Source organism: Acinonyx jubatus, chromosome A1 (genome assembly GCF_027475565.1).
Source record: "Acinonyx jubatus isolate Ajub_Pintada_27869175 chromosome A1, VMU_Ajub_asm_v1.0, whole genome shotgun sequence".
Classification (NCBI taxonomy): domain Eukaryota; kingdom Metazoa; phylum Chordata; class Mammalia; order Carnivora; family Felidae; genus Acinonyx; species Acinonyx jubatus.
Genome location: NC_069380.1, coordinates 52,588,947 through 52,733,125, shown reverse-complemented (window position 1 = coordinate 52,733,125; position 144,179 = coordinate 52,588,947). Strand labels below are relative to the sequence as shown.

At 37.7% G+C, this 144,179-nt stretch overlaps 1 protein-coding gene and 2 long non-coding RNA genes across 4 annotated transcripts; 1 reads left to right on the top strand and 2 right to left on the bottom strand.

The window, feature by feature from the left end:
- Nucleotides 1-39,455: 39,455 nt before the first annotated feature.
- LOC128314463 (uncharacterized) lies at nt 39,456-72,926 on the bottom strand. The gene is made up of 4 exons (XR_008296141.1): nt 56,979-72,926; nt 44,749-51,074; nt 41,891-41,970; nt 39,456-39,899 (listed from the first exon to the last, which is right to left on the bottom strand). It is a non-coding gene; the product is annotated as an uncharacterized LOC128314463 (long non-coding RNA).
- LOC113601077 (uncharacterized) lies at nt 44,583-69,166 on the top strand. The gene is made up of 3 exons (XR_003422215.2): nt 44,583-45,195; nt 56,281-56,316; nt 68,994-69,166. It is a non-coding gene; the product is annotated as an uncharacterized LOC113601077 (long non-coding RNA).
- Nucleotides 72,927-73,148: 222 nt separating the features above from the next.
- Nucleotides 73,149-136,787, bottom strand: NDFIP2 (Nedd4 family interacting protein 2). 2 transcript variants are annotated; one of them, XM_053216976.1, is made up of 10 exons: nt 136,718-136,787; nt 133,923-133,984; nt 132,849-133,190; nt 103,870-104,026; nt 97,774-97,907; nt 92,570-92,663; nt 84,333-84,457; nt 79,697-79,763; nt 76,731-76,836; nt 73,149-74,130 (listed from the first exon to the last, which is right to left on the bottom strand). In XM_053216976.1, exons 3-9 carry the CDS (start codon nt 133,119-133,121, stop codon nt 76,733-76,735), a joined length of 954 nt encoding a protein of 317 aa, XP_053072951.1. In that variant the 5' UTR covers nt 133,122-133,190; nt 133,923-133,984; nt 136,718-136,787; the 3' UTR covers nt 73,149-74,130; nt 76,731-76,732. The 2 variants fall into 2 exon arrangements, with proteins under 2 accessions (XP_053072951.1, XP_014921538.3); XM_015066052.3 differs by lacking the exons at nt 133,923-133,984; nt 136,718-136,787 and having other exon boundaries at nt 132,849-133,249.
- Nucleotides 136,788-144,179: the final 7,392 nt, after the last annotated feature.

The following is a 144,179-nucleotide window of genomic DNA, read 5'->3' as shown; positions in this document are numbered from 1 at the left end:
AACCCTGCAAGAAGAGGAACAAAGGATTTAAAAGCAAAGTACCTGGCTGGATCACTTTCACAGCAACTTGTACTAATTCTCTCTTATCTGGTTGTAGAATGCGCTCTTAATCATGTTTTTCTCACTTTTGCTCCCTCATTTAAGAAACAAATCCGTGCTGGAATGTTAATATAGATGCCTGTACAGGTCTTATTTGTCCTTACTTTTATTTTATCAGTAGTCTGGAAATATACTCTGATTGGTAAAAATTTCAAGCCAATAGAAAATATTCTTTCAATCTCTTGAATGACACTTTTATGGATTAGCATATGGCTTTGGAGAACCAAAGTTTGATATGGAAACTTCCTAGGAAATTTTAAGCTATACCAATCTTTTTCTACAAGCAGAATTACTGTGACTTTTTTTTTTTTTACTTAGCACCAATACACATCTTCCAAAATGTAACGGATACAATATGCTATACCTTTTAGTAACCACACAGATTTGTTTTACTAGCTATAAATGAAACACCAAAAAAAAAACACCAAAAAACAAAAAACAAACAAACAAAAAAGACAAAACAAAAAACCAAAAAACCTTACTTCCAAATCACAGAATGTGTTGTTTTAGAAGTTAGAACATGAAGGTTTTAAATCCTCTTACGTGACCAAAGTACGAGCCCAACCATTTGATTTAGTACATAAAAAATCCTAAATACTCTTATATACCTCCTTCCCTTTGTGCTGCATAGAAATGTATGCAAGTATGAATAGAAGACAACCACGTCTGTGTTTGTGGGACCAGGACCTCACACATCAAAACGGACCTTATTATGTTCCCATTTTGTTGTTTCTCCAAATACTGTCATTTATTTAACACTGACTTAATATTTGCAAAAGATAATCAATAGAAAAGTTTTCCATCAAGGGGGTACAATTTAGGTTACATATTTTGCTCAAGCTAAGTCTTCACGCAAGTGGCAGTGAAAACCAATTATTCTCCCACCCGGCCTGCATTAATCAGTATTTGAAGCAAAAGGGGAAAAAAAAAATCCATAATCACCCCCACTTAATCTTTAACCTTGACTTTCTCCCTAACTCAATCGATATTAAAGGTATTTTAAAATTTAAGGGATAAAGCAAAGGCAGAAGAAGGGGAAAGGGGAACAAAGTAGAACAGGTATTCCACACAGGATTGCATCTGCTTACAGAAAGCAAAAAGTAAAATGAAAAATAAAAAATTAAAGGTGGATCCTCTTTGCCTCTCCTCCTTCAAGCACAGGGTTAAATCATTTGCAAAAATGGTGGGCCAAAGCAGGTTTGCTGTCCTCAGACATCCTCCATCTTTGATGTCTCTTCAGTGAGGTTTTTGGTTCATCAAATCCCCTCTTCATATTCTATTTACATGCATGAACATTTGCCCACTGGGAACAGGACTGAGATGATCAACTTAACAAGAAGTATGAAATTTGAGACCGACTGTGGGAAAATGTCAGCTCAATGGATAGTGCTAGATTTCTGTTTCTCTTTTCTGGGCCAGAATGGAGAGAGAGAAGTCTCTGAATTCACACGCGTTGCTTTCCCAACCCTGCCTGCACACTGCACAGCAGATGGCCGAGTAAGGACTAATGTTCTTTAGTAACTTAAGTGTGGGATGGAACCGAAGCCAATTTATGATGTTCACTTTTGCTTTTTTTTCCTTCATCAGAGAAACAGCCTTGAAACTCATGACCCCATTCTTAAACAGTGAAATGTCTTTTAAAAAAGAAATCTGGGGTCATTTGAAGTAACAAACCAGGGAGAAACTATTCTAGGTGTTTATTTTTAAGCTGCAAAGAACATTCAATAAGAGCAGAGGTTTTTGATAAATAGGTATTTTCCAGGCAATATTTTTCTTCTCTTGAAGAATGTTTTCCTTTTATAATACTACTTGGTATGTATGAGATATAACATTCTTTTATGTTTTATATAGACTATATGTAGAGAAATAGACATTACTAATATATCAACAGACTCCTGGATGTGTCTCTCCATCACCTCTCCCTTCCCTCCAAGGGCAATCACCATCCTGAAATCATTCCTTTCTTTTTATAGTTTTGCTTTTTATGTGTGAATCACTGAACAGTTTCATTTTGCCAGTTTTCTGAGCTTTGTGTGAATAAAATCACAAAGTATGCATTGCTTCTCTCACATATTTAGGACTCATCTAGACTGACATTGTAGCAATACACCAATTTATTTATATATTCTATAGTTAGCGACCATTTGGACTTTTTCTGATTCTTGACTCCTCAGAATCATGCTACCATGAACATTCTTACACATATCCCAAGATGTTCCTGTGCAGAAATTCCTCTAGGAGTTATATCAAGTCCGAAACACAAATTCTACCTTTAATGGATAGAGCCAGACTTTTTGCAAAGAGACTCTACCAGTTAATACTCCCACCAGCAGGGAAAAATGTTTCCATTAATCCCTATCCTCTCGCACACTCTAGTATTTAACTTTTTTTTTTCCCCAAGTTTGAGAAGTGTTAAAATGAGCTTTCTATCATTTTACTGATTACTAATGAAATTAAAACTCTTCATATGTTTATGAGCCATTCATGTATCCTTTTCTAAGATATTCAGGTCTTTTACCTACTTCACTATTTAGTGGGATTTCTGTTTCATTTCTTGATTAGTAGTAACTCTTTATATATGTTTTATATCTTGATAATACAATTCTTTCCTGGCAGTAGATCTGCAACATCTTCTAAGTTTTTGTTCATCCTTGTTTTCTTTGTAGTATCAAAAGTTGTTAACTTTAATGTGATGTTTCATCGGTTATTCTATTTATGGTTTAAAATTTGGGGGTCTTAAGAAACCCTTCTTACTCAAAGGCCATATGGCTTCAATATTGTCTTCTAGAAGTTTTATGGTTCTGCCTTACATATTGAAATTTTTAGTCCACTGAAATGAATTCATCCAGTTTCCCCTCATGTTATTTACATAGAGTATAGTTATCAAAGCCAGAAAACTAACATTGAAAGACTACACAACACTACTAACTACAAGCCTTATCAGAATCTCATCAATTTTGCCCCCACTAAGATCCCTTTCATGTTCAAGCATCCAATCCACAATCAGACATCTCATTTAGTTGTGTTGTTCTTAGCCCTAAACTGTGACAGCTCCTCAGTCTTCCCTTACCTCAATACTTTCAATGAGTACTGGTCACTTATTTTGTAAAATATAGCTCAGTTGTGGCCTTTCTGGTGTTTTCAGGAGATTATAAAATCTTGCTTAGAATATCCTAGACGTGATGTTGTGGCCATCGTTTTTCACGTCAAAGGGTTATAAAGTCAATAGCTTAATCATGATCACTTTGTAAAAGTGTTTTCCAGGTGTGTCCACTGTAATATTTTCCCTCTATAGTGGATAAATATTTGGGGAGTTACTTTAGACTAGGTTAATGTCCTATTTTTCTTCAAACTTTTGCCCACTGATTTTAGCATCCACTGGAAGATTTGGCTTGTAATAATTATTAGTAAGGTTTTTGCCTAATGTGGTGCTTGTATCATTCCTTCTATATTCATTTGAATTCTTCCATAAGAAAAGGCTATTTTTTACCCCCGTTTCAGCAGTATGGACTCAATATCTAGTCTATGGGCTATAATTCAACACTATTTGCTGTTTTGTTCTTCCAATTGGTCCAGTTTTGGACACTGGAGCTTCTTCAGTTTAGTTCCTGGATCCTTTTAACATGCTCCAATCTTTTTAGCATTTACTTTTTCACTTTTTAATATGCCCTCTTATTGCCTTTTCTTTGTAGGAGTTAACAAAAGTCTGATGTCAATCTAATAGTTTTGCCTTTGAAAGTTGAATGTTTTACCTGAAGGCTTTGACAAGTTTATATTATCTGTGAAATCTAAGAATTTGATTTATATGTAAAACCTAAAATAACTTATCACATCTTCTGAAAGAAGTTATCATTTTCTTGCTTCCTTTTTTAATACCTTCTTTCTCTCCTTCCTTCCTTTTTCTCCATCTGCCACTCTGGTCCTAGCATAGGCTAGAACCACTTTCTTGATCATAGTCCAGTCTCACCCCCTGTGAATAATTTTCTAGAACTCCTGGCTCTCTGCTGTTGGTTCTGCCCTCTGAGTCATTCTTCCTTTTTCATAAAAAATTGCCTGAGGTCATGGCAGAGTAGATTTCTAAGCTTGTTCCTGTTGGCAGGAAGTTAGAAATCCGAAGTCCTCTCTTCACTTTGTGCTGGTTCTGCCCCCTTGAGTCCAAGCTAGTATAAGCAGATCTTTAACTTACTAATATAAAATGCTAAGACAGATAACAATAAATTACAAGTACACTAACCACTTAGATAAGGGGGTAATTAAGAAATAAGCAGTTTTAGGGGTGCCTGGGTGGCTCAGTTGGTTAAGCCTGTGACTTCAGCTCAGGTCAGGATCTCACAGCTTGTGGGTTTGATCCCTGCATCGGGCTCTCTGCTCTCAGCAAAGAACCTGCTTCGGATCTTCTGTCTCTCTCTCATACACACAAATAAACATTTAGGAAGTAAGTAGTTTTAGACTCTGATGTCAGATTTCAGTCAAATGCATAACCTGCCACTTGCTAGCTATGATAATATGGGCTCACAAGAGTTCCGTTTTATTTCTATCATTCTGAAATGTAAACACAGGATATAAATGAGTAAATGTTTAAAATACATTCAGGACTTGCTACACACTGAAAACGAAGTATATTTTGGCTATTGCCAAATGGTTGTTATTCCTTTCCACATAGCCTTTATATTCAGCATGGGCAAATTAACAGAAGATGGACAGCAAGATTGAGCAAAGAAAAAAAAGAACTATAAGCTATTTAGCTGTTGACCAACATTTTTAATATATGTGGTGGTAGAATTTCTTTGGTTATATTGTTTCATTTTATTTTTTAGGTGAAAGTGGCACCATTTAATGGAGAAAAAAAAAAAAAAGCCCTGAGCAAAGTTAGGTCTTAGCTTTTTATACCGGCTCTTCCTCTAACCAATAACTACTTGATGTGAGTAACTCAACTCTCCTGAGGCTTAAGGTCTATATCTGCAGGATAGGAATTCTCTCCCTGCCCCATTCTCTGTCCATGGTTATGGTCAGTATCAAATGAGACAATGAAGCTGTCAAAAGTAGAGAACCATCACAGAGTACCTCCTGTGAGTCACTTGCCAGATATACATCATCCCATTTAGACCTCTCAAAAACCTGGAGATGGATTTTGAGCAGCTTACGTATAACGAAACAGACTCAAAAAGTGTAAGTAACTTGTTTTTGGTTACTTGCTACAAATGGTACAGTTAGGTTTGAATTTGGATGTGTCTCCAGTCCACACACTTTCTCATGACGTTGAACTTGGGAAAACTTATCAACCTCTTATTATATCCCAGATCATGTTAATCATGCTGAATGGCACAGACTCAGGGAGCCAGACCTGGAAGCAGATGTGCTGAGTTGGGGAGTGGGGAGAATGTGAGGGCAAAGCCAGTGCTGGAAGAACCATCAGGGAGCCAGAGCTAGGTGGACGGCACTCAGATAAATGTAGGAAATCTAAATGGAAGGAATAAAACATCAGGATGAAGGGTCATCCACAAGGGGCCCAGAGGTGAGGCTTTGCAGCCAAGACAGATAAATGTGGTTCAGCAGAAGGAAGCCAGCAGCAGAGAGTGGGACCTCCATCTTGGGTCAGAGATCACAGAACAGGAAATATTTTTATCTACTTCTGCATTCCCTCTGCCTGGTAGATAGTAGATGCTCACAAATAATTATCAAATAAATGTGGAGGTCCAAGAAGACAGTTCTAGAAAGTTACTGAGGTAGTAAACTCAGTTATCAGAACTAAAAGGTCACTTCCTCCTAACTGGCAGTAAGTCGAATTGCTGAGTCAATTAACAATATCCTAAAGGGACCTCTTACTGACAGTCCAAAATGGACCTTAGAATTCAGGTAAGGTTTGACCTGCAGGTGGCAGTCAACCTCACTACCAGGGAGAAAGAACTAGGAAGCGGGGAGGGAGACCAACTTCAAGCCCACACCTTCTTTCAGTTTTACCTTCATAAATGTGTCCACCAATCCTAACCCCATTCCAGCTGCCTGTAATGCTTTTCTACCTGCAACCTCAGTCCCCAATCGGTGAGTTTTGGGCACCTGGTACATTCAGAAATGAGCTGTGAAACCATTTTCTCCAGGTATCCAGAGCCTGGTTCTCGTTAAGTTCACTGTGGAATCGGGACTCTAGCTTATAATTCCAGCCTATTCTCCAGAATTTAACCTGTGCTCCTAAGGGCTCAAGTTTTGGGTGGCCCTGTAGTTGATACAAAACCCAAATTCATAACCTGATTGCCTTTTGATACAAAGGATTGCTATCACTGAAAACGAATGTATCCAGATGCACCATTACCTCTCCCTGGCCAGTAAGAACTCCTCACTGAGACTGGATCTAAATGTATTCCTTGATTTGTGAATTTATGAGGAATAATTTTGCCTCACACTGTCCCATCTTCAATTTTCACTCTCTCTCCTCCATCACCTCCATGTCCTGGATCTCTCTCTCTCCACATTCCATTCTCTAGAGCCTTGTGGGACTTACCATCTTGTTTCACAGCCAGTTTCATGACTACTTAGGAGATGCAGGTGATAGGCCTTTATCTTGATGACTATTTCTAAATACAAGTTCTCGAAAGTTGCTTTACTTCCAAATCTCTTAATTCAGGATAAGACAGGAGTCCTACAAACCATTAGAAAGCTTTGGGCTTTGATTTATGGAAATTACTCATAATCTGCTCTAGGTATTAAAAATATGTATATTTGCTATCTCCAAATATGGACAAAATGATGGATCAGCTGAAGAGGACAAAGGTCAACAGTGTTCTGAAAGGAAAGAACGACTAACCAGCAATCAGTGCAATAGGTAAAGAGCTAGGATTAGTATAGAGGATTTGTATTTATTTCTGTTATGATCTGAACTTAAAACATCTACTAGTCATATTTAGATCTATCCAACACAAGAGTAAAGAAAGCATTACCTTCATTTTAACACCTGTTACAGAATGCAAGTACTCCTAATATACTGAAGTTTAATGATTGTCGCAATCCCCCATATTAGCTTAGAATATGTCAGAGCACACAGAATACTTTGTTCACTTTTTAGAATATAGTTAAGGGAAATACTAAATAGGTTTATCTGGAGACAGCATAAAAGGTCATCAGGAAGATTAGACTTTGAATTTTGCTTTATGTAGGACCAAAAGAAAACAAAACAAAAACAAACAAACAAAACTTTCATCCTATATTTTTTCCATAGAGGACATGGTCCATGGACACATTTTTGCCCTTAGAAAATTACTGAATATGAAAATAGAAACACTAATAAAAACCTTTCGGCTTCTTTTCAGCTCTTCACACATAGTCTAGAGTTCACACTACGCTTATCAGGAGAAATCTATGGAAAAGAAAGCTGAACAGAACTGTAAATCATCAACTGGCTTAACCTTGTCAAGCAGGGATAAAACCAGAAGTGCCATAGAACATGGACTGACAGCAGTGAAAATTGAAGAAAACACTGAGAAGATAGTGAAGAAGTTAATGAGGTCTGTACTCTTCCATGGCCAAGATCAGAAAAAATTGATCTACGTATTTTAGGTTTTAGCAAACGGGTAAGTTCCAACAGCCTTTTTAACCTTTCTAAACCTGTTTACACAATCTTGATGACGGGCAATGAGGGTCATCTGGAGAGATAACATTTCAAATTGTACAAATTACATTCCTGATGTCCTAATACCGAGGTTATTCCAGTTCAAAAACTGTATAGTGGACCATGTAAGGTCATAAGTTAGAGACAAAAGATTGAGACTCTAGTAAAATTCTTGTTTTTTTTTTTTAACTTTAGTCTTTAAAATTTTTACTATAGTCTTTAAAATTATGGTAAAGTATGCATAAAATTTGCCATTTTAACCATTTTCAAATGTACACTTTAGTATTAAGTACATTCACACTGATGTATACCCAACCCAGAACTCTTTTCATCTTGCAAAACTGAAACTCTATTGCTATTCCCGTTACACAACTCTTCATTTCTCCTTCCCCTCAACCCCTGACAACCACCATTCTCATCTCTATTAATTTGACCACACTAGGTACTTGGTATAAGTAGAATCATACAATAGTTGTTTTTTTGTGAATGGCTTATTTCACTCAGCATGATGTTCTCAGTGTTCATGTGCCACATGTGTCAATTTCCTTCTTTTCTAAGGCTGAATATTCTGTTGTATACATATACTACCTTTTGTTCATCGATTCATCTATAGAGGGACACTTGGATTGCTTCCACCCTTGAATAGTGCTGCTATGAACTAGTCTTTGTTTTAAAATCCATTTCACTGTGCCTCAAACCCACATTCGTGAAAGTATGGCAACATCAAGTCCCTCACATTCCTGCTGAATGGAAAGACTAACCACAAAAAAAAGTGGTATGGCCTCTAAAACGGTAAAGAAAGGCAGAGTCCCCAAACACAGTCCGTGCTCAGAAATGCTTATTTTGGGTTTTGGGGTTTTTTTGTTTTTTTTGTTTTTTGGTTTTTTTTTAGATCTTCCATTGTATCATTCCAAAATATTTTAAGTCAACATACACTTAATACATATTAGTTAGGTCTTGTCTGCATGTGAGCCCTTGGTTGTTAAGAAGGGGAGACTGCTAACTATATGTTTCTCTGAGAGAAGACAAACACCATAACAATTATCATGATACACTAAGGCTTTTGATAACAGGTAGATACAATGATCTTTTTGAATATAAGGACATACGGGAAATAGAATTGAAAAATTCTACTCGCTAGTCATTCAAAGAAAAATGTAACCATATCAGAACAGATATGCATTTTTAAAAGGCAGACTTCTATAAAACGGTACTCATATTATAGTAAATCACTAAAACAATTGTTGGAATAGCGTAGTTTGTTTTCTATGTGGATCCATGAAAAGACCTGCCAGAAACTGTCAGCACTCAAACTTCTACATGATTCAGGACGGTAGGCCCTGACTATAACCTTCAAATTAGCTTTAAAATGAGTCAAATTTAATCAATCTCAGCACATTTTTGTGGGCTTAAGATCAACCTAAAAAGGTTAAGAACAGTTATTAAAGTTTAAATCAAATGATTAGGTTTGGAGTCAAGAAACCACTTTCTGAAATATAGTCTTGGTATATCAGAAGTAGAAATCTGACATTGTTACCTTTTGTTCAAGGGTGTGTGGACTCTAAGTTGAAGTATAGTTGACACACAATGTTACATCAGCTTCAAGTATACAACAGTGATCAGACAACTATGTACATTATTGCTATGCTCACCACGAACGTAGCTACCCTGTCACCATCCATCCCTATTATAATACCATTGACTATATTCCCTATGCTGTACCTTTCATCCATAACTGAAGCCTGTACTTTCCACCCTCTTCATCCATTTTGCCCATCCCCCTTAGCACCCTCCCCTCTGGCAACCACCAGTTTGTTCTCTGTATTTATGGGGTTTTTTTGTTTGTTTGTTTAGATTCCACATGTAAGTGAAATCATACGGTATTATGGTATTTGTTTTATCTCACTGGACTTCACAATTATTTCAGTAGAAGTGTCTAGTCAACAGACAAACATGTACAAATCTGAAATCTCAAAAGGTCACTAAAGGAAAGGAAGAGAAACCCCTATTTACAATTTTTCTATACTAGGGACAAGATTAGATGTCTTTATAGGCTTTCTTATTTAATCCTGTAACAACACTACAAGATTAGCTCCATTTTACAGATGAAGAAACTGGGGTTTAGAGAAATCACTTAATTTGCCCAGGGTCACATAGTTGGCAACTGAGGAGGGAGAGACAAACACTCTGTTCTATCTGAATCTCAAACCCACACTCCTCCCTTAACAGGATCTTCAGGTTTTACAAAGTCTTCCTCCAATATTACTGCAGTAGATGGTTATATGTCAAGTAGCTTTATTCTTAGCTACACCTTTTTTCCAAATACTTCAAAGTTTGACCAATAAGAATCAAATAATGATGTGCTAAAAAACAAATGTGAGATTAAACTATGTTTGTATGATTTTTTGGCATCATTCTAAATCATTAATTATTCTAGAATGTACTTGGAGATTTCTGGTATATGTACCACTTGTCCTATAGAAACACAGATAGTGGTATATGAAAGGATGTGTTAATCTTCTCACTATGTGATCATCTACACTTAACAATCCTCTATGGAAGTAGTCAGGAGTCCCTTATTATGACACACATGCAGGATCTAGGGAACACAAAATATTCTGTAGATTCTCTAGATTTTTGAAGCACAGAAAATCCAAGAAACAGTGAAGCAAAAATTATAGCCTTTCTTGAAAGTTCAGTAGTTTAGCAGGTTTCTGCCCACTGAAAGTTTGCCTAAATCTTAATGTCAAATGTCTATTATCTTAATCTGCCATATTTCAGGCCAAGCAGATGGCCTCCATATTTTAATTGTTCCCAATTAATCTGTAGGCACTTCTCATGCTATTATTAGCACCTCTATTTCCTAAATTCTCAACCTCCTGGTCCCTCAAATCTACTTGTAAAACTCACAAACTAACACTATGTAGAGAGTAATTTTTCTCAAGCTAGAGTTGAATGGGTGAAATAGCAATGTCCTATGAGATTTTTTTTTTGAACTTCTACAACTCCACCCACATCTTCTGGTTTTGATGTCCAACTATAAGACACTTGGAAAAATCTCAGGAGAAAGAAATAACACATGAACTTTGAAAAATTATATCCCAGCCTGCGAGAAGGGGGATAGCTCCGAATCTGGAGCAAGGGGCCACCGTACATGGCATGAAAAAGCCCCAAAGTTATCCTGAAGCATGTAACCTCTTGAAACCTGTACCACTGGTCCTTGGCTCTTCGATTCTGCTGACCAATCAAATGCACAAAATATTCCTGGAATAAAAACATTCAAAATTCAAGCAGTTTGGAACTGAAGATCTTTAAAAAATTTAACTGGATGAAAAACTCACTTCTTAGCTAGAACAAACGAAAACTTTCTCAAGCACATCACACAGGAACCATTTCACCCATATGGTCTACAATATGTAATTAGCACCTCACTAGTTACAAACCAAGCTTCCTTCCTTCCTTCCTGCCACAATCTTCACCGTGCCCAGAGAGAAAGAACAGAAATTATTATATCCATTTTAGAAATAAGAAAACTCATGCTCTGGGTGAGTAAATGTGCTGCCAGAGGCAACACGATCAGGAAACAGCAGAGTCAAGAGTAGAACCCTAGACAGACTTTCCTATGGAGCACAGAACTGAGAAGGATTTAGTGACTTCTGTAACAATTTCCAAAGTGAATTTTGTCAGCAAAAATCTAAAAGTAAGTTAGCATTTGTACTTTGCAGGTCTTCAGAGTTTTTTATTTCCTTTACCTGAGTAATTTTACTGGATTCTAGAAAGTATCGGTCCACAAGATCTTGAAAAAGAAATTGATCCGTCAACACAGAAAGTTAGAGAAACACTGTCCAGCTCTAAATCAAATCTCTCCCTGAATCAAAATTAACCCTTATGTGTGTATAGGTGAAAATAAGTATATACTAGGAATTCTAGATACCATCTTAAAATACTTTGTTAAAGAAAGCAAATATTCCCAAATAAGAATTTTCTATCTTATAAAAGCAGCATATAATGCACAAAGGCATAAAGACTGGACTTTAAAATAGCTGAAGGGCCAAGGACAGAATCTGAAAGTCAAGGTTAAATGTTACCAGTAAGGAGGCAGGAGTTTGACAAGAACATAGTTCTTTCTTCATGGCACATAGATAAAACCACAGCCCCAGCACGGACCTCTCCAGGTGACCTCTGGTGGCCAGCCACTCCCTTGGGTCACTGAACCTCTCTCCTAGAGAGAACATCCAGTGCCTTCCTCATCACCTTGAGTCAACCCACGGGTCATGAATAAGTGGCATTAGCGATGTCCCTGGCACCCAGCTGAATGACAGTGTGATCTGCTCAGTACAAATTCCGTCGTGGGGTTTTTTTTGTTTTTTTGTTTTTTGGGTTTTTTTGCGGGGGGTGGGCGGGGAGGAGTACATAGAGTACTTGAATTCAGGTTTGATACAATTTATAACATAAAAACAGGATTATTTTTTGAGGTAATGAACTATGTTCTGCAGTTTTCATCTAAGGTATCTTGGTCCTTTAACACTAAGAAGTTTTGTAATAGAATTGCCATGAACATTCTTGTAAACATGAATTATTTCATATTCAGGTTCATTTTCATTGCCTTAATTTTCAGGTAATTCTACTTCTTTGTTCCACCCCGAGTAGCACTTTACCTTCCCTGGTATTTCTACATCCAAATAATTGCAGATGGTTAACAAGGCCTAGCTTTGCTGTCTCTAAGCCCAGGTGAACCTACTTAATTCCTTTAACCTATCCCTCCACCCTCCTCCGTCATCTTCCTGATTTCTCCTCTGAACGTTTTCCAAGAAAATGTCCACATCTTTCCTGGTCTCAGGCTCCCAGAACAAATGTGGTTTTCAGGTGCCATTTCATCAGATTCACTTCCCTACCCTGAGGTAAAGCTCTTGAATTCCTCACATCCCTTTGGTCCTTTCCCCTGTTCTTACATCCAGGGTGGGTCCAAGGTATTTCACTGCCCAAGGCAAAAGGAGACTGCTTTCCTTCTCTGCCAGTAACTGGATCCATTTCAGAAAGGTTTACATGCTCTCCTCACCCCGCTCCCACTTTTACTTCTGAGTTATAGATATTCTGCTAACTTATCAGGGTATCAGAGACTGTAAATAAATCCAGCGTCTTGTAGTATTTGGAAAGTTCACAAGCTCTGGAAGGGAGAAGCATGGCATCTGGCAATTCGTTTCATTTCCAAAAGCCCCAGCATCCTCATGTTCAAAAGCAGGTGGTAAGAAAATATATGTAAAACTAAGAAAACGTATACAAGTTATTTTTAGCACCTAAGGAATTCTATAAAGACTTTTGTTCTTTTGTTAGAAGTCAGGGTTGTTGGGGCACCTGGGTGGCTCAGTCGGTTAAGCATCTGACTTTGACTCAGGTCATGATCTCGCAGTTTGTGGGTTCTAGCCCCGCATACAGCTCTGTGATGACTGCTCAGGGCCTAGAGCCTGTTTGGGGTTCTCTCTCTCTCTCTCTCTCTCTCTCTCTCTCTCTCTTTTTCTCTGATCTTTCCCCATTCACGCTGTCTCTCTCTCAAAAATAAACATTAAAAAAATTTTTTTAAGTCAGGTTTCTTAAAACATTAGGTAACAAAATGCCTTAGCAAAAGCAAACAATGCATAAAGAAGAAATGCTACTAGTTATCCAGACTTCATGCTTTCTTCCTCAAAAGTTTTCAAAGTCATTGAGGACTGGTTGTTTAAACATATACTGAATCAGCTCCAGTTCTATAAGGGAAGAGTTTTCAGCACACTCCTTAGCATCTGTATGTTGTCCCTTCCATTACTGAGAAGGTTTTGTGATGTTAACTGAAGTTTATATTTAAATTACAAAAAGAAGGCGTTGGGTATCTATGTAGCCTCATGTTTTCAAAAACCATATTACAATAGCTACCCCGACTGAAAGAAAGAAGTACACTGAAGTGTACAGATTATCAGACTCCTTTAAAAAGGGGTGTGTTGAGGCACCCCACTGGCTCCAGCGGTAGAGCATCGTCTCCAGACTGTGAGGAGTTCAAGCCCCATGTTGGCTGTAAAGATTAGTCAAAAATAATAAAATCTTGAAGAAGAAAGAAGAAAGAAGAAAGAAGAAAGAAGAAAGAAGAAAGAAGAAAGAAGAAAGAAGAAAGAAGAAAGAAGAAAGAAGAAAGAAGAAAGAAGAAAGAAGAAAGAAGAAAGAAGAAAGAAGAAAGAAGAAAGAAGAAGAAAGAGGGTTCCTGTGAGAAATACGACCACTGCCCCAATCAAAGGAGGGGCATGCAGAGTGGGAGAGCAGTGAAGCAAGGCTTTAATCAAAGTTCTTGCAAGAGTGGGTGTGTCCGATGGACAGGCACTCTCAGGGTGGTTACAGCAGGCAATTTATCTCCTAGTTGCAAGTCCCTCCCCCGACTCCTCATTGGCTGAGTACTACAGAGAAACTTCCGAAAGTTTACACAGAAACTTCAGTTCTTTGGCACGTGTCCATTGTAAAGCTCAAGAAAAGTAAGGCTGTGAAATAGAGAGAGGAAAAAAAAAACAGGAAGTGAAGTGTCTAAGGGTTTGCGACTCCACTGTAGGGGGCAGGGGTTCATACATATTTCCAATAGGTTGTAAACCTACTGTTGACAGCACAGCTTTTATTTGGTATTTCTGAAAATGAATCCTCTCACTTCTTACAGTTCCTACAGGAATTTTTTAAATAAAGGTAGTTGCCATAGTTAGCTTTAAAAAAAAAAAAAATTTCACAGAACATACCCAATGTTGAACACACTCAGTTTTTGCTCAAGAGCAAAAGCATTTCTTTTCCGTATCTTTTCTGACACATTCTTCACCAGCTTTAAAACTCTTTTTGTTGGGATTATCAGTCGCTCTGTAATTCCTGCACAGCCTTCCACAGGAGAAAGACCAAACCTAGTAAAGGAGGACCTACTCACCACTCCACTTCCACCGACCGCTGGAACGTGCGAGACACCAGCGCAGATCCCGGGCTGGGACCAAAGCCCTAGCTCCCCTATTTATCGGGTGTGTTAATGACCAACAGTTCTCAGTTGTATCCATTTCCAGTAATTGCCCTGCCCTGAAGATCACCCCTTCACCCAGAGATCACCACCCTATTCACCCATCCGATGATTGGTCAGTTAAAGACACTAAAGGCATTGGAACAGGCTGAGGCCTTGGTCTCAGGTGTGCTGTGGTTCACCTTCCTTCATTCCCCCTGAATGCTGAACTCGAGTGCTCTCCAATAAACTCCCTGCACCTGCATCAGTCTTAGATTCTGTTTTCCAAGGACCAGGTATGGTCCAAGAAAGCTGCCTCTGATGAGCAGCTGGCCTGCTGGGCTTAAGGATCCCTGGTAGTGCAGAAGCACAGAAAGCTGCTCACACAGGTAGATGGTGCAATTGTTCAGAACCTCATGGGGTGGGGGAAATGATTAAGAATAAATGAACAAATATCATACCTTTCCTCGGTAAGACACATTTATACGTGGCTGCAGGAATCATCTTTTTTTTTTTTTTTTTTTTTTATGTTTACTTTCGGGAGAGAGACAGAGCATGAGCTGGGTGGAGAGAGAAAAGAGGACATAGAGTCCAAAGCAGGCTCCAGGCTCTGAGCTGTCAGCAGACAGCCCGTCACAGGGCTCGAACCCACAAACCTTGAGATTATGACTGAGCCGAAATCAGACACTTAACCAACTGAGCCACCCAGCCTCCCCTAAGATAGAGCATATTCTAAAATAGAGTGGATCATGATGCAGGTTTGTGGCTCAGGTTTACTTTCAGGAAACACTCAAGGCTTCTTAGTGAATCTAAGCACAACATGTAACCTTCTAATCATAACCAACCTAGTGTTCAAAAAGAACACTAGTTATTGGTTTACAAGAGAATTCTATCTCAAGTGAAACTGACATAGCATTTTTTGTAGACATGCATACATTGGTTCATTTGTATACAGTGTAAGTTTTTATAACATCAAGAATAAATACACCATTGGGGTGCCTGGATGGCTCAGTCTGTTAAGCGTTTGACTATTTAGGCTCAGGTCATGATCTCCCGGTTTGTGAGTTGGAGCCCTGCATGGGACTCCATGCTGAGGGGCAGAGCCTGCTTGAGATTCTAGCTCTCCCTCTGCCCTTCCCCTGCTTGTGCTCTCTTTCTCTCTCAAAATAAATATGTTTTTTAAAAAAGAATAAATACACTGCAAAATTATCCTAGTCCTTAAAAGTTATCTTTAGGGGCGCCTGGGTGGCTTGGTCAGTTAAGTGTCCGACTTCGGCTCAGGTCATGATCTCACGGTCCGTGAGTTAAAACCCCGCTTCGGGCCCTGTGCTGACAGCTCAGAGCCTGGAGCCTGTTTCAGATTCTGTGTCTCCCTCTCTCTCCGCCCCTCCCCTGTTCATGCTCTGTCTCTGTCTCAAAAATAAAATAATAAAAAAATAAAGTTATCTTTAAATATTTAATGCCTGTCTAATTGAGGACACTTGTGACCTTAGGTAGCTAATAGTATGTCACTACTTTATATAGCAATACTCCAAAGAAACCTGTCAAGTTCAGACTAAATTTGTGCAAGGCAAGATTCAGTATGAAACATATCCCAGATCACTTTGGACATTTTTAGCATATATATGAAGCTGGCCAGGGACAGAATGCTCACAACAGATCTTCTACTGTAAGTCTGTAGGGTTGTGGTTTAATTATAAAACCTGAAAGCACATTTCAGGTAGCATATGTCATTGGTCAGCTATGCTTCAGACTGTGGGAGAAATATTCCTGAACAAGTCAGTGAACTTCCAATTTGTAATGGATGGAGAGGTAGAACTCTGAAAGGATCAGTTTGAAGGGAGATTATTTCTTTTGCTCATTAATTCATTTTTTGATAATCCTATATTAAGCACATTCATTACAAATCCAAGCTAGAAACTTAAATCTGGAACTTTCTGGTGATGAGTTAACAAGTTAATATAATGTAGCCTTGTCTGACTGAGATTTACTAAACTGGAAAAAGAAAAGTTATTAGTTCAGTCTGAAAATTGACTTGGATGAAGAAAAAAAAAGATATTCTCAGCTAATGGTTCATACAATAGAAATTACTGAAACAATTATTTAGGAACTGTAGTGCGGCTGTCCTCTGAGATTTTCTAAATAAGGAAAATAAATTGCCCTCTGAGTCTAAAGTCAAAACCAACTGCAACAAGTACAAAATCAACAAGGAATAGATCACCCCATATGTAAAAGAGATAGAAAATCTTTTACACTGGCACGATTCCAGAGGTCATTTGAATATATGGTCATTTGATTTTTAGGCAGTACATAACTCAATGGAGCATTTGTAGGCAGTAACTAACTCACACTGGTTAAGATATAGGGTCAAGTCTAGGGGTACCAGACAGGAAGAGATCCCTGAGCCTCATTTAGTTTTAACAAGAGTAGCCCTTTCCAGATTATTTTATTCCCATCAGCCATCCTAAGTGAATTATATATAATATTAATTAATTTTCAACACAAGAATAGTAGGTAGATGTTTGGAAAGTTTTTTTTTAAATAGTGACATAAGACAATGTGTACCCTTCCTATTACTGATTTAGTAATTTCATCTTGTATCTGAAGTTTCAAGAAATAGTCATTTTTTTCTATGCCATCAAGTTTGCTGGTTATTAATTCCTGAACCATATCAGAAGTAATAAATACTGTATTCAGGGAAAACAATGGCATATACTATGCCAGGAAAATTTTTAAAGAAAACAATGTTTCAGGAAAAAACATCTCAATATCACATTAAAAAATTTTTTATTCTGAGTATATTAAAGCAAATGTTTGGAATTCATGTGATAATATTTCTAGTTCAGAACTTTCTTTCAACTCTTTCTACTCAATCAACAACTTTCTCATTCCAAAAAATCTCTAAACTTGCTTAGGCTGTATAATTTATCTAAGAGCATTCAGCTCTCAAACAGCTGAGCGTCCCAAACGTTCATGTTTGACAAAAATGGCAAAAGACAACGAAGAGTTCAATCTAAAGATTTGAATTTATTTTTCCTATTTAGGAGTGAGAATTTAAAATAAAGGGTTAATGCCATATGGAAAAATCCTTGAGCCATACTGCATGGTGTATAAAACACTTAGGACACATAATACAATATTGTGTTACCTTAAAATGTTTTATTTACGTTCCTCATCTTTCTCAAAAGAAAAAAAAAGTTGAAAGAACTCACAGAAAATGACTTCATAACCTCATAATAATATTAAGAAATGAAATTACAAAATAAAAACCATAACTAAGAAGAATGCAAATATTGCAAAAACATATTTGAGAATAAAACTTTCCAACAAATACAGGAAGTCCTTATTAAATCACTCTTGTAACCCCAGTTTTCCAGAGAACATATCTTGGAGATAAAAATACGCTCATGGCAACAGTACCCTCCAAATCCATCCCAGTTGAGAGAATGCAACCCATTTCAAATTTCTCTACAAGAGAAAGTCCCCAAAAAGGGCCTTCTTGGCTGTAATTTGATATTTGCCATTTTCTTTCTCTTCTATTCTGTAGTGATAGCTCCTATCACTGCTGAAGCCAAAAATGGCAGCTACATCAGTGTGGTTCACAGAAGTGGTCATCACCAATGGCTGACAAGGACACTGACACACTGGTAAGACTCATCAACATCCAAGTCAAGGCTTCCTCATATTATCAGTGTTGATGTCTGTGCTCAGTCCGCCATCTCCCATTTCTGCAGAACTGTTGGCACGAGAAGTGATAAATGAAGCAATGGAGATTTATGGAAAGTGTTTATTTTAATGTTTATTGAGGCTGCTATTGTATTCCCTTTACCCTAGAACATGTGGACTAAGTCAGAGGATAAGATGCTATATACAGAATCACCAACTGTCTCTAACTCTGGCCTGTTTTCTTTCAACCAAATGAAAGCATCTCGACTTCTCTTAGGATATTTCTTTCTCAAGAGGATTCAGAGAACTCATATAACTAGATCCCCCCAAGGAACGTCCCCACCTATCCTCCAGACATGGGTGGACACATCTGAACCCCTGGCATTTCCCCATTTACATCTCCACATAGACTTATTATCTTCAACATAAATATTTCCATCTCTACCCCAAAATTACTCTTCCCCTAATCCTCCTCATCTCAGCAACTGGTACCTCTATCTACCCAGTTAATCAAGCCAAAAATGTACAATTCATCTGTAATTCCTATTTCCCTTATCTCCTCTATAAAATCCCAGCAAGACATATGAGCATTATCGTGCACAAATGTATCTTAAATCTGACCGTTTCGCATTTATCCTTCCCTGAGAGCTTCCTAGTTGGTCTTCCTGCTTCTGCTCTTGTCCCTGTGCTGCCCATCCCCCACATAGCCATCACAGTGATCTTTTTAAAAGTGGTCATACCCTTCCCTGCACTGCATGAAAGAGAATCCAAATTCCTCACCATGGCCTATAAATCTTTATGTGATCTGGCCCTACCCACCTGTATTATTTATCTATTGCTGCATGACACATTACCCAAAAACTCACTGCCTTGAAACAATATTTACTACCTTTCTGTACGCCACGAATCCAAGTGTAGCTTAGCGGGGTTCTCTGCTTTGGGCTCTTACGAGCTGTGTTCAAGGTGTTAAACAAGGCTGCAGGCCATCTCAGTGCTCCACTGGGGAGGATCGTCTTCCAAGAGCATCCGCATGGTTGTTCACAGAATTCCGTTTATTGCGGGCTGTTGGTTGAGGACTTCAGTTCTCTACTGATTAGAAGCCAAAGGCCACCCCTTATACCTTATCACATGGGTCTCTCTAGGGGACAGCTCAAAATTTTGCACTTTGCTTCACCAGAAGGAGTGAGTCAAAAACAGGCAGAGGAAAGGGGAGAGAGAAGAGGTCCCAGTTTTTCACAACCTAGTCCCAGAAGTGATATTCCATCACTTTTGCCATATGCTATGTGTTAGAAGTGAGTCACTAAGTCCAGCCTATACACAAGGGCAGGAGACTGCACAAAGGTGTGAATACTAGGAGGTGAGTATCCTTGGGAGCTGTCAGAAGCTGTACACCATACCTGCTCTAACCTCAACTCTCAGCCCTCTCACCTTTGTTCCTCAGACCCCAGATACACTGGCCTTCATCCTTACCTTTGAATATACGGAGCTTGACTTTACCTTAGGGCCTGGCCCTAGCTATTATCACCCTCTACCTGGGAAATGTTTTCCTTAGATCTGCATGGAACTAGTTACCACAAGAGTCCATGTATCTGCTCAGATATTCTGCCTTTTCCTGAACACACTAGCTAAAGGTATCGCCATCACCACCCTCCGGTCCCTCTCTATCCCATAATCCTGTTTCATTTTGGGCTTAGGACTGAGTCACTAAAACAGTCACTCCTTTCTGACTCTTTCTAGACAACTAGAAACAAAACCAATCAAATCAAACAAACAAACAACAACAAGCAAAAAACTTAGAGCTGGCCAAATTAATGAGCATATAGTAGAATGAGTTTCCAAAATTATGAAATATTAAATAAATTAAGAGCAGTCAGCCTTTATCTAGTCATGAAATTCATGTTGACCTCTGACACTATCATGGGAACTTATTGGGCCCAACGCAGCCACACAGCAAGAAGTAAGAATGTAGCAAATACATTTCAAGATGTTTTTCCCAAATTAAATATCTGCACAAACTAATAAAGTTAATTTACCACTAAACTTGAATTTACCATTCATCCCCAACATACAATCAATTAAACATACATTAAAGAAAGAAAGAAAGAAAGAAAGAAAGAAAGAAAGAAAGAAAGAAAGAAAGAAAGAAAATGTCTGATCCCTAGAATGCAGGTGTTGGTATATGTGTTGCAAACAGGAATAACTTCAAGTAAAACAAGTACATCTCTGAGAAACGGGCACTTTTCAAATTCAAAGCAGTGAGGAATCCAGAAAGTTTGGTTAACTGTGAGACGTTCTTTACTTCATGGCAAGTCAGAGCATGCAGAAAAGTCAGAACTATTTCATAAGATTTGCACAGTGGCTCCTTACAAATTGAAAGGACTATTTGGCCATAATCTATGTACTTCCCAAAACAACGACACAAGTGATTATAGCACATGCCCAACATTGATAAGCATGTTTTTATTACTCAGGGAGTTGGCTTCAAAAAGCTGCAGGTTTCATTTGCAGAATTTAAGACAAGATTGAAACCAGTAAATAAATATTTGTTTAGTTTGTTCTTTTTGAATATTGGCATGAGAGTGAGGCTGGTTAAGAAATGTTAATATGCTGACTGCTATGGTGTTACCTGCACTGGGTGACCTGGCATTGCTGTTGGAGTTCCAAGGCCACAACAAAGCATACGAACCCTTGGAAATATAGCCACACAATTCATTAGCAGGACTTTCCAAACAGTGTTGTGAAATGGTAAGGACTGCTTCAGTTTATGTTTCGCGGCCAGGTCTCTTGGGACAAAAAAACAGACTTGGCATTGCTAGGATTCATTTACCTGCTCAAACTTTCAGGACCAGAAACTTTATGAGAGCAAACAAACTGTCTTCCACCCCACCCCCACCCCCCACACCATATACTGGCAGTCACAAAATTGATGAGTGACTTCAGGGAACATTTGGCCAAATCTAAAGACCAAAAACAAAAAACAGAAAATTCAAATTATACTTTTTCCTATTGTCTGACGATAAATTTATTCTGAAAAAGAGAATCAAACATCTTGAGTTTAAAAACAAAAACTCAACCCCCAAAAAAAGGTGGAAGAATACACCATGTCCTTTGATAGAAAGGTAAAATATCAACTAGGATTTTTCTAAATTAGTTTATAAATGTAGTTTAATTATAATAATCATACACATGGAGCATTTTAATTAGATAAATTAAACAAAAAAATAAAAATTTAAAAATAAAACAAAAAGAACTACAAAATTTCTGAAATAATAACAGTCAATGAAGATTAGGCCTCCTTGATATCAAGTCAATTATAAAGCTACAGTTATTATAAACAATATGATCCTGTTATACGAACAGACAAATAGAGCAATGGAACGGAATCAAAATTGCAGAAATAAATGTAAAAGTGCTTAATACTTCATAAAATAATTCAAAGCAAATTCAAATTCTTCTCCATTCAAATCAATGGAAAAGAAGTGTTCAATAAAAGATGTCAGATACGACCAGGTAACAATCTAGGGAAAAGATTTTTGGGCTCCTTACTTCATAACTTCCATTAAAAAAAAAATGCCAGTTCACAGTTAAACATAAAAATAAAACATTAAGGGCATTAGGAAAAAAGTACTTAAAAATTTAAGTAATCTTTGAGCAGGAAAATCTTTCTAATGTTGATAAGAAATCCAGAATTAAATTTGAAGCCATAACAATAGAACATTTCTACATGGTAGGTAGATAGATAGACAGATATCATAAATCAAGTCAAAATGCCAAACACAAACTGAGAATAATGTTTGCAATACATGTTTACAATAGGGAATACTCTCCGATAAATGGTGTTGGGGAAACTGTGGATAGCCACATGCAAAAGAATGAAACTGGACCACTATCTTATACCGTATACAAAAATTAACTCAAAATGAATTGAAGACTTGAATATAAAATCTGAAACCATAAAATTTCTGGAAGAAAACATAGGCAGTAAGCTCCTTTGCATAGGTTTTGGCGATGATATTCTGAATCTGACACCAAAAGCAAAACAACAAAAGCAAAAATAAACAAATGGACCAACATCAAACTAAAGAGCTTCTGCACAGCAATAGAAAGCATCAACAAAATGAAAGAGAAGATATTTGCAAATCACATATCAGATAAGAGATTAATATCCAAAATATATAAAGAACTTATATAACTTAATAGGGAAAAAAACAATCTGATTAAAAAAATTTGGCAGACGATCTGAACAGTCTTTTTCTGAAGAAGACCCAGAGATGGCCAACAGGTACATGAAAAGATGTTTATCATCATTAAACATCAGGGAAATGCAAATCAAAACCACAGTGCGATATCACTTCACACCTGTTAGAATGACTATCATCAAAAAGATAAGAAATAACAAGTGTTGGCAAGGATGTGAAGAAAAGGGAACACTTGTGCATTTTGGGTGGGAATGTAAATTGGTGCAGCACTAGGAAAACTGTATAGAGAGGTTCATTAAAAAACTAAAAATAGATATACCATATGATCCAGAAATTACGCTTCTGGGCATTTATGCAAATAAACCAAAAACATTAATTCAAAAAGATATATGCATCCACATTTATTGCAGCATTATTTATAACACCCAAGATATGGAAACAACCTAAGCGTACATCAATGGATGAATGGATAACAAAATTGTGGTATATATATATATATATATATATATATATATAATATAAACATAATGGAATATTATTCAGCTACAAAAAAGAATGAAATCTTGCCATTTATGACAATATGGATAGACCTTGAGAGTATCATGCTAAGTAAATGGGCCAATCAGAGAAAAACAAATACCATGCAATTTCTCTTATATGTGGAATCTAAAACAAATAAACAAACAAAAACAAAAACAAAAAAAACAAATTCAAAGATACACAAAGCAGACTGGTGGTTGCAGGGGTAGTGTGAGAAATCAGTTAAGAGGGTATTAAAATATTTAGAAAGGAAGGAAGGAAGGAAGGAAGGAAGGAAGGAAGGAAGGAAGGAAGGAAGGAAGGAAAGAAAGAAAGAAAGAAAGAAAGAAAGAAAGAAAGAAAGAAAGAAAGAAAGAAAGAAAGAAAGAAAGAAAGAAAAGAGAAAAGAAAGAAAGAAAGAAAGAAAGAAAGAAAGAAAGAAAGAAAAAGAAAAAAAAAGAAAAAGAAAGAGAGAAAGAAAAAGAAAGAGAGAAAGAAAAGTGGCATTCTTGGGATAGGCTGAATATTCATAACAGGTAGGGAGATAAAAACACTAAGTATGCTAATTTATTATGTGTTGTGATATAAAATGGTTTGTGGAAAATGCTTTTGAGACACCGTATCTACAGTGGTAAGGAACTCATTTTGGATCTAATCATCATTTAAATGTAATAAAGAAAAAGGAATTTGAGTCAAAGGTAAGTTATATAAAAGTAAATAAAAATTACTAAAATTGAAACAAAATTTTTAAAAACAGTATGAAACTTTACCTTATAGTAACACATCTAGAGATCTTATGGTTGTAGATGGTTAAACACAAATGTGGTTTGCTGAAATTTTATAGCTATTCTGAAAATATTGCCTTCTAAATGTTTGTAAAGAGTAAGAATTAAGATTTTAATCTGTAGTCTATTTAATAATCAGAGAGGTAATGTGTAAGCAAATTTTTTAAAAAGCCAAAACCAAACTGGGAATAATACTTGCAATTCACACTCAAAAACATCTGATTTCTTTAACACCAGGAGCTTCTATATATCAATAAGAAAAGACCAATAAAAAGTAAGCAAAATTTAGAAACAGACAAGAGTAAATACAAATGTCTCTTAAAAATATGAAAAGATCTTCAAATGAAGAATAATTCTAAAATGATAATTAAAACTATATTGAAATTCCATTTGTCACCCATCAGACTGGCAAAGTTCAACAAGTTTGGTGAAGTACCATAATGGCAGGTATATAATAAACCAGGAGTTATGTTGCTGCTAGTGGGTGTGCAAATGAATCCAACCTTCATGAAGCACAACTGGCAGTGTCTATCAAAAATTGTGTGTGGGTGAGTGTGGGTGTGTGTGTGTGTGTGTGTGTGTGTGTGTATTTATTTTTTGAGAGAGAGAGAGAGAGAGAGAGAGAGAGCAAGCCAGGGAGTAGCAAAGGGAGAGAGGGAGACAGAAATCCCAAGAAAGCTCTGCACTGTGGGACTCGAACTCACCAACTGTGAGATTAGGACCTGAGCCGAAACCAGAGTTGGACGCTCAACCAACTGAGCCACCCAGGCGCCCCAGTATCTATCAAATTTAAGTGCACATACTTATGATCCAGAAATTCTACCTCTAGGAATTTATCCTATGGAAATACTTAGGCATGTGCAAAATGACATTCACATAAAGCTCTTCCCTGGAGCACCGCCTATATTAGCAGGAGTTTGGAGAGTGCCATCAATTGGGCCTAAATAAGTGGCAAGTCATCTAACCATGGCAGACAACACTCTTGCTTGTCTATCCTATGATCATTCCCCCATTTTTTTTTTTTTTTTTTTTTTTGCTATTGGGCCATATTTTTCTAATCCTCTCCACAACCCCAGGAGATTAATCTTGAAGATCCTAAATCAATCGCAGTCTTTTCATTCATACAATAAAATCTGCAGACTACTCTCTCTGGAGGAAACCAAAGGCTAGAGGCTGAAAGATTTACTTTTCTTGAAATACCCCTTTGAACATGTCCTTTGTAACAAGGACATGTATGTATGGGGGAAAAAATCATAAAATTTTTAAATAATTTATCCTCCTTTATTTCTTTATTTATTTCTTTATTTTTATATGTTTATTTGAGAGAGAGAGAGAGAGAGAGAGAGAGAGAGAGAGAATCCCAAGCAGGCTCTGTGCTGTCAATGCAGAGCCTGACCGGGGCTTGACCCCATGAATCATGAGATCATGACCTAAACCGAAATCAAGAGTTGGACACTTAACTGACTGAACCACTCTAGCACCCCCATCCTCCATTTTTTAATTTAAAAACCTGAAGCCTAAAAAAAAAACTCACAGATTTTTAAAACAGTAGTAGAAATACAACCTAAGTTTACTGTACTCTAGTTGTAAAGTGAGGTGCAGCAAGGCTCAGCCTTTCTGGAAGTGAGGTTTGCTGCTATTTGTTTTAATAGCATCTCTTCACTCCCCAGTGGATATACAGAATGGTTTAGAGGCTGATGACTACAAAATTCGGCAAGAAAAGCTCAAATTCTGTCTCTACTACTCCCCCTACCAGCTACATGACTTCAGGCAGATAATATACTTATTGGAACCTCAGTTGATTCATCTTCAAACAGGCTAATAATGAAACCTTAGAATTGTGAGAATTCAATTAGTTTATTTATTTTTATTTTTTCAATTTTATTTAAATCCAAGTTAGTTAACATTTAGTGTAATAATGGTTTCAGGAGTAGAATTTAGTGATTCATCACTTACATATAACACCCAGTGCTCTCCTTAATGCCCATTCCCCACCAGCACCCCTCCAGCAATCCTGTTTGTCCTCTGCATTTAGGAGTCTCTTATGGTTTGCCTCCCTCTCTGTTTTTATCTTCTTTTTCCTTCCCTTCCCCTATGTTCATCTGTTTTGTTTCTTAAATTCCACACATGAGTGCAATCATATAATATTTATCTCCCTTAGCTCTATGCTGAGCTTTACTGAGTGCTCTAGTGGATGTTGATTATTGTAATGTGTTCACTGAAGTAAGGAGATTTCTTTTTTAATGTTTATTTTTGAGAGAGAGAGAAAGAGAGAGCACAAGCAGGGCAGAGGCAGACAGAAGGGGAGACACAGAATCCAAAGCAGGCTCCAGGCTCTGAAGCTGTCAGCAAAGAACCCGACATGGGGTTGGAACTCATGACCTGAGCCAAAGTTGGATGCTTAACCAACTGAACCACCCCAACGTTTAACCAACTGAGCCACCCAGGCACTCCTGAATTTTTTTTAATGTATATTTATTTTTGAGAGAGACAGACAGACAGGGTGCAAGTGGGGGAGGGACAGAGAGAGGGAGACACAGAATCCAAGCAGGTTCCAGGCTCTGAAGTGTCAGCACAGAGCCCTATGTGGGGCTCAAACCCACAAGTGGTGAGATCATGACCTGAGCCGAAGTTGGACACTTAACGGACTAAGCCACCCAGGTGCCCCCACCAGGCACTTCTGAATTAAAGAAGACTCAGTGAACTTTTGGTTCCAATCAGGAATTTTTCAGCATTTCTCAAAATAATCAAAACCACCACACCAGCGGTCATGAATCTGAGGTTGGCATAACTCCTATCAAATTAGTAAAAGGTTTTTCTCCTACTTTAGCTTTGCCAGAACATTAGAATGACCTAGCAAGCTTTGGAAAGTACTGTTGCCTGGGTTCCATCTTCAGAGATTCTGGTTTCATTGTTTTGGGCTGCAGTCTGGGCAGCAAAACCTTAGAGGCATTTTTGAGGTTCTCAAGATTGAGAAACCCTGGCCTAGGCTCTTCATTAAATCATCTGCTATTAACTTAGTTGTAGCTATTCTCATCATATTGGCAGAGGTTTTGAAGGTCTATGCATTTCCCCCATAGATCAGAAGTTTCATCAGGGCAAGAGTGATCTCTTTTTTTCCTTCTTTTTTCTATTCTTTCTTTCTTTCCTTTTTTTTTTTTTTTTTTATGTTTTAACCTCTGCCTTCTATCTTCCCTTTAGACTTGCGAAATACCTAGCTGAATCTCAGTATTCTCTGGTGATTGATCAGCTATTAAAAATGGAAAAGTCTTACAGCAGCTGGAGGCCTCCCTCCACCAGGGTCTCCCTCCTCGGGTGGTAAACTGTGAAGAGAATCACAGCCAAGTGGGGCACGTCTGCCACACTGCTCTTGCTCCTTCTATGAGCAAATATTTTGGAGAGGGGTTCCATTCTCAGCCAAAACAGTCATGTTCCCTGTTGTTTTTCTTGTCCTCCCAATCATTTGCAACTCTGACCGGATAAAATAATGCACACAAAACCATGCCCAGAAGTAACCAACAATTTTGGTTTTGCTTGCAGACATTTAGGGAAGGAATGTGATATATTAGAAGAGCACTGGATTTGAGGTGAGGACAGGGGTTCAAGTCCTGCACTACCACTTACCACTGGGGAGTCACTTTGCACCACAGGTAGGCCTTCATTTCCTATTTCATAAGACAGGTAATGATGATATAGTATTGTTAGGATAATGAGATCATGTAGGTGAAATTCACTTTATAAAATATAAAGCATTTTTCAAATATTAATTATGGTTGTGAAAGGAATCAGGGACAACACTAAGCAACTGATTATATTGATTGTATTCAACAATTATTTAGCATCTCCCATTTACAATAAAAATATTTCCCTTAGGTCTTTCCTTGTTTGCCTAATATCAGATTCTATATCCCTGTCTAAAATTTAACTTGGTTGTTTTTATTCCTAACATTGTAACAGGACTCCAATTTGTCATCTAAACCCAAAGCAGGTGTGTCATTATTGAGTTAGTCCTTTTTCCAACAAGCTCTTCAGAAAGAGGACATGATATAAAAGGCAAAGTGAAGGAAGCTGATAGGTACCACTCATTCATCCATTCTGTAGGAGTGTGTTATTGAGAACCTTCCAGGCATCTTGAGAGCCCACCAGGGGCAAGTGCTATCTACGGTTGAAGGAATGACCAGGTCAGACACTGGTGGAGCTTCAGTCTGGCAGGGTAACGTGTGATAAATGTCTCAACTGGGAAAGATGGCAATCATTAGCAGGGTACTCCACATAGTCAAAGGCTGTAAGAATTCACCAGCCCAAACAGAGCTGGGCAGGACTGGTGCCCAGGCATGGAGAACAGGAAGGTCTGGGCAAGAGACAGCATGGTTCGTTAGAATAACTGAAAGATGTTCAGTGTACCTGGAATGTCTGAGGGAAAGTGGTTGAGAGAAGAGCCTGGGAAGGTAAATATTAGTCATAAGCCATGGAACCCCTGTCAAGGAATTTGGAATTTATCCTAAGGGCATTGGGAAACCATTAAAAGACTTGAAAGAGGAAAATGATATAATCAGATTCCTAGGGGTTTTGTCTGTGGGTTTTGCTTGGTTGAAATGTGGAGCACGCATTTAAGAGGAGAAGGAAGGGGGAAGGGGACTGGATGTAATGCTCCTGAGGAGAGATGTTTGTGACCTGGTCTTATGTTAGGACAAAAGGAGTTGGAGAGATGGAAGGGAGCAATGTTCGTAAAACTCAAATCTGATCATGCCACTCCCATGTTTGAAACTCTTCAAACTTTTCCCATTGTTCTTAGAATAAAATTTCAAAAACTTTTAATGTGACTTATAAGGGTACTTCATGTTTTGGCCTCCTTCCCCTTACATGCTGACCTCTCTGTTCTTTTTATGCATTAAGTTCTTTGGACCTGAGGGCCATCCACACAACCTGCCCAGAAACTTCACACAGGCCATGACTGGTCCACTGAGCAATGAATGAAGTGGCTGATTTAAGAGATATGGAGGAAGTCAAATCAATAAGACTCAGAGGCTTATATTGAGTCCGAGGTGGTTGCAAGCTATCTGAGAGGAGATGCTAACTAGGCAATTGGAACTAAGTACTTAGCACATGCCAGATTCCATGCCAGACATTTTCACATGTATTATCTCATGTAATTAACTAAAGCCAAAGGTAAATCAAAACCATTAACTATATGACCTAATTTTAAAGTAGGCTCCACATTAATTATGGTAATCTGGACTATGAGAAGCCTATACCTATTCATCCAGGGAAATGAGCATTTTATCCTGAAGGAGTAAAAAACTGTGTAATGATTGAGTCACTTCATTTCCAAAGTATTCTTATGGCATGATTATGGGAACACTTAAAAAACAAAAACAAGTATAGATGGGCTGGTGAGTAATTTTATTCCCACAGAAGGGTTTTAGGTGCCCCTGGTCTTTTGCATGAATAATCACAGGGCCCAGTTCATTTTAAATAAACCAAGTAGAGGTACAGAAGAAATGTCCTAACACCTTCACCTCCAACAACACCCCTCAAGCCACATGACCTTCTACACCAATTTCTGTAAGGGCTTCCCTTCCTACTTTTGGCAAGGTATTAAAGGCCAGATCTGTCAAGTATTTCTTGCACCTAGCTTATACTCAATGTGTATCTAGGTGCACCGTTAGCGTTCCAGAATACATTTCCACTGTGCCCTTCAACCCTCAGTTTCTAGGTTCCCCAGCAAAAGGACTAAGCTCTTTGTTCCATAATCGTTCAGTAACATGTTCCTCAAGGTATAATCTGTACCTAAGCACACTGGAATCAACAGAGCCGCTTTCTTAAAACATAGGCTTGGGCCCGTGCCCCCCCATCTACTAAGTCAGCATTTCTCAAAATGGGGCCCCGGAGTCTGCATTTAAAAAAGAAAAATGCTGTCCAGGCACTATTAAGCAAACTAAAGTTTGAGAATGTTGAAAAACATTTTAAGTATGGTAAATAATTCTCATTACACATTTTGCTACCACAAATAATTGCGGAATATCTCCTCACAGAAAAGTAATATACCAGAACAATACATACATTAAATAAATAAATAAATATTTGAATCCTCAAGTAAAAACAAGAGACGATTTGAACACTCCAAATTGGACTCCATGAAAGAAGGCTTTAAAAGATTTTACCCACCTACTAGAGTCATTGATGGAGAACAGAGTTGTAAATGTTTTACACAGAAGTACTTAATACCAGATCAGTATTCACTGATTACAAAAAATAAGCTAACTGAAGGGAGTACTTTATAAATAAGATGTTTTATTGAGAGGTGAGATTTACATTACAGAGTAATTCCTAAGAAATGAGGTTTTTGTTATTAGATTTTGTTTTCTGTTTTGTTCATTTGTTTGTTGTGTTCTGGTAAGTGCTTTTCCAAGAAGTTTCCCAAAAGGAATGGCAGAATTGACTCTGTGAATTAAACTCTCAATTATTACCAACAAACTTTTATCCAATGCCTGTATCATTACTCACAGAAAGACTGTGTGTGTGGGTTTACATATATATATATATACACACACACACACACACACACACACACACATACATACATACATATGTTTAATATATACACATATATACAAAATACATAGAGAAATAATAAACTCTCAGCCCAAACAGGGATATTTCAGTGTGACTAAAACTCTTTTGTTTTCCAAGACAAATACTATTATTTGAAAGATACTGGATAAATGGAGGTATATGAGACTAAATCCCCACTTAATCTGTATTTTTTAAATTGGAAAAACAGAAGAAAAATCATTTCTGTGAACTTTTTCATTCACAAAGCTGCAGTCTTTTTGTTGTTGTTCAGATACCAAAAACTTAATTTTTAAATACTTTTCTTTTGCAAACTAAGTAGAAAATTACATTATCCATCAATTAAACATAGGTAAGAAGTAACAGACATTGAACAGAAGAGAGATACATACTATGCATGCCAGGAAAATTAAAACTTGGATGTTGGGGAAGGGGGGTATGTGCTTTGATGTACAAAAGAACCATTGTTTATGTGGGACAAAATCTCCCCAGTATGGAACAGAAATAAAAAGGAAGGAGTTTCTAGCAGATCAAGGTCAACTGAGATCTATGAATAACATAAATGCTATTAACCTAGTACCGAGTGAATCACTGGAGTTGAGCAGGGGACGGTTATGTGGCAGAGTGTTTTATGTCACTTTGTGTTATATAATGAGCATATGCAGCAAGATTCCTAAATACTATCCAAACTGCCATAGAAGAAGCTTTAGGGAGCTTGAGAGAACAAATCAAAGAACCAGATCTGAGGCACAGCAAGGTAATAGGGATGTTCAAACAGTGCAGCAAGTTTACATATTTGCAGGCATCCGCACAATCTCACTCTGCAGGAAACAGCGTGAGAAAGGATTCCTTAGTCGGACAACTAGAGGCTTATTATGTACAATGTCGCCTCCCTCATTATGTTCCTAGTTTATTAGTTAGAAGAGATGCAGACGCAATACCTTCCTCTTATGACTAATTTAAAATACTGGAAGCCTCGGTGGCTCAGTCGGTTGAGTGTCTGACTTCGGCTCAGGTCATGATCTCGCAGTTCGTGAGTTCAAGCCCCGCACTGGACTCTGTGCTGACAGCTCAGAGCCTGGAGCCTGCTTCAGATTCTGTGTCTCCCTCTCTCTGCCCCTTCCCTGCTCATGTTCTGTCTGTCTCTGTCTCTCAAAAATGAATAAACGTTAAAAAAATTTGTTTTAAATAAATAAAATAAAATACAAAATAAGCTGTGTCTCCTTTCTTCAGGGGAACAGTAAAAAAATCACTAAGTATCATTCTTTTTTCAGCTTAATCTACCTGAAGGCTTGTGATCTCTCTCATCTAAATCTTACTGAAATATATATTTACTGAATATATTGAAATATATAGTCATAGAAAAAATACATTTTTTCTTTTTTTACATCGCAGACCCATACGTTTTGAAAGCACAATATGAGGAGTTGAAAAAAGGAAAAAACACAAAAAAGGAAAGAAAATGAGAAGGAAACAGAGGACCTGTAACTGGTAACAGTAAACTAATCCAACAGAAAATAGGAAGAAAACAAAAGAAAGAGGGAAAAAAGAAAGTAAAAGTAAAGAATATAAAGGTAATTTGGAGGTGGCGGGGGGCTGGGTGGCTCAGTCGGTTAAGTGTCTGACTCTTGGTTTCAGCTCAGGTCATGATCTCACAGTCTGTGAGTTCAAGCCCCACGTTGGGCTCTGTGCTGACAGCTCAGAGCCTGGAGCCTGCTTCGGATTCTGTGTCTCCCTCTCTCTCTGTCCCTCCTCCCACCTCAAAAATAAATAAACATTTTTTTTTTTAATTCAAATATAAAGAAAGGTAATATTGAAGGGGAGCGTGGGTGGCTCAGTTGGTTAAGCATCCAACTCTTGATTTTGGCTCAGATCATGATCTCATGGTTGGTGAGGCTGAGACCCATGTCAGGCTCCATGCTATCTCCTGCCTGGGATTCTTTCTCTCTCCCTCCCTCTCTGCCCCTCCCTTGCTCTTTCTCTCTCAAAATAAATATTTTTTTTTTAAAGGTTAATTTTTTTTAAAGTAGACTACACAGTAATATGCTTTTCACTAATGGATTGCATATCCATCAACCCACTTGAGGTATAAAACCTTACATAAAAACACTGAAAACTCATAAAAAGCAAGCACTCTACAAGATTAGCCCATGAATGACATCTTAGTTTGACTGCAGCTGGCCATATATATTGGGTTTCTACCACTTAGACCCAACTTCAACCTTATCCATCCATTTATTTAACAAGTGTTAAATGCCTTCAATTAGGCACAGAGAATACTGCAGTGAACAAGACACAGAATTACTGCCCTCACAAAGTTTCTTATTTTAAGACTGATTTGGGTGGTTATAGTGAGTTGAATAGGGTTCTCCCAAACGCCAAGCCTACTCAGGGACGCCTAGGTAGCTCAGTCAGTTAAGGCTCCAACTCTTGATTTCGGCTCAGGTCATGATCTCACAGTTCGTGGGATTGAGCCCCACATTGGGCTCTGGGCTGACAGCATGGAGACTGCTTGAGATTCTCTCTTGCCTTCTCTCTCTGCCCCTCCCCAGCTCGTGCATGCTCTCTCAAAATAAATAAACTTAAAAAAAAAAAAAAAATTCAAGCCTATCCAGAACCGCAGAATGTGGCAATATGGCCTTTACCGCTGTAACTAAGGATTTTGAGATTTAGGGTGGGCCCTAAATCCAGTGTTTGTTGTCCTCACAGGAGGAGTAGACACAGAGAGAAGGCAGTCATGGGAAGATGGAGGTGAGACTGCAGTGATGGAGCCACAAGCCAGGGAAGGCCAAGAACCACCAGCAGCCACCAGAAGCCAAGAGAGAGGCATGGGACGGTTCTCCCACAGAGCCTCCAGAAGGAACCAACCCTGCTGAAACCTTGATTTCAGACTTTCTGGCCTCCAAAACTACGACACAATACAGTTTTTTGTTTTATTTTTTTAGTTTTTTAATATTTATTTATTTTTGAGAGAGAGACAGAGTACAAGTGGGGCAGGGGCACAGAGAGGGAGACACAGAAACTGAAGCAGGTTCTGGGCTCTGCGCGGTCAGCACAGAGCCCAACGCGGGGCTCGAATTCACAAAGCGTGAGATCATGACCTGAGCCGAAGTCGAACATTTAACTGACTGAGCCACCCAGGCGCCCCAAAATTTCTTTGTTTTAAACCACCAAGTCCATGGCCATTCATTATGACGGCCCTAGGACACTAATACAGTGGTGTTAATGCAAAAATCAGCATGCAGATTACAGTCTCTCATCGCAGAGTGCCACTGAGCATGTGAGCGGCCAGAGGAAATAAAGGTACAGATGGGCGCTGGCCTTAACAATATCCTCAATAAAAGGACCAAAGAACAGAGGTGAGTTTACTAAAAGGTTCACAAACTATTAAGGCCTGCAGAAATTTTGATGATGTCAAGATTTCATCCAATTCATTTTACAGCTGAAGAAATTGATGTGGTCTGTCTTTTCGCTTCCCTTTCTCCTCTGCCTCAAGTGAGGTGCAGATGGTCTGTCCTATCTCAGGCAGGAAGTCTCTGTCTGGCTGACACCTGGAATGATTCAGCTGGATTCCCAGAGGTGTGGAGGGGATATTTCTTGCCAGTAAGATGGTAACTATAAAATCCATTTACTTTCCAGTTATTACTACTTACTACTTACTACTTTCCAGTTATTATTACTTACTACTCTGTAAGTAACAATGGGAGAAGCAAGAAATGTGAACTTCTGTCCTATAGAAACACATTCACAATCACAAATATGAGACATGTCATATTTAAACTGTAAGTAAAGTCAAACAAGTAACTTTTTGGTCCCTGGGTTAAAACTAAAGACTCAAAACAAGGCAGAAGAAAAGGAAACTTTAGAACATTTCTATCAGTGGCATTTAAAACAAGAGCAGTCCCTGATGCACATGGGTGCAAAAATCCTCAACAAGATATTAGCCAACTGGATCCAACGATACGTTAAAAAAATTATTCACCACAACCAAGTGGGATTTATACCCGGGATGCAGGACTGGTTCAATATCCGCAAAACAATCAATGTGATTCATCACATCAATAAAAGAAAGGACAAGAACCATATGATTCTTTCAATAGATGCAGAGAAAGCATTTGACAAAATACAGCATTCTTTCTTGATAAAACCCTCAAGAAAGTAGGCATAGAAGGATCATACCCCAAGATCATAAAAGCCGTATATGAAAGACCCAACGCAAATATCATCCTCAATGGGGAAAAACTGAGAGCTTTCCCCCTAAGGTCAGGAACAAGACAGGGATGTCCACTCTCATCAGTTATTCAACATAGTATTGGAAGTCTTAGCCTCTGTAATCAGACAACACAAAGAAATAAAAGACATCCAAATTGGCCAGGAGGAGGTCAAACTTCCACTCTTCACAGATGGCATGATACTCTATATGGAAAACGCATATATTGCAGGATATAAAATCAATGCACAGAAACTGGTTGCATTCTTATTCACCAACAATGAAGCAACAGAAAGAGAAAGCAAGGAATCGATCCCATTTACAATTGCACCAAAACCATAAAATACCTAGGAATAAATCTAACAAAAGAGGTAAAAAATCTATACACTGAAAACTATAGAAAGCTTATGAAAGAAATTGAAGAAGACACAAAAAAATGGAAAAAGATTCCATGCTCCCAGATAGAAAGAACAAATATTGTTAAAATGTTGATACTACCCAAAGCAATCTACATATTCAATGCAATCCCTGTCAAAATAACACCAGCATTCTTCACAGAGCTGGAATAAATAATCCTAAAATTTGTATGGAACCAGAAAAGACCCCAAATAGCCAAAGCAATCCTGAAAAAGAAAACCAAAGCACAAGGCATCACAATCACAGACTTCAAGATGTATTACAAAGCTGTAATCATCAAGACAGTATGGTATTGGCAGAAAAACAGACACTCAGATCAATGGAACAGAAGAGAGAACCCAGAAATGGACTCACAAATGTATGGCCAACTAATCTTTGACAAAGCAGGAAAGAATATCCAATCGAATAAAGACAGTCTCTTCAAGTCATGCTGGGAAAACTGGACAGCGACATGCAGAAGAATGAACCTGGACCACTTTCTTACACCATACACAAAAAACAACTCAAAATGAACGAAAGACCTAAAGGTGAGACGGGAAGCCATCAAAATCCTCGAGGAGAAAGCAGGCAAAAACTTCTTTGACCTTGGCCGCAGCAACTTCTTAACACGTCTCCAGAGGCAAGGGAAGCAAAAGCAAAAATGAACTATTGGTACCTCATCAAAATAAAAAGCTTCTGCACAGTGAAGGAAACAATCAGCAAAACTACAAGGCAACTGACAGAATGGGAGAAGATATTTGAAACGACATATCAGATAAAGCATTAGTATCCAAAATCTATAAAGAACTTACCAAACTCAACACCCAAAAACCAAATAATCCAGTGAAGAAATGGGCAAAAGACATGAATAGACGCTTCTCCAAAGAAGACATCCAGATGGCCAACCGACACATGAAAAATGCTCAACATCACTCATCACCAGGGAAATACAAATCAAAACCACAATGAGATACCACCTCACACCTGTCAGAATGAGTAACATTAACTCAGGCAACAACAGATGTTGGCAAGGAGGCGGAGAAAGAGGATCTCTTCTGCATTGTTGGTAGGAATGCAAGCTGGTGCAGCCACTCTGGGAAACAGTACGGAGGTTCCTCAAAAAACTAAAAATAGAACTACCCTATGACCCAGCAATTGCACTAAATACTTAACAAGGTATTTATCCAAGAGACAAAGGTGTGCTATTTCGAAGGGACACATGCAACCCCACGTTTATAGCAGCACTATCAACAATAGCCAAAGTATGGAAAGGCCCAAATGTCCATCAATGGGTGAATGGATAAAGAAGATGTGGTATATATATATACAGTGCAGTATTACTTGGCAATCAAAAAGAATGAAATCTTGCTATTTGCAACTATGTGGATGGAACTAGAGGGTATTATGCCAAGCGAAATTAGTCAGCCAGAGAAAGACAAATATCGTATGACTTCACTCATATGAGGACTTCAAGACACAGAAGAGATGAACATAAGGGAAGGGAAGCAAAAATAACATAAAAACAGGGAGGGGTGCAAAACATAAGAGACTCTTAAATATGGAGAACAAACTGAGGGTTACTGGAGGGGTTGTGGGAGGGGGGATGGGCTAAATGGATAAGGGGCACTACGGAATCTACTCCTGAAATCACTGTTGCACAATATGCTAACTAATTTGGATGTAAATTTAAAAAAGAAAAATTAATTAATTAATTAATTAATTAAAAAAACAAGGGCAGAACTTTGCTATCTGGCTTTGAGCAGACTAATTCTACTTAGAAAAACAGACAAGGGGCAGCTGGGTGGCTCAGTCGGTTAAGCGTCTGACTTCAGCTCAGGTCATGATCTCATGGTTCGTGAATTCTAGCCCCACATTGGGCTCTATGCTGACAGCTTAGAACCCAGAGCTTGAGATTCTGTGTCTCAATCTCTCTCTGCCACTCCCCCGCTCACACTATTCTTTGTCTCTCTCTCTCTCTCAAAAATAAATAAAACATTAAAAAATTTTAAAACCAGACAAGCAGGACCATACACACATCCCCCACCCCCCGCCCCACACACACACACCCACACCTATTTAATGTGTTGAAAACTATCAAAGTAGCTCCTTGAAGAGATCAAGATCCTTGAAAGAAGAAAAGTTAATCAAGAGGGTGGGCAGAAAGTGGCTGCTGAGATGCAGAGAAACTGAGCAAAACTTTTAGCAGTCTGATGGAACAGGAGAGTCAAAAATGGGAGGTCAGGACTATCAAGAAACCCAAGATATAAGAAATCAAGATCCTGGACAGAAGGGATCCATAGGAAAATCAGCCTGATAGTCTGACCCATGTTTCCTCTGGATAGTCATCCATTTGTCTGTGGTGCTGGCCAAGAGATAGAGAAGCTGATCCAGAAAGTGCTTGCTAAGCGGCTGAAACACTAAGCAGAGCTATTAAGAGTCTCACTGTGCTAGGAAAAATATTAATAATAATAAGAGTTCAGGGTCGCCAAAGTGGAAGTGCCCAGGCAAACTGTCCAGTTTGAGCCCTGCACAGGGCTCAGCACTGACAGTAAGGGGCCTGCTTGGGATTCTCTCTCTCTCTCTCTCTCTCTCTCTCTCTCTCTCTCTGCCCCTCCCTTTCTCTCTCTCTCAAAATAAATAAATAAACATTAAAAAACAGGGGGGGCAAACCTTAAATAGTCAAAGCCTATAAGAGGGAGACTCGGGCTCAAATTGGCTTCCCTCTAATGGATTAAGGTGATCTCCACTAACTGCCTTCCAGAAACCAAACAACAACCTCTCCAAAGAGAGTATCATCTAGACCCTCTACAATGTTTCATAAAATTTCCCTGGAAGATTATCAGGCACACCCAGATGAAGAACTACAATTAAAAAATCAAAATAGAAACAGACGCAGTTGTGATTCAGGTATCGAAATTATCAAACCAATGTTAAAACAAGGGCAGATTCCCCTCCCCCCTCCACCTCTGCCACAGATCATTCACAGAGTACCACAGACAAACTTGTAGTGCCTGAAACTAGAATGGGGCCCTGCCCAGCTAGGAATCTTGGTAACTCAGAAATGGGCTTCTCCTTGGAAGACGTGTGTGGAGAGACCCTGAATAATAGCAGGGAAATCTGACTGCCGTCCCAGAGGCTCATTCATTACCCTTAGTGATTACTCACATGAACCCAGTACCTCCCCAAATCTCCTAGAGTCTTGAATTGTTGCACAGCCTTTAAATTTCTTTTAATGATTATTTATTTTTGAGAGAGAGAGAGAAAGAGACAGAGCACAAGCAGGAGAGGGGTAGAGAGAGAAGGAGACACAGATTCCCAAGCAGGCTCCAGGCTCTGAGCTGTCAGTGCAGAGCCTGACGCGGGGCTCAAACTCACAAACTGTGAGATCATGACCTGAGCTGACGTCAGATGCTAAACCAACTGAGTCAACCAGGCGCCCCTGAATTTTTTAAGTAAAGCTGAACTCTGTGCGAGGACAGGCGTTAGGGTAGACCGGCTTTGTGGTCAGGAGAAGAGCAGGGGGCTCAGAACATCAGCAGAGAGTTTGCTAGGAGTTGCAGTGCAGGCTGGCTGCTGACCAGGACTGTAGGACGGAAGAAAATGGAGATCCCACAAAGATTTAATTAATATTCCTTTACTTTTATTCATAAGAGGCTAGGGGTGAACATGGAAGAGGGGCTGTGAGAATTTCAGCCCCCTGCCCCTGTCTTCTCTTGTCCCCATGTTCAGTCAGTCACAAATCAAAGAATTAATAAAACTAAGACAAGCCTGGGGCAGCCGGGTGGCTCAGTTGGTTAAGCAGCCGACTTTGGCTCAGGTCACCATCTCACAGTTCATGGGTTTGAGCCCCGCGTCAGGCTCTGGGCTAACAGCTCATAGCCTGGAGCCTGCTTTGGATTCTGTGTCTCCCTCTCTCTCTGCCCCTCCCCCACTTGTGCTCTGTCTCTCTCCTCTGTCTCTCAAAAATAAACATTTAAGGGGCGCCTGGGTGGCTCAGTCAGTTGGGCATCCGACTTCAGTTCTGGTCATGATCTCACAGTCTGTGGGTTCAAGCCCCACATCAGGCTCTGTGCTGATAGCTCAGGGCCTGGAGCCTGCTTCCGATTCTGTGTCTCCCTCTCTCTCTGCCCCTCCCCCGTTCATGCTCTGTCTCTCTCTGTCCCAAAAATAAATAAATGTTGAAAAAATAAAAAAAATAAAAAAATAAAAAAAATAAACATTTAAAAAAATTAATAAAGCAATTAGAAAAAAAACAAGATAAGCCTCCCCATTACCTAATTCAATTTATTTTCTTTGGTCTTTTCCCTCTCATTTCTTCTTCCCAGATTCCCTCCATGGATACTGCATTTTATCCTCTTCTTTTAAGGTGCCCTTAAAGCTATGCACACTCCCCCCACCCTCCCCCTAAGCCCCAGCACAGGCCTGTCCCTGTGGTAACAGCTTCTGGAACCAAGACAACCAAGCAGAAAGGAAACTAAGGGGGTGCCCGGCTTTCTCCACCGGCAGCATCAAGTGTGCTCAGAAGGCAGGCAGGGGCTCTGACCCTGATCAGTGCACACACAAGAGTGACCATTCTCTCCACTGGGCCAAGACACATGGCGGGCTTTGCTCTGGTCACATCTGTGCTCTGTGTGTCCTTGCAAGCTAAAAACAAAGGAGAGGGTTTTACCCCGTCTCTCCCTTCCCATAATTACTTTTAGTGGTGAAGCAGTTAATGCGGTATTCCTCCTCTTGGCTCAGAGTTTTCATTCTTTATTGGCACCGTTTCATCCCAGGAGACAATAGCAGATTGTTTCTGGTGTTCGCAGAAGGATCTTGTTCTGGCAGGCAGGCTTCCAGTCAACAAGCTTGACATCTTCTGCAAAGAACGTGCATGTGCTGTGTTTGAACCTGACTTTCAAGTGTCTTGTATAAAGACAATCATCCTAATCACAACCTGCAACTGTGTTAGGAACTTGCACAAAACTGAAACCAAAAATACTCCTGAGAGAGACTGAGAGAGAAGCAAAGAGAGGAAAGAGTAGGCAAGGGGTACTGAAATCCTTGGACCAAAATGTTCTGGGCTCTCTTCGTGTCACCTGATTAGAAAAAGCCCTTCTCTTCCTCATCCCTCTGACCTGGTTAGCAGCCTTAAAACAGCGATATTGGGTAATCTTAACCACAGCAATCACCCCAGATGAGGAACTTTCCTGGGAGGAAGAGAAGAAATGGAAAGCAATGCAGGACTCCCTACTGGGATCTGTGGGTCCCTCCAGAGCCAGCAACTGCCCCCTGAGGCCTCAGATCCCCCTCCACCAGTGGCCATTCCACTGACAGCTAGGCAGAAAGCACGCGTAGATAACCTTCAGGAAAGGCTGTCCCAGGGGGGACAAGAAAGCTGACATAGGAGAAAGAATCATCAAACCTTCCTATAGTCACAGTTCATAAAGCACAAAGCATTTTGGCCTACCATGTCTCAAAACTCTATGTGAAGAAGACAGATTTTTAAGATAAGGAAACAAACTCATCGAGGCAAAGCGACTTGCCAGAGGTCACGTGGCTAACCAACAACAAAGCTAGCTATTATAAAATAAACTTTCTGGAGGAGGAATGACAAATCTGTCATGCAGAAAAATTCCAAATAATCCACCGAGACGCTCTGCTCTCAAGGAGGTGGAGCACAACTCCCCACTCCTTGAGTGTGGGCTGTGCATAGCGACTTCTTTCCAAAGAAGCTGCCATGGAACGGTGAGCATAACTTCACAATGAAGAACCTAATAAACACAACCGCAGACAAGCGGTCAAGGTCAATATCAACTTATAAGTCATGTTGATAGCACGTACCCTAGATCTGATGTGATGAGAATGGAACTTTACCTCCATAGTCTTCCTCCCCAAAACCCATAACCCCAGTCTAATCATGAGAAAGACACTGGACAAATCCCAGCTGAGGGGCACTCTACAAACACCTGACCAGTGTCCCTCAAAATTTTCCAGGTCATCAAAGACAAGGAAAATTTGAGAAAAGATCACAGCCTATGGAAGCCTAAGGAGACACGGTTACTAAACGTAATGTGGTACACCAGACGGGATGCTGGAACAGAAAAGGGACAGTAGGTGAAAACTAAGGAAACCTGAATAAATTATGGACTTGAATGAAAATGTACCAATGCTGGTGCATTAATTGTAACAGATCATACTAATGTAAAATGTTAATAATAGGGAAACCGCACTGGGTATACGGGACTGCTCTGTAGTATCTTCTCAATTTTTCTGTAGATCTAAAACTGTTCAAATATTAAAAGTTTATTTAACTAACATATCAGGCTCTGAGCTCCAACTCACAACTTTCTATAAGAGCACACAGTTCTACCTCTTGTTAAGCAGGCATCTTCTTGGTCTGCAATTCAATCAACATCTAGTTCCCTTGGCAAGCACTGGATTCTGAGAACGCAAGCGCCATGTCAGCTTTTGCTGGGCATTTGACCCCCTAGCGCATTGCACACCACCTGGCACATAGTAGGTACTCAATAAATATTTGCGGAATGAAAGAAACCAGATCAGGGGTGTTTAGAACTGGTTTGTCTAAACGTATTAGATTCAAACATTCAACCCTAGGTCAGAGAAAAAGCTAAACTATTTAAGGTATCAAAATAAGAAAATAAAATCCCAGACCCTATTTCAGTTGGTAAAGTGTTAATTCCAATGGTGGTGGTAAACATGGTCATTTAAGAACAAAGCACAAACTACAGCAAGGTTACAAATGTGATTTGGAACTCACATTGCAAAGAAGAGGAAAAGAAGAGTCCGTGAACTCTAAGCTACAAGCTGGTGTCGCATTAAAAGTCAGTGTTATCAGTGTGTACTCACAGAAATGCATTTGGAGCCCACACGTTATTCTTTCACTCCCGTGGCTTCTTGGCTTTACTCAAAATACAGTTTGAGATTCCCTACAGAAACGAGACAAAATAATAAAATGGTTACAGAATAAACAATGGCCCCATGAGGAAAAGTTTAAAAATTGAGGAAGTTTAGCTAGAAAAGGGAAGAGCTGTTAAGTGACTTGATAATAATTACTTAATATATAACAAGTTTTTATAAGGAGAGAACTAACCACTTCTGTGGCTTGACAGAAAACCGGACAAGAGAGAATTGAGCTTGAATTGCCATCAGGTTTTATCATCAGAAATTTCCTCTTTTATATCCTGGATAGCTTTAAAATTAGAATGGTCAGCTCTCTGGTCAACATGGCCTACTAAGAATGGTGGCCCTGATGATACCCTTGTCGATCTATGAGTCTATTATCTGACTCAGTCGTCATTCTGCACATGGATAAAATGATGGTACAAAGCTTTCTTCCATCACCAACGAGACCACAGTCTTTACGTGGGCAGAAACCACTTCTGTGTTGTGCACCTCTCCCCTTATCACCAAACATTATTTCCTGGCAGTGAGTGCTCAATAAATACTCGCCAAAAAACCAAGTTAATAAGTAAATCAACCTTGAATAATGAAAACGATGACCAATTATATTCTGCATTTTTAGACTTAAGAGAACACAAAGTAGAAGAACGAGAGCAAAAGAATGTTGCTTTCATTGATCACTATTTAATCATCTAAAAGAACTTAAATAGATATTCTAAAGAAAAGCCTAGAGGGGTGCCTGAGTGGCTCAGTCAATTAAGCGTCTGACTTCGGCTCAGGTCCTGCTCTTGCAGTTCGTGAGTTCAAGGCCCACGTCCAGCTCTGTGCTGACAATTTGGAGCCTGGAGCCTGCTTCGGATTCTTCGTGTGTGTTTGTGTGTGTCTCTCTCTCTTTGCCCCTCCCCCACTAGCACTCTGTCTCTCTGTCTCTCTCTCTCAAAAATAAACATAAAAAAAAAAAAAAAGCCTAGAGAAAGGCATTGACACAGTCCCTGACACATTACAAGCTCTGTGGCAAATGTATTTTCTAAAGATGGCCACAGTTAACATGACCCCTCCCACATGTTCTTACCAAGTGAGACTGACACACCTCCACTAGGGTCTGTTTCCTTTTCTTGAATCTAGGCATACCTTGCAACTGCTCCAAAAGTTGCAAAAATGATGCTGTGTAACTTCTGAGTCAGACAAGGCAACATATGGCTTCAGCTTCTCTCTCTTTCTCTCTTTTAGGATGCTTACCCTTGATTCTCAGCCACCATATTGGGAAGCAGCCCAGGCCACGTGGAGAAGCCAGACATGCTCACACCAACATCAAGCACTAGACATGGGAGTGAATGCGACTTCAGATGATTCCAGTCCCCAGACTTCAAGTCATCTGCCTGTGGACCTAGTCCTCATGGAGCCCTCTTTCCTGTGCTAACCCTGAATTTCTGATTCAGCAAAACTGTAAATAGTAGCATATGATTATTAGTGTTTTAAACCACTAAATCTGGGGTTATTTATTACACAGCAATAGATGACTAATACAGGTACTTACTAAATGTTAGTTTAACTGGTTTAATTGACTTGAAGATCCCTAATTTAACTGCACAAATTTCCTGAATACCTACTCCTATGTGTCTGGCACAGAGTTAGGCCCTAGGAACATACACAGTTAAGACATGGCCCCTCCCTTCCACCAGCTTCCTGTAAGGGGATTAAACACAAAGTAAAAAGTTCATTTCAGAATAATATGATCTATCTTATACTATAATATATAATATATATCTTACACTAGTAGATACTTCCGGGCTGAAACTGGTATCCTAAATCAGGAAGCAATTCCCCTGTCCCTGTGGGCCCCTATTTACTTGAACTGATGGGTATGCGGTCTCCAGGCTTATCCAGTGAGGGTACCGACCGGAACTGTAGCTAAAGAAGGAGTCAGAAGTTATGTTTTCAGTGCACCGAAGCTCCGGAGAAGGGAAGAGATACAGAATGAGGGTTGGTATGTGTTACACAGCGCAGGCCTGATTCTGAGTCTCTCTGAGAGAGGGGTAAATTGAGAAGCAGAAAGAGTTAAGTTCCTGAAAGATCTTGCAGGACCTTCAGCTCTGGCAAGACTGTGTCAGAGGCCCTGTGGTAAAGGTGCAGTCTGTAAGACTGCAAGTATGATGTGACCGCCTTAGTGATTTTTCACTCAATTAATACAAAGTCTATGTTTTGTTTTGTTTTGTTTTTAATGTTTGAGAGAGAGCGCGCGCAAACAGGGGAGGGGCAGAGACAGAAGGGAGAGAGAATTCCAAGCAGGCTCCACACTGTTAGCACAGAGCCCCACGCGGGGCTCCAACCCATGAACCGGGAGACCATGACCTGAGCCAAAACCAAGAGTCTGGCGCTTAACCGACCGAACCACCCAGGCGCCCTTAGGGGTTTTTTCTTTTATTGCGGCAAAAGAGACCTAACATAAAATTTACCATTTTAGCCATATTTAACTGTACAGCTCAATGGCATTGAGTACATTCACAATAATGTGCAGTGATCAGCACCATCCAACTCCAGGGCTTTTTCATCACCCCAAACCGAAACCGTGCACCCATTAAGCAGTAATGGCCCATTCCCTCTCCCCCTGCCCCTGGTCACTCCTATTCTACTTCCTGCCTCCACCTATGACTCTTCTAGGGTGGGGGCTTCCGCGCTGAAATTTGAAACTGGCCTGGTGGAGGGAGGGAGGAGAGATGGAAGAAAGAGGCAGACCCTTCCAGGCTGCTAGGCGGCAGTTTTTAAAAAAGCAAGGAGGGCAGTTTTAAAATAAGCCTACTTACGAGGCTTGTCTTCAGCAGCCGTAAGACCAGACCGTTTATAGAGGCCTTAACGGGGTTCAGCCACGTATACCATCTAGACGTCTAAACACGTTGTGCCCTCAAGGCTGTGCCCTCGAAAAGCGACCCCGCCGTGGAACTGGTGGGCGGAAGGTACATTCCACGGAGAGCGGAAGGGTGGGGAACTACTGATTACCAATCCAGCTCTGGGTCAACCAGCGGTCACGTCCTCTGGATGACCTCCTCCTCCAACACTGCAGCCCCCGGGCCTGCGCTTCCACTCTTACACGCCCCTCCCACCCGGGAAGTGTGTCCTGAGCGGTCCTCAGGGGGCGTTCTTGGCACGGGGGTGCCTCCTTTGGTAGCTAACTGGCTGCGCTGGAGGCAGACGCCACAGTAACAATTTAGTATCTGCGAGAGAAAACACAGATTAAGACCATGATTCACAAAGTGAGTACTAATTTTGTCCATTAAGAGCCTCATGATCTGAACTCTGATTTATTAAGTCCCCTAGGCTGGGAATTGGATCCCTCAGGACATTTACTTGTGTCCTCATGTGATTTAATAAAGATGATGCATTAGTATGTAGGAACACAAAATATTCTGTTTGGATAATGGCATAGGTTCCCCCTTGCCAGACATAATGTAATACTGTCCAAGTCCACCTTATTTTGGAGGACAGTTTTTCTCATTAGGAACGTTTCAGTGTTCAGGGCCACCAGGGTTGTTCAGTCCGTTAACCATGGGACTCTTGGTTTCTGCTCAGGTCATAATCTCAGGGTTAGTGGGTTGACAGTGTGGAGCCTGCTTGCAATTTTCTCTCCCTCTCTCTTTGCCCCTCCCCTGCTCAGTCTTTCTCTCTCTCAAAATAAATAAATAAATGAAACATTTAAAAAATAATAAATTAAAACACGAATCGTTTTATTTAAAATGTTTAATTTATGTATGAGCAATAACATTCAGAAGGTCCCAATTGTACTATGGAGATACTTTTTTGTAGAGCACAATGATTAAAAATGTTCATGCACACACCACTTAAGATGATTACCCTATGTAAGTGTCCTATAATTTGGAAAACTGTGCTCTGTAAATGAGAAGATTAAAGGCACCTGCTCAGCCTCTGCAAGTTGGCCTGCAGCTACAGCCCAGAGATGCCACCACCTGGAATCTTAACTCTGTCACCCATTGTCCCACGAGGAAATGATCCAGCAGGAATCTCCCCTCTCCCCTCTCCTGGGGAGCTATTCTGTCTCCCTCATCTCCCACTAGGACTTCATCATCGGCCCCTGCTTGAGTCTCTAGGCTCTTCTCCCATTACACACTACCCTTGACTTTGTGCTCACCACACAAAATTCCTTGAGTTTTGACATTTATTGTTTTCTCTCCCCTTCTTACCATTGCTCAGGATCTTTTCTCTGTAATTCTTTTTCTCTACCTCCTCTCTTCACTTGAAAGAAAGAAAGAGAAAGAAAGAAAAAGGAAGGGAGGGAGGAAGGAAGGAAGGGAAAGGAAGGAAGGAAAACAGGGGCGCCTGGGTGGCTCAGTTGGTTGAGCGTATGACTTCAGCTCAGGTCATGAGCTTGCGGCTCTTGGGTTCAAGCCCCACATCAGGCTTTGTGCTGACTTTGAGCTCAGAGCAGGCTTTGAGCTCAGAGCCTGGAGCCTGCTTTGGACTCTGTGTCTCCCTCTCCCTCTACCTCTCCCCCATTTGCACTCCATCTCTCTCGCAAAAAGAAATAAACATTCGAAAAAAATTTTTAATTAAAAAAGTTAAATAAAAAAGCAAAACAACAACTTATGGACCTAACAGAAGAAAAGATTTACTTCTCTTTATGATCTCCAATTTTAAATGGACACAGCATGTGGACAAGGTGTGTAATTTTGCTCAGTTTTACCACAATGCCTCATTCCCAGCTACCGCTTTTATAAAACTCTATTATAAATTTATTTATATTATTTCCATTCTTTACTCTTGCATCAAAATGCCTTGTAGATTTATAAAACTGGCCATAATGCTCTCAAGCCCAAAAGCTCAGATCTAAGTAAACTGTAAAAGAAATGTGTCAAAAATGTCTTTTTCCACAATATAAAGTCACTTTCAGTAGACATAACTTCTATCTTTATATGTAACACAAATCAAATATTTAAACCATATCTTGCTACCAAAGTTCTAACTTAAGAGATAGAAGACAATATAAATATTTAGAAAGCTTATTATACTTAATATAATGATCTTTTGGTTATCAATTAATAATTATAGAATTACTATATCTAATATAAAGCCTTTAATTTCTTCAAATTATTTAGCCAATGTAATCTCTCCTAGAAAACTTCAAATGGATGAGTCTTGTCAACCATGTTCTCATTCAAGACAATATTAGACAAAAAAAAAAAAAGTTAAAATCTAAATTCAAAGATGATTTTTAAAATAATGTGGCAATGTTTATAGGAAAGATACTCCTTTATAAAAACCTAAGCCTCAAGTATCTTATTAAATTCCTTCTTAAGTTTTATTTTTCCTAAGTCACAAAGAAGAACAGGAAATTTATTTTTTTTAATTTTAATGTTTCTTTCTTTTTGAGAGAGAGAGAGAGACATAGCATAAGCACGGGAGGGAGAGATAGAGAGAGAGGGAGACAGAATCCGAAGCAGGCTCCAGGCTCTGAGCTATCAGCACAGAGCCCGACACGGGGCTCGAACTCACAAACTGTGAGATCGTGACCTGAGCTGAAGTTGGACGCTTAACTAATTGAGCCACACAGGCGTCCCAAGAAGAATAGGAAATTTAGTCTACCATCTCAGTTTACAAATCTAACAGAATGCCAGCAACCCTCTATTACAAGAGTAAGACCCCAGAACTTAGAGGGTCTTTCATCTCATAGACCCTGGATTCCACTGTGCCCTGGATGGTAGTTGTTGAAATAAGGCACATCTCAAATACTGGTTTTTCAGAACACACCTATAAAAATACTATTTTTTATTTTGTTCATATTCTTGAAAACTGCGAAGATAGTAGTTTCTTAGGAAATAACATATTTTATGCTTTAAGTTTCTCAATCTAATGGCATCTTATATTTTTTGGTTTTTCTTACATCATTTGTTCATCTTTTGCTTGTCTCCCATCATTTCATCTCCACTGTCACCCTGTGAGGCGGCAGGGTTGTGTGGCAAGTGCTCTCTTTCCCCTTGTTCACTTCTGTCTGAGAGAGTGTTACCTCAGTCTGCATTTGGGGAGGTGGTACGCTTCAAGGAAGCTGGCTGTTCCTCCATCTTGTTAGCCTCGGCCATCATAATTATATTGCTCTTGCCAGTGAATGGGTTAGGAATGGCAAAAAGATGTGAGGGAAGGCTCTGAGGGGCTTCTGGAGAGGTTTTAAAACACACCTGGGGGGAGCCTCTCTCTTTTCCTGCCTCTGAATGTTGTAGTCACAGAGGAAGAAAGGGAGCCCATGAGAGACTATTGGGCCCAAGCCCCATGTGTTAATGGGAGTGAATGGGAGGGAGTAAAAAGGGAAAATACTTATGACCAGTGGACAATATACATAAAATAAATATATATATAACATACATGAAAGTGTACAATAATAACAGGCTGACATAGGTCCTTAATGACTCAACCCAAACTACAGAACAATAATACACCTTAACAAAAGAGAAACTAGTGCCAAGAAAATCAAGAGATGAACTACAACCACATGTATTGTTATGGATGAATCTCAGCATTGATAAAACATCTGCAGAAGAATCCACCTAGGATGGTTGCATTTATATAATGTTCAAAACTGTGCAAAACTAAAAAACATCTCTTGGTTATAAAGTTGTAGAAAAGTTGGGGCCCCTGGGTGACTCAGTCAGTTAAGCGTCCGACTTCGGCTCAGGTCATGATCTCGTGGTTCATGGGTTCAAGCCTCAGGTCGGGCTCTGTGCTGACAGGTCGGAGCCTGGAGCCTGCTTCAGATTCTGTGTCTCCCTCTCTCTCTGCCCCTCTGCCACAAATTCTCTGTCTCTGTCTCTGTCTCTCTCTCTCTCTCAAAAAATGAATAAAAGTTTAAAGTTACAGAAAAGCTATAAAGAAAAGCAAGAGGATGACAAATACAAAGTTCAGAAGAATTTCCCTTGTGGTACAGGTAGAAGGCTAGGGTCCAGGAGTATCCACTAGGCCTTGAAGAGCCCTAGGATTATCCTATTCACAGGCCTGGTGGCAGGAGACAGGTGTTCACGTGTTCTAGTTACTGTTGTTCTTTATGCATTGCAGGTTATAAATATTCCTGCATAGTATTCAATATGTAAATCCTAAAAAAAAAAAAACTATTTGCAAAATAAAGAGAATATTGTCAAGTGGCCAGTTAGGAACTTGCAAATACTGCAATATTTTTATTTAGAGAACAGAGTTCCTTTGACTCTCTGAGAAGGGTAAGTCCTCCTACTTTCATCTGAGGTTGCGTGATCAGATCCTGGGTCAAGGCAACTCACAGTTAAGTGGGCTGTCAGTGCGAGGTTTCATGTTTGTCTGTATAGAAGTCAGATTGTGTTTACTCTTGTGGCTGCAGGTGTCAGAGGCTAAAATTCCTTCTACCTTCATTGTTTTTTGTCTCCCCTGTTGTCTGTGGGTTTCCCTAGACACTCCTTCTTACATAGGATCTGAGGCAGACAGTCCCTTCTGTTGCAATACCTAGTTATTATACAGAGGCACAGGCCATGTGGTAGTAACAGGTGGGGAGAGGGGAAGTATTCTATTAGTCCTGTGACCAGGTCTCAACCTTTTAGTGAGCCTGTGCCCCTGGGATGTGATCTTCAAACATGCTCCTCAACTTCAGATGAAACAGGAAGGCTAGAGGGGGCAGTAGTTGGGTGTTTTCTTCTCCCACATGGAAGGCTAGAGGGAGGTATAGTTGGGTGTTTCCCTGCCCCTAAGTCAGGGAGCCTCTGATAAATAATGTCTCCAGCAGGCAGGATTTTGTTCAAAAGAACAGAACGCTCTGGGCAGATTTCAAAGAGACTTTACCCCTTCCTGCCACCAGACGCACCAGATTTTTCTCTGATTTTCACCTTGAGAACTTGGTGGGGCACTGGGAGGTAAATCTAACAAAAGCATGGCAGACTCCTAAAACTGAGCCTCCTAGAGATTTTAACTCTCTAGCTCATCTGCACTAAGCCTCCAGAAATTCATCAGTGTAAGTTTTTCTACCCTGGGACTGCCTTCTGCTCCCATTAAACTGTAATTCTCTGTGTTCACCTATCTCTTCAATACTTGAGGCAATGTCTGGCCTTGTGACCTGCATCCTCTGAGAAATCTAAGTGCAGGTCTTGATTTTCAGTTTGTTCAGCTTTTTCTTGTTATAAGGACAAGAGGGACACGCAAGCCCTTTACATGTCCGATGGGAAATGGGCAGCTCACAGTTCACTCTGCGGACTTTTAAATTTTATAAGTAAAACTGTGAGTAAGACATTCATAGTTTCTTCCCTTCGACCTAAAGAGTACACTTACAGGTCTCCAAGGGAAAAGGGAAGGGAGGCAAAATGAAAAGTCATGGTGCTGGCCGGGATGAGAGGTTTCCTCCAGTGGGCAGACTCCCTGGGACAGAGCGGGACTCCAAAGAGCAGACCTGTGCAAAAGGGTGTGTGGGCCGCTTAGGGCTCTCTAAAATTCGGTGTGAATTATTTTAAATAACATTTACAGCATCAACAGGAATAAGCCAGAAAAGAGTACTCCGGAATCTTAATTTCACTTTCAAGCAGCCCTACTATTTTCTCATCAGGAAGCACATATAAATATTCTCTAGAACAGGTTTCAAATGCTGTCAAGAACAGTTTCGCTGAAACAGAAAGACACGTTTTCAGAAATCCTCTTATCAAACAATGTAGGCAAGAAGCATTTTGAGAGACAGATTGTCCTGAATGATAAAAGCATCCAACCCACTATGAGAAGCTTAACAATTATAATACTAGATGCCCAGTGACCTAGCTTCAAAATGTATACAAACAAAAAATTGACAGAATTACAGCAGCCAAGTCACAATGGGAGCCCCCAGGCTGTTAACATTTTTGAGAGAAATACAGCACCATTTATCGGACAATGGACAAACAGCTCATTCGAATTAGTTTCACAACGTTAACATGAGATCACACTATATTTGTTTCCATAACACCATACCTTGTGAAGCTGAGTTGTCAGCGATTGCTGTGATAAAGAATAAGCAAGCATGACTTGGAAACATCAATTTAGAACAGGAAACAAGGGTGGTGGTGTCTAATCTGATTCCAAGGTTTGAGAAGTTCTGTAGTACCCAACAGGTGCATACATGCCATTGGTAAGTAATTGTGATGATCTAAGAATAAATTAGATGAACACAGAAAATTATTTTTCTCTTTAAAAAAAAGACTCCAGGAACAAGGGCTAAGTTTTACAGGGTTGCCTCAACAACCTTTGTGAGCTGATTTCAGGAAGAACACTTGTTAACGTGAGATGTGTATTCAGTCAGGAAAATAGAGGCCAGCATCCCAAGCAAGACCTGATTTCACCCAGGTCATTGGAGTAGGGCCTTGTTGCCTAAATTGTTTCTAGTAAATTTATAAGTAAGTAGGATTTTAGACCCCTTTGTTTTTAAGGACTAGAAACCAATCTAGTTAAGCAAAACTGATGGAAAGATGTTTTCAGAAAAGCTGATGAAATTCAAGGATTGATGAAAAACAAGCTTTCAGGATCCACATAGGGCTGCTCTGGGAACCTCACCACATGAGCTTCCAGTGTCTCCGTTACCAAAAACTCCTAGTCTCTGTTTTTAAGTTCTGAATTTCTGGAACAGAATCTGATTGGCCCGGCCTAGGTCAGTTGTATACCTTTGGACAAATTAGCTGTGTCCATGGGACTGCAGAAACACCATAGCTGGGGGACGCGTGGGTGACTTAGTCACTGAGCCTCCAACTCTTGATTTCGGCTCAGGTCATGATCTCACGGTTTCGTGGGTTCGAGCCCCAGGATGGGCTCCGTGCTGACAGGGTAGAGCCTGATTGGGATTCTCCTTGTCCCTCTGCCCCTTCTCTGCTCGTGCTCTATCTCAAAATTAATAAATAAACTTAAAAAAAAAAAAGAACCATGATAGCTGGAAGAGCACCTCCATGTTCAAAGCAGAAAGCTCTTCTCAAAGAACCAGATACAGATTCAGGTTAATAGTGAAAAGGCAAAGTTCTAACCTATTGACTCCCCTGAATCAAAGTCCTCATTTAAACTTAGTTTAAATGTTACAATATTTTTTTTCCACAAAGGAAACTACTGTAACAGCGCTGACATTTATGTCATAAAAACACTGTGGAAACTGAGCAAGATCCCCTTCCAAATTCATTACATTTTGATGGAATGAATTTATAAAATGAAAATCTCTCTCCAAGGGTTGATATTTAACCTTTTACATGTGATTATTTTAAGATGCTTAATTTTATTTGGATATGTCAGGTTCTGATATAAATTTTTGATGAGGTCTTTGTACTAATAACTATGTAGAGACATTGAATCTCATAGCCTGCGAGTTCAGATAGGCAAAAACATATCTATTTTTCTATAACTAAACTTATTTTCTTTCTCGAGCCCTCGTTTCACTGATGACATAAAATTAATGCTAGTCCGGCAGAATTTCCTTGGTCAATTCACAATGCCCTTCCCATCCCCTTTCTATTTCTCCAACATTGCATCAAAGATACAGAAAGATCTACAACATCCAGGCATAGGCAGCAGGTGTGCCTCGGGGCCCAGCTGTCATCTGCTCATCCTGGCATTTCCTGCTGGTCCTCCTTCTCACTGGTCTCTAATGTGGGACATCTATAGTCCATAGTCCCATGGCCATAGTCCCACCTGGCCCGCAGTCTAAACTCCTTGGCAGGTCTTCTGCATCACTCATGTCCTAACTGTGGGGTTCCATATGTCCAACAGCCCTCTCTGCCTGTTTCTGTGTCCATCTTAGGGAGAGGGTAAGGCTTTCGATGCTCTCCTTGCCACTTTGCCTAGACATCATGACCCATGCTGTAATGTAGGAGAAATCTGGAACCTTGCCTGTCACCCAGTTCCCACCAAGGAAACAAGAGTTGCAGTGCACTCCTGCATGGAGTCCTTCATTCCCTCCTTTCATCCGCTAATCGTGGCTTTCCTTGCTTACTCTCTTCTTCCCCTAGAGAGATATAACTTTGTCTAGTCTTGGTAGGTGGGCTACCTGGATCTGTGTAATAGCCCTCTCTACCTTGTTTTTGTGGCATAATATTTTACATACTTCAGTTCTCCAGAGTTCTGAGTTTTGACACTGATTTTCCTACAACTCAAAAAACTTTTCCTTTCCAACTGCTATTCCTGCAATGAATGTGTTATTTGAGAACATGAAACCTAACATTCACTTTTTTTTAGTTGAGCCCCTTACTTATTAGTCCTCGCCTTGCTGTTCTAATAACCATACACCGAGAAATGTTAATATCAACCTTCCCTGCTGCCTGACTGAGGGGCACATGGTAGGGGTCACAGGGGAGACCAAAAAAAAACTGCATAGATTAATACTGTAGGCTACTATCTCATTGCACTAAAATATTTTGCAATCATTTTTGATATTCATTTCAAAATAAGTATGACATTTAAAATGTAAGATATTTTCCTTTAACTTCCGATGAATAAGTGAAATAGAACACTTATTTTATTTTTTTTAACTTTTTTTTCAACATTTATTTATTTTTAACAGACAGAGAAAGACAGAGCATGAGCAGGGGAGGGGCAGAGAGAGAGGGAGACCCAGAATCCGAAGCAGGCTCCAGGCTCTGAGCTGTCAGCACAGACCCTGATGCAGGGCTCAAACTCACAAACCTCGAGATCATGACCTGAGCCAAAGTCAGACGCTCAACCAATGAACAATGAACCTATTCATGAAAACCCTAATCCACTTTTATTTTTAGTTTAATTTTTACACATATTGAGGGACCTTTGTTGAAGATTAATGACATGAGGGGCTCATGGGTGGCTCGGTCGGTTAAGCGTCCAACTTCAGCTCAGGTCATGATCTCGCATTTCATGAGTTCAAGCCCCATATCAGGCTCTGTGCTGACAGTTCAGAGGCTGGAGCCCGCTTAGGATTCTGTGTCTCTCCCTCTCTCTGTCCCTCCCCTGCTTGTGCTGTCTCTCTGTCTGTCAAAAAATGAATAAATATTTTTAAAAAATTTAAAGATAATGAAATGAAATTAAGACATTTCTTAGGGGCACCTGGGTGGCTCAGTTAGTTAAGCATCCAACTCGATTTTGGCTCAAGTCATGATCCCAGGGTCATGGGATCAAGCGCTAACAGCATGGAACCTACTTGGGATTCTCTCTCTCTCTCCCTCTGTCTCTCTGCCCCTCCCTCACTGGTGCTCCCACTCTCTCTCAAAATAAATCAACTTTAAGACATTTCTTAAATATATTACCAGTGGAATAAGTATACCCAGTGAAAACACAAAGTCCAAATTTGACCTGGCCAATCTGCCCTGCCTGTATGGATATAGGTCAGAACAGCAAGGATACTGTGGGCATCAACCATGGCCTTGGCTCTTTCCACTGAAGGAGCATTTGCAGTTTGCGTTGGGAGCTGGACATTCTGATTTGTGTGGGACCTGCCCCACCCAGGCTGCCTGCAGCCAGCATCTCAATTCAGCACCTCAGTGAAGTGTAATCAGTCCCTCCACATGGTATCTTTGCCATTCTGACCTATATCCAGATTCCCTTATTCTGGTTTCTGGAGCCAGGTGACCTAAGTCAGCCCAGCATTTTAGTCCCTCGTTATAGAAAATCCTGAGGGGAAAGAAAAACGTCTACAATTTGTCAACTCGTCTCTGCTTGTGGCACTGCCACATTTTAGGGTGTATTTCACTTTTGTTCTAACTGCCATCCCCGGGCCTCTCTTACTCATTTCTTCTCACATTCTGACTGTCAAATAAGACGTTTTGTTGGAAACATAACACAGAAGGCAGCACAGAAATATTACTCAACCAACCCTGACACTCGACCATTAAGAGTCCCTGGAGCTGACCAAAGAGTGAATCAGAGTGTTCAGCCTTTCGGCCACTATTGAAAACACTAATGTCATATTCCATGCAGTTTATAGGCCATGATTTACCATTGCTGGACAGTGACTGTATTCATTATTTTACTTTTATATTATTCAGTAATATATTACTATTATGTGATCATTACTTTATGTATTATTATATGTAAGGGTGTCATGAACATCTTTATATAAAGTATTTTTTCTTTGCTGAATACTTTCTATATGATAAGTTCCCATAAATGAGATTATTACAACTATTGCAAACAGTAATTATGATAATTGTATAAAAAATAGATTTTAGGGTAAAACATTGTTAAGGAAAAAAGAGAACACAATTTGTTTGAAAAATAGTAACAACTGCATGGGGTCAAAATCAGGAAAAAAATGAGCCAAAATGAAAATTTTGTCAAGATAATGAGATTAGAAATGATTTCTGGGTGTGTAGGTGGCTCAGTCGGTTAAGCATCTGACTCTTGATTTCGGCTCAGGTCATGATCTCACAATTGTGACATTGAGCCCCCCCCACCCCGCCGTCAGGCTTGACCCTGGGTGTGGAGCCTCCTTGAGATTCTTTCTCTCCCTCTCCCTCTCTCTCTCTCTCAAAAAAAAAAAAAAAAAAAGGAAGTGATTTCTTTTTTCTTTCAAAACTTGACAATATTTAAATTTTGTTGAAATTTTTGTATGTTTTATTTCTTTCTTTTGAGAGTGTGTGCGTGTGCACACACACAAGTGGGGAGGGGCAGAAAGAGACAGAATCCCAAGCAGGCTCCGAACTCTCAATGCAGAGCCAAACAGGGGGGTGGGGGGTAGGGGGTGCTCCACCTCGCAAGCCATGAGATCATGACCTGAGCCGCTATCAAGAGTTGGCTGCTTAACTGACTGAGCCACCCAGGAGCCCCTGGAATTTTTTTGAAAAGACCACTGACATCTTCTGATTATAGGGGCACATGAGTTCTCCATTGAAAACGTATTAATTCTTATGCTTTAAAGAATATGTGAAAAAAGAATGGCTTTTCTTTAGAGCGTTATAGTCCTTCGATGACATAATCAAATTTGTACTGGTTGCATGATCTACTGGCATTTCAGTGTTTGAAAAGCAGCTGACAAACAGTAACAGCACAGAGTCTCAACGTACCCTGTTTTAATTGTGCTGCTCTTACAAACATGCACATTTGAGGGGGTGTGATTATGGCTGATCTACTAATTCAACATAACTGAATAATTTTTTCGGAATTTATTCCTCATTCAAATTCTAAATTTAATTCACATTTTGTACATACGTTCCAGAGGAAAGACAGAATACACAATAAGAAGGGAATAATACTGAGAGTTAAGTGGCTTTGCTTTGTTTGAACAGTGAATCAAACCTTTTCTCTATTTGTAAAATTATCTTACAAGATAGCTAATAGCACTAATGCATTCTAGCTGCTTACTTTAAATCAAAATATAACAGATCTCAACCCTTTCTTCCTTTTGTTTCCAGGTATCATTATATGTCACTTTATCCTTCAACAATTAGGTAGGTTCTAGCATTTACTAAGAAGCGTTTGTTTTATGTCTAAAAACTTCCACATAGGCTAAAACAGATACCATTTTTATTCATTTATTTATTTTTTAAATTTAAATTTCAGGTAGTTCATTTTTTTCTAAATCAAAGCGCCGAACGCATTTCACCCTTTTCTAAAACGCTTTTTTTCTTTTCTAGCTTTAGCAAGACATAATTGACAAATACTGTCATACTAGCTTTGGCTGTACAACATGATTTCACATCATTTCACTCTGAAATAATAGTGCAAAAATGCTGTAAACTACCACTGTAAATGTTGGCTTTTTGTTTTCCTTTGGCCGCTAAGTGTACTCTCTGTGGTGTGTGTGTGATTCCTGCCTTGGTAAGTAAGGTTAAGCAGGGGAAATACAAGGAAAGGGAAATTATAAGAAAAAAGGCATAGACGTTCCCTATCAACTTGTGTTTGCCAGTCCGGAAGGGAGGCTTGCAAATAGGGCCCTCATTAAAAGTTTATATGGTAAATTCAGGAAGGTTGAACCTGAGGAGAGCAAGACTAAATGTTTTATAGAGAGCATTCTGGGTGGGCATCAGCAGCGGGCAGAAACCAAAGTTTACATAAACCATTTCTCTGATACTCATCTAGCCCCTCAAAAAAGCATTCAGTTATTACTTACCCTTAAGTCAACACATCTGATCTTTCTCTTCCCCTTCTTCTCAGACATTAAAAGAAGGCAAACTTGGTTACACAATTAAACAGCTCATTCATCCCTCATACCCCCATTACAGATATGTGAGAGCTAAGCGTGCCAGACCTGGGGGATGGGAGTGGTACAAAATAAATTATTTAAAGAATTGGCAGTATTTTTCTTCACTTAAGAATGATATCCTTTTCGCTTTTTGAAAAATGTTCCAAATTCATCCAGAAATCTGTGGACTGATCAGCAATGACAATATACAGGAGCAATGGAAATTTTTAAGATTTTTTAAAGCATTTTTAACTTTTACTGACATGGGCAACTAAATAGGCTATCTACTTACTTAGAAAAATATAAAATACCTCTCCAGTAAAAGCAAAACCATACTCCTCCCTCCAAGAATCTTACTAGCTTTATTTTCCAGATATTTCCAGAAAAATTCCCTAGTGTATAGATCCCATCGTACATCTTGATGCTTTGATCTTGTAACTCAAGATCCTCATGGTTCTCTAGATAATCTTGTTCCTTCCATTCTATTCTCCTTTCAAACTCTCCTCCCAAGGGCTCTATATTTCATATATGCAGCACAGCATAAGCTCAGGGCCTAAACTCAGTTATAAGTCTTTATCTGCTTCTACCTGTTAGCATTCTTGAAATATGTTGAAATAAACAACTGAGGACTGAAATTACTTGGATTTCTCTCCAGTCTAAGTTGTAAGATTAGGGCGCCTGGGTGGCTCAGTCGGTTGGGCATCCGACTTCAGTTCTGGTCATGATCTCACAGTCTGTGGGTTCAAGCCCCACATCAGGCTCTGTGCTGATAGCTCAGGGCCTGGAGCCTGCTTCCAATTCTGTGTCTCCCTCTCTCTCTGCCCCTCCCCTGCTCATGCTCTGTCTCACTCGGTCTCAAAAATAAATAAAAACATTAAAAAAAAAATTTAAGTTACTTGTCAGATTAAATACTTTAGGGACACCTGGGTGGCTCAGTGGGTTAAGCAACTGACTTCAGCTTAGGTCATGATCTCATGGTTGGCGAGTTCAAGCCCTGCATGGGGCTCTCTGCTGTCAGCACTGAGCCTACTTCAGATCCAGTCTCCCTCTCTTTCTGCCCTTCCCCTGCTCACTCTCTCTCTCTCAAAATAAATAAACATTTTCTTAAAAAAGATTAAATACTTTAACAGTCACATGAGCATTTCTTGGCCTTTATTTCCTGGTTTAGATTTTAGTAACTGTACCATTGAAACCCTTTTTGTGATGCATGATTTTCTAATGAAACCTGGACATTCCATATTGTGTTATGAGACTCTGGATCTTCTTGAAACCTGTTTTAGCTGGCTTTCTCTGGCAGGAAGGGTGTTCCAGCTCCCCACATGGTGACACTGGGGTGGTCCTATTACCACTGGAGGACCAAAGTCCTGACTCCCGGTGGAGGGTGGAATGCTTCGTGACCACCTGGTGAGCGTTGAAGTCTGGACGCCACGCTTTGTTGGTCAAGGTTGGAGGAGACACAATTTGTTTCTGTGGTGTTGGTTGCTGTAGAGTAGCTGTTGTCCAAAAGTTTTCTGTCCTGTTAGGTTGCCCCTTCTCTGGTCCTGTGGGTAGAGAGACCACGGTTTTGCTGGGCACTTTTTGTGTCTGTGGCCTTTGGTGTTTCCAGTTGCTGGCCTCTTTGGCTCCATGTCTGGGATATACAAGGCAAAGGAAAGCTCAAGGAATTCACCCCAGTGTTGTTTTCGAATCCCAAGGTCCCTAGCTGGTTTGCCTTCCTCTCGCCACCTTTTTTGGTAGATCTGTTTTATATAATGTTCAAAGTTTTTAGTTATACTCAGTGGGTGGAATAGAAAAGCATGTCCGCTCCATCTTTCTAGAAGCAGAGGTCCTCAGAAAAAATCCTTTAACAATCTTATTTTGCCTAGAACAAAATCTGGAAAAGCTGTACCATTTTGACAGGAAGACAACTTTCACTCAAACTTCATTAAGTTTAAGCCCAAATCAGTTCTGACCTAAGATGAAATTTCATCCTAGGTTGGGGGATCCTCCACCTTGATCATATTTCTAGGGGTACGCAGTATACTAAAGATGCAATAATTGCCTTCTCATTTCTATGCAAGAATCCGCCCCTGCCACGGCTTCAGATGAAAGCAGCTGTGACCCTGTCCTTCCCTCCTGCCGGGTGACGCTGTGGGTGAGTACCACAGACTGACAGAATCCAGGGCGCCTGGGAGAGAGGCACGTGAAATTCCATCTCCAGAGAGTTTGAGGTTGGGACACAGAGAGACTTCATAAGCTAACTTCTGTTAAGTTCAAGGTCAGGTCAAGTAAAGGGCTGAGGCAGGCACTTGGAGATGACTGTTATGAGTTAGGCACAAGAAGGAAAAACTGAAGAAATCAGTCTGTAGAAAGAAAAAAATAATAACAAAGCAGACACACAGGGAGAGGAGACAAGAAACCATGGGGTTCCAGAGAAGACTTGTGTGAATGTGTTTCTGACTTGGCCCCTGCTCACTGTTCAGTGCCTAGTTTCAGGTCTTTTTGCATATAAACCACATTTCATTCCTTTAGGTTTCCTGAGTCCCAATATCCCTACATCCCTCTAATAACTTTCTCGCGTAGATTTCTGAGCTTTGCAACAGGAGTGTCTACTTGTGGAGTTTGGATGAGCACGGACCTCTGGTCCTGCTGCTGCAGCTCTCCGTATGGACCATGACAGGAAACATCTACCATGGCTGCTAGAGTCACTGCACAGCCTGAATTATTGGCACAACATACGTTCCCTTCCTATGTAGTTGCCTTCTTGTCTATGGCCACGTGACCCTAATGCCCTCGCTCTCATCTACATATTTACCTTCTTTCCTTCCACTCTCCCTCCTAGCTTTCCTTCTGTGTTCTTTGCCCACTTTCTCTTCTGTTCTTCAACATAATTATTGAAATTTGAGAAATATTACACAGTTTGGGAATACAAAGGACATACAACTGGCCAAGAGTTGCCAAAAGAAGTTGCCATCAAAGACGACAAGTTAAAACCAGAAATGACCATATCATGTGGTTAAACAAACAAACAAACAAACAAACAAAAACAAAAAGAAAACACAGCATCTTATAAAAGAAGGTCCAACAGCTATGGAAGCTCAAAGGAGATAGATACCAACTCAAATTTCCTTTTGCTAAGTCACGTTACTGCTCACACCAAGGACTGTTAGGGCATGTCTGGCATAAACAACAGACTGAAAATGGGCACTGTGTAATTTACTGACTACTGGGATTCCTAAATCCAGATGACAGTGCAGAAATCATACAACCAGGAAAATGGTTAAATTATTGGAGGGGACAATAGCTTATTTTTAAGAGGATAATTCTAATGTTTTCTGAGCTTTCTGTATACAATCCCAGTGATGTCTGTTCAATCTTACAAAAAGCAAAACCCTCTTTTTAGCACTGAATATTCCATTGTCTGATACTACAGTTTATTTATTCATTCACCTACTGAAGTACATTTTCATTACTTCCAAGTTTTAGCAATTATGAATAAAGCTTCTAGAAACATCCATGCACTGGTTTTTGTGTGTTCATAAGTTTCCAACTCCTTTAGGTAAATACCAAGGAGTGCAATTGCTGGATCCTGGAGTATGTTTAGCTTTGTGAGAAACTGCCAAACTGTCTTCCAAAGTGACTGTGTCACTTTGCATAATAACCAGCAATGAATGAGAATTTCTGTTGGTCTGCATCCTCTCCAGAATTTGGTGTTGTCCGTATTCCAGATTTTGGCCATGTTAATAGGTTTGTAGTGGTGTTTCATAGTTATTTTCATTTGAATTTCCCTGATAACATGGGATGTGGAATACCTTTTCATATGCTTACCTGCTATCTACGTGTATCTTCTTTGGTGAGATGTCAAGGTCTTTCGCCCTTTATTAATTTATGTATTTTTAAGCAGGCTCCACACCCAACATGAGATCAAGAGTCACACACTCTCCAACCAAGCCAGCCAAGGGCCCTCTTTGGCACATTTTTTAATCAGGTTGTTTGTTTTCTTATTGTTGGATTTTAAGAGTTGTTTGTATATTTTGGATCATAGTCCTTTATCAGATGTCTCTTGCAAATATTGTATTCCACTCTGTGACTTGTCTTCTCATTCCCTTCACAGTGTCTTTCACAGAGATTGAGTTTTTGGTTTTCGTGAAGTCCAGCTTATCAATTATTTCATTCATGGATTGTGCCTTTAATGTTGCATCTGAAGAGTCATCACCATACCCAAGGCCATCTAGGTTTTCTCCTGTATTATTTTCTAAGATTTTTATAGATTTGCATTTTCCACGTAGGTCTGTCATCTATTTTGAGTTAATTTTTGTGAAAGGTGTAAGGTCTGTGTCTAGATTCATCTTTTGCATGTGGATGGCCAGTTGTTCCAGCACCATGTGTTCAAAAGACTACTTTTGCTTCATGGTATGGCCAGTGCTCCTTTGTAAGAGATCAGTTGACAGTATTTTTTTAGGTCTATTTCTGGGCTATTTTGTTCCATTGATCTATTTGTCCCTTCTTTCACCAAGAAAAGACAATACTTTCTTGATTTCTGTAGCTTTGTAGTAAGTGATGAAGTCAGGTCAGGTCAGTTCTTCAACTTTGTTCTTCAATAATGTGTTGGCTATTCTGGCTCTTTTGCCTCTCCATATAAACTTTAGAATCAGGTGCTTGATATCCACCAAATAACTTGCTGGGATTTTGATTGGGATTGCATTAAATCTATAGGTCAAACTGGGAAGAACTGACATCTTGACAATACTGAGTCTTTCTATCCATGAATATAGACTATCTCTCCATTTACTTCTTAAATTTTATTTATCACTTCTATAATTTTCTTCATATAGATCTTATACATATTTTGTTAGATTTATACCTAAGTATTTCATTTTGGGGGGGTGCTAATGTAAGTGGTACTATGTTTTTAATTTCAAATTCCACCTGTTCATTGCTGATATAAAGGAAAGCAACTGATTTTTTTTTTTTATATTAACCTTGTATCCTTTAACCTTGCTATAATTGCCTGTTGGTTCCAGGAATTTGTCTATTCATCTCAAATGTGAAGAACGACAGATTTATTTCTTCTTTCCCAATCTGTATAGCTTTAATTTCCTTTCCTTGCATTATTACATTAGCATGGACTTTCTGTACAATTTTGAAAAGTGGTGGTGAAATGGGAAATTCTTGCTTTGTACCTGATCTTAGTGGGAAAATTTGGAGTTTCTCACCATTAAGGATGATGTTAGCGCTAGGGTTTTGGAGACAGTCTTGATCAAGTTGAGGAAGTTCCCCTCTATTCCTAGTTTACTGAATGCTTTTATCATGAATAGATGATGAATTTTGTCTGTTTTTTCTGCATCTATTGATATATTTATGTGATTTTTCATTTTTAGTTTGTTGATGTAATGCATTACATTGATTTTTAAATGTTGAACCAACCTTGCGTATCTGGTGATAAATCTTACTTCTCATGCACTGTCGGATTTTATTTACTAATCCGGATTTGTAATGAGGATTTTTGTGTCTATGGTAATGGGAACAACTGGTCTAGTTTACTTTTCTTGTAATGGCTTTGGTTTTGGTATTAGGGTATTGCCAGCCCCATAGAATGGGTTAGGAAGCATTCCTTCTGCTTCTGTCTTCTGAAATTGTAGAAAATTGGTATAATTTCTTAAATGTTTGGTAGAACTCACCAGTGAACCCACCTGGCTTGGTGCTTTGTATTTTAGAAGGTTATTAATTACTGATTTGATTTATTTAATAGAGATAGGCCTATTCAGATCATCTGTTTCTTCCTGCGTGAATTTTGGCAAATTGTGTTTTCCAAGGAGTTGGTCCATTTCATCTAGGTTATTAAATTTGGGGGTATAGAGCTATTACTCATATTCCTTTATCCTTTGGGGTTTGTAATGATGATGTCCCTTTTTCATTTCTGATATTTCATTTCTAATTTGTGTCCTCTTTTTTTTTAGCCTGGCTTTATATAGGTTTATTAATTTTCTTTATCTTTGCAAAGACCTAGCTTTTGGTTTCCTTGACTCTGTCTACTGAAATTCTGTTTTCAATATCACTGATTTCTGCTCTAATTCTTTCTTCTGCTTACTTTGGATTTAATTCACTCTTTTTCTAGTTTCATAAGGTAGAAACTTGAATTATTGATTTTAGCTTTCTTCTTTTCTAATGTATGCACTGTTATAAAGTTCCCTCTATGCACTGCTTTCACCACCAATTTTGCTAAGTTGTCTTTTTTTTTTTTTTTAAGTTTATTTATCTTGAGAGAGACAGAGACAGCACGAGCTGGGGAGGGGCAGAGAGGAAAAGAGGGAGAATCCCAAGCAAGCTCCACACTGCCAGCTGTGGAGCCCAATGCATGACTCAAACTCATGAACCATGAGTTCGTGACCCAAGCTGAAACAAAGTCAGTCACTTAACAAACTGAGCCACCCAGGCACCCCAATAAGTTATGTTTTCATTTTCATTTAGTTCTAAGTATTTTTAAATTTCTCTTGAGATTTCTTATTTGACCCACGCGTTATTTAGAACTGTGTTGTTTAAAATCTTCACAAATTTGGGGATTTTCCAGTTATCTTTCTGTTATGGATACTTAATTCCATTGTGATTTGAGAGCAGACATAGTGTCATTTCTATTCTTTTAAATTTATTAAGCTCTACTTTGTGGCCAAGAACGTAGTCTACTTTGGTGAATGAATAATGTGTCTTGTTAGATGAAGTAATCTGTAGATACCAATTATATCCAGTTCATTGATGGTGATGAGTTTAGCATATCCTTACTGATTTTGTCTGTTGGATCTGTCCAAAAAATCCTCTTCTGAAATATTTCAAATTTAAGAATTCAGATAGTCTTGCATTTGACTCATGTATATTGAAGATGGCTAATGAGACATCTAGTCAACAGCAGTCTAATGGGATGTGTATTGTGAGTTTCTGACAGTCCCAGTAAAGCACTTCTCTTTCCCACGTGGGTTATATATATGTAAGCAATACAACAAAAGAGTGGAACATGGAGAATTAAAATACTAACTTTATTGCTGATAAAACTAGATTTGAGGGTATAGTTTAGTTAAATGAATTCCAGAATTAGGCAGATGTACCCTACCCAGGTCATGTGAGACTTCCCTGGGCAGGAGCAGAACAGAGCTTGCCCTGAAGGACAGAGCACAACTGCAACCCCTGTGAGCTGCTAGCTCCCCAGAGGAAGAAGAGAAGCTGAGCAGAACATGCCTAGGTGTTTACATTTCAAATTTATCCATCAAATAAATTACTCCCCAGGGGAAGACCTAATAAAAAGGGAGGTCAGAAGTTATACTAATTACATTTCATCCACAAGGAAGAAACATCAAAAGTGGTGGAGGAACATCCCCCCATCTTCCAACAGTACATTAAATCTTAAAAACAAACAAACAAACAAACAAACACCTCTAGTTCACAAATTGTAAAATATTAGCATTATTAGAAACATTTCCCTAGAATTTGAGGTCCCAGAGATTTGCCAAATGTAGACAAATGGCTGAAGTTAATACACAGGATGGGGCTCACATTACAAGTAATTTCTCATTCAGAATTTTTAATATTTGGCCTTTACTCCTGACTTCAGACAATGACAAACTAGGTTTATGTTAACAAAAAAATGGTAATTGAAGGAAAAGGCAGAAAAGGGAGAAAAGGCAGGGAGTAAGGGAGGTAGAAACAAAAGAGGGGAAGGGCAACCACTGTTAACAAGTAGGTATAAACAGTGCCAGACTTCTTTCTCTACATCTCCTCTGCATTGTGCTACACAGAGTTGAGAGGGAAATCAATTTCAGAATCTGGAACGTTAACAAGCAAGAGGTATGTATTTCTATAGGGCTTCATTACATATTCTTTCTTTAACTCTTTGAGAAAATAGGTTTTTTTCTGGGGAATAGTTTGGAGTGAGAAAATATGGATTTCCAGCTAACATTGAGGGCGAAGGCAAAGCAAAGCTCCAAACTGTACATAATCATTGCAAATACACTATTAGGGAAGTGTCTGCACAGACTTCCCTGGTGGGGACAGCCAATGAGTCTCAGAGTCATATCTCCTGTACTGGTCAGAGGGCAGAACTCAAGGCAGGTGAGAGCGGACATGGTGTTTTGGGGGGCCTATTTGGGCAGCAGGGTCTCTATCTAGAAAGCTACTTGGCTCCAAAGGATCAGACTTAATTTCATTTCTGAAAATACAAACCAAAATCATAATTTGGGAGCTAGAGCACTGTAAAAAGAGATTGCCTAATTCACCTGAGCCATTCTCATTGGTTGTTTTACCAAGCAATAATTTAAAAATGGCACCTGCTTCCCCTAGCAAAGTTTTGTTGACAGGAAGTGTGGATAGCACTGAATGGTCTCTGCGATAGGGGCTGAATTATGGCTACTGATATTTTCACTAAGCGTATCTGTTAGCAGTTGTTGGGAAGTTAGTCGCTCCATGGGACTCCCAATTAGAGGAAAAAAAAAAGACAATGAAGGGGTGAGCAAAGCAGATGTAAACCCGCTGCTTACACTGCCACTGTATTGAGTTGACTGACAATCAATAAACCAAGTGCAAGGAGACTGGATGGTCAGTGATCCATGTTGGTGGCTTCCGGTGACCTTGAGCTGCTCTTCTGGGAAAATGGGTGGCTTTGGGGAAATGGATGGTTACACCTATATCAGTCTGAATTGTTCTTAAATATCTGTAACAAAAACCTGAGTAACAATACCTAAGCAATTATTTTTCTTTGAGCAGAAAGTTGGAAGGTAGGCAGGTCCAGGGCTCATGCAGTGCCCCGTGATGTCAGCAAAATCAAGGCTCCTCCTTTCTTACTGCTGTCATACTTAAGTCTATCAACTGTTGCTTCAATGGCACAATAGTTGCTTCAGCTCAAGATGTCACACTTGAGCTCAAGAAAGGAAAATTTGGGAAAAAGAGAATTAGGGGTTGCCAACGTCTGTTGGTTTAGCCAGAGAATAGTGACTGCCACATCCTGGAACACAATTTTGGTCCTGAAACAAGGGGAATTAGTTTGAAACCCAGAATCATTTTGGTCTTCCCTAAACCTACCCAGCCTGGGTATTTTGTTGACTCCGACCCCTTTCCTCCTTATAATAACCTAGTTCCAGAGAACTTCTCACCAAAAATAGACCTATCAAAAGATCACAAAGCAGGACATCTAAATGCTGCAGATATCAGATCCTGGAATAGCCCAGCTCCCAAAGGCCCTGAAGTCACATGTCATGCCTCATCTAGAGACTAAAGAACCAAGAAAATAAACCTTGGTTTCTCAGGAGAAACAAAGTACATTTGCAGGAATAAACAGTAATCTCCCCCTGAGAGTGGTCTCCTGGGATACAGAGAAAAAGGCACAATTGTCTCAGACGTTGTACCTCGGATCAGCTCACCTTCATATGAAACCAGTTCTGCTGACATCATAGAAGACAGGGCCATCCTAGTTAAAAAAAAAAAAAAAAGTATGTGGAAAAAGTCTGTAGGATTCTGTAATAGTTAACAGTGATTGCTTCTGGAAAGGGAGAGAACATTGGAAGGTATGTGAAAAGGAGAGATCACAGTTTATTCTAATATGTCTTGTACCAGTGTAATTAGAGAAGAGGGTGCCTGTACCATCATTAACTTCTGAGGCCAGTAGCAGCTGCAGTGGCAAAGCGAGTGGTTCACAGGGTCATGTGGAGAACCTCAGGCTTGGTTTTGCAAGCGCTTCCTGTGTGCCGAGCACATGGGAGGCTAGGAAGCTACAGCAGGCATGGGCCCAGCCTCCAGAAGGAGAGATGAGGCATGAATGCAAATGACTGCCACACAGCAGAAAGCAGATTGATAATAACGGGGCTCAGATGAAGTGTCCTGAGGATTGGAAGAACGCTTATTTCCTTCTGAGGAGGACCAAGGAAGGCAGAGCATCATGGAAGACATGGCAAACTATGAAATGTTTGTAATACACGTAAACATACTTGCACATCTGTTTTCTCTAGATCTAGTTCCAGTGTCACCTCCGTAGTGAGGGGAGCCCTGGTTCTCCCAGAGGTCAGTTGTTCAGATCCATGATTTCTGTCCCTACCTCATATTAGCACATTTTTCTGTTTATAAATCTTCCTCCATTGGACCCTGAGTTAAAGGGCAGAAAGTATTTCCCATATCCTGATGCACACACAGCTTGGCACTAGCAGCCATCCCATCCAGCCATTTTCTGAGCTGTGCTGGGTGTCGGGGAGGCAGGCAAAGTTGAATAAGATTTAGTATCTGCAACTGAGGATAAAAACACGAAAGTCAGTAATGATAATGCGGTGTCCTAAGTGCCTTGATAGAAATAATACACATGGCTATGAAAACCAAGAGGACCAGAATCAGAGTGAGATGGTGAGAGAATGGCCTTCCCAAAAGCTCTTTTTAAAGAAGGTGGAAAAATGAATAGGGTATATGGATTTCATGTGAAGGCAACAGCACCAGCCCTTCAGCATTCAAAAATATTTAGTTGACCCCAATTATGATCAGGGTAGAGTCTAGGGAGGGGGCTTAACTCCCATCTAAGTATTTCCCTTCTAACGTAATAGACATTTTTGAAAATAAATTGAAGATTAAGAAACCATAATTATAAGAGAAAGCTGGTGAGTCCAAGAATTCCTAGAATCAGAAACAACCTGCCCACAAACTATCTTCCGATCGCTTCTCAACCAGGATTTTAGCACACGGGTCCCCTGAGTTAAAGCAATATGTCACCAATTACAGGTTTCCCCCGCTATCCAAAAGTAGAGCATTCCTATGAAACCTTTTGTAAGCCAAAATGTATAAAGCAGCAATTACCAGATTTATATGAAAGCAATTACCATTAAATTTATTACCATTAATTTTTGAGTATTCCTGGATCCAAAAAATCATCTCTCTCAGGCTTTTCTGGTACCTTAGGAGACATCTTGCTAACAAATGCACAAAACCAACCATGATAAGTCACAGATGCTCACACACACAGTTCAGAGCTCTGGCAGCCTGATGCTGAGATACCAGGAGCCGGTCATGGGAAGCAGCTTGACGGGGCCACTCTGGCCACCTGGGGTGCGCGCTGCTCCTTTAACAGCTTGCTGCAAAACAAATGCTGAATGCTATTTTTGCTTTTCACCTTTCTTCATTAAAGCTAAAATCTTCGGATTTCTTTCAATTAGCAAAAACGAGAACATAGGTTTTCACAGAAGTGAAGTGGCATACGGCAGACTTTCAAAAAGCAGGGGATACTTATAGATAACATCACTACAAAAAAAAAAAGTAACCTCATTCCAATTCAACAGCAAAGCTTGGAGGGACTGGTTTGGGGGCCTCCACGCTTTGGCCTGGAGAGATCTGTGTGAGCTTCTTCTCTCCCCACCAGCTAGAGTGCTTTATTGCCCATCAAACAGGCAACTTCCTTCCCCTTGGCATGATTGTGTCCTTTAAAGTCAATTGTCACCTAAGAAACTTTGCTTTGATTGCACTTGCTGCAAAGAAGATACAAGGAACAAACATTAGATCAACAGGATATTATAATCACCCTTTTTGGCAGGTGCAATGCCCACATCAGGCAAGGGTCGGGCTTGTTTCAAATCCTTGAGGCATCTGCTGACACTAACAGGCAGTCTTGGTCAGGAAACACTGAGCAAAGACGTAATATTGCCCACCTTGTTCTTTTGCTTAAACCTCCCCTAATCTTCAGGTACATGTTGTGCCCCTTAACAAACGGGTGAGGAAACTGAGGCTTTGGTTAAGCAAATTGCCTCAGCTTACATGGAAGTTGATATTTGAGCTCAGGTTTTGTTAACCTGGCTCCCAAACCCAGTCTTTGTTACATAAAGCTGCTTCTCTTAATAATCCATAGGCTCCTCAAGGGTAGAGAAGGGAAGGTGCTAGTGGAAAAGTAGTTACGTTTTTTGAGGCAAAATCAACTGTCTGAAAATTAATCCAATTCTGCTCACTTTACAGGATTATGGAGAAAACAACTGCCTTCTCAGCACAAACAGTTCTATTCTGCCACAACGCTCCCACACTGCCCTGTTGATACAGCCCTGCAGAACCTCGCTGTGTGTATAAAGGCACGAAAACCAGAAGGGCTCTCATTCAGAGAGGTCATAAAGCAAGAACTCAAGAAATGCTCATTAACTCTTTAAGATCTGTTTTATGTGCCTTTTCCCTTTCCCCGCAAGAAGTCTTCCATTGATCCTAACATTGTTAACTAATCACCTGTGTACTAGGAGCTAGCTAGAGAGAGCACACAATGGTGAAAAAGGAATCAGCAGTACTATCAGACCCAAATCCCGGAACTTCAAACTACGGGAAGGAAATGTGCTGTCCACTGGGCAGGTATATTGCACTGGACCCTCTGGAAGTTGAAGCTGGAATGTTAATTTACCCAAACTTCCAGGTGATTATAATGCACCATACACAGCTCTAAAGAGAGGTCCTAAGAATCATTCAATCAAGAATTCACCCCTGGAGATCCCACTCGATTAGGGAAATGTTAAGACTCGTTTATCTTTTAAAAGTTCATACCTCTCAAAGAACTGATGTTCTTTTCCATAATCTGCTGGCCATTTTAAAAGCTGGATTTAGGAAGTGATATTTCCCATTTATGCCATCACCAATGCTTGGTAGCAATTAAAGAGTCTTTAGGTCTTATCTCTGAATAAGATGAAAATTAAAATTGTAGAGCCCAAATCCCATACATAGATTTCATAGCCAAACCAAATCACTAAGCAGGAATTCAGATGGCTGATAAAGTAAGTTTGATGGGAAAGGAATGATAAATGTATTTCCACACAGGGGATTTATGTACAAGAACTGTTCTTGAATCTCTGAGTAGTTAATACTTTCCAACAAGGTTATCCGCTACTTTTCATATGCTGAGGGCAGAGGCTCTTCCAAATTTCTTTGGAGCTTTGAGTAAACTTATGTTTCTTGACTTTGCTATGCTTCTGACAAAGCTAAAAGAGGAAAGTATGCTGTAAGGATAGCCTATACCCCTTCTTGTGTCACTGAAGGTAAAATGTTGATTTTAAGTAAAACAAACACACAAGGAGTGGGAAAGTAATGAGGTGACTCATTTTGCAAGTGTGAGAGATAGGAAAGCCACCTGTAAGTTTCTGTAAACCAGGAGTGTATGACGTTCGCTTGCCATAACCTCAACTGCTAAAACAGTAATACTCTAACTACTGAATTTTTTTACGGTTTTCATGAAAATCAAGTGGGTTTTTAAAAGCTGGTAGCTCAATCTCTCAAAACCAAAATCAAAGAATGAAAGCTAAGCTGAAAACTTCAAGAAAGAAAAGTTAACGCAAACATGTGGAGTTCAAAATAAACATTTTTAAAAACTTTTATGAAGTATGGAATGAGCTTTTTGGTTTCTTTTTTTCTAAGTAACTTGAAGTTTTTTGCACTTTAGGTCTTATGTCCCAAATGAAAATACAAGCCCATAACACAGGCAGGTCTGGCCCATGGTTACCACTGATATTTTGCAAAGTAGCAATGAACATAAATTATTTCCATAAAGCTGGTTTTTCTGCATTTATTAAAATTAAACTACAATCACCTCCCAACAAATTACTGTGACAAGTTAAATGTTGTTCCCCACTCTAACCTAATTCCATGCCAGGTGTTTTCATCTTAAATGACGTCTACCGTATAACCATTTTGTGAGGCCAAGGTGGCAATAATATGTTGTCAGTCTTAAACTGATTTTCAAAAGGATGCACAGGTTCACATTTCCACATCTATAGAACTTTATTAACAAGTAAAACACATGTCAGCATGTTTTATATATGGGCAAGGATATTCTTACAATAATTGGCACATCATCATCTAACAGTTGAACTTTATCCTGAATGAGATTTTTTAAAAGAATACACTAACATTTCATATGTCGGAGGAATTATATAACTAATAAACAATTAACATAACATTTAACAGCAGTCTTAAAATATAAAAGCTCATTGTTTACTCTTTACTATAAGCTGGAGTCATTCCAATACAATTTCTATTTAAAAAGAAAAAAGAAAGAAAAAAAAAAGATACTGTGCGTATTCTACAGGCCAGACAAATGCACTGGCTAGGAAAGGCTGTGACAACAATTAACTCCTGACCTAATACGCCAGCTCCTTCTCCCAAAGGGCAGTGGGCTTAGGCAGTCACTTCTCAGTGAAAGGTACAGCTATATAGACACTGTGTTCATATAACTTATTCTCCTTTTTAGGACACTTTTCAGAGAAGAGGCACTATTTAAGCTGAGAAAACAAATAATCACAACTGTTTCTGAGCAAGCTCAGGACATGTCACTCCAGTTAAATACAGTATCACATTCACCACTGTTATGTTTGTGCTTTGGGGGACAGAAAGGACCAGTTGAAAACGAAATGTTAAATTAAGAAACCCTGATTTTTTTTTTTTTTTCTCCAATTGGACTTTTTGGATTTCACTTTTCCTGTGACGAAAGGTTTTGCTGGGAATTAGTGATTACTGTCCTAACAGGTTAAAATTTATGAACAACCTCAAAGGCAAGGGAGGTATCTCACGGTCTCAAAAGGCTAGACATTGGTATTTTTTTTCTCTGTTAAACGGAGATTTTTATTTTAACTGAGTATAAGATCTTCTAATTTCAAATTTCTAATTCGATCCTGAGCACACTGTACAGAAAAATGCATTTTTACCTTAAATTCAGTTGATTTCATAAATACATAAAAATGGATTATCCTGGCCATAACTAGCTTACTCAAATATAATCAATATAATTTAATAAATATTCACATTAACTTCCAAGCCCCGATTCATATTCATTCAAAAATTATTTAGACATCCTAACAAATTCCGATTTGTGAACTTCAGGACAGAGTGCAAAGGTGGTTCAGAATCCCCCAAGCACAACAGCAGCTGCTCTACCCCAGCTCACAGCAAATGAAGGGAAGTGTGCAGGATTTCACAGATCCAGAAGAGAATGGTAAGTTTTTAAAACTAATATTCTGATGCCCCTGACTAATGAGATTTAAGGCTACCATTGAATTGTACCACTTAGAAAGCATCCGGCAACATGCACACTTGAACCTTATAGATTTGAAAGGGAAAAAAAAAAAAAAATCCAAACAGAAAATGAAGTTTTTGATGTTGGACCAAAAGTGACACATCCATAATCAGAAACCAAGTATAAATACCACAAGAACTAAAATACTACATTTTAATAAAGTGATGTGATAGGTGATCTAGTTATCTAAAATTACCATGTATGAAAGCTTAATTTCATTTAAAAATTACCACAAAAAAACAAGTACAGGTGTACAGGAACTTAATATGAGATAAAGAAGAGATCTAGTATTAGATCATACTTCTTATAAGTACATTCTAACTTTAATTTCCAAATCAGGCAACTAAATTAAATATTTTGTTTTCTTTACCCCATGCTACTGTTTGACCTCAAGGGGGTAACACAGGTACCTCAATCAACAATAAGAAATTCCATGCAGGGAGAATGAATGAGGAAAAACAATAGGCTCAATTAGCAAAACAAAACTGCATGTTTTATTTATCAAAGACAATGAAATAAATCAGAAAATACAGAGAAATACAAAAGAAGTTATAAAGTATAACTTATTTTTTCAGAAATGGAAAAATGTCCCTGAATACTTTTAGATGTATTTTTTAGTAGTCAGCGTCAAATAATAAACGAGCAACCAATTTTGTATGTTCTATATATCCGTATTAAATGATTTTTAAGTTGAAAAGAGGATATAATTTCCATCATTTTTAATGCTGGCATTCAAAAGCAAAAATATAACTAAAAAGAAAACAGATGAGACATAAAATGATTTGCAAAATGGCAGTAGCTTATGAATGTAGATTCCAGTTGTAATAATGGTCACAGACACACATATTCTTGCAAAACACACACACACACACACACACACACACACACACACACACCACACCCCCATATTCCACACGTTTCCATAACTTGAAGACAGATTATTCTGCATATCTCAATTCAAGATAGGATTTTTATAGGTTAATCCTATAATCAAAGCAAGAAGCTACTAGTACAAGTTCTGATTTGCTTCGTTTAACAAACTAAAACCTCTAAAGAAAAAATTATTACAATCATAATTGAAAGATACTTTTATTGGCTTTTTAAAAGACAAATGCAAATGAGAGTATCTTATTCAGAAAATTAACTTTCAAAAACATCTTAAATGAAATAAATAGAACATCTAATACAATCTCTTCCTCCAAGAATCTCTAAGATGGCAATGCTAAAAACCAAGCTTCTCAATTAAGAGTCCCTAAAACTGCCATGGCCCTTAAAAAGAAAAAAAAAAAAAACAGGAAGATTTTTTTTTTTTATAAAGGACATGTGGAATACCCACATTTGCTTAAAATTTGTCCTAAAACAAACTATCTTTAACACCCAAATTTTCTCTATATATTAAGTTCACTTAATTTTAAATTAAAAGATATCCAGACAGTTTCTAAAACAATGCAGAAAGTAATTTATGCATGGTTATTTACAGAAAGAATATGCTAAATAATAATGTAAATATCATGTTCACAAATCTGACAAAGCTTTTCTATAATCAGCACTGCAGGTTTCAAAAACCTATATATAACAAAGGATGTTCCATGTGTAGAGTTACTAGATGAATCTAGAAGCCAGAAACTATAAAGCATTTGACATGGTTAATAATTTCATTTTATTATACTAAATGTCAGGTCAAAAGTCAATGGCATTTACATGCTGGAAGACTGTTTTTTACTCAGCTCTTTCAATTATACCAAACACCGAATGACCAAATATGACTGGACTTTACTGATACAACTTTATGGTCTCTTTCAAGTATACGCAAATCTTTTAAATGGGCACATATGCAAATGTGCAAAACGAATGAAATATAAATATTTAAGAGAATGAACAGAATTGGCCTTTAAGCATAAACCACCCTGCCATTCAATCTTGAAGATCTATCTTTTCTTCACTAATTTGTCTTCTGCTTTTAGTAGTCTTCTATTCTATTAAAGTTGTAGGTTTACAGATGATCTGGAAATTTCACATTGATATAAGAAAAGAATGTCTGGTCGATGTAGTCTAGGGACAAAGAAAGAATTAGTCTTAAAGTATATTAAAATGCAAATATCTAAATGATAGTACAAAAACCCATTTTATAGCAGTAGTACATCAAGTATATAATGCTCTTTTGGTAAAGATGACATAAAACAGCATATATCAGAATATATTCCAACATTTAAGCTTCTATAGAAAACCATCTAGAAAATATGTGTATTATAGACTCTTGAAAATGCAAACAAGATAATCACAATACACTCAATGTTATTTCTTGCAAAGACATTTTAGTGGCTAAAGAGAAAATTGACCTCTTCTAGGTAGAGGTAAAAGAACATTCTTTAAAAATGCTGGTTTATTTTTGAGAGAGAAAGGGAGAGCGCGCGTATGCACAAGCGGGAGAGGGGCACAAAGAGGAGGAGACACAGAATCTGAAGCAGGTTCCAGGCTCCAAGCTGTCAGCACAGAGCCCGATGCAGGACTTGAACCCACGAACTGTGGAACTGTGAAATCATGACCAGAGCCTAAGTCAGACACTTAACCAACTGAGCCACCCAGGCGCCCCGAGGTAAAAGAACATTTAAAAGTATACTTTAATATTATCCAGAAATACAACTACATTCACTCTACTCTTCAGCAGAAATAAATAAATTATATTAGATAATGTAAAACTCATGTTATAAAGTTTAAGTGCTCAAATAAAAAAACCATACAATTTATTTATAAAAAGGATATTTAGTTATAGTAACTTTGGAACGTTTTGTACTTGTAAGGCAGATACAGAAGTTAAGTGTTTTAGCAGACATTTTGCTTATGGAGTTCAAATACTTTAAAAGTTTAAATCAATTATAGACATGAAGTATATGGTGCTTGTTTTAAAAATAGTATAGAGGGAAAAGATATTTGTAAGCCATATATTCAATAAGGAGTTAATATCCAAAATAAAGAACTCGTATAACTTAATAACTGAAAAACCAAACAATCCAATCAAAAAATAAACAGAGGATCTGAATAGACATTTTTCCAAAGACATACAGATGGCCATCAAGCACACGAAAAAGATGCCCGACATCACTATACATCAGGGAAACGCATATGAAAATCACAATGAGATTATCACCTCACGCCTGTCAGCATGGCTATAATCAAAAAGATAAGAAAAAAGCGTTAACAAGGACATGAAGAAAAGGGAAACCTTGTGAGCCGTTGGTGGGAAAGTAAATTAAGGCAACCATGCTGGAAAACAGCATGGAGCTTCTTCAAAAAATTAAAAGTAGAACTACCCTATGATCCAGCAATTCCACTTCTGGCTATCTGTGTGAAGAAAATGAAAAGAGTAATTCAAAAAGATATATGGACCCCTCTGTTAACTGTAGCATTATTTACAATAGCCTAGATATGGAAACTAAGTGCCCATCAATAGATGAATGGATAAAGAAGATGTGGGGTGTGTGTGTGTGTCTGTGTGTGTGTGTGTGTAAAATGTAATACTACTCAGCCACAAAAAAGATACTGCCATTTGTGACAACATGGATGGACCTTGAGGGTATTATGCTAAGTGAAATAAGTCAAAGAAAGACAGATGCTGCATGATTTCACTTATAAATGCAACCAAAAAACAAACAAACAAACAAACACAATAAAACAACATCCAAACTCATAGATACTGAGAACAGAGTGATTGCTATCAAAGGGGAAGGAGTTTTGGAGTGAGGGGGGCAAAATGAGTGAAGCGGATCAAGAGGTACAAACTTCCAGTTACAAAACAAGTAAGTCATGGGGAAGTAATTTACAGCATGGGGAATACAGTCAATAATACTGTATTAACTTTGTATGGTGGCAGATGATAACTAGACTTACTGTGATGACCAGTTCACAAAATATACAAATGTCAAATCACTGTATTATGCACATGAAACTAATACAATATTGTATGTTACCTGTATTTCAATAAAAAAGAAACTATTATAGAAAATAGAGATACAAGGTCCCTTCAGGTGAAGATACTACTGGTTGCACACAGCCTCCAGAAACTCACTGGATAACTAGTAAGAAATCCCTGCTCGTTTCTTTATTCCCGTTTATTCAAGTTGAAGCCTTCATTATTAGTATAAACTGACACACTTCAAGTAAACAATATCAGAGCTCCTATTTTCTTCACACAACTTTTACTCTCCGATCTAGTTTGTTAAGATCAGTGCACAGAAAATTACTTTTCAATCACAAATTTGTTTCTTGTTTTCTTCAACACATGTGTGACTTTCACATTGTTTTATACAAAGTGCCCATCCCTTCTGTGTAAGTGCCTTGTCCTATTTTTTCGACCTTTTAAATTTTGTGCTAATGGTTACATCCTGTGGTTAATCTTTAAAAAAGAAGTGTAAAAAGTCTGACTTAAAGTTTGCTTATTCATTATATTTTTAAAAAATTGAAATTTCCAAAGAAATTCAATTTTTAAAATCTATTTTAAAAAGTTCACAACTTATTAAATTTTCATTAGTTGATTAACAGTATATCAATATATTAAATATGCTAAATTTAAGCAAACAATATGAGTGCAAACAATATGCATCTGGTGAATATGAATACATGAAGGGAACAGTTAATATGTTAAGATTTCTTACCTCTATAATAAGAAGAAATACCTTGTTCTATGAGCAGCTGCCATACTTTCAGACATGTTTCTGACTTTTAGATAATTAACAAATCCTCTGAAGAAAAGAAGCAGGCCTGAGAGGTTAAAATCACAGATACATTATGTTCTTATACAGAGGGGGTACCACAAATTTAAAATAGACAATTATAAACAAGATCCTCTCGGCTTAAAGAATTTAATCTGTAAAATTCCATTCATTCCATAACCTATTTTACATTATGATGATAATTCCATCTTAGAAAATTTTAATAAAAGTTTACTGCCTCCCAAAAATTATTTCAATTTGTTAAGTCCAGATGTATCTAAATTAAAGTAAAGCAAATCCAGCCATGAAAATCCACAATTATAAAAAATATATACATTTATTCCATTTCTTTAAATAGAAAAGCTACCTAATGCATTTAATGTGATTCAACTCACAGAAATCCCATTTTTATATGAAACTTTTCTTTTTTTTGTTTTTAAAGAAATTTCTGGGTTTTTAAGTTTAGTTATTTATTTTGAGAGAGAGCAAGCAAGAGAGAGGGAGAGAGAGAGAGAGAGAATCCCTTAAAAAGGCTGTCATAGTCAGTACGGAGCCTGATGATACGGGGCTTGAATTCAAGATACATGATGAGATCATGACCTAGCTGAAGTCAGATTGACTGACTGAGCCACTCAGGCACCCCCATATAAAACTTTTCAATTAATACAACTACTAAGCAAACTTAAGACATATTTGCTAATATAAAGTATTCAAGAAGGAATATATGCGTGTAATTTGCTAACAACTGTGGGATAAAACCAAGAAGCCTGTCTAGCAATATCAAGTGCCTGTCATCTGTGAAATCTGTATTTGAAGACATGTGTGTTACATAAATAATTTTAATTATTACTTCTTATTTTCAAGTAATAATAAGACTAATTTATAATACAAATTTACATAAGAAGAATCAGGAAAGACTTATGAAGCAACCACTCTAGTGATTTCTTAAATGATTTGGGATAGATCTTACTATATCTATTTAGTATTCTCTGTAATAGGAATTTTAAATAACAGCCATTTGCTAACAGGTCTCCTTAGTAATTGAAGGAGAGCAAGCATTGCCTGTGAAATGCTTCAAAGTTTCAGATGAAAAATATTAGTTAACCACAAAAAGCATTAGCATTATTAGTAAATTCTGATATACTTATTACGCATAGAATTCTAAGGGAAACATTTACTAACTTCAGTAAATATTTAACTAGTAATGGGAGGGGATGCAAAACAAAAACAGAAGATATATATACATATAGCAAATATATACAAATGCAAAGTCCCAAACTAAATTCATACCCAAATGCAAGACAGTAACCAAAGTACTAAAAAAGAGCATGGTTGTAATAAACGAAAAAGATAGAAGATACACAAATAATGACTTAAACAAGTGGTATAAATTTCAGCTAAATCTGATCACATCTGCTTCCCATATCCTAACTCCTTCCATTTGTGACTCCCACTCTGAATTCCACCTCATGCTCTTGCAGATGCTGTTCAAAGATAATGCTATTGTGATCCAAATGTAAAAAGCATTATTGAATAATGTAAACCAAAATTATTTGTGAAATCCCTTCTTTAGTCTATGAAAACTGTTGTTGCTAAGACATATTTTATTCTGCTCAACCATTTTCTAAAATAAGCCAATTCATACCTAGAAACCAATCAATCATTCAGCAGCTATCATTTCTCAGTGTTCTACAATGTACTCAACATTCTTCTGAGTATATGTGTGAGCAACATTTTCATCATGGATTAAATTTTCCCTAAATGCTAGATAGATTATGGTTCTGATGTGGAAATGAGGTCATCCTCTGCATTCTACTCAGGCCTATAGTTGTCTTCCTAAGGTCCAATCGTTAATAATATATTCAGAAGCAACTATACTCACCTAATATGCTTAAATATCTAATAGACTATATATTTTTTTCACTGTTAAATAAGTAGCTCAATAACGATCACAGAATTCAGGCAGTCAGAACACAATTAACAATGCAAAAAAACTGCCTAAACCCTCGTAAGAGTCTGGCTCCCTAACAAAATCACAACAGCAGAATAATTTCACTATAATTATTAAATAAAGAATACAGGATCTTTAGTGACCTTATCTGATCGCAAGAATTTGTTTCCATAAAGATCCTAAAGATCCAATAGCAGGACTAAACAAAAACTCAATGAGAACACTGCCACCTACTGAAATGCTATTATTTTCTGGTACAATAATGTTCCTAGAGAAATGTGGGCTTTTAAACTTCAGTATATTCTTCACGCCAGTAAATAAATCTGAAATGTGGATTAAAGGCATCATGTGATTTTAAGATTAACTTATCATACATCTAAAGTGAAAATCACCAGGCAACAAAAATTGGAAATCCATAAAATTCATCAATATTAATAAAAAGACATGCCTTGTAGGAAGAAATCTCAACAGAAATACTGGGGTCGTTAGGCATGAAGTCTTCTGCCTGGCTGATTAATGATTAATGCAGGGTATGTTTCAAAAGTATAAAGAACGTTTCAATGTTCCAAAAATAAGTAAAATGCATAGAACAACTATCCTACTCTCAACATCTCCTAGGATCGTTAAAAGAAATTATGCATGTATATTTTCCAAGATAAATGCCGAAGACATTTTTTAAAATCATTTTAGGGTGTTCAAGTTTTATATATTTAATTATCATCCAACCACTGATTTTTTAAATCGACAGGCTCTGGATTTTAAATCCAAAATCTAGAGTGCTATGTATAATTACCCAAATAGCTTAGATGATTTAAGTGCTAGGACAGGAGAACTTTACAACAGAAAAATTATTACCACCTAAGTTCCAACACAATGGGTTTACATCTTACAATTTGGGGAAATGTCAAAGTTAAACTAAATGTAAATTAAACTGAAATTTAATTAAGAATAAACTTACCAAGTACAAGAAATATCCACCAAAGCCAATACTGTCCATTGAAATATCCAGTAAAATAATCAGAAAACTATGGAGTGAACATAAATATATTAACCATATTTATGTACCTGAATTTGAAAATGAAAGATCAGCCTCAATTTCAGAATCATGTACCTCAAATAATCTCTAGCACTTAACACAAAGAGAAAAAAAAAATGCCTAATACATTATGTAATACATACATAATTACTTAATACATTATGTAATATATACATAGTTACTTGAGGAGAAAAAACTCTTTAAAATCTTTTATACAATAGCTAACAAACTTATACAAAGTATTTTAGAAACAAAAATCAGTTTCAAGATGCTTGTAAGAAAGAAAGGTAAATTCTATGTATCTGAATCCAACTTTCTCATTAAAGAGTTCACATGTCGGTTCTTTCTTCATAATCTCTCAAAGCCACAACTACCATCCCAAACACACTACAGCAACCCGCTGCTTTAGATATTAACACCAAAAGCCACATTAGTTTAATCTTATCAGATGGGGATGTTCGGCTGACCTCTAAAAAGAAGAGCTTTTGACCTTCTGTACACCCCCTACTGTTAATCACTGCCAAGAATACTAGGCACATAAAGACCCCCAACTCATTAGACTCTTTTTATTTTCAAACTAGATGCTCCAGTATTCAGCTCTCAACAGTGAGCTGAGAACAGCTAAATGAACCTTGAAGTGGCATTTCAACAGTTCCTATTAGTGACCACGGTAGACAGTTTTATATGTTCTGTAAAATGAGAATATGAACAGGCAGATGGGAAGGGAGAGTTTGATGACAATGAACACGGCTATCTTTTCCTTGATTAGACTCTGGACGTCATGATTTTAATTACTGAAAAAAATTTTTGTAAAAAGTCAAACTAATTTTCTTCAGAGTTACTTCAGATAATTCTTCTCTATGACCCTTTAGCATTAAACAGTGTTGCAAATAGTTGTTTGTTGAAAGTAATATAACCTGGTCTAAAAGTATTGAAAATTATGTTGTTTTATCTACTCTGTTTCCATTGGTCTCCAAACTGAATCTGATTTAACTAAAAATGATTTTATCAAATGGAGACTTGCCCTCAAGTCTGAAATTAAAAGTATCTACCTCCAACTTTTTTTGATAATTATTTCCAACTATCCGTTGGTATTTTCCACAGAAGCATTTTTAAAAATCCTATAGGTTTGGTAATAACCAAAATGCTTATAAACTGTAATAAAAATATCACTACGGAGGATGCAAATGTACTAAAGATTATCTAAATCTATTTTTAAAACCTTAAATATTTCCATAGGAAGTATTTATAATTAATAAATCAACTATAATCTAAATTCTCAGCTTAGAGTTTCAAAAACTTCAGAGATTAAAAATTTTAAAGTGCCATTATAGATGCAAATTCCAGACTCCTACATCATTAAAATAAGTACGAGGGAGAGCTAAAAAATTAGGAAAACATAGCTTGTAAAGTAGGACTGCACTATATTTTTTAATCAAGTGATTACTAATTATAAATAAAAGATTTTCATATGGGTTTTAGAGTCTATAAGAACGAAAAGAAATAAAGAAGCAAAGCAATACATTTAACTAATATTTAAATATATTGTAGAATATATTTAATAAATAATACTAACAGGCAAGAGACAACCAGAAAGAACATCATCATTCTTCACCAAAAATATTTACCAAAGTTAGTTTTTATTTACTTCTGGGTAAAAAATATAATTACCTTCACCTTGAAATCAAAGAGAGACTTTGTAAAGTCCACTACGTAAAAAGGATAAACTAATAAGCTTTTGAACTCATTACTGAGTGAGCAAAAATGTTTAAGATACCAACAGTTGCAGGGCTGAGCCAAGTTGGGTTTTTTAATGAATAAATCCATCATGTTGACTGGCCAATCACAGGATGCAAAAATCAAATTTTGAAAAATAAATTAACTGACAATAGGAATTTATCTAATTTTATTTTATTAATGTAACACCAGCATTTTATTGTTTACATCCTGTCTACTTTCAAAAAGAGTTGTTAGTTTTTAACAAAACACATATGCATTTTCAAACAAATAATAAAAAGATCAAAAGCCGTAGACAGAAATAATACCAGAATTGGCTAAAGATATTTACATTAAATCTGAGGTTCATGGCAACTCAGAAACAAAAAGAAAAGCTGCAGTATGATTTATAAATTACTTATTGTCTAATAAAATAAAACAGGTTTTTAGGAGAAACCTTTCTCTCAGCACTGAGCTCCACAGGGAATTTATTGTTTGGAGCATTATAATAAAAATCAAAATGCAGTGTCATAGAGGCAGTACAGAACCAAGAGAACATGCACTGAACTGGGACCAAGCTAGTTTCTAATTCACATACAAACTATGGGATGTGGAGCAAGTTATTAGACTTTTTTTTATTCTTAGCTTCATCGTCAATATAATGGCTGCATTGTCATGAGCATCACTGATACAGGTAGGGGGTCAAGAATTTCATGTTGGTAACGAATTCTGCTTGGAACATAGTAAGTACTCAATGAATGGCTGCCATTATTACTTTATACAAAAGATCTTTAAAAATCCTTTTCTTGTATCAATTCTCAGTATACACTAAAGGCATGACATTAACCTTAACTCAGTAGCAGTACTTTATTTTTTTTAAAGGCACATTTTATGGTTTTGGGTTTGTTTGTTTTTTTTTTAGTTTATTTTTTTTTAGTAATCTCCACACCTATGTGAAGCTCGAACCCACGACCCTGAGATCAAGAGTCACATGCTCTTCTGACTGAGCCAGTCAGGTACCTTTCAGTAGCGCTATTATAAAGGGAAACTAAACAGTCCTGGTGATCAAACTTGATGCTAGTATATACCTTACAAAGCTTTGAGCACCTCTAGTCTTTGAATTTAAGTTCCCCACCTCATCACATTAACTGGAGTTAATTACTAGATAATCAACCCCCTCCCAACTAGGGCTACTATGGAAGAATTAGGAGCTAATACCCCTAGGGCATAGGTTGCATATAATGGACTAGACTACCTTCTTTTTTATAAATTTAGAATACACAAATTTATTAAGCTTAGGAGAACTGAAAAAACAGTCCTCAAATCATTTTGTGTTCTGTGACTAAGATGAGAAATCCTATTTGAATAACAGTAATTAGTTCTATTACTAATATAACCATAACCAACGGACATATCTAACTTCAACTCTTTTGAAGTTCTCTAGTAGTAACTTCTACATCATCTACTCCTATATCATCTCTTTATATTTGTATGGTCCGTAACACCTTAACAGATTTCTGCTCATCGTGGGAATCCACTCCACAACTTTGAAATGAAATTATAAAAAGAATCTGCCAGGGGGCTATTCTTACAATGGCTCTAGTTTTAATCATCTTAGAATCCATGCAATAAGGTCTCACCCAAGAATCAACTGATTAATAGCCAAAACCTTAATCTGGTCTGAACACAGACAAGGTCTGATAAGATTACTGAAACTCTGGGAGGCAGTAAGTTTAAAAATAAAGCAAAAACACATTAAATCCAGTTTTAATTTTTTAAATCAATTTGATAATATAGGTGCATAACAAGTGTCTGAAGTACGTAAGGGAAGCTGACATTTTACTATGTGACTGTACCGAATATTTTAGGAGCATTTGAGCATTCATTCAATTAGAAATCAATGTTTAAATAAATATGATTTGTTGAAATTATGCATTTTATCAACTGTAGAATAGCATTTAAATGTATAGGTTACTTGTAAGAAAACTTATTAAAACAATAAATAAAGACACTCCTGATCATTCTCCTAGGCCTTACCCTAAAGAAACCAGGGAAAAGGCTTCATAAAAAGGAGCCAAAGGGGGCCTTCAAAAGGCAAAGAGCTGGGGGAAAGCTATGCTAACACTACTACTGCTGGTGGAATGGACACAGAAAATTATTATGGGACAAGTTTTGAGATGGGAGAAAGAAGAGGACTTGGCATTATCTCCCAACACACCATCTCGTAAGTGATAAGAAGTAGACAGAGGGTGAATCCCAGGAACAACAGAGAAATGAGAAGAAAGGCTGAGAAGGAACACAAAGGAAAAAAGGTGAGTTCTGATAGCCACCTCAGGGGCCTTAGTTTACTTTTGAGTTCTTTCCCACCCCCAAAAAGAGTGGGAAAATAACTAAATCCATGACAATTTACTAACTGATAGAAATTTTTATGTTTTGACTGATCACAATAGTCATAGACACAGTTTACTGAGCACATTTGTGCAGCAACTGGGTGAATACTTTAATTCTATCACCTCTAAGACTCACAAAAATCTTGAAGGGCAGCTATTACCAACCCATTATGAAGAAACTAATGCTCAGAAAAATTAAAAATTTAAGGTTAGAACACTGATATAAATAAGACTCAAACTCAATTTTTTGTTTTCAAAGCTCTTTCCACGTAGTAAACAAGCTCTCATTTAAAATGTTCATCTCACAGAGATCACTACAATAATAAGAGGTAAGAATAAGTCTCAAAATAATTGAACTCCTAGACATAAAATGAACATTCATGAACCACAGACAGATTTTCATACATTTTAATTTTAGAGATAAGAGTAATAGACACTATCAAAACACTCACCCTAACGATAAGGATCCATTTGATCAATGAAAGTCCAAATCCACATATGGCACCATATCTTCCAGCTATGGTATTGGTGATACAGAAGGATAAACAAAACCCAAGCCAGTTGAAAATAAATGCCACTAAAAGCAAGAGAAGTAAAAAGTTCTTTTAAAGATCACACTTTGGAAACAAATTAACAAAGACATAATATTAACACTACTTTACTGCACAATGGAAATAACACTCCCCTTTCTTTTGACTCTGTACCAATTAAGTCTTCTTTATAGACTGTAGTTTACCTTTTGCAAATGTATTAGTTATTAACTATACATTAACAAACAGGTACGCTTGGTTTCTTGTCAGTTTGGCCAAGAGGAATCAATTCCTTAAAATGTGTCACCACTAGGTTAAACTGCATTTTTAAACCAGCTAATAAACCAAGTCACAGGGTAGCTCCCTTGTGATCCCACCCTAAGCAATCAGCCAACCAAACTGGATTTTTTAAAAAGCAATATTAAAGATGAGTCACATAAATTATAAAATATTTCCAGAGAAGATACTGTTCATTGCCTCTTCCTCCTACTTAACAAAACCTGTTTTTCCCTCTCCTGAAGAACCCACCTACCTACAAAGTCTTTAGTTTAGGGAAGTCTGGACTCCATACTTAACTCCAAAAGGTGAATCCTGAGTAGTCTGGGGGGAAAAAAAAAATCACAGGAGGCCAAAACTCCCTGCCAATTTTTTTTTTGAAATAGGATTTCTGAAAACCATTCTTCAGTTCTTAAAAACACATCAAGGAGATGGAGAATGGAATATAGGTTAAATAACAGTGGCTCTAAATTAATCACTGTTGAATCTGAGTGATAAATACATAGAAGTTTATTACATTCTTGCCTAGTTTATGAATTTCTACTATATATGTGTGTGTGTGTGTGTGTGTGTGTGTGTGTGTGTGTGTGTGTGTGTGTATATACATACTGTGTTTTTTTTTTTAAATACTGCTTTCCCCCAGATGTCTAGTTTGGATGTGACACCTGGAACCACTGCAGGGATCTTGCTATCAGCCTGAGGATTAAACTGTAACTCCAAACGGGCTAGAGAATGAAGGAAATCCAGGAGGAGCAGAACTATAGCACTGATACTTGCTACGGCTGGGATCTGCTTGTTCATGGATTTTCTGTTTTGTGAGATAATCTCCTAACTATTTAAAATAGTTGAATGAGGGTTTTCTATTACTTGTAGCAGAAACCATTCTGACACAGGTCCTTGAGATATAATCAGAGTGTCCTGTGTCCAAGAGAGTAACATTATCAAATAATAACAGTAACAACAGTAAAACCGAAGATCAATTTGAACAGAACTTTGTCCTATTCACTGCCCATCCTCTTACCCCAAATATCTCCACCCAACTCTCAGGGTAAACAAAGTAAATTACCTAGAGAAATGCTGACTTTTTCAGAATTCTGAAGACAGAGAGGAAACATTTTAGGATAAATTTAAATGAAATAGCTATTTCTTCAAAGCAATTTCCCTACTCCTGTAATTTCTTCCTTCCCAATGTCTTCTATAATTTCTTCTTTCTCCAAATGCTTTCCTGATCATTTATGGTAAGCTATGTTATATGGTGCAACAGTCAGGAGAATGAAATTTGAAGTAAGAGACCTGTGTTTGAGTCAAAGTGTACTCACTCACTAGATAAATGACCTTGGACTCACTGCTGACTCTGGTGAGCCACAGTTCTCTGATCTGTAGTACTACTTCACAAGGCTGATAAGGGGATTAAGTGAGATAATCAATTTAAAGAGTTTAACATGGTATAGAATCTGGCACATGGTGATCCCTAAAGAAATGTTAGCCATTATTACTACCCATACAAGATGATCTCTTTACAGAATAGGTTATATCTTTTCAAAAAAAAAAAAAAAAAAATCAGGTGACACTACTGGAAATAAAACTTGTTTACACTCCACATTTTTTTTGTAAACCCAGATACTGATCAGTACTTCACTGTCCTCTGCATCTGTTATCCAGTGCCCCCCAGCCACACTGCTTCTTCCACTTGCTCCAGGAACCTACCCTGCTCTACAAAGCGGGATATTTACACTTCAATTAATTAAAATGACAGGAAATTTAAAATTTAGTCCCTCAGTCACACTAGCCACATGTCAAGTGCGCAATGGTCACATCTGGCTGTAGCTACCATACTGGACAGCAGAGATACAGAATATTTCCAGCATCATAGAATATACTATTAGACATAGCTGTTCTACATCCAATGGGTTAATATTTGTGTTATCTGTGGAGAAACCATGCAACAGCTTTATGTAATATCTTCCTGTCTATTTAAAATAAAGAATTTACATTAATAAATAGCAGTAAAGATTCCCAACCTATGTGCCATACGTGTGCTGTGACTGGCTGAGAGAGTTACTCTCCTTCTCCTCAGCGGGTGGGTGAGGTCTGGGGCAGAGGACAGACTGCCAGCAGCCATGAGCAACTTATTACTTTATCCCAGTGATGCCTCAGTCTATCATTTTACAAGCATGTCACATGGTTATAACACAGGAAGCACTGATGGGGAAAATACAAAACAGCGAAATATTCCAAAAGTGCATTTTCACCTCTGAGCATGTTTAGTTCAGGGGAAAATTCAACATTGTTTTCTTCAAAATCAGATCTACTGGTATCTAGTACACATACCACTGTACCCACACCAGAAATAAGATCCAAAAAACAAAAAAGTACCTATTGAGTCATCATGTTTTCTCTTTCTGCACTCTGCCAGCAGCAGGGATTCCTACAAGCTATGCTCGTGCAATATAATGTATTATGGACTGAACTGTGTCTCCTTAAAACCCTAACTCCCCAGTGTGACTGAATTTAGAGATAGGGCCTTTATGGAGATAATTAAGGATATAAAGGTAGAGCCCTAATCCACTAGGATTGGTGACCTTATAGGAAGAGGAAGAGCACTAAGGGAGCTCTCTCTCCACCCACATGTAGAAAAGAGACCACGTGAGACACAGCAAGACAGCCGTCCACAGCCAAGAAGAGGACCCCTCACCAGAAACCAAATTTTCCAGCACTTTGATCTTGGACTTCAAGCCTCCAGAACTGTGAGAAAATAAATTTCCACTGTTTAAGCCACCCATATGGTGGTATTAGCTCTAAGAGACTAATACATAACTTTATCCATCTGTAATTGATTTAAGCACTAGGAAAAAAACAAAGTTGGTGACTACTTGAGTGTAGACAGATTCACTTTTTAAAAAAAATTTTTGAATGTTTATTTTATTTTTGAGACAGAAAGAGCATAAGCAGGGTAGGGGCAGAGAGAGGCAAAGACAGAGGATCTATAGAGGGCTCCGTGCTGACAGTAGAAAGCCCGACACAGGGCTTGAACTCACGAACCACAAGATCATGACCTGAGCTGAAGTGGGATGCTTAACCAACTGGGCCACCCAGGGGCCCCAACAGATTCACCTTTTATGGCCTTGGCCTATAAGATAGCAAGTAAAGCTGAACAGGTCTTAAAACACAGAAAGGGCAGAAGCATTAAATTCTGAATCCTCTATGACATGTCTGAATTGGCAAAAAAGAAAATAAATGTATGCTAAACCTTAAGTGTGTAAAATCCATAAAAGAAACATGTAGTAGAGGCAGGTGAATGTAATATGCCTAGGGAAAAAGACAGGAACACTTTTCTTTCAGCTTTACTTCATTTGTGCCATGTTTCCCTGGAAACTTAGGACAAAGCTTAAAAGGCATAGGGCACCTAGTCCCCACACAGTTAAGGCCCAACATGAAATCCAAAGAAGGAACAGACTTCCAAAACCTATATTCCTTAGAAAAAATAAAACTGGGGGGAGCAAGCAGCTACAAAGCAGGGCAATTAAGAAAAGTTGGTAAAGAATGCAAAGTGTTGCTCCAATTACACTCTCCACAGTCACGTTCACAGTGCCCTTCTTTGTATGAAAGTGAGTCAGACAGGTTAATGACATTTGAAAGAAGGCTGCCAATCAGTTTAAATCATGTAAAAGGTGAATTCTCAATTAAGGATGTGGAAGGAGGACATTACTACAAACTACCTTCACCCAACAGCACTCTATAATTTATGACATTTCACATATTTTAACTTATTTGATCTTCTCATTAGCCTTTTAAGAAGGGCAAAGTCAGAATTAATTCCATTCTACAGAAGGACAAATTGAGACCTAGAACAGCAAAGTGCCACATAAACTCACAAAGCAAGCAAGAGGTATAGGTAGGATAGGCACATCCAAGCCTTTCATGTCTTCTATGCAGTGATCTCTTTCTTACATATACCTCCCATCTACAGAAAGAGGGTAGCAGAACAGCCTAGAAAGCAATATTGTACACTACAGTTATCCATTAGTAAGACTTTACTTTTAAATTTTCAAAAGCCACAAGACACTTATTAATTACAAAAGGAAAAAATAGTGAAGAAAGCTAGCAGACACCACCTTAACCTGATGAGAACTGACATCACCAGTAAAAAGACATAACTGGATCACTGCCTCCTGATACGATGCACTGAGAAGGACACATCGTATCTATGGTATTTGTGTAGCAACTGGGCGAATGCTTTAATCATATCACTTCTAAGCCTCATAAAAATCATGAAAGGCAGCTGTTACCAGCTCATTATGAAGAAACTAATGCTCAAAATTATTTAAAATTTAAAGTTAGAACACTGATATAAGTAAGACCCAAACTCGATTTTTTGTTTTCAAAGCTCTTTCCATGTAGTAACGGGCTCTCATTTAGTAAAGTTACAAAATGTTCACACCACAGAGATCACTACAGTAAGTATAAAAGGTAGGAATAAACCCTAGAAGTAAAGTTTTCTAAACAGAGTCCATTCCATTGTTAAGCACTAGAGTTCAAGGTCATTTCCAGACTATCAATTATCCAATGAATTCAATCTTAATTTCTAGCTTTTAACTAACAACTGACTTTCATTCCATTGTCTTAAGAAGTCTGTTAAACAAGCAAGTTAGGCATGTATGAGACATTTTGCTGTGACACTTCAAGGGATTATGAAAAGCAAAAATTATCAAGGGATACATACATTTCTTTCTCTACATTTTCTGAACATAAACATGCAATTATTTTACAAATTTATGTGTAAACTTTTTTTAGGATTACATATGGTAAGAGACTGAAAAATGGATGTTGAAACAGAATAGGCAAGAATTAAGCCACCAAAGAGTTTTAACTGAAATATTCTTACTGATATTTACCGTAGTTTGTATTCACACAACTTTTATTACCTGAAATGCTTAAGCTATAAACCATATTAAAGAAAATCTATTTCTGACAACCAATAAGTGTTGGTGAGGATGTGGAAAAAAAGGAACCATCACACACTGCTGGTAGGAATGCAAACTGGTGCAGCCACTGTAGAAACTCTATGGAAGTCCCTCAGAAAGTTAGAACTGAAGTATCCTATGATCCAGTAATCACACTACTGAGTATGTACCCAAAGAATATAAAAACACTAATTCAATAGGATATATGCTACCCTATGTTTATTTCAGCATTATTTACAATAGCCAAATTATGAAAACAGCCCAAGTGTCTACCGATAGATGAATGAAGAAGATGTGATGTGTATACACACACACACACACACACACACACACACAGAGTAATACTATTCAGCCATTAAAAAAAAATGAAATCTCGGGGCACCTGGGTGGCTCAGTCAGTTGAATGTTCGACTTCGCCTCAGGTCATGATCTCACAGTTTATGGGTTTGAGCCCTGCATTGGGCTCTGTGACAACAGCTCAGAGCCTGAAGCCTGCTTCGGATTCTGTGTCTTCTTCACTCTCTGCCCCTCCCCTGCTTGCACTCTCTCTGTTTCTCAAAACTGAATAAACGTAAAAAAAAAAACTAAAAAAAAAAAAAAAAAAAAGAAATATTGCCATTTGCAACAACAAGGATGAAGCTAGAGAGTATAATGCTAGGTGAAATAAGTCAGAGAAAGACAAATATCATATGATTACACTCATGTGGAATTTAGGAAACAAAGGCAAGCAAACGAAAAAAAAAAAAAGAGAAAAACAAACCAAGAAACAGACACTTAACTATAGAGAACAAGCTGACGGTCACCAGACAGGAGGCGGTGGGGGAGGGGAATGGGTGAAATAAGTGATGGGGATTAAAGAAGATACTTATGATGCATACTGAAAATGTACAGAACTGCTGAATCACTATATTGTACACTTGAAACTATTATAACACTATGTATGTTAACTGTACTGAAATTAAAATGAAAAATTTTTAAAAATTAAAAAAATCTATTTCTGAACCACAGAAATAGAAAAGAGAAAAGAATCTAGACAATAGCTACTATTAGATAGTGGAAGCATGAAAAATATACCAAGTTGCAATTTGAAGAACAGCCACTAGGTGGTAGTGATTACAAATAAATCTATGCTCATCAAAGCAAATAAACTCAAACACTGGCCTACAGTCTACCACAAAAAAATATATTAGGAAATGAAGTCTGAAAATAATATATATTTTTACTCTTATAATATTGGTGCAGTACTTATAGAATGGGATGCATAAAAAATAAGGTGTAGAGGCATTAGTAAAAATGCAGTAAAAGTAGGTGATTTACACTAAATATATTAAATATATTTATATTAAATTATATACCACCACAGGACAAATAAGGTCAACCACGTGTCTAGGTTACCAAACACAACACTGTTTAATCAAGAAAAATGTTTTCAAATCTAAAAAAAAAATAAAGGTTAAAAAGACAGCAGGGTTAAGTGAAATCGAGAAATAGAGAAATAATCACTAAGCTCTGAGTCAAGTAACTAGATGGTATTAAATCACATTTTTATTCCTAAGAAACGGGTCTTTATACTAAAAATAGCCCAATTAATTTAAATTCTCTTTTCCAATTAAGATTTTTAAAAGCTATAACCATTAGAGGAATTAATATTTATGCTCTTAGCAAAATATGTGGAAGACTTGATAATAAAGGCTTACTAGTTAAACTAAAACTAAGAAAAAAGCCAGTTTACTACACTGACCGCACAAGACAGTAGTTATCTGTAGCCAAAGTGTTCCTTTCTACTATACCCAACATTGTATCTAATTACAAACTTTAACTAAAACCACAAGATTTAAATATTGCATATACATTAGCTGGCTGCGAAGCAGAACATAAGGTACTAAATTTGAAGAGAAAACGTAACTATCTTCCCACTAACCTACCATTTCTGAGTGGTTATCTACTTCTATTCTTCAGCAGGTGAAATGAAAGCAAGCAAGCAAGAAACCATTTCAAAATGGAGGATTAGTGATTTCCCAGACTCAAAAGTAACTCAAGAAGAATTTTCTATTTTTAAATTTGAATGTGATACTTTAAATAAGTAAAATATTCCTCAGTTTTATTATCAAAATAAACATTATACTTAAAATGAATGAAATATGCATTCTGTGAAAGCTTGGTCATTTAACCAGGTTGAGGGCAGAAATTCACCATATCCTAGTCTAAGAAATTTACTTACATGAATATTGGGTTTCTAAAACTTAATTTTAGCAATTAAACAATTCAAGTGTCATAATATTATGTACTGAGTATACTATATGCCAATCCCTGTATTAGGAATTTAAATAATAAGACTATAACACAGTCTTCCCTCAAAGCATAAAGCATACTTTATAAGTTCAGATATTAAACTAAGAATTCTGCAACATGTTAAAAAAAAAATCTTACTTAGGTTTCTGGTCTTCTAATCACTTACCATTCCCCCAAAGAAGACATACTTGCTTTCTTTTGTGTCTGAAATCACATTATTCCAGTTGCCCAAAATATTTCCTTTTCCAACCCTTCTTTCGTGCCTTATAAAGACGCTCAAATGGAAGTCCTTTGCCCCAAAAGCAGAAGTTAATAGTTTCATTCTGCCTGGTCCTACATCACTGCATGGACATGCAACATTTTTCATGCAAAAACATATTTAGCTTAAATATGCTTATATAACTCCATACAGTCAGTATCTAGCATAATGATTGCAATACACAGTTGTGTTTAATAAATTCTAGGATTTTTATGGTCTCACATGATCACATATCAGAAACAATTTATATTTTACACTAATTAGACACACTTTAACAATATTTGCCTTTCTTCACTATCTATGTTACTTTAAATACACATGTAGCCAGTATACCCAAAGAAACAATGTGGAAATGAAAAATCACTTACTGAAAAACGCCAGCATAAAAATTCCATCATTACCCACTCGGAGCTGGTCTGCATCACTAAAGTCATCTCTTGGTTGACACTCTTCCTCCTGAATCTGTAAAACATGTAACATTAGACTAGCACACTAAAAACTAATTACAACTTTATTATCTTAAGTATAAAGACAAAAAATTAAATAAAATCAAATGTCCTCAATTTGTTGTATAGACAAAACGATACAGAGAATACAATATCTGGCACAAAGTAATCAAAAACATTAGCAAGAATTAATTTTTCATGGGCACCCTTACAAAGGGTTAAACAAAAAAGATAAAAACTAAATACTGGATTAATGAAAATGATATCAAGAAAGATGTGACTGACACTGTGCATTTGCATCCAATGGGAAAGAGGAATTTTCATGATCATTGGTGGAGTCTAAATTATATGACCTCTATGGCTGGCAACTTGGCAATATTTATCAAAAAAAAAAATGTAACCTACAACTATATGGTCAATTAATCTTCAACAAAACAGGAAAGAATATCCAGTGGCAAAAAGACAGTCTCTTTAACAAATGCTGTTGGGAAAACTGGACAGCAACATGCAGAAGAATGAAACTGGACCACTTTCCTATACCATACACAACAATAATTCAAAATGGATGAAAGACCTAAATATGAGACCCAAAATCATTAAAATCCTAGAGGAAAATCCAGGCAGTAACCTCTTGGACATTAGCCGTAGCAACTTCTTACTAGATACATCTCTCCGGAGGCAAGGGAAACAAAAGAGAAAATAAACTATCGGGACTTGATCAAAATAAAAAGCTTCTGGGGCACCTGGGTGGCTCAGTCGGTTAAGCATCTGATGTCGGCTCAGGTCATGATCTCACAGTTCATGAGTTCGAGCCCCAGGTAAGGCTCTGTGCTGACAGCTCAGAGCCTGGAGCCTGTTTCGAATTCTGTGTCTCCCTCTCTCTGCCCCTCCCCCACTCATATTCTGTCTCTCTCTCAAAAATAAACATTAAAAAAAATTTTTTTAAGTAAGTAAATAGGGGCGGCTAGGTGGCTCAGTCAGCTTAGCATCCCACTTTGGCTCGGGTCATGATCTCGTGGCTCATAAGTTCAAGCCCCACATCCAGCTCTGTGCTGACAGCTTGGAGCCTGAAGCCTGCTTCGGATTCTGTGTCTCCCTTTCTCTCCCCCTCTCCCCTGCTTGCGCTCTCTCTCTCTCTCAAAAATAAATAAGTAAATAAATAAATAAACAAACAAACAGCTTCTGCACAGTGAAGGAAACAAAACTAAAAGGCAAACTATGGAATGGAGAAGATATTTGCAAATGACATATCTAAAAAAGGATTAGTATCCAAAATGTATGAAGAACTTATAAAACTCAACACCCAAAAAATGAATGAGCCAATTAAAAGGTGGGCAGAAGGCATGAATAGATTTTTTTCCAAAGAAGACATCTAGATGGCCAACAGACACAAGAAAATACTCACCATACTTCATCATCAGGGAAATGCAAATGAAAACTACAATGAGATACCACCTCACACCTGTCAGAATGGCTAAAATCAAAAACACAAGAAACAACAGGTGTTGGTGAGGATGTGGAGAAAACAGAACCCTCCTGCAGTGTTGGTGGAATGTAAACTGGTGCAGCTACTCCGGAAAACAGAATGGAGGAAGGTTCCTCAAAAAGTTAAAACAGAAATAACTCTATGATCCAGCAACTGCCCTGCTAGGTATTTACCCAAAGAATACAAATATACTACTTCAAAGGGAGACACGCACCTCAGTGTAGCATTATCTACAATAGCCATATTATGAAAACAGCCCAAGCGTCTGCTGATTGATGAATGGATAAAGAAGACATGGTACATACATACAATGAAATATTACTTGGCCATAAAAAAGAATGAAACCTTGCCATTTGCAATGATGTGGATGTGATGTGGAGCTAAAGACAGTATTTTGCTAAGCGAAGTCAGTCAGTCAAAAACAAATACCACATGATTTCACATATGTGAAATTTAAGAAACAAAACAAAGGATCATAGGGAGAAAGAGAGAAACCAAGAAACAGACTTAACTATAGAGAACTGATGGTTACCAGAGGGGCAGGGGATGGGTCAAAAAGGCGATAGGGATCAAGGACTGCACTTGTTGTGATGAGCACTGGGTGTCATATGTAAGTGTTGAATCACTAAACTGTACACCTGAAACTAATATCACACTGTATGTTAACTGGAACTGAAATAAAAACTCTTAAAAAGGAAAAAAAAATTTACCCACACACCCTTTGACCCAGCATTCCAGTTCTTGAAATACTCTGTACAAATTTACTTCTTATATTCCCACTTACAAGAAATCATGTATTAAAGATAATTTGTTGCAGCAATGTTAATAAGAGCAAAAGATCAGATACAATCTAAACGCCCACCAACAGTGGACTCTTGTCAGGAGACAATTCTTGATGAGTCCTTCATGTTTCTGATTGTCTTCCAGGTGGAGGCAATGGCTGCCCTTCTTCTGTACTATCTTTTCAAGGATGTTTATACTGCAGACGGCTTTGGAAGAGAGAGCGTGTCACTCCCTAGGGCAGAGATGTGGGCATGTTTAGTGACCATTAAAAATACATTGGGTTCACTAAACTCAAGGTTCCACACTGTGTGTGGAAACATTACTTGGTCCTCTTTGTGTTTCTTAGTGGGAACTGAGGCTCAGGAGACTGGTCAAGAAAATGCTAATATATTCATAGCAGTCTCACTACATACACTGCCAAAAGAAAAAGACTTTCAGAACCATATTGCTCATTATTTGGGCCAAAAGATCCCTCAAGTACTCTGCAATCATATATCGTAGAAAATTCAGTGATTGGCAATGACTAAATACACAATAAGATTTTGTATAATTTCAAGTTAATTCAAGAAATAAGCATTAAAACCCAGTGTAAGCCCCTCCAAACCAGTCAGTATGATAGCAAGAATATAAACATTTCATATTTTTTCTAAATATCAGTCCAGATATTTTTATCACACATCATTTGTAAAAAGAAAACACATATGCAAAGATACCTTTTACGACATTAACAATGTAAAACATACACACATCAACACACATTTCAAAATAATCTGATAACTTTACCAGAGAGGAATGACCACTAAATTACAGTAGCATAATTGATTCCATGGAATTTCACTCAACCATTAAAATAACAGAGAAACATTTATATAAAATGCTTAAAAAATAAAAGAAACTCTGTGATAATTTCAACAACATTAAACACAGCTTTATAAATCCCAAAACTGGTAAAAGACACCAATATATTTTAAAATGAAAAGCTGTAAGAGAACAAGTGTGGTATTTTCTTCTTCCTAATTTCTTTCTCTTCATTGCTAATTTTTAAAAAGCATTCAACTTAATAAACTGTAATTTATTAAATACCAAGTATGTGCCAGATAATAGTGAGGTGCTAGAAATGTAACCACAAGGTCCTCGTCCTGGAGTGGCTCACAATTTATAAAGTGTTAGTTTTTGTGTCAAAAGACAAGTTACTGACAAACTTTAAAATAAGGTACAAAAAAACAAACACTGCTCACTATTAGGTTGTAAGATAAGACTACCTGGTGAATAAGCCATGTTCTAAAAGCTTTTCCTCACAGAGAGCAAGACAAGGCTTGCTTCTTTCTTTGGAGAGTTCTACCCTACTGTGTGCAAGTTAGGGCAATAGAGGTCCCAAACTTGCTTAACATCCTTTTAAGGACCTCTGCCATTTCCAAGGTCTCTAGAGAGACACTCCCTGAGAAAAAGAGTCCTTCTGGTTCACGGAGAGTGCATGCATGTATACAATGCATGGACAACCACATATGTGCCAGGCAACCTAGAGTTGATTTTGATAGAAACTCCACACTCTATACAGATCTATGCTCCTTCCCTATGATTCTCTCCTCCAAGCATCAAAAAACCCTTATTGACTGAGCTGTATTTATGCCACGGTCTTAACAAAGACTTGCTTTCCCCCTCAGAGGGAAAAGGCATAAATAATAAATTTGAGGCTTGCTGTTTTTACTTATGTGCCCAAAGCTATTTATGTTGACATTTAACTCTGTGTGTTGGAGTACAAGAGTGGGAGCAGGCATGGAAAGTGCTGTACTGATAAAAGAAACCCATCCAGGAGAAAACACTCACCTATCAAATACACTACTTGCTGGGCTCTGGCCTGATGGCAGGAGAACGCTGTGCACAAAAACTCCTTTCTCTCCCTTTATCCCTCACCTCATTCTAGCTTTCTGTGTAAACATAAGTTTGGGTGTCTTTTCCTGAAAAAAAATGGGATGAATCTAGGACTCTGAAATGGTACTCATCTCTAACGTCTAAAGCAAGAAAAAAGGGCAACAAACTCTAGCCCGGCTTGCAGCCATGCCGAAATGAAATAACTTCCATCTTTTACTGGACTGTAAAATAGCGCACATGCATCTTGTTGACTGTCCACTACTGAGATAGTCACTCCTTTACCAGAACAAGAAGTAGCATCCATATGTATCACTGGCTCTCCTACGGAGACAGTAAGGGGAGAAGGGGCAGGTGGAATCCTTGACCATCATTCTTAAACTTCTAGTGTGGGATGTGTTAAAACGCCAAAAAATATTAAAAAGTTAGTTGACAAACATAATTTGGAGGACTTGTAATGTTATTTCTCTGTGTTTTTTAACCTACACTGAGTTCATTCAGAGTCACTAGACTGGCTATACTAATATACACAATTGAGTAGGGGAAAAAAAGATGCTTTATGATTGTAGTTAAGGACCACAAAATCCAAATGATATAAAGAAGGAAATAAGGATATCAACAGTGAAGAGGTCAATGGGATGCAGTAACTAGAGTGAGGGGGGTAAAAGTCAGCACGTGAGGGAAGACAAATCAGGACTTAGGAAACATATTGGTAAAGATAAGGACTAGGATGTCCACAAACTAAGATGGAGTGTAGGAGGAAGACTGATATAGAAATAAACAGAAACAGAAACGGTGGAGAAGGTGGATTTAACTAGGAGAGTGCCAATTTCACCATAGCATGACAACACACATAAGTAGTAGTAGAGAAAATACTAAAAAACAATCTACATGCACAAACACTCTTAGAGAACTATTTCTGACATTACTGAATGTACTCAGAATTACTAGACGATATTCTCAAAAGGAAGCAATCAGATCGCCTTACTCTCTGAGCTGTTTCTGCTGCTGCAGCCGCCATGGCAGCAGCCTTGGCCTTCTCGGCTTCATCGTATGTAGGAAGGGAGGTAGCGACACTGTAGGGAGGTGGCACAGGATAAAACTCACTATAAACTTCTGAATCTGAAGAAAGGGATTAAAAAAGGACAACCATTAAAACAAACTATTTAATAAAATTTTTATAGTCAAAAACATAATTTAATAATTTACAACAGGCTACTAAAGACTATTACTGCTATTTGTAGTCTTATTTTATAAAGCTAGGTAGTATGTAAGTTACTAATTCAATCCTATGTGTTAGTTTAGTCCCGTATCTATTATAAAGGGAAAAGACTCATAAATATCATCTAAAGGCTGTTACAAAAAACAAAAATATCAAGAATGAAATCTGAAAATCTGTGCAAGACAAGGGAGGTGAGAAAGTCATCACATATGAGCATCCATTCTACCTACTGCTATGCTCAAAGAATTTAATTTACTTGCTCATAATCTCATAGCCTAAAAGGAGAAGTATCAGGAATAATAACACTTGTATAGTACTCATTATTTAATATGCCACTTCTATAGACATTAATCCTAGCAACTCTCAAGTTCAGAAAACTTAAGGAATTTGCCCAGTATTACACAACCAACAAGTGGCAGAGTCCAGGGATTTCCTAATTACCAATATTTGCTCTCATAACATGTGAGGTTCATTTTTTTTTTACATGTCAGTTTTAGCAACTGTCCAAATCTCTTCAGCAAACTCAACATTTCTCTTTCCTAAAAAAGACTGGTGATTTTTAGTTCTTTTTTACTCCTCTCCCCCTCTTCTCATTTTTTTCCATATCTACCTAGTTTTTCAGAGTTTCTTTTTATGAAGAATTTTTCCCTCCCCAATTTTTAGATGATTTTTAAAATATGATCTTCAGAAATATAACACAATAGCAAGGGGAGAGTGCTAATTTTACTTTTTTTTTAAGTTTATTTATCTATTTGGAGAGTGACAGAGACAGAGCAAGTTGGGAAGGGAGCAGAGAGAGAGAGAAGGAGAATCCCAAGCAGACTCCACACTGCCAGCACAGAACCTGATGCGGGGCTCGAACTCACGAACCTGTGAGATCATGACCTGAGCTGAAACCAAGAGTTGGACGCTTAAGCAAATGAGCCACCCAGGAGCCCCAAAGAGTGCTAATTTAGAAAAAAAACCTGCATCACTTATCACCAACTTCAGCAGTACAGGTAAAGCGATACGTACAGGTTGATATACTGATTAGACTCATGCTAGCATCACTGCCAAGAAAATCAGACTCTCAAAGTTGTCCACGCCCCAATGTCTGACATCACTTTCGTGATTTCCTCGATTATAAATACAGCATTTGCACATTTTCTATATCAGTTTATAATTTTCTCTATCAGAATTTCTTGCATTTCCACATGAAAACACATTTCACTCTAGCAATTCTTTTCCTTTTGTATTTTAATGTATACTGGTTTTAAAAGAAGTTTTTTAAATGCTATCAATAAGAGCTAAGGATATGAAGCTAGGCAATTTTTAATCCAATGACAGGTAATGCTAGTAGCAGCAGAACACTGAGTACCACCAAAATGGTACAAGGCTCATAAATCCTTAGAAATGACTTCTTATTCAGATGTAAAAACACCACACACAGTCAGGAAAATAGATTTCTTTAGTTCTGAAGCCTCGAATAGAAGCAAAATTTAAGTGAAAGCAATGGTTATAAATTTTAAGGCAGTAACATTAAAATTATAAACTTAAAAACTGGAACAATGACATACATTACCCAAAAGGATGAGATCTTTTACATTAACAACAGATATGTAATTTTTGAAAAGTTTTAACTCCCGTGAAAGGCAAAATGAAACTAACAAATGCAATGCAAACTGGGAAAAAGCACTGCTATCGTTTTAACTTTCACTGGTTAATTTTACTTATTTTTTATCTACCCTTTAAGGCAGCAGTTCTCAACCAGAAAATTTAAAGTCTGGGGAGCTCCAATCCTAGCTGCTCGTCTTAAGCTGTGTGACCTCAAGCAAATCACTTAAGCACTTTATGAAGCTCTACTTTCTCATCCATAAAACCGACTCAGCAAGGCTGTTACTTGCTGTTATATGACAGGATTTAAGAGTAGTCAAGAGGACTCTGTAAACTGTAAAGCATTATACAAATGTCAACTATTATTATTGATGGCGCTCAGATCTATAAAACCAGTCATAAAGTGACCTACTGAAGAACATAATCTCCACAGAAAACTGGTACTGTCCATGCTTAAAATTTAACAGTAAAAGGCTGAAGAAAAACACTATTGATGTTTTTCATTAAAGAGAAGCAAACTTCTAGAATTACTCAGTTCTTGTGTTCAATTACAGTCATGAATGGCCTTTTAGTACAAGTGTAAAAATAAGGCCAGTAGTCACACAGATTATAAGAATAACTGAATACCTAGGTAGCAAGGACAACCTGTCTTACAATGGAAATTTATCCAATCTCTAAAAATGACATGATCTGTGTGGCACCTGGGTGGCTTAGCTGGTTAAGCATCTAACTCTTAATTTTGGCTCAGGTCATGATCTCATGGTTGTGAGATCAAGCCCCATGTCAGGCTCCACACTAAGTGTGAAACCTGCTTGGGATTCTTTCTCCCTCTCTCTCTCTCTCTCTCTCTCTCTCTCTCTGCCCCTTTCCCACTAACACTGTTTCTCTCTCAAAATACATAAAAATTAAAAAAAAAAAAATGACATGCTCCATTATCAAAACTATTCTAGAGCATAGAAGAATGAGAAGCTTCTCAATTCATGCTATGTTGCTTCCATACATAATATTAATACTAAAACCACAAAGACAGTACAAGGGTTAAAGATCCCACTAATAAAATTGCAAAACTTTTGGGAAAAAAAACATTAACAAATATAAATCCAGAATGGATTAGAATATGGTAACAATTTAGTCTATGAATGCAGAAATGAATTGGCTTAAAAAGAAATCTAGTAATAACATATTTCATTATGTCAAAAATTAAAGGAGAAAAAAACATAATTCTGTGATAAAGACCCAAAAAGATGACTTCAAGGTTTCTGGCCTAGTGGAGCCATTTACCGAAGTGAAGACAACTGACAAGGAAAAGGTTCAGTGATGGAGGAAGAAGCCATTGACAGTTTTAAAGGTACTGAAACCTCCTTTATTCTTTCAAACTCTTCCCATCAAGAGGTGGAGACTAATTGTCTTGAATAAAGACTAACCCCAGATATTCACTTCTAACAAATCAAATGTGGCAGACGTGACACTGTGTGACTTGAGTGGTAATGCCACAACAGGTGACACAGATTCTATTTGGCTTGTTCTTGGAACTCAGCCTCCATTCAGTGAGGAAGCCCAGGCCACAAGAGGTCACGTACAGGTGTTCTGGCCAACAGTCTCAGCGGAGGCCCCAGCGGAAGCTTGCATCAGCTGCCAAATATGTAAATAAGGAAGCCTCATGATGACTCCAGCTCCAGGTCACCAAAAGATAATAATAACATGAGATCCTGGGAGACAATCACATAACTGAGTCTAGCCCACCCCAAAAACCATGAGAACTGGTAACACTAAATGACTGCTACTTTACTCTGTTTTATGGTAGCTTGTTATACAGCCAGGCAATGGTGGCCACAAGAAAAAAACCTGTAATTTCAATCTTAGCATTGTCCATCATTCAAACACAGGCAAAGCATCAGGAAAATAACTCCTTTTCTTTCTTTAAGACTACCATCAAATAGATTTATTTTTCTTTTACCTAGACTAGAATAGCAAATTCACTGCACTATATTCTGGAAACTCGTAGAATAATGAAAAAAAAATTAGCCCAAAATAAATTTTAGCTAGCACCAATCCAGCTGTTAAATCTTATGGCCAAAGACAAATAAAACTGATATAAATCAATATAAAAACTGTCCATCAAACTGGGCACTAAACAAGCACATTGATCAAATAAACATTATATACAAATAAAAGGAGTAAGCATTTACTAAATTAGTGAGAATACCTTCGTAAGAAAATCATTTTCAGCAATTGCATAAAATTATAAATGGAAAAAGTAAATGGTATGATCTTTTTACACACCCATATGGTCTAGATAAAATTTGTAGAAGTAGAAATGGTAACAAGATAAGGTTGGCAGAAGTTTGAGAAGTATTGATATTGATTACAGAATAAGAGATAAGAAAGATGAATACTCTAGTGAAGGGTCTTCTAATATTAAAATGTTTCTTATAATAGATTTAAAAAGTGTTTCCTAAAGAATACATAAAATACGTAGAGGTTATTTACAATCATATACAAAAGCACATTTAAAAATTTAAATATTTGTTTTTGAGAGAGTGCAAGCAGGGGAGGGGCAGAGAAAGAAGAGGATAAAGGATCCAAGCAAGCTCCGCACTGACAGCAGGGAGCTCCACGTGGGGCTCGAACTCACAAACTGTGAGATCATGACCTGAGCCAAAGTTGGACGCTCAACCAACTGAGCTACCCAGACGCCCCTAAACTTTTTTCAATTATATAATGATTAACTCCAAGAAACAACAAATGTTTGCAAGGATGTGCAGAAAAATAAACTCTCATGCACTGCTATGGGAATGCAAACTGGTGCAGCCACTGTGAAAAACAGTATGGAAGTTTAAAAAGTCAAAAATAGGGGGTGCCCAGGTGGCTCAGTCGGTTAAGAGTCTGACCTCAGCTCAGGTCATGATCTCACCATTCATGGGTTTGAGCCTTGAGTCGGGCTCTGTGCTGACAGCTCAGAGACTGGAGCCTGCTTCCGATTCTGTGTCTCCCTCTCTCTCTGTCCCTTCCCAACTCTCACGCGTGCTCTCTCACTTTCTCTCTAAAAACTAAATAAACATTAAAAAAAATTGTTTTTTAAGTCAAAAATAGAACTACCCTATGATCAAGTAATCGCACACTACTGGGTATTTACCCAAAGAACATGAAAACATTAATTTGAAAGGATATATGCGCCCCTATATTTATTGTAGCACTATTTACAATAGCCAAATAGCCAAATTATGGAAGAAGCCCTAGTGTCCACTGGTAGATGAAAGGATACAAAAGATATGGTGTGTATGTATATAGTGGAGTATTATTCAGCTTTTTTAAAAAAGAATGAAATCTTGCCATTTGCAACAACATGGATGGAGCTAGAGAGTATAATGCTAAGTGAAATAAGTCAGGGAAACACAAATACCATATGACTTTACTCATATGTGGAATTTAAGAAACAAAACAAATGAGCAAAGGAAATAAAACAGAGACAAACCAAAAATGAGACTATGAGACTATTAACCATAGACAACAAACAAATGGTTATTGGAAGGACGTGAGTAAAGGGATGAGTGAAATAGGTGAAGGGGATTAAGAGTACACTTATGATGAGCACTGAAATGTACAGATCTGCTAAATTATTGTACACCTGAAACTAATATAACACTGTATGTTAACTGTACTGGAATAAAAGTAAAGAATAAAAAATAAATTATATAATGATTAGCTTAGCATTCCTGGGAAAATACAAATTGTGGCCGGAGAAACTGAGGAGGGTATTTCTTTAGAATGACCTGAAAAGATAAGATGAACAGTAAGAAGCCAGAACCACTGTCGTATGTCCAGGAATTACTACCATATGTATGTGATAACATTATGTACACCCTTCACCTCCGTTCACACATACCACATTCCTGCTCACACTCAGCATCAATAATACCTTGTTTTACAACTATGTAAGTAGATATACACAAACACAAATATATAAAAATATGTCGTGTATATACAATGTATTTATTTCTTCCAAAAGCAATATGCTACTCTGTTGGAAATAGTAATAAGCATAAGCAAGTTTATACTTATAATTTTTTTTGAAAACAACAAGAATATGAGGCAAGTAATATATGAGTAAACATTTCACAAACTATCCTTGGGAAAACCTTTTTTTAAAAAATCATAAAACCAGGAAGCCTCTTAATAGACTCGATAATTACACAAAACCATACTGGTTAAAAAAAAAAAAAGGAGATATTAAAAATATTACTTGTCGTTTCAAACTAGAAACAATACCTGAAGTTGTAGGTACTTCCACAGTAATACTGCTATAAGGTGGAGGAGAAGAGTCAGTTTCAAGTACTGATGCAGAAGGAGCAGTCTGCGGTGTTGAGTTTGAAGTCGATGGTTGCTCTACAGCAGATGACTCTGAATTATCCTCTTCATTGTGAAGCTAAGAGAACAAGGAAAAAGAAAACAATAATGTAATTCTCATTATTATTTTTAAAAAATTTAAGCTGATTTTCAAAGACTGTTTTAGGCAAAGGATCACTTTTTAGCAAAAAACAAAGAAAAATAGCATTTAAAAAGATGAACAAAATTTGTAAGAGACCTAAGCAGTCATTAAAAAATTGTATTTTTGGTAGTTTCTCTACAATAAAATTGAGGTTCAAATTAAGCACTTGTAAAGAAAAAAAATCATGACTAAAATACATTCAAATCCATTCAATCCTACAGTTAATTATCATCTACCATGTATTAATCGCTACAAAGAAAACAACTAATACAACCACAATACCATTTCTATTACACTAGCATCTAGGATAACTGAAATGTAACCTGAATTAATAAAATGAAATAATAATATATAAACATTTCAAAAATACAGAATACTCTAAGGAGGTCTTCTCAAGTACCAGAAGAATTACTTATCAAGCAAGATGAATCAATGTGTATATAAAATCTTGGAAGATGCTCTTCAACACAACAAACGGACTGAAAGCTCAGAATTGCAAAATAATACGTTGGATCTGTATTTAACTCATTTAATCCTCACCACATATCTATGAAATAGTATTATCCCCATTTGACAGATTAAAATGGGGGAAGGGAACAACCCTGAAAGGGCTAGAGTAACTTGCTAGACATCACAACAGCCAGGACGGGTAAGGCCAGGACTCAAACCTGAGCAGCAGGGCTGCAGACTTCTTACTTCATTTACAAGTAACCTTTTAAAAAGTCTTTCAAAAACTTTAAATTTGTTAGGAGGTGATGATAACGACATACAGTCAAACTAATTCGAGGTCAACCAAAAGCATCAGTATCTAAAAAGTGACTCATCAAAAAGGTACTATAATTGATCCCTATATTTGCAAAAGAGTTCTTATTAACTATTTAAAAGAATTTTAATATAATTTATTGTCAAGTTAGCTTACAGTATATACAGTGTGCTCTTGGTTTTGGGGGTAGAATCTCAAGATTCTTCGCCTACATACAACAGGCAGTGCTCATCCCAGCAAGTGCCCTCCTCAATGCCGATCACCCATTTTCCCCTGCCCCCAATGCCCCCCCATCAACCCTCAGTTTGTTCTCTGTATTTAAGAGTCTCTTATGGTTTGCCTCCCTCCCTCTATTTGTTAACTATTATTTCCCCTTCTCTTATGAAATATTTTAAGATACTTTTAAATCTATTAGAACCTTGTTTTGAAAAGAAACTACAGGTCTTCAATATTATTCAATTTTCACATCTTAATTTATTCTTGTAAAGAAATTCAATGATAAAAATCCCCCAAATAAATTTTGTCACAGAGCAAAACTGTATAAACACAAATCTGAGTGTTGTGATGTGGTGAAATGAACATGCACATGGAGTTTAAAAAGAGCATGCAAATTCTTGCTCTACCTTTTAGGAGCTTTGAGAAACCTCTTCTCTGTGCCTCAGTGTCTCCAAGTTTAAGTTCTAAATGCAGCCAAAATCCTCATAGGATTGTAAAATAATATTTGGAAGGCACCTAACATTAACATCTAACACACAGAAGGCATTTTATAAATACTAGTTTCCTCCTTCTTCCCCTTTAATATACTTTATTCTGCGACCTGAAATAATTGGGTGCTATCAGTCCAATAGTCACTCATATGCCTCTAAAAAAATTAAAAATATATATACGCAAAGTAAAATTTACTTCACTGCTGTTTGCATGTGTCTTGGTAAGTGATCTCACTAACACAATACTTTTGTCGAGTTCATAAATTTTAACAGAACTGCCATAAACATACCTAAAATCACTTCTCAAGTTACTAAGACAGTTTTTTTCTCCATAACACCAAGGTTTATGTGACAGAATTCACTCACAGAAACTGAACTGTAAGGTCAAATAATTATAAAGTGAATTTTGCATGAGCTTTGTATTTACCTGCAGTTTTCCAAGCAGGCACTACACGACCACCCTCCTGACTAGCAACACTGCCTCAGAGTCACAAAGCATCTTCCATGTGTCCTAGTACAAGTTACGCAGGGAACACCTAACTTAGTCATCTTTGATCATATTTTGAAAAGCAAAAATGTTAGACGAGCAAATTAAGGCAAATAAAAGTGAAGTACAGATATATACTAACATTCACAACTAAACAATTAACAGCGACAGTGTCAAAAAAGGAAACCACTGCTCCATCGCTACCATTAACAATGCAAATGTGGGTGAACTATACTAAAGAAAACGCCTTATGACAAAACAGCTCTCCTCTGGTTCCTAAGAAACACTCCTTACCATATCAAATACATAAATGTGTTCCCCAGAATGACCAACTCATTTTTAAAACCTATCAAAATGTACTCAAATAACTGCAATAAAAAGAGTTAACTACAGATATTTTTATATATGATCTCAGAAGTAGAGCTCGGAACTTGTTAAACATACCCTAAATTATTTCAAATGCCCTACAGTTCCAGTTTTATTTTTAAAAAAAATTATACAGTGAACATTTGCCATGTATCAATAGTAAAACCCAATAACTCAGTCAATAATGTCTATCCACTGTAGCAGAGTACTTCCAAAATGCAATTTTTTTATTTGATCTCTTTGGTGCCTCTGTAAATTAACCTACTTTGAGTGCCTTTTAACGAAGTCCATTCAAGGGCTCAAACCAAATCACATTTTTATCAAAGCAGACAGTGTCATTTGTGGAAATTTTTCCTTAATCATGCTGTGCAATGGTTCTATTTTACATTCTGTAAGGATTACCATAAACAGCAAAAAAAGGGGCAGGGATAGAGTAGGACCTACATATATACAATAATGAACAAGGCACCTCCAAAGTTATCTTCCTAGCTTATCCTATTTATAAGTCTCCTGAAAAAAAACATGGGCACAGGAAGGGGTACCTGGGTGGCTCAGTCAGTTAAGCCTCTGATCCTTGATTTCAGCTCAGGTCATGATATGGTTTGTGATACTGAGCTTCATATAGGAGTCTTTATCTCCCTCTCTCCCTACCCGCCCCTGGCTCGCTCATGTGCTCTCTCTCAAAATAAATAAATATTTTTTAAAAATAGCACATGAAAACTAAAACATGTCTTTTATATAGTGACCAGGTTGATGAAAAGTTGCACAGGGAGCCACAGTTTTCTAGTCTGAAGGATACTAGGATAACAAGAGGGCTATCTTCAACATACCTGTAGCTAATCCTTACTGATGTATGCTGAGTATTTTTAATGATAAGGCAACCTTAACCATTATGATTAACTCTACCTTGCCATCCAGCCTTCTCATGTGTAAACTACTATTTATTCTCCTTTAAGCTCTCCTATGCTATGGCACTTCACTCTATCTTAAGGTGATAAAAGATTAACGTAATAACTGTGAGCTTTGCTTCTGAGAAGCCAGAAACCTAATGAATGTTTTCTAAACATAACAAGATGAGAATGTATGGATGTACTATGAAGTGTTCAGTGAGCAGTGTTTGAAAGAGAAAAAAAAAATTGTAAGTTATTGGGGGGGGGAAAGTACGTGAAGAACTAATGTATATTTTGTATACTACCATATTCTTACATTTAATTTTAGCACAAAACAAAACTGGGAAGAAGAGTTCGTAGACGCAAGGAGATAAATTTTACCTCAATAAAAAACCTTTAAAATTTTTTAATTAGATCTTTTAAATTATTAGAATGCTAGCTTTTCTGAAGGGCAACACTTTCAGGCAGATTTTGGATGATTCTCTGGCAAGGCTGCAGACCATATAGCTGTTTTTCCCAGAAGAGTCCTACTTTTTATATCTACTATTGCAGGGCTCCATTCAACTTAGCATTTTCTCCACCCCTTTCATTCTTAAGAAAACTGAATGGTCAATTCAATAGTCAACCTACATATAATGGGATTCTTGCCCTTTATATAATATTAATAGATGGCAAAGGCTGCTATAAGATAACATGACTCTAGCAAAAACCTATGGTAGTCTCTATCATTCTATGTTGCCTTAACACCTCAATTAAAGGAGAAAACAGATTAGAGTTGCAATAAAATCAACTGGTAGAGTCCAGCTACTCATTTTAATCAACCAAGAAGAAAATGAGCTACCTTATCTATGCCTCTAGGGATAAGGTGATAATAGCAGGAGCTAGGAAATCCCTGCAGACAGCAAAAGCGATCTAAACCAATAGCGTGGAACACAGGTTCCCACAAAGCACCACTGCCTGGTATATGAAGTTAGATTTTCTACCAATAAAACTAAATTATAGCAGTCTTCCTTATATATATAAATATGCTATTAAGCAAAGTAACAGAACTGTCTTAATGTTAGGGTGTTTTTTCTTTGCTAAAACTTTCCTGTCTCTGGACATTTATCCACTAATGAGAGCTAGCTTATGATAAAGCAAAAATATAAACAATTAGGAAAGAATGTATAAGCAATGAATGAATATTAATAAAAAACTGTCAGTTGGCAAATCATGCTTAATTTTCAGCTTCTTCTCTTGAAAGTACAGAATTTTAGTTGTTTTATATTTCATAATATAAACATATTTCTGCTAGTAAAACCTTTCTTCTTAGCATGAAAGAATATCATTATTTCATAGTGCTCCACAAACGGTACCATGAGTTCTAGATGCTCCATCACCTGAACAAGGCTGCAAAACAGCTATTTAAAACCAAGTGTCGGGGCACCTGGATGGCTAAACTGGGTTAAGTGTCTGACTCTTGATTTCAGCTCAGGTCATGATCTCATGCTTCATGACTTTAAGTTCAAGCCCTACATTGGATTCTGCACTGACAGTGCTAAGCCTGCTTAAGATTTTCTCTCTCTCTCTCTCTCTGACTCTCCCCTGCTCACACTTTTTCTTACAGAAAAATAAATACATAAACTTAACAACAAAAAAAAAGTGTCATCAGATATTTTATCAAGGCACATCTTAGTTTTCTCTTAAACAAATAAGGGTTTTGGTTTCATTTCAAAATTGCTATTGTCTGCTTCCAACACGTCAACTGAAAAAAAGAACTGAGATCTCAGACATTAAAATAGAGTGAAACTATGAAAATAAATGTCACCACACATGAAATAAGCCCCTAATTCAGCAATCAGAATTTGAACATTCAAGAGCTTTTAAAATCAAAACCATTTAGGCACAAGAATGAAAAACAAGATCTAGTCAATTCTAATTGCAACCATTTCCTTCCAGCAAACTACCACTTGCAAGTCTGTACTGTGCTTCATGATGCCCTGTGGGGGCTTAGGGACCCTGACAACCTCTAATTAGATTTGGGAATGTTTCCACCTTCCCAATCAGATCATAACCTTCAGAAATTTAGAAAGTATGCTTTATTCATCCTGGTATACCCTAAAACAGGTAGCTGAGTGTAGAGCTTGAGTAGGCTTCACATAAAATACAGTTGTCTAAGCCTCCCAGAGTTTTTTTACCAAAATGGGGGAGGGAGTTTAGTCAAGTAATAGATGCACTTAACATTTCAAGATCAAGAATCATACTTCATATATTTCTATGATTTCCTCGGTGCTCTACATATAGTAGACACCTGAAATATTTAGTCATTCAACTTTTGTGGGCAGTTATTATTAGTTAATAAGAAAATGTTATTAAGCCTACTAAAATTAAACCATATTTTCAGAAAAAAATCTCTGAATTACATTAAACAAGAAAATAAATTCCAACCCCACATCACCCAAGTCTTAAGAAAAACTACACTAGAGTCAGCCTTTCTTAGCACAGCTAGACAAGACAACCAACAACAAAGAAAGTCACAAAAATCACATGCAGCTATCCTCTCCCATAAGCAAATCAATGAGTTGGCAAGGGTAAGGGTCACTGGATTACAGACAAACTACCTGAGACTGTACGTACAGATAGAAGCATCAGGGACTCAGAGCACAAAGAAGTAACGAAAGTTCATACACAGGATTTTTACTCATCAAAAAATAGTTTACTATGAAAGAATATAAGTACAAAACCAAAAACAGGTCATAAAAGGGGTGATCTTTTGATAAAAGTTAGTAGAAATGAAAACTCTAAGAAAACAAATTTTACTGGACATAAGAAACAAAACAGCATCACACAGAAGGAATATAAATTATTAATGAAAAAAAGAAAATATTCCTAATAATTAAAAGAGCACAAACAGGAAGGATAGTGTTGGGACTCAAACTAGTAAGAGTATAAATTCACTGAACTACCTTGAAGAGCAATTTGGCAATTCCTATGAAAGCTGAAGGTGTGTAGGATACAATCATTCTACTTCCAGATGTCAACACTAGAAAACTCACTAGGACATAAAAATATATGTACAAGATTGCTCTCAGCAGTACTATCTGTAATAGTAAGATACTGAAAACAACAGTCTGCCAGCAGGAAATATTATTTCATGATTTTATAACACAATTCAATACTTTAAATTGATGAATTCGATCAATATGAATCATCATAGATAAATCTTTAAAACATTCCAGGTGAAAAAGCAAGCTGCAAAAGTATAAAACAGCAAAAAAACTGTAGTAAGTACATTTTCACATAAATCTAAAACCTATCTATTTTATTTAGTAAAAACATCCATAGAAATCATATACATCAACTTCAAGATAGCGTACAAGTAAGAAGGGGGAGGCATGAATGCAAGGCTTTAAGCATACCTTTCCTTAAAAAAAGGGAAAAAAAGTTCAAAACTTGAAACAAATATGACAAAATGCTATTATCTCCATTTGCCATTATCTCCACAGTGGATATAAAACTATCTTGTATATTATTTTCTGTACTTTTATGTTTGAAATGTTTCATAATTTTAATATTTACATTTAAAACAAAAAGTTGAGCTGGCCAAGTTGTCTTCCATGTATATTTATAGCACCCATGACTCCTTAAAAAAAATTAATCCACAATGAAAAACAGGCAATCAGAAAATGAGTCAAATACAAAGCAAAGAGAAAAGTATTAGGAAAAGATATGGTGGTTAGCACTGAATCCTCTTAAATACAGAACTAATGCTAAACATGGAGCTAAAGTCTAAGCTGCTGGCAGAAATCAGGGGCGCCTGGGTGGCTCAGTCAGTTAAGTGTCCAACTCTTGACCTTGGCTCAGGTTATGACTGCCCAGTTCGTGGGATGGAGTCCCACATTGGGCTCTGCACTGACAGTGCTAAGCCTGCTTGAGATTCTCTCTCTCCTCTCTCTCTGCTCCTCCCCTGCTCACGCTCTTTCTCTTTCTCATTCTCAAGATAAACAAATAAACTTAAAAAAAAAAACAAAAACAAAAACAAAAATCTGGAGCGCCTAGATGGCTCAGTTTGTTAATAGTTACGTATCCAACTCTTGATTTCAGCTCACATGATCTCATGGTTTGTGAATACTTGGGCTCTGCACTGACAGCCTGCTTGGGATTCCCTCTCCCTCTCTCTCTCTCTGCCCCTCCCCTGCTTGCACATGCTCCCCACCCCTCTCTCATTCTCAAAATAAATCAATAAACATTAAAAAAAAAAAAACTTTAACAAAAAAACCCAAAAAGCAAACATTACATAACCTGAAAAAGTAAAAATATACGTAACATAGAAATGAGGGACTGAGGAAAAAAAGAGATGAGAGAAAGTATCATTTATCTCATCTATCACAGCTGGGATTTAATCTCCAATACCTAAAATTAAAACATGCAGTTTTTTTAAATTATCCTAATTCCCTACTGGTTTTTGTATTTTTTCTTAATTTTGGTGAAATCTTACATAACCGAACAGCTCTGTGTTAAACCTTTATCTAGAATTCAGCTGTTCATTTAGATTTTTTTCCCCTGGTGTTGAATTCAAACAAAATCATATTTCATGTTTTCGTTTTTTAAAATAGCATGGCATTATCCTATTTGTATAACATTATTCCTTTCTATAAGCACAAATGAAATTATGCGCACCAAATGCTAACATAAGTTATTTCTGGTTGCTAAGGTATGGATGCCTATATTGCTTCTTTCTTTGTACTCTTACTGCCTACATTTTTAAAAATAAGTATATATAACTTTTTAGAAAAATTAAAAAGGTCATTACAAAAACACACTTTAGTTTAGTAATTCTTACTTTAAGACTACACCCAAACAAACTAATCAGAAACTTAAAACAAGACTTCTTTATAAAGCTGCTCATCACAGTTTTACAGTAATGGAAAACTGGAAACAATCTATTCATCCAAATTAATATAGGAGTATCAAAAGAATGGAACCATTTAAGATGGTGTTTCTAACAGGATACTTAATGACATAAGGAAATGATCATGATCTAGGAAAAAACTGACAAAATTGTGGATAAATTATATATTATTCTATGTTTAAATAAGAAAAAGTGTTTCAAACTGACAGGTGACAAAATGGGCAGCATGAGTGCTTGCAAGTTGTACTTTATGTTTCTTTGTTTTTTACTTTTCTATTCTCTCCAAGTTCTCTAGAACTGAGATGAAAGTAAGAAACATTCGTTTTTATTCTTAAGACACAAAGTGATATATTAAAGACATTTCCATCTATGCTTAAAGAAAGAAGTTTCTGTAAGCTAGAAAACAGACACTATAAAATTTCTCCATTACCAAATTTAAAAAAAAAAATCACCACATACTCTACATACATCCAATAACCTTTTATAACCATTATCTTTACAAGAAAAGAAAGGTATATAAACTGATATGATCATCTTTATTTTCCATCAATTAGTTAATAGCACTAATACATAAAGTAATACCAATATGTACCCATTTTCGTGTGATGATTTTCTAATAAAACACACTTTAGAGGCCAAAATTACTCATAAGGGCTTTTTCTTGGTCTCTTATCCATCTATAGCAGAGTTTGCTTTATGGGGTCCCTTTGCCTTTGTTAATCACATTACATATTCATGTACATCATTTACAAAGTCATTCTGTTTGCACAGGAACACTATCTAGTCCTTAGTACTCCAGTTACAAGGATGGCACACTTACATCGTCAGCAACATGCCGCCAATATTCTGTTTTATTCAACAACTCAGCTAATAAACGACTCTGCAAACTTTCCACAAACAACTCTGTGAGAAAATGCACAGTAAGCACCCAGTAGAGCTACTATGGCAGTGACTGTTGTGCTGGTCAGTTTGCTTCCACTATAGCCCTATGTTTAAGTGTAAACAGTACTTCCTCAATCCACACTAAACTCTAGAAATCAGCTATTTCACATTATCTAGATTCTGTATGGTAGGAAAGTGCAAACATGATGGGGACATATCAAAGGACATGGGAGATGAAAGAGGCAACCACTGGTCAAATCTGGGATGAGCTGAGCCTCATAATAAATGGTAATAGTATCAAATTATAACCAGTAGAATAAAATAAGAATCCATTAATTCATACTAATATAAATGAATAAATAAACTGGAGGCAAGGAAATGTTTCCTTGTACAACTCTAAATAAATGTAGAAGAAATGAAAGAACTAGAAAATTACCATGACGACTACCATAGGTATAACTATTTCAGGCAATAATAACCAGTAAATTCTAAAGCCAGTTAGTGAAAGTATTGTTAGGAAAAAAATGGACATTTGTGGAGTATACTACAAAATAGCAGATGTGAATCTTTCCAAAACATGGTCATGAAAGACTTAAAAAATTAGACAACTGTTCCAGATTAAAAGAGACTAACAGAAGCACAATATTTAATAAAGAGCTACATCCTGATATTATAAAAAATATTTTCTTTTGCTATAAAAGATCTTAGGGAAACTAGTGAACTTTGCAGATTATATTATATCAATGCTACTGATTTTGATAATTTGCACTATAAGTTTATAAGACAATGCCTTTGATTTTACAAAATATACACGGAGATATTTAGATATAAAAGTACAGCATGTCTGCTATTTACTTTCAAAAATGCTTGGGGGGGCGGGGGGGGGGAAACAGTGTATGTCTGTATATATACATACAATGTAACAGGAATATCACAAAGCAAATATAAAAAATGAACATCTGAAGAAACTGTATACACGCTATACAGGATTCTTTGGAATCTTTTTCCACACTTTTTATAAGTCTAAAATTATTTTAAAATAAAAGTTAAAAAACAAAATGCTATACAATAAGAAAATAGAACAATATGTTGTACAAAAACCAACAGATTAACTTAAACTCTATAATCTGGCTTCTAACAATTTCCATTCCAGCATTAGAAATCCTATAAGATCATGAAAAACCTCCACACCTTCAGTCACTTTAGAAAATGGTTTCTCCACATTTAATCAAAATCCAACTTCCCCGGATGGCATTACAACCCTCAAAGGCCTCTCAAACAAATATGTCAATCCTCCCACAGCTCCCCCTTATCCGGGAACAAGAAGAAAAGGGACATTTTCTTGGATATTGCCAGATCTAGATCAAGAGGCTCTCTTAAAGTTTACACTATCTATACAGCTTGTTAGACCCACTTATATCTTATTATTACTATTCACAAGGGTCAAAAATCATTCCCCAGTTAAGCCTTACAAGCCAGCTCTCTACCCCCAACATCCCCTCTGCCTTAAGTCCTACTATGTTACAGGATCACTAAACCAACTTAACACCCCAGCTATAAAACAGGAAGTGATGATATTCAGAGTTGAGTTATCCAGAGACTACCTCAGTTCACCACTTTTCCTGACCTGACAGTCATCTAGTCCTGCTTCTATAAAAAAGATTTCTACATCTAGTACTTGGTTCACAAACTCCTGGCATTTGCCTTTCTCACTTCCTTACTTCCACTAAGTCTATTCTTTGGGCCCTCCATTCACTGCCACTTGGTTTTACTTTCTATCCTATGCAGCCAGGATTATAAAGTGAAAAATTTACATGACACACTCAATTTTCTAGCTCCTATATCCTCTGCTACATGTACACTACTGAGATCCAATCTGGAATGAGTCTCTCTGCTATTCTCCAGGTAGAAAGAGGAAAACAAATCACACAATTGTGCCACGCAAATTTAGTTTCTCATCTCAGCAGGGCCATCAGAATAGTCCTCACCACGACAGGTGTTTCAGCTCTGTCAACCTCCTATCCTCCACTTCCGACTGTGGAGCTCAGTCAAAATCTTTGCTTCCTACTTCACAGAGGAAAACAGGTTTTCAAGCAAAAATTCCTTCAACTTCTCTCCCCTGCATCTCTAAATTTAGCATTATGGCATCCATCCTAACATATTCTTTACTCCTAAATGCCAGACAACTGCACAGAGAAGATCCTGCCTCCCAAAGGATCATTTTCTCTTTAAATTATGTCTCTCCTTCCTTTCTCCACTAATTTCTGCCTCTCTACCCACATGTATATTCTATTCATGCCATAGTTAAAAGAGAAAAACTGCCATCAGCTAAAAATAAAGTTTTTTTTTCCCCTGTGCTTTTTGAACTATTTCCATCTTGCCTTTCTTTCCTTCCTTCAGTGACAAACACCCTAGAGAGAGAGAGAGAGAGAGATCTATTCTTACTCTGTGCACTTCTAATTCTCATTTCCTCTCAATCCATCACCAACTGGCTTTCACTCAAAGAGCTCTTGCTAGGAACACCTACCTCCTAATTGTTAAATCCAAAAGCCTTTTTTTCAGTCCTCATTATAAGAAAATCTTTAATACATTCAACTCGATTGAGTGTACTTCTAATTGGTTTTTCTTTAGCCTCCACAGAACTATTTCCTTCTGGTTTTCCTCCTACCTCTGACTACTCATTTTGTTTCTTTTGTAGGGGTTCTTATTTTACTCTGCCAACTTTAAAAAGTCTTAGCTAAAACTGAATCAAGAGCTGTGGAGACTGCCTCGAAGACACAGACTGGACTGAAGCTGGATAGTGTGTAATTGATATGATTTAGTTTCATTTACCAAAGGCATAAGCAACTAACCCCATGTAACAATGCTGAAGATGCTATTACAAGCATTCACCATTTAAAAAAATTGCACAGTGTACTGTCTTCTGATTTCACATTCTCTTAGATGGCTGCATAGCTGCTAGTGAATAAACTAGAAAAGAAGATAACCTGGTATCAGAAGATCTAAATTTCCTACCCCTCCTAACTGCATAATCTTCACTGGTCTTTGGGCTTCATCTTCTTTCTGTGAATCATTCATTTTCATTCAGTAGTCAGTTATCTAACATCTACTAAGTGCCTAATATGTTCTAGGTACCAGACTAGGTGCAAGAAATGGGTATAAATTCCAACCCATCAATCCCTAGAACTTCTAGCTTCTAACAACTAGGAGCTCTAGGCAAGGCCATGATACAGTATAACTAGGGCTACAACAGAGAGAATAAAGGAAAATAAAAGTCTGTATCGTCTATCACAGATAAACCAGAGAGCCAAGACCAGCAAGGACCCAGGCCTGAAACATCAATTTTCCCTCAGCAAACACAGAGAAGCTACAAACAGAATCCTCAAGCAAAACTAAATACAGTAATAATAATTATGAGAAAAGCTGTTAATGATTCATCCAGGAAGGATAGCAAATGCCAAGATGCCACTACAGGCAAAAGTCAAAGGACTCATCCATCAGTGTTACATGCAAAAGCAAACCTTCAAAAATTGGCTGATAAATCAAATACATAATCTCAATAACTTCACAATATCAGAAGCCAAACACACACACATTCTCTCTGTTCCTTTCAAAAAATCATGTGTTTCTACACTGACTCACACTATGTATTTTATTCCCATATAAATATTATTCTCATGCTATAGTGATCACTATATTGCCACATTTCTAAGGGCATGGTCAATACAGAAACACCATTATGCCTAGGTTTTCCACACAACTTGATGTGACTGCTGGCATTTTCTAATAAAAATTTACACACATGAATTCCATTACTGTATTGATTTGCCCTAGGAGCAAAGATGCACAAGACAAAAACATGTTATAACTTGTGCCTCTGAAGAAACCAGAGCAAAATTACTTCCCAGAGAGAAGCTAAGTAGGTGGTTCTCTATGTTACTCAAATTCCAACTGTCAGCAAATCTCAGCACACATAATAAAACAAATTTACCAAATAGGTTTTTCGGGGGGGTGGGGGAGGGGGAAACCTGGTAATCTAAATGCTTTACTCTCTGCAAAACTGAATTTTGCTTTCAAAAGAAATCTTTAGTTAGCGTAAGTAAAACAGTGAAAGACTTGAAAGTACATATTTCATTATACAGTAATTTTGCTTTTAACTAGAGTCAATGAATAGCACTGTGCAGGCATATATTACGTATAGACAAATGAAATAAAATACTAGCACAAACAGTTCTGAGCCCATCCTCAATCACCTGAATTGGGCTAAGAATAAGAAGCACACTGGGTTTAAACACAACAGGGTTGGAATCTTTTCTAGATTCAAATCTAGGCTCCAGCACTTATTAACTCTTGTGATCTACCTGGGCTTCAGTTTTATCATCTTAAACACAAAATGGTTACTCACAGGGTTTCTATAAGAATTACAAAATTAACACCTGTAAACACTTCGAATAATGCCTGACACAGTAAAACTCCAATAAGTGTTAGTTTAAAAAAACAAGACAAAGCCACTTTACATGTATCACCCACTTTTGTCTCTACGATAACCCTGAGTATGGCTGAGTAAAATGAGCACGGTGGAACAAGTATGAATTGAACTGACACACCTAGTTAGAAGCAGAGTCCAAGATTCAAATACAGGTTGTACTGTCTCTAAATTCAGACTCTATTTCAAAATGCCTCCAATAAAAAAATCAGGAGTAGTAATCCATTCTGCCACAAAATGACCTTTTTGAGTACTTCTTATGCTGATTCAAGTACGTACACACACACACACACACACACACACACACGCACACACACCATCTTTGAATCCACCCATCTACTTCCCTTCAGTGCCACTCCTCTAATCTAAGCCACCACTATCTCTTACCTAAACTATTGCCATAGCTTCCTAACTAAATTGCAGACACTAACATTTGTTAATTCTTGGTTGGTTCACCAAGAAATAATACAACACTGAAGCCCACCTATGTAAGTCAAGAACACATAAACACATCTTATAAAACACAAATCTTTTTAGAAAAATATCTCCTTTAGAGGAGTACCCAACTTAAAGAAAATCTCCAACATGAAAGAAAAACAAAACAAAAATATTAAAAAGAAAGTTAACGTAGGGAGTAGAAAATAAAAAATCTCACTAATCTACAGTTGTATCTAGTTCCGGCATGGCAGTATAGGCCCCCTAAAGTCAAACCCTCCCACTGATACAACTAAAAACTTGGGACAACATACAAAGCAACCCAACTGCCTGAGCACTCTGAACACTAAAGAAAATAGGGATGTAGAGGAAAGTTAAAACTTGATGAAACAACCTGCACAAAATACCAGCACCCCACCACCACCCGCCTTTTATTTCTTTTTGCAGCTTTGCTCTGAGGTAGAACCACAGTTGTGGAAAACCACTGTGGCTTGGGATACTAAAACCCCAATAGAAATCCTATTCCTGGCCAAAAGAAGCATGGAATGCAGCCAAACCGGCCAGAAAGTACAGAAGCATCACTACCTTTGGAACCATGTAGGTGTAAGACTGACCCAAAATAGATTAGTAAAGGCCTAAAATTTAATATCATATTTGAACCACTGCACACATAGTGTGAAGCAGTACTTAAAATCTAAAGCTGAGAGGATGGCTCTTAAAACAAAACAGCTATATTCTCCAGGGGACCACAGCACAACTCAGAAGATCCAGGATAAAATCCAAAATTACTAGAAATAAAAAATACTAGAAAATATAAAACATTCTCCAGGAAAAGGGCAATCAAGAGATGCCAATTCCAAGATGACTCAGATTATAGTTACCATGCAAGCATTTTAAAGCAGCTATTATAATTATGTTCCAGGAAGTAAAGCAAAATTACCTTGAAATCAATGAAATGACAGAGAATCTGAGCAGAAAAACAGGAAAAAAAACAGCAACAAAATTTTTGAGTGAATTTTACCTCCAAGCATCTTTTCTTAGGAACCTACCAGAAAACATGTCACAATGAAATAAAAGAATAAATCAAAATCAGAGTAAGACTTGTAATTCAAGAAACAGAATCCAACATAGCAAAGTATTACACAAAGAAGTCTCAGTATGATAGCTCTGTACTAAGCCTAGAAAACAAACAGTACAAATGGAAAAAGGAGGAAGAAGGGCTCTAGGAAGACTATCTTCAAAGAACAAAATAATAATTATCTGATACAAAGAATACAGCTGAAGACCAAATTCTGAAAAACCACCATTGGGTATGCAAAGAATTAACTCAGATACAGAGAAAAATAAAGAAATAAAAATTAGGCAACTCTATTAAAAATATTAAAAAGTTCCACAAAATACACCACCTGACTCAGTAGCAAACAATATTTTCATGTCATAAAATGTAAACACTATTACTGATTTAAAAATTAGGTACCTTTCATATATTTAATCCTCACAATAATCTTATGAAGTAGGTCCTGCATTTGTACTGCCCTTACTTTATAGATGAGGAAGTTATAGCATAGAGAGGTTAAGTAACTGGCCCAAGGTTACAGTGCCTATAGCGAGGAGCCAAGATTTGGACGCTAGAGGTGAGACTACAAAGATCAAGATCTGAAAGGGGAAAGCAGGACATGTAAGAAAATACTGTTGACCCTTTAACAACATGGGTTTGAACTGTGTGGGTCCACTTACATGCGGATTTTTTTTCAATAAATACAGTACTGTAATTGTATTTCCATTATAACTTTCTTGGGTTTTGTTTTGTTTTGTTTTGTTTTGTTTTTGAGAGAGATGGAGGGAGAGAAAGAATCTTAAGGAGGCTCGCACCCAGCACGGAGCCCCATGCAGGGCTCAATCTCACAACCACGAGATCATGACCTGAGTTGAAATCAAGAGTCAGACACTCCCAACTGAGGGACCCAGGTGCCCCGAGGAGAGAAAATCTTAAGAAAATTATAATGAGGGGCGCCTGGGTGGCTCAGTCAGTTAAGCGTCTAACTCTTGATTTTAGCTCAGGTCATGATTCCAGGGTCATGGGATCAAACCCCATGTTGGGCTATGCGCAGAGCATGGAGCCTGAGTAAGATATTTTCTCTCTCTCTCTCTCTCTCTCTCTCTCTCTCTCTCTCCCCCCCCCCCTCTCTTTCTCCCCCCAACTCCCTCTAGCTCTCCTTCTGCCTCTCTCTCCTTTCCCCCGTTTGCGCACTTTCTAATAAAAATAAATAAGTTAATAAAAAAAGATTTTTTCTCTAGCACACTTTATTATAAAAATACAGTATATAATACATGTAACATCAAGTTATACCTACGTTGTCCAAGGATCAACTGTAGAATTAATCAATAAGTAAATGAATATACATATTATATGTTAAAAATGCAGAGTTAAAGCAGCTAAAAAAGATTATTTTTTTTTTTTTTGAGGAGAAAGGCTTAGAGGACAAAGAATGGAAAAGGGGACTATTTCTCAGTATTTGACATTAATATTAATATCTACTACTGTAACATATATTATAAAATGTAATATATTTTAACTTAACTGATATGTTTGCAAGTAATAAAGTAACATCTGTCCTCCCACCTTTGCTGCACAACCTGGAACAGACCCCCCTCCTTCAGTTAATCTATAAAATGAGAAGATTGAAGAAAATGATCACTAGCTAACTTCCACAATAAATGGAAACAGTTTATTCTCCTTCTTTCCATAAGTAGATCAAATAACCTAACCATGGTTCACTATCTTGCAAATACAAGCCACCAGTCAGATGAAGAATTATGCAAAAATTGCAGAATTCATCTAAACAGATTCCTCAGCACTATTCTAAAAGAAAGTACCTACCCTAATTATGGACATCAAGAATATCAACATTGTATAGGCTAGGCAAAACATCATTGTTGGGTTTTTTGGTCGTAACTTTGGAAAACTGTTCACTTTACAAATAAAAGATAATACACCAGTAACTCATGCATACACCTGAAATCATTCAGAAAGACCTGATCTATTTCTTCAATAAGTATGCACTATGCATCTATAATGGGTTCAGCACTATGATATATACTATCACAAACAAGACAGACCTAAGCTTTACTTCCCATTGGGTTTACAAAATACATACCAAAGAACAAGAACTATGATAGGGATCCATGCACAGTATTAAAATAACACACAGAACTTGGTAGTAAAGGGTGGGAAATGGGGGAGGGAGGAAGCAGACAGTGAGAGAAGATTTTCTGGAGGAAAGCACATCTAAACAGATCTGAATAAAGAACAGAAATTAATCCTGAGGAAGGAGGGACATAAGAAAAAGGGGGGATAATATGTTCAAAAGCCAAAAAGCAAGAGAGCATGCTTCGGAGTGGTGGTTAGAGAGGAGCAGAGCAAGAGAACAAAAGTGAAAAGAGTTCAAAATATCCTTAGTGCACAGCGCAATAACAAATCAAGCAGAGGCTCATGTTGTTCTCTAAACAAAAACTCAAAAAGGGTCAAGATTTATTTCAAGGCCCTTCCTCTTTTGGGGAAATCACACAGAAGTCACCCTGATATAAATGAAAGCTCTAAGTGAGAACGATGTTCTATAAAAACTGTCACTACTGGATTTCTTCAGTCCAACATCTAAAGTCTACAAGTCCTAAGCACCTCAAAATTAGTAAAGAGGTAAAACCACCCAGTTTATTTCCTGATTTTCAAAGCCTATGCTAAACAGCACTCTCTTTATATAATGTAACTGGTAATTCTGGAGAAACATCACAAACTAAACGACAGCACATTCCTAACTTTAAAATATTAAATTGTTCATGTTCAAACAAATCTTAAAAGTAAGCAAGTTGAAATAATCTGATAGTAAATCTTAGACCACTGCAGCATTTCCCAACTTGCATTTGGCATGTCTTTAACAAGAATTTTATCCACACCTTAATTCCAGCTATGTAATCAAACTCTGGAAGAAACCATAACAACAAGACATGAAAACACAGACACAGGATGGATTATGATCACATGCTAGGTAGGCTAGTCCAAATTACAAGGATCTTGTCAATAAATTTACATTTAATAAACATCAGCAGAATAGAATGTATTCTATAGTTATTTAAACTTAAGTCAGGCCTATAAACATAAAATATATACAAAACTCTGAAATATTATTAATACACACATAATCAGACAATGTTTTAGAATGTAAGTCTGACATTAAGGAAAGAATAAAAAGAAAATAGTCGTTAAGTAACCAATATAAAACAGATGAGAAAACCAAAGGAGTACTCACAGCTCCATAGTTAATGAAGATACTAAGCCGGGCCACTGAAATGGCTTCATGGGTTAATAAACAACTCTAGGGGGTGTCAATCATGTATACACAGAAAGACAAGGCAATACATGTTAAGTTGGAAGGTAACATAAACACACACCACCACCACAACAACCTTAGAGATCCAAGTGTCAGTAACAATGAAAAACAAATATAAAAATAGAATAAAATAACATAAGCAAGGTTTTGAGTGTACAAAATTGGTCTGGAGCTAGCATCATTTGTTTATTCGTTCTCATCAAATACTTCTAAGGGCCTCCCATATACGAGGTATTGAAAGATACAGCAGTGAACTAAACAGACAAAATCCCTGCCCTTATGAAGATTACATCTGTGGTGAAAGGAGGAGGTAGGAATTAAATATGCAAAATATTTAGAGTATCAGTTGGTGATAAGTACTATGGGAAAAACTGAGAAAGTGGAATTAGGAGTACTGTAAAGAAAGTGTAGTTATTTCAAATAAGAGGGCCAAGAATGGCTTCAATGACGTGACCACTCCAACAGAATGAAGATTGTACCAGACATGAGAAACCTGTCTTTGACATTCTCACAACAAAATGTTATACTCTATTCCACTATCCATTCATCTCTACCCCCATTCTAGTGACAGACTAGGTAGCTGCCCGATTACAAGTAAGTGACACAAAACAACCTTACCACATTCCTAAGGGTTTGTTTTGGAGACTGGGTGAAATAAATAATTTGGCAAAAGCATCTGGCAAAGGGCCCCAAATTCAGGACTGACTGAGGTACATTCCCAAATCATTTACAACAGGGGTGGACAAATTACAGCCAGCAGGCCTAATCTAGCCCACTGCTTTTGAGCCACATCAATTTGTTTACATATTAAGAATGGATACTTTTGCACTACAATGGCAGATTGGAGAAGTTATGACAGAGACCATGTTACCCTGGAAAGCCTAAAATATTCACTACTCGGCCCTTTACAGAAAGTTTGACAACACCTGGTCTAGGTCATCATCATAATCATCATCATCATCATCACCACCCCTTCATAGTAAGACCACTTTCAGGGACATCTTCATGAGCACATGACCAATGTAGTCACACAGAATCCTGCCTCAAAAAGGCCCCATGCTTGGGGTTTAATGCTTTGTGGTCACCATCTTAAAATTCTTAATAATTTTATCTTTGAATCTGAGTTTTTTTTTAAATACGAAATTGTCAAATTGGTTTCCATACAACACCCAGTGCTCATCCCAACAGATGCCCTCCTCAATGCCCATCACCCACTTTCCCCTCCCTCCCACCCCCCATCAACCCTCAGTTTATTCTTAGTTTTTAAGAGTCTCTTATGGTTTGCCTCCTTCCCTCTCTGCAACTTTTTTTTTCCCCCTTCCCCTCCCCCATGGTCTTCTGTTTTATAAGTGAACTCCAAAGGGACAACAGACCATGTGCCAGGGGCTTAGAACCTTGGCTCATAAGCAGCCCGCCTCCCAAGGAAGAATTCTCAGTCAGCTGAACTCTCTGGCTCAGCTTGATCTCCCCACCTTTGCCCCATGAGTAGAGGGGTGAAGTAGATAAGACCCCATCCCAGGCTGGTATCACCATGACACATTCACAGACAAACCAGCAAGGTCTTCTCCTATTGCTGATTCATGTATGGAGCAAGTCCTAGCATGGAGGATGCAATCCATTGGGAGTTGTCCATCTGCTGTGGGTTGAGACAGCAGACCTACAGAAAGGGACTGCCCCAGGGCAGGACACCACATTTTCATTTGGCATTGGACCTTGCAAATTATGTAGCTAGACTTCACTGTTTTCATAAAACAAAAATTATAAACTGAAGTTGTAAGTGAAAGTTCCATTCTTCAATCAGATTCATAAAATTACTATGGTTTGTCCCATTACACTATGAGCCAACTCCCTTCATCTTGCTCTACCACAGTTTTCTTCATATTTCTTAAATAAATTCATTTCCACCATAGGCCACTACCACACCTGAAATACTCACCAACTACAACAGTTCAATCAAGTCTCATCCTAACTGTCATACCTTCAGAATGGATACAGTTCTCTATTATCCTGATTCCAATCAACCAAGGGGTCAAACCAACTGGTGTGACATCTCCAAAGATGGTCACTACTAATTTATTACCACCATGTACATGCATGCCTCTCCTTCACTGAAAGATGAAGTTCATTTCCTCTCCCTTTGAATCTGGGCTGGACCTAGGACTGCTTTAACTTTTAACACACAAGAGAACTGAAATGAGTCAGTCAACAGTGTCAGCTGGGCTCCCAATCAATAGTCAGCATCAACTGCTAGCCAAGTGAGTGTTCAATCCAAATAAGCCACAAAATGGCTGCAGACCCTGCTAACATCGCATGGAGCAGAAAAACCACTCTGTTGATAAGAGCCAACCCATGGGATCCTGAAACATAATAAAATGCTTGTGTATGGAGTAGTTTGCTACAAAGTAATATAAAACTAAAACAGGGGCACCTGGGTGACTCAGTAGGTTAAGCTCAGGTCATGATCTCATAGTCCATGGGTTCGAGCCCCGCACTGGGCTCTGTACTGACAGCTCAGAGCCTGGAGCCTGCTTCAGATTCTGTGTCTCCCTCTCTCTGCTCCTCCCCTGCTCACACTCACACACTCTCTCTCTCTCTCTCAAAAATAAACATTAAAAAAAAAAAAACTAAAACTATATCTGAATACAAGATCTATCACAGCTGGGCCTATTATTTAACCTCTTTATGTCTCATTTTTTCTCATCTGCAAAGTGAGGATCATGACATTATTTCATAGAAGTGGTCCAAGGATTAAATGTGCTCATATGCATAAAGCACTTGGCAGAGTTCTCAGAATATTCCTGACATAATGCAAAGTCATTACTGTTCTCTTACTGCTATTTTAGTATTGATGAAATGTATTATTTATCCCACAAGCCTGTTTCATTTTCTTTAAACTACCTAGTTCTACCTCCTCCACCAAAGTATAAGCCATAGGACAAGAACTTAACTGTCTTGTTCACCAGCACTTAAAACAGAATTTGGCAAAGATACTTCATAAATTATATATTGAATAAATAAGTTATAGGACCTCTTTTTCATAATCAATAATGATATCTAACACTGTTCCCATACCTTAAGTGTAAATCTGACAAGAGGTACTCAAAACATAAAATAAGCATATAAGCTACAATGTGATATTTTCATGATATAATTCCAATGCATTTACTTATTACTGCACAAATCATTTACAATTACTAGCTCATGTAATGAACAAATACGCCCTAATTAATGACTAGCATTTGATTCAACCTCCAATTAGGTGTGCTAATACAGTATACTCATTTGTATAATTTTTTAATAGAGTATTTTAAGCTTTTTAAATTCCAGTACAGTTAACTTACAGTGTTATATTAGTTTCAGATGTACAATATAGTGATTCAACAATTCTATACGTTACTCAGTATTCATCATAAGTATACTCTTTAATCCCTATCAGCTATTTCACCCCCCCACCTCCCTCTAGTAACTATCAGCTTACTCTTTATAGTTAAGAATCTAATTCTTGGTTTGTCTTTTTTTCTTTTGTGTGTTTGTTTTGTTTCTTAAATTCCACATGAGTGAAATCATATGGTATTTGTCTTTCTCTGACTTATTTCATTTGGCATTATACTCTCTAACTCCATCCATGTTATTGCAAATAGCAATATTTCATTCTTTCTTATGGCTGATTTATATTTACATGAACACCCACACACACACACACACGCGCGCGCGCGCACACATCCCACATCTTCTGTATCCATTCATCGATCGATGGACACTTGGGCTGCTTCCATAACTTGACCACTATAAATAATGCTGCAATAAGCATAGGGACTCATTCATCCCTCTGAAGTAGTGTTTCGTATTTTGAGGATAAACACCTAGTAGTGTGATTACTGAAGTGTACAATAGTTCTATTTAAACTTTCTGAGGAATTACCATAATGTTTTCCACTGACTGCACCAGTTTGCATTCCCACCAACGGTGCACGAGGGTTCCTGTTTCTCCACGTCCTCACCAAAACTTGTTGTTTCTTGTTCATTTGCACAATTAAAAAAAAAAAAAAGAGCTGCTCTAATCAAATCAGTAACCCACTTACAGTAAATATCACTACAAGCACAGAAATAGCCAAAGAAACTAATTATGCCCTCCATTCAAAAACAAATTACCCTGACAACACACAATAACGTAATACTAATCTTCAAGCTATAGAAACGTGATATAAAATACATTTGAGTGCGAATTTCCTTAATTACAGTTTTTATAAGTTTAAAACCTATTTTAAAGAGATAAAAATCAGACATTCACAGGAACCCTGATGCACCTCTGAAATACACCAGTCTAGAAAGCAGAAAGACATACAACAACGTGATTCATTATAACTATACTGTGATTCTCAACTTTTCTCTGCCTTGATGTAGATGACAGACACAAGTAACTTGCCTACCTTTCAATTATGGTTTCGTAGTTTTCACATTTAAGAACAGTATTTTACGAGGCAAACAAATCAGAGGGGTGTGGTACAGAATGTCAGACGATAAACAAACATGTAGAACCAAGGAAGTAAAAGAGAGAATGCATTATGGCTACAGAACTAATAATAAGTAGTACTGCTGGACAACAGCAGTTACTGCTTAAAAATTAAAAGGGGGAACTGCTAAGATATTGCATTGTACAGGTATGAGAAGACCCATCCATTGTCTGTACATTAAAAACAAAAATTTATACTTCAAAATTCCAATCAGTCAACCAGAATGGCTAAAATTAAAAAGACTGACAACACCAAAATTTTGGAAGTTGGTAGAGCAACCAAAATTTCATACATTGTTGGTAGAAGTGTAAAATAGTACAACTACTCAAAAAAGTCTGATGGTTTCTTATAAAAGTAAACATACACCTACCCTATTACTCAGTTATTCCACCCAAGACAAATGAAGACATATGTCCATAAAAAGATTTGTACAAAATTCCTACCAGCTTTATTCATAATAGCCAAAAACTGTAAACAACCCAAATGTCCATCAACAGAGCAATGGATGAACAAACTTTAGTGTATTCATTCAATTTATACAATGAAAAACTATTCCCCAATAAAAAGGATGAGTTACTGATATACACAATAACACAGATCAATCTCCAAAACTCCATAGAGAGTGAAAGAAGTTTTGCTGACTATATGCTGTATGATTCTAGAATAAGCAAAACTAATTTGAAGTCAAAAAAATCAGAATAGCGATCAACTAGAGAATAGGAATGAACAGGGAAGAGTCATGAAGGAACTTTCTAGGGTAATAGTAATGTTTTCTATCAGGGGGTCAATAAACATTTTCTATAAAGGGCAGAATAATAAATACTTCAGTAGCCCTGTTTCAAATATTCAATTCGGCCATTGTAAATGAATAGACATGGCTGTTACCATAAAACTTTATTTACAAAACAGTACTTGGAACATAGTTTGCTGATCCCTGCTCTATATTTTGAAAGTGACTTGACTTACCAGGTGTATGCATGTGTCACAACTCATCCAATAAAGGACATAAGATTTATGCATTTCACTCTATGTTAATTTTAACCTCAAAGAAAGAGAACCATGAAATATCAAACTCTAGTCTAATGATAAGCATGTGGTTTGCAGTGAGGTACACTGCAAGGTATCTGCAAGTTTGAAAGCATCAAAAAATAATAATAAGAAGAAGATGGACTGACAGGTATACAACACAAAAAATTAACTGCTGGCAACTGTAGATCCTACAATTGGTATTTGGTATATGGGGGTTAACAGTATAATTTTTCAACATTTCTATATATGTATTTTAAAGTTTTAATATTAAATGTGGGGAACAGGTCATTCAATTAAGAGGCCACTGAAGATTTTTGAGCAGAGAAATGAAAATAAAATTTAGGTTCTATAAATAGGACTCACACAGTGCAAAAGACATTCTGAAGAATGGTTGGATGAAGGAAGAAAGTAGTAAGTAAGCTATTACAATAGTTGATGCCTTAGAAAGTATTAACATTTAAGGAGTAAGTACAAAATGAGTTACAAAGAGAAGTCAGAGAAGTAAAGAGTAGAAAGTGTCTTCCTCTCAGGAATAAGAAGGTTCCCAGGGTCAATGTAACAGAAATCAAGTAAGATGAGAACTGAAAAGTATCTATTGGATTAAGCAATGGGCAACTCTGGTGATGTAAAAGTGGTGTGGTAAGAATATAAACCAAAGAATCCTGATAAATTCAAAGGAAACAAACAATTAAGGATCAAAGGAACAGAGGTGGGCCAAGAAAAGAAGGCAAAACTAGACAGCAACATAGGGTAAAAGACTGCCGTATTTCCTTAACATGGAAAACAAAAGTAAATGACTACACCTAAAAATTCCCATCTATTATCTCACCCAGAACATGTACTATTTATTGGGTATGGCAGTCTGCCATGGGCCTAAGTGTCTGTGCACATTCTTGCTGAGTGTTAAAGTCTGCAAAACTTATCTATTTCCTGGTACTGAGTGGATTCTTGTAATAAGTCACCTAGGCAACAAAGAAGGTCAAGGTTACCACAGCACATAACTCTACTCCTAGGGAGAGGTTAACTAGCTTGTTTGTTGCTTGCTAAAGTGCTAAAGCCTTGGTCCTGTGTTCCTGTGCTGTGACCCACCAAGTGCATCTATCTAGACCCATCACCATAATGGGATGTGGGTGCAAGGAAAATGTACCCAAATACGTTGACGTTCATGCAGCTCGCTGTGCTATGAGTAAGAATGCTATTTGTTTCTCATCTGGGAGTCTCCTGTTTTCTGCTAGTAACCATGAAACATTAACAAACTAACTTCTTAGCCTGTAAATAGGATAAAATCAAATCTTAAGACTTTTCACAGTACTTGACATGAACAAGAAAGAAGTACTTGATATTCCTGTTGCTGTATAAAAAAAAATACAAAAGTGGTCACAAACAAAAACTGATAGATAATACTTTACAGTTTATATACCTTGTTATTCGTAATATTTACCACATAACAATCTCTGTATTACATCTTTTACGTATATTACAACGTATAATTCTCATAATAATCCTTATGAGGTAGGTACTGATATGACAAAACTGAGGCTTCAAAATGCTAAATAAATTAACTAAGGTAAGAGCTCACAAATTGTAAGCAGCACAACCTAAATATAAGCCCAGATGACTTTAAAATGTGTTTTTTTTTAACCATCAACAGTTAATCCCCTTCCCTGATTTATCAAGGACAACTCTAATTCTCCAAATACAAGGCCAAAGTATCTAGATCTTTACAGTATGAATACTTCATTAGGTTCACAGAAAACTAACATTTTGGAAATGTTAATATAATCTCAAAATTTTCTTTAAAAATCTGTGATCAAAATTTAGGAAGAGCTAGATTAAATATCTAAACCATTGTCTTTACTGCAGAATTTCTCATTGTTTTAATATGCAAATATTTGTTTTAACACGCTAATATATGCCATAAATCTTCTAAGACCATCTATTACATCATTCTGGAAAACAGTTTGGGAAACTACTGCTACAATCAACAGTGCCAACTTAACCTGTATACAGAACATCTCTGAAACCTTAGTAGTCAGCTTGGTATAGGTACATAATCCTTTACAATAGAAAACATCAAAGTTAGAATGTGGCCTAACAACTCCAAGCTAAAACAACTACATAGTTTGGCAACATTGCTCATTTTCTACCAAACAAAACTTAATCCCGTAACCCAAGGAAACCATATAGCATATCTAGCTTTTTCTAAAATCAGAAGGGTAATAATTCAGGCTTTTTGTAGCTCTACATTATTATCCACTGCTTTACTTAACAAAATTCAGACTCGTATAACAACGGAAGGAAAGAAGACATCACAGAAAAAGCTGTTTCCACATTAAACTTGTACACTGGTTAATGGTCGTGGGTCATTCTGACGGTCATCACCACTAACTTTCCAATATGGAAACCTAAATTTTAACTCTATCAATAAGAGATAAATGAACATTACAGACGATTGTACTCCTAAGCATATCTGCCTGTCTCCTACTTAGCTCTTAACATTTAACAACTGAAATTACTTATTGATCAATAATTTATTAATCATTCCAGAGTTTTCAAAAAAACTGAGTAAAGACAACTACACAGCAGTTGTGTTCATCATATAATCCAGAGCTGCAGACTTGTCCCCAAATAGTCTAATAGTCAACAACTCAGCTGCTTCTTCAGAATACCTAGATATAGTTATTCATCAGGCCATCCTCAATAAAACCCAGAGTTATACTAGACAGATGAAATAGCTATGTAATTACAAAGCAACAGGAATTAAAATCCAAATTTAAACTATGCTAAGATTCTCAAACATTTTGCCTTACAAAGAAAACAACTGATATCCTACCAGGAGTAGTATCTTTACAAGAATCAATTTTTGCCCTCTGCTCTGAAGGAATGCTTCCACCCATTCAAAGTCTATTTCAAAGTTTATGTAGGACACATCTCCAGGTGGGCGTGGGGGCGGGGGGCGGGGGCAGGTATGCAATACCCATTTGTTGCAAAAGGAGTTGTAGAGAAAAAGAAAAAATATCTTAAAACTGGGTAAGTAAATTTCAGTACACTGATGTCAGAAAAACATTTTTTTAGTAATAATTAAGTCAAATCTCAACTAGTTATAATTACTGAAAGCAACTGTAACAAATTATTTTAAGACACAGCTACATCAGTTAAAAATGTTTTGAGTAGTGACTTGTGTATGAGAACACAGTTGATTCTGACACACAAAACCCCAACGAGAAAGAATTCAAATAAAGCTAATGCCATTAAGGGAACAAATAGAAATAAGAAAAGAAAGGGATTAGAAAAAAGACACTGGAAAGAGTACTCAATATTTTCTGCATTTTATTTTAGCTAACATCTGCAAAAAGAAGGTCTTTTTTAAAAAAACTACCCAGGGGTGTGCCTTGGTGGCTCAGTCAGTTAAGCACGCCGCTTCAGCTCAGGTCATGATCTTATGGTTTGTGGGTTCAAGCCCCGTGTCAGGCTCTGTGCTGACAGCTCAGAGCCTGGAGCCTGCTTTGGATTTTGTGTCTCCTGCTTTCTCTGCCCCTCCCCCTCCCTCCCTCCATCCCTCTCTCTCTCAAAAGTATAAACATTGAAAAGAAAAGAAAAGAAAAGAAAAGAAAAGAAAAGAAAAGAGAAAAGAAAAATGGCTTCCACAGTGGCAGCAATATTTTCTAAACCGTTCTGAAAATAGATAAATTTTCACAAAATTCAACATAGATCATTTGAAGGTTTACAGGATGTAAACCAGATGAAATGGAAGCATCATGAGCTTGTATGTTAGACAAATGCACAACTGCATACATTGGAATTTCATCTTTCAGTAGCCTTCGTTCGTATTCGTCAAAATGCACTTATTGATAGGAATTCTTTGTTCGTAACTAAGTCTCACATTTGCAAATACATATTTGAGAGGTGAAATCTGCACTAATATATCTACATCTGCAAAATTTCACAAACAGCACTATTAATTGCACCATCAATGCTACATATTAATGCTTTCCTATTCTTCCTTAGTGAAAAGGTTTAATTACCACATGAAAGTTTATAACATGCTACCTAGCTACAACCAAACAGTCAACTATTGCTGAGCCCATTTTTTAAAGAGGATTTAGAAGAGAAATCTCCAACGACACTACCAGAATTAAGACTACAGGAAAAACTACATTAGAGAAACTGACACTGAAAATGTAGAGGGACACTTTTCACTCTTTTAACATACAAAGATTTGTGTGGTTGAACTGGAAAACCCTGTATTTAGTGAAAAATAATTTTCAAACAGGATTTGCATTTTTTCTAGCAAAACCTGTTTCCTCTCCTGCCTCCCCCCCCCCCCCAAGTGAGAATAGAAATAAAATCTGAATACTAACAAAATGGAACAGGACAAAATGGCAAGGTTAACTAGAGCTGAAGACACAGATCAGCACCACTATTCTCCGTAGTTACACAATTTTTCAACCCACATTTTTCACCGAATCCACATCCCACCCTACATCGTGCTTACATCTCCTTCCCCCCTACCCGCTCCATTTTTGACGGCGATCCTCTTCCCAGCAGGTATGTGAACTCAGCACCATTTCCAGCAGACAATCCACTGGAAATATCTCAGAAGTGACTGAGTCAGGAAATAAGGAAATGACCAAGAAGGTGAGAAGTAAAACAAATAGAAGTTTTAGGAAGGGGGAGGGAGAAGGGTATCTTACAGCCAAATATAGGGTGCGGGTGAGGGATGGGGAGGCAGTAGGAGCCTTGGATTGAGAGGAAAGGGTCTCGAAGGAGTCAGAGACAAGCTCCACAAGGAAAGGTGTGAAGAAAAAAAGAAGAATTAGGCAGTTTTTAGCCGGAGGAAGGGGACTCCCGGGTCCACGGCGGGAGGCAGCTCTGGGGTCCTGGGCAGCGCAGAAGGCCGGGGCGGGGACGCAGGAACTCACCACCTGGTAACGACCAGTCCCTGGCTGGTGATGATCCATCCTGCCCGGCTCGGGATCCGGCTTCCGAGCGGGCGAGTCCTCTCCGCTCTCACACCCCTCGTCCACCCCCGTCGACGACGTCCTGGCCGCAGCGCCCCTTCCGCTGCTGTTTCTGCCGCCGCGGTCGCCCGGCCGGGCCGCTTCACTTCCTGTCGCTCCCGCAGCAGTCGCGGAAACCTCCGCGTCGGCCACCGCGCGGCGAAGCTCCAGAACGCCGCGCGAGCTACTGAGCATGCTCGCAGTGGTCGCGCATGCTCGTGGGGTCTTCCGGCGTCCGTTCGCGTCGCGAGCGGGGGGGTTTGGCTGGGTGGAAGGAAATGGAAAAGTAAGACAAGTCCGGGGAACTGTCTAGGTTGTCTGCTTGTCGGGAGTGGGCGGTGGCAAAAGGGACGGAAAAAAAAAATCACCGTCCTTGATAGGTCTTTTCTATTGGACGGGTTTCGGCGCCGGCACAGGCGGGTACACAATCACACCACGCAGACACCGGAGTCGAGGAGGAAGGCAACGCATTCCTAGAACACCTCAAGATGGGTCATCCGTTTACCCAACACTTCCTCTTATAACTCACCCAGGCTAGGACAATGCGGGGAGATCCGTCTCTAAGACGTTCCTAAAACGCTCGTTCAAAATCATTAGTGAGGTAAAGGATATCTTTTTAAATACTGTTTTGTCCCCTTCTTGGTAGTATGAGATTTGAGAATCTAACAGGGACTCTTCAACCATACTCACGTATCGCCAAGGAAGGAGGCCTCTAGAGCCCTACGTTACTGGAAGGATACAAGAAAATAAGGAAGTACGATAGCACTATTTTGTCATCGTACTCACTTCAGTAATGCCAAAGGAAATAACAGTAAGAAATCACTTGGTGTGCAACATTGTAAGACAGTCTTAGTGTCCGATTAGGCACACGTGACCTACTATGTGAGAGTATCTCCCAAAGGCCACAAAGCATGTTTTTCTACGGAGTAGAAGAGTATGATGGGACAAAGTAAAGTATCTTTTAACCTTTCTATACCCCAAAAACTATGATCTCACATAATCTGGCCCAGCGATCTCCTTTACTTTTTACTTCCTTTCTGAATTTCCAAAGGAGAGTCCTGGAATAAAAAAAAAGCCACTGAGTGAGTCTGATAGGCTAGTTAAAATAGCAAAAATACAATAAAGACAAACTCACTGAGAAATAATCAGCTAAAAACATTTAAGCTTTCTTGATAGTTTTATTCAAAGCATTGACCAGTTCTTCCTATTTTTACCATCTCAACACATCTAATGGTAGAGAGTATGAATAGACTAACAATAAAAGGAGGCAATAACATACTGAAATGTCTTTAAACTTGTTTTCTTTTAATATAAGTTCATGTATTTTGGATTCGAAGACAATAAACATAGGACATTTTATTGTATTATTGTACAAGAGGTCACCTTCACAGTTTCACCCCAAATGATACCACCTTTAAATAATCAAAACAACACACAGTGTTGAAACAGACAGAAAAATGAAATTAGATTCCTACATCACTTATGGTCTGTACTGTTCCTTTAGAACTTAATTTTATATGTGCTTGTGTTTTCATTAATCATTTATATGCCCATTTGTTGTTTTTCAAATAGACTACTGCTCAGCGCAGTGGCCATTTTTTGCACCTAGCATACCCAGAACACTACTGAGAACATAATGGTGAAAAGCAAAGACCAAAAGCAGACATCCTGAATCCTGTTAAAGTAACAGATTCTTTCAATTTTACCATCCTCCCAAGCTTTGTGAACATTTTGCTAATCTAGACAGCAGACAACAAAATTCAACAGAAAGTGTTTTTTTCAGTGAAGAAAAGGAAGAGAAAAAGAGGAAAGAAGTAGAATAACAGCTAATGGATATTGAGCCTTTCCCCAGCCAGGCGTTGCATGTGTTATGTCATTTTAACCTCACAGCAACTCCATGATGTAGGCACAACTATAATCCTTGTTTAACAAGTCAGGAAACTAAGGCACCAAGAGGTTCAGAAACTTGTCCAAAGCCAAATCACTAGCAGGTGGTCACAGACTCCAGAGTCTCCACTATATTAAGCACTATGCTATAAAATACCCCTCCCCCATAGTGATGCATCACAAAGAGCCAATCTGACTTTCTTAAATCCCACCTTTTTAATCTATGTGAAATGAATGATGCTTTCTTACCATCCCAAAAAGAGCCACTCTGAGCTCCTTATGCCCATTTCACAACTAAGCCAGTGTGACCTGTAACAGGCCATCACAAGTAGAAGCCCTGAGTTGTCCCACTGGGAGCATGAAATGGGAGAAACAATATTCTTATCATTTTAGAAGCTTTTAACAACATCTGATGTATTCAACCCCTAATGTTTTGGTGGTGACAACTCTAGTCACCTAAGGAATTGATGGTAGTGTACCACTATAAAATACTTCAGGTGGAATTTTAGAACGTTAATGCCCTTCACGAACACCTCTTATTCTGGCCTGATCAATTTTCATTTTCAAATACTCAGCCACCCAAAATTTTACCAGAGCCACATTGCAATACTGGGGCAGACATGGAGATAAACTGCCTGGATTCCCTATCAAGAAAATACTCTGTGACTAGTTATAAGGAGTGTGATTAACTAACAACCTCCAGCTGTTTTGCCCGGTTTTCCTTCAGTTTTCAACCTGTGGTTGTTTTAGTTCAACCTGTGGTTGTGTGGTTGTGTGGTTTATTTCAACCACAGGTTGTTTATTTCAACCTGTGGTTGTGTTTATTTTCAGGGTGGCATCTGGCCATCAACTGGTGGTGGTACAGGTGGAGCCACTTTTGCCTGACACCCTTTTAAGAGGCAATCTTTGCTTCCGAACTCCCTGCTAACCCGGCAGAGACTTTGTTAGCTTTGTAGTATGTTGTGATGACTCTCCCTGCCCAATCCTTTTCTTTTTCACAGATGTTAACTCCCCAATAAATCTCTTATACTCATAACTTCATATCAGCATCTGCTTCCTAGAGAACCCAAACTAAACACGTGCCAAGACATAAAGTGATAAAACATGGTTAATATCAAAATTGTATGAAGTGACAACTGTCTTTTCACATTAATTGATGCGTCATCCCCAGAATAATCCCCCCCCCCGCCCCCGTTACCCTCCATTTTTACCATTTTCTCATGTGGGCATAATGTATCTACAGTCTTCCCACCAAGAACGACTTTGAAGTTCTGTAGAGTGATGCTATCTAGTCATAGAGACCCCTTTTCCTGGGATATACTTCCCACTGGGAATCCCTCCTACCTTCCCAGAAGCAGAGCCATTCCCTTTAGAGATAAACTGATTTCTTATCATCCTTCATACCCTCCTCCTAGTTCAAACCAGATATGCTAAACTGCACGTACATGTGCCAGGATTCTTTGTTGTTATTCTCACCAGTTAAAGAGCAGTGGACAGACGTGCCCTTGCCAGCACATGGCTTTCTACACAGGCCTAAATCATAGGTAGGCAAATGCTCCAAATTTTCCTTACTTCTTGACTTCTAGTTTTTTATCACTTCCACTACAACATAGAATATAAAACATAAAACTACTCCCCAAGTAGCTGCTGATGGTTAGTGTGACCATAGATCCTAATGGTTAACTGCATTTGGAATATGTATGATTTTGTATATTTATCTAGAGAATGATTAAAAAGAGGTAAAATTGCATTCTCTGTCTGAAGATTTCTAACTCTACGTAAAAAAATTCAGTAGCCATTATTTTCTGCTCACTAAATTCTGAAGTAGATTTTAGAAAATACAAGAAACTATTGTGTCATTTTGGTAAATGAAAATGAGCATAATTATTACTCCAAAGTTTTACCTCTATTACCATGTACGTGGATCTTTTAGCAGTTTGGAGGCTTGTATCTCAATTTAGCTTCACATAGTGTTCCTTATTTAACTGGTTCTGAGATTCCTGTCATCTGTTCAGCTCTATAATTTAAGAGAGGAAATCTGAGTGAGCAATTTGACAATCAGGTATCTACTTCCTGTCTCTCTCTTTATTCTCATACACTATGTTGAATATCAATATAGTAAGAATATAGGAAGAATCTAAAATACAGCTCATGTTTTTTATAAGTCAGGACTCAACCTAAGAAAAAGAACCAATAGAAGATATATATGAAGAGATTTATTGTGAGGAATTGGCTTAAACTGTTGTGAGGGCTGGCTAAACATCCAAAATCCATAGTATAGGCCACTGGAACTCTAGAAGATTCTAGAAGTTGCTATCTACAGGCAGAATTTCTTCTTCCTCAGGGAAGCCTCAGTTCTGCTCTTGACCTTTCAAAAAATTAAATCAAGCCCACCCAGATTATAGAAGATAATCTCCTTAAAGTCAACTGATCTTGGACTTTGATCATAGTATCTAGAAGTACCTTCACGGCAACGCCTAGATTAGTGTTTGAGTTTTAATTGGAGCTATAACCTAACCAAGCTGACACAGAAAACTGACTATCCCATGTTTATTAAATACTACAAGCTGAAACTGTCTCTATAAAATAGAGAGAGAGAGAAACAGAAGAGAGAATGAAGTACAGAGAGTTAGCTTAGAGATTAAAATAAATTTCCATAATAAGTATTTCCTATCAGCTTTATTTTAAATACATACTGTTATATATATGGAGGCATCACCAGGCAACAATTAGAAAATATTTGAATTTTGATAAGCTGTCTAACACTACTTTTATTTATCATTTTCATTTTTGTTTAGTCATGAGCAAATCAAATCAACAGCCATTTTGCCTTAGGGATTACGTATTTAAAATTGGGCTAATTCATAAATTATTAAAACGTTCTTTGCTTTACCTTGAGTACAGAAGGCTGTTCTTCGACCATTTTAAGGCAGGATTTTATGTGTTATTTGTCTCCTGTTTTCTCTACAAGCCTGATAATCACTTTCATCATAGAAGAGCAGAACTGGCACTGAGTACATTGCCTATTATGACAGGTTTCTCTTGACTAACTACCGCCAAGATGATCATGGAGGAAGACAAATACTATGTTTGTGTGCATGTAGGGGTGTGTGTGTGTGTGTGTGTGTGTGTGTGTGTGTGTGTATAAAATACTAGGAGAGACAAATATCTCTTATATATCAAGATTTTTGTAACATCTAAAACATCGTTTGCTCTCCTTCTGTAACAGGAACCAGGCCTCATTTGTTAAATCATCTGAAGTCAGAATGCCACTTCGCTATTAACAACATTGTACAACATTACCAATAAGGTTGCCGTATGATAAAGGTGCCTCATTTCAGTAGTGAGGATAAAGGGCATTCAATATCTGAAGGGACAAAATGATGACAGTATTTAGACAGAGTGACTTACAAGATGCTGCCTTTCCATAATTAAGAAGAAATTCATACCCATTTCCTGGCCTTAAGATTCAAATAGGGAAAAACAAACAAACAAACTTAATGGCCTTACAGAGCCTAAGTAAGTCAAGATAATGAAAAAAAGGAGTTGTTTTATATATGCTAGATATCATAGAAAAAATAAAATATTTATACTATTCCACTTCACCTGTCAAAAATATGTGAAGCTCCCATGAAATGTCTATAAATTCTCCTTACGAAGAATGATCACTGAGAAATCTGGCATGATTTCCCCAATAAAGACATCAAGCTCAAATCTTCTTTATCCAGTGTCTTAGTGTGTTTAGACTGCTGTAACAAAATACCATAGACTGGGTGGCTTATAAACAGAAATTTATTTCTCACAGCTCTCAAGGCTGGGAGGCAAAAATCAGGATACCAGCATGGTTGGGTTCTAGTGAGGGACCCCATGCAGGTTTCATCCTGCCAGCTTCTCACTGTATCCTCACATGGCAGAAGGGGTCCTGAGGGAATCTATCTAGGGACTAAAAGGACATTAATCCAATGCCTCTGGACCTAATCACCTCCTAAAGATCCACTTCCTAATACCATCAACTTCAGCATTAGATTTTCAATATTTGAATTTGGGGAGGGGGGAGGGGAGAGATATAAACATTCAGATGATAGCATCCAGATACTGACTTTTAAAAACAAAAGCATAGGGGCGCCTGGGTGGCTCAGTCTGTTGAGCGTCTGACTTCAGCTCAGGTCATGATCTCACAGTTTGTGAGTTCAAGCCCTGCGTTGGGCTCTGTGCTGACAGCTCAGAGCCTGGAGCCTGCTTCAGATTCTGTGTCTCCCTCTCTCTCTGCCCCATCCCCACTCATGCTCTGTCTCTCTCTGTCTTAAAAATAAATAAAACATTTAAAAATTAAAAAAAAAAAAGCATAAATGTTGCAAAAAACACATGTGTACTTACAAATATAGCACATAGAATAGAAAATCAAATTTAATTCCTTCAGTTTGAACACAACAGATGATTTGGCTCACAGGTCACTGAAATTTCCTTAAAGCCCAAATGTCTGAAAAAGAGAGAAATGTGTGTTTTCATGGATTAATAAAATTTTAGCATTTCAGGGGATCTTCCTTGTCACCTATTCCAAAACCTTCATTTTGGAGATACCGAAACTAAGGCTGAGAGAGGTAAATGTGCCTTGAAGTGATTATCTGTGAAACTACCACTCCACTTCCAGCTTAGTTCAAATGTGGTAACTTATAAAACATTAAAAAATACCCCATTGACTGTTCCTACCACATCCAACAAGAAATGGCACTCCAAAACATTACTAGTAAAAATAAATCTAGAACTCCAACGCATCATGAACTCAACATGTCAACATTTCTTTTGGAAGAAATATTATAGTGAAATGTATTGCCACCAAACAGGATAAATTTTAAGATTGTTGCTAATTCTTTCAGGGGTTGCTGCTTCAGAACAAGTAAAACATCTACTTTTTTTTGTCCTTTTTGTGTTTTTTAAAAATTTTATAAACATATTAAATATTGTTTTATCTCCTGTCCTTTTTATTTATTTATTCATGTATTTGTTTATTTATTTATTTGTTTACTTATTTATTTATTTTGGGGGTAGGGGAAGGGCAGAGAGAAAGAAAGTATCCCAAGCAGGCTCTGCACTGTCCCTGCAGAGCCCGTAATGGGGTTTGAACTCACAAACCATGAGATCATGACCTAAGCCAAACTCAAGAGTCGACACTTAACTGACTGAGCCACCCAGGGGCCCCTCGTTTTTCTTTTATTTAAAGTTTATATATATATTTTTTAGTATAATCTATACACCCAACGTGGGGCTTGAACTCATGACCCCAAGATCAAGAGTCACATGCTCTTCCAACTGAGCCAGCCACGTGCCCCTCTTCATATATATTTTTTTTTGAACCCTTTTGTTGAGGCCTGATTTTGAATAGATCACAGTGAGAGATCTGCTCTGCTAACTATGAAACCCCGATGCAGAAGCAGGTCTTCTACAAATGGTTTAGCACCAGGTTCCCCATGAAAGTCTACTTTTTAACATACAATAAATGAGCCCTCCAAAAAGATAGTCTTTGAAAATACAATAGATACCTAACATTAGTTACAACTAAAGTTACAGCTTGCACGCAAGCTTAAAAACTAAACAATCCCAATCCCATACAAGCATGCCCATTCAGATAAGGTTGGGATATAAGATGACCTAAACACATACAGTGAACAGGATGCCAGCTCTCAGTGCCGCCCCAACCCCTTGACCATGGGACTTTGCCATGATTCCTGGAAATGATATACATTGCACATACATATGATAGCTACAGGTGATCATTTACATTTAAACTAATATTAAAAACGTGGTTCTTCAGTGATACTAACCATAAATGTTTAACAGCTACTGTGTTGGACAAGGCAAATAAAGAACACTTGCATCATCACAGAAATTTCCATTTGCCATCATTGCTCAAGCAAAGGTTCTCTTACTATTCATCTTAAATTACCCTCCTTTTTAAAAAAATTTTTCAATGTTTATTGTTTGACAGAGAGATACAGAGTGTGATCAGGGAAGGGGTGGAGACAGAGGGAGACACAGAATCTGAAGCAGGCTCCAGGCTCTGAGCTGTCAGCACAGAGCCTGAGGCGGTCTTGAACCCACAAACCGTGAGATCATGACCTGAGCCAGAATCAGGTGCTTAACCAACTGAGCCACCCAGGCGCCCCACCCTCCTTCTTTTACTTCCTGAATTATCCGCCTAATTTTCTCATAGCTTTGGTCCCAACTCTGAATATCTTAACAGTGTGGCTCCTAGGCAAGTCACTTAACCTGCTGAGCTGGTTTGCTCCTCTTAAATATCAGAATACTAATGCCTTCCCTCTCTGTCTCACAGCCTGTTGTGAAGCTCAAATGAAATGTAGCCATACAAATAAAAAGTAATATTAATCCTGGAGGTTCTTTTCCTTTCTTTCATTTTCTAGTGACTGCAAGAGAAAAAAAAAGTGATGTTTAATACCTTTTATACTTAAAATGTGGAATAAATATTATAGTTTGAAGAAGATGGAGACTTGCCGAAAGAACCCAGAAGCTGGTTAGGCCTCCCAACTTGGCCACATCTTATTTTTTCTAAGCTAAGTGTCTGGGCGTATGCTCTGCAGGAGTCATCCTAAAATAAATAAAAGACTCCAATATGTGTAGCCATAGAAAATATGTCATTTGTTTATCCAGAAGTATGTTTGTCAATCATTATAATTATGGTAATAATAGCTAACATTCATTAAATGCTGCCAGTCAGTTTGCTAAGTGCATCATATCTTTTACAACAAACGTATGCAATAAGTGTTATTGTTACTACCACTTTATATATCAGAAAACTGAGACCTTGAGTCTCAAGAAATTTACCAAAGGTCACCAACAACTGAGGTAAAAGGAATTTTCTGTTTGTTTTTGTTGTTTTTGTTTGTTTGTTTGTTTACTTTAACAACTTTTTATTGAAATGTATATACTTGGGGTGCTTGGGTAGTTCAGTCAGTTAAGTGTCCAACTTTGTCTCAGGTCATGATTTTGCAGTTTATGGGTTTGAACCCCATGTCAGGTTCTGTGCTAACAGCTCAGAGCCTGGAGCCTGCTTTGGATTCTGTGTCTCCATCTCTCTCTCTCTGCCCCTCCCTTGCTCATGCTCGGTCTCTCTCTCTCTCAAAAATAAATAAACATTACAAAAATAAGAAATATACATACTTGTATGCATTTAAGTGTACATACAGCTCACAGATTTTACATAAACTAAAAAATCCATGCAACCAGAACCCATATTAAGAAATGGAATAGTTCCAGAACCTCAGAAAAACCATTGGCCTAATTCCTGTGTCTTCTCCCAGACAAACAGTAACCATAATCCTGACTTTTAACACCATATAGTAGTTTGGACTAATTTATAGTTTTGACTTTTATATACATGGAATCATAGTATATGTACTCTTCTGAGTCTGATTTTTCTGCTTAACTTTATATTTGTAAGATTTATTTAAACAGTTGAGTATAGGTGTAGCTAGTTCATTTTGTTGCTGTGCAGTATTTCACTGCAAGAATATATCATATCTTAATTACCTGTTTTGCTGAATAAATACAGCTGATTGAAATTTGGGTTGCATCTAATTTGGGGCTCATATTAGTTTCCTAGAACTGCCATAACTAAGTATCACAAACTGAGTGGCTTAAGCAACAGAAATGTATTATCTCATGTTCTAGAGGATGGACGTCTGAGATCAAGTGTCATCGGGATTGGCTTGTTTGGAGAGATGTAAGGAAGAATCTATTCCATGCCTCTCCCCTAGCTTCTGGAGGATTTCTGGCAAACTTTGGTGCTCCTTGCCTTGTAGAAGCATCACCCCAATCTCTGTCTTCATCTTTACAAAGGCATTCTCCTTGTGTGTGTGTCTGTATCCAAAGTCTCCCCTTCTAAAAGGTCATTAGTCAGGTTAGGGCCACACCCTACTATGACCTCACCTTAAGAACATCTGCAATGGCCCTATTTCCAAATAAGGCCGCAGTTGAGACACTGGGAGTTAAGACTTCAACATGTAAGTTGGGGGTAGGGAGAGGCACAATTGAACCCATAACAAGGCTACTAGGGCCAACACTGCTAACAATATTCTTGTACATATTTCAGTAAATACATGTACTTATTTCTGCTGAGTATACTCCCACAAGTGTATGTGATAGATTTTAGAGTACGTATATGTTCAGTTTGAGTAGGTACTGCCAGTTTTCCAAAATTATTATACCAATATCCCCTCCTCTCATCGATGTATGAGAATTCCAGCTGAGCCACAGCCTCACAAACATTTGGTATGGTGTCTTTTTTATTTAGACCATCATGATGGGAAGATAGTTGTATCTCATTGTGATTTCAATTTTGACTTCTCTGATGATTAATAAAGTCGAACTCCTTTTTGATATCGTTATTAATCATGTGGAGATCATTTTGTTGATCTGGTCATTTGCTTTTTTTTCTATTTAATTACCCGCGTTTATTTGGGACTTGCAGTAACTCATTTTTTCGGAGATAATGGGTCCTTCATATATACACATATATCCCTTTTCACTCTTCTCAGAGTTAGGAAGTAGGCTTCAGGCAAGTGACAGATATAGGTAATTTGCTTCACTTTCTGCCTTCTCTTACGCACGTGTTTAAAATGCCAGGAGTAGAAGGTGAAAAATCATATCCTAAAATAGTGACAGGAGGAATAAATTAGTGCAAAACTATCCATCAGCATCTGGTCTATTTGGATTTTTTTTTTTTTAAGTCTGACCTTTGGTTTCAGCGAGTGAGTGTGTGCATGTCTGTCAGAGTGCCACACTGTCTATCTGCCTTGTCTTTTCAACATTCCTTTCAAAGGCTTTAGCCACTTGGCCTGCTCGCCTGTCTTTTTTACAGCTTTTTATGTATGCTCACTTCCCCTGCCTACAAGCACTGGCTACAGAGGATAGGATGTATGTGTTTGCTTTCAGTACCTAATATGTGTCCTTGCATAAAGTAGGCCCTCATTATTGACTTGTTGACTGTAATTGATTGAAGCCTCCATTTGATTGCCATGCAATAGATGCATAGTATATCCATTCATAGAATGTTGTCTTGTTTCTTAAGAATTTTTAACATCAAAAAAAAATATTTCAAGAGATAACAAAAAATGCCATACTTTGTAAATGAGGTTTAGAAAGTCTCTAGTATTTCTCCATGAATATTTTCCTGGTTTATACGAAATGTAAATAGAACTAGGTCTGACCACTTAAATAGCATCTCACTAATGATCTCCTTCCCACTTTTTTTTTTTAAGTTTATTTATTTATTTTGAGAGAGACAGAGACAGTGAGAGTGGAGGAGGGGCAGAAGAGAGAGGGAGACAGAGAATTCCAAGCAGGCTCCAC

Bases quoted from the DNA above. Each gene is read 5' to 3' on its own strand.
- NDFIP2 (XM_053216976.1), bottom strand. From the start codon at position 133,121: ATGCTCAGTAGCTCGCGCGGCGTTCTGGAGCTTCGCCGCGCGGTGGCC. The intron at 104,027-132,848 runs GTGAGTTCCTGC...TTGTTCTCTTAG, and splicing joins GGACTGGTCGTTACCAGGTG to CTTCACAATGAAGAGGATAA. The intron at 92,664-97,773 runs GTAAGGCGATCT...CATGTTTTACAG, and splicing joins CAGCAGAAACAGCTCAGAGA to ATTCAGGAGGAAGAGTGTCA.